Below are 113,072 nucleotides of genomic sequence, written 5' to 3' on the forward strand. Positions count from 1 at the left end.
ATCCAATGAAAACAAACACTAAGATTCTGACCATAGATCTAAGATTACCAAGAGTAGGAATAGCCTAAAAGAATTGAGAGGAATCCTGTGAACTGGATACTAGTATTTTGGTGGTAGACACAGTGTGGTAACATTTTATCTATAAAATATTTTACTCTTGAAAACCAATATTAGTGCAATAAAAATGTTTTAAAACAGAAAGGCTATTACTTAAAAGTTAAAATTACGAAAAACAGTAACATGAAGGATAATTGTCATAGTTTACAGGTCAGAGAGCTACTAGTTCTCTGAAGTCCTTTTCTCCCTAGAGGGATCTCCAAGAAGAGGTCTTTGTACACTAACTATAATAACTACTTATGAGCTGAGTCATACAAAGAGTCTTATTTTGGTTTTCTGAATTCCAAGTCTGGGTAGGCCTATGCTTTCACTACCTGGGAGAGGTTAAGCGGTTAACTTTATTCACATGTTAGCTACGTAAGTCATCTTACAAGATAGCATGGCTCAGTTAAATCCTCAAAATTGCTGGAAGCAGCATAAATGGAGGCCCAACCTACCCCCCACTTTATGTAGTAGGAAGTAGGGATTTGGTACTCTGTTTCTTTGAATTTCCTATATTCTGGTATGTGATGTTGATGAAGAGAACAGTAATAAAGGGGGCAAAAAATAACAGAAATTATTTTCAATATTAGTGCTTATGGGCTGGAGCGATAGCACAGTGGGTAGGGCATTTGCCAAGCATGTGGCCGGCATGACCGACCTGAGTTCAATTCCTTTGCCCCTCTTGGAGAGCCCGGCAAACTACAGAGAGTATCTCGCCTGCATGGCAAAGCCTGGCAAGCTACCTGTGACATATTCGATATGCCAAACACAGTAACAAGTCTCACAATGTTACTGGGCCCGCTCAAGCAAATCGATGAACAACGGGAGGACAGTGAGAGTGACAGTGATTAGTGCTCATAAAATAAGTCATTCCCCAATATTTATTGGTTTTGGTAAATATCTGTATAGAACATGGTTTCTTTACACATATTTCTTGACACAAAATACTTAAATTTTGTAGACTATGAGCCAGTGCTTGGACTGTACATTTGCTAATATATAGTGTTTTGCTGCATTTCTTTGGGCAAAATTCACTGTATCTGCAGTGTAAAAGTATAGGTAAGAAGAATGGTTTAGTACAATGTAGACTGGATGTATTTTCTTTCTTCTGTTTCCCTGAGAAATCCTAGGTGCAGTTCAGCAATGGAAAAGTAATTGCTATAACACAGCAATGATTAGTGTCTGGGAGCTCATGTTGAGTGGTTGTTATAGAATTGAAAGGGCAAGCATATTTCATGTACTACTCTTCAACTATTTCCATCAAGATGTCACTATAGAGACAGAAGACTTTCTTACAATCACTTTGCAAGGGAAATGTCTATTTCTGGCTGAGATTTGGCCTCTCTGGAGTTTAAAGAGTTTTTTACTGTCTGCTATGCAGTGAGGAATTTAGGACAAAATATGGAGCAAACTCATGTGGTAAGATGTTCAGCAATTTTGAAAAAGAATAAACCTACTTAGGTTACCATAGAGCTAGATCATATGGATTAGTTATGACTTGGATTTAATTTAGGTACTCTAGAAGTTACTTATCTTCGTGTCCTGTGACCTGCCCTTGGGGTGTGGTTGAATAGTTTCTACCCTAATTATTCTCAAAACCTACAGAGCAATCACCACCCTAAGATCAGATCTCCCATGAACAGTTAAGTCATAAACTCAATATCAGTTACCAATAGATAATCTGGTTTAAGTAATTTTTTGTTGTTACTTCCTTTGGTTTTTATAGATAAATAAGACCAAAAACTTCTTTATAGATTTTCATTTGCATTTCTACTGTAATACCAATCAAATGGTTTCTTTGGAAAATCTAATTTTGTTTTCTAGAAAGATTAGAAATTTAATCTTTCAAATAGCCTATGTTAGCTCTAATTCTAAAGCCAAGTAGGATCCATGGTAAAGAAGAATTTCAGTCTATTTTACCTCTTAGAACATTAATTCCATAAGGAAAGCACTTTATTAAATTCTGCTGACATTTAAAGCTTATAAAATGCATTTGCTTGGTTCTTTTAAACCACATTAAACTTTCTTCTTTGGTTGCTTCCAGAATTGCACTTGAATCTATCAAATTTTAAAGCACATACCCTCAGATACCACAATTTCACTTCAAGGAATTAATTCCAGAAAAATACTCCCATTAAATGAAAGTGCATTCTGAACTTGAGTCTAATTACTGCACTTGGTTCCAAGAATACAAACAAGATATTGGCAGAATCTCTTTAAAATTTTAATAGCACAGGGAAAAATGGGGAGCTCAGGGATAGCTCACTGGTACAGCACCTGCCTTGCAGATATGAGGCTATGAGTTTTATGCCCATTATCTACTGAGTGTAAGCCCAGGGGTACTGCCATTTGGGGTCCCTGGGGCAGCAACAAAGTATGTACATCAGTTCTTGTTGCTGTACAAGAATAACAACATAGAAAGAGTAGAGGGAACTAAAATAAGGGAAAATAAGAAAAATAGAACCTTTGGGGACCATACAATGAAACATACTTCCTGACCTCAAACAGCTGTTCACCAGGGAATAAACCCCACTCAGTGAATTTAACTGCCAAACACCTAATGTGCGAAAATTCTTTGACACTTGAAGAATGTCTTCATCATGGAAGGCAGACACCAAAACAAGGGAAACAGACAATTCTTGTTATAAATTATATTCACAAAGGATGAATACAAGAACAATAGAATGCTATAATAAAAAGGAATGATCAAAGGATAAAAGGAGCTCTTGTAAATGAAAAGTATTGCTGACATGAGAAATTCATAAAACAGTTGGAAGACACAGACTATAAAATTTTAAAGTCTAAAGGTAAATTCAAGAGATGAAATTAAAAGAGAAAATAGAAGATAAGGGGGACTGGAGAGATAGTGCAGCGGGTAGGGTGTTTGCTTTGCCGGTGGCGGACCTGGGTTGATCCCTGGCACCCCATGTAGTTCCCAAACCAGCCAGGAGTGACCCCAAAGGGTAGAGCCAGGAGAAAGTCCTAAGCATGGTGTGATGTGACCCCCAAACAAACAATAAAGTTACAAGGTGAGAACAAGAAGGGTGTCAATATTTCTGATACCCACATCCCACAACCACTGCCATATAAGATTAGCTGTTGGCTCAGATTTACAGACTCACAGTTAAATCTCATAGGAGATCAATAAGCTACAAAAATTCATAGGAAAACTGGTCTCCGGGCTGAAAACTCAGGCGCATCCCTTGGAGTAGAGCAGGCTGAGTCTCCGCCATGTGAGAGCCTGGGTGGCCACACTCACACCCCGACAGCTGCCACCACGCCAACAGCACAAATGCATTGTCTCAAAAACAATCTCCTTAGAGACACCAAACTGCTGAAAACTTCAGGTACACTGGTCTTCAGACTGAGAACTCTGGGTGTTCTCAGAGTGGGGGTGGGCAGCTTCCCCATGCCTTACACCCCCAAACCTCCAACTTCTGGAACCCTGGCAGCCCCACTCGTATCCCACAATTGCTATCAAGTAAACTCATGGCCCAATGAAATATTTTAGAATTTCTGGAGTGACACCTCCAAAGTCACAATACTGAATGCTCAGTAGGAGCACACCAAATTAGATGGGAAAGTAACACAGAAGCCAATTAAGCTCAACAGACAAAAACAGTAACGCAGAAGGCTCAACTAGCAACAAACAGCTTAGTAAACCCTCCAAGACTTAATGATTCCATGGTGAGACAGGACAATTTTCACAAATTTTCTTTTACTAAAGTGGTTTTTCTATGATTACATTAGCCATTTAGTTGTAACAATCAATATAAAATAAATTATTTTGTGCTTGCAAAGGGGGCAGGCTTGCAGGGTTGGGAAAATGGGGACAATGCTAGCATTGTAGAGGGAAGGTTACACAGGTGGTAGGATTGGTGTTGGAATATTGGATGCCTGTAACAAATGTATCGTGAACAACTTTGTAAACCACAGTGTTTAAATAAAGGGGAGAGGGAAGAGACTCAATCTTTCTTAGAAAAAATAGAGTGAGTTAACTCTTAGCAAACCCTCTGGTTAAGATGAAAGAATTTTTATGAAGGGATATAAATATGCGGAGCTGTGATCAGGAAGGATTAAAGGAATAAATAAAAATTGCACGTGTCACAGATTAGCAGTGATAAGAAACTGTTACACTCGGAGGGCTGAAGGGGCAGGTTTGGAGGGGGTAGTATAAATGGAGACGAGAGAACTGGAGCTGAGAAGGAAGGGGTTCCCAGTGGGAGGTATAGTTATTGCCCGAGAGATTCCTGGATACAGCAAGGAGGAAATACTTTAACTTGGGACTGGAGAAATAGTACAGGAAGCAAGGCACTTGCCTTGCGTGAGGTTGCAATGGCAGAGATCCCTTTTCAATTTCTTGGCACCAGAGATGGTCCCTTGAGAACTGCCACAGGTCACTCGAGCACAGAGTCAGGAAGGGACCCTGAGAACCTGGGTGTGGCCCCATCCTCAGCCTACCCTCAAAGGAAATATTTTGCCTTCTCTCTCTTCCTGTCATCTGTTCTCACATTAACTAAACCTAACCAGAAACCAGCAGACAAGAAAGATTGGCGCTTTTAGTATACTCTCGAGAGGGTTATTCTCTCAAGGCATGGAAAGGGAGGGGAGAATAGAAAAGGCATGTGAGAGATAGCACAATGGCAAAGGTGCTTGCCTTGCTTGTGGCTGATCCTGGTTCAATTACCAGCAACGCACATTTCCTCAAGTACTGCCAAGAGTGACCTCTGAGCACAGAGCCAGAAGTAAACCCTGAACACTACCAGCTGTGGCCCAAACATCTCTCCTGCCTCCAGCACCCCCTTCCCCATCAAAAAAGAGGATTGTAGAGGAAATAAGTTATTGGTAAATAATGCAATAATATTTTCCTATTTGAAAAACATTCTAGACTTTTGTTTTAGGGAATTAGAAAGCAAACCAAAAATTTCACAACATAATAAAATTTCAAAACATTATTATTAACAGAGAGAAGATCTTAAAAGCTTGGGGGAAGGAATCATAGATAAAGGATCAGAAATTACAATAGTTTTCAACTGATTAGCAGCAAAAAATAAAGAATGCTGTCTGACAACGGAACAATGTCTTCAAATTTCTTAGTAAATAATCTCTCCAATCCAAATCATTAGTCATGTGCAAAAATGGAGAAAAAAAATTTGCAAATATCTCAGAAAAACATGTGCAATATCTAAAGCACTTTCTACATATCCTTTCTATGAACGATATTATAAAATAGAGAAAGAAAGAAAGAAAGAAAGAAAGAAAGAAAGGAAGGAAGGAAGGAAGGAAGGAGAAAAAAGAAAGGAAAGAGAGAAAGAAAGAAAGAAAGAAAGAAAGAGAGAAAGAAAGAAAGAAAGAAAGAAAGAAAGAAAGAAAGAAAGAAAGAAAGAAAGAAAAAGAAAGAAAGATCCTCGCTTGTAAGAGTATGTCTTATGTAAAGCCAGGAAGTGGAAAAAATTTCCAGACTGCTATGCGGAGGAAGTTCTAGAACATATGTTTGAGGGAAAAAAAAAAGAGTTAAACACTAATAATTTTCAGAGCAATTTAATGAGTCTTCAGAAGGTTTAGGAAGGGCAAGAAGGAAAAAACAACTGGCTACTTAAGAAAATCAGCCTTCTAAGTAGGTGAGGATTAGCTCAGTAGCAAAAGCTTCTGCATTGCATGCCTGAGCCCAGGGAAGCCAAGAGTTCAGGCTCCACCTCACATGCCACAACACAATCCCAGCAGCTCTGCTCTTTGAGATTCCTGAACCCACAATAAAGTGTGTGATCTTTGAGTGAATTTTAGGACCATAACGAAAGTGTGCAACTCTGATGAGCATCCCCACTAAGTATGTGTGACCTCTCTCTGGTCATTACAACAACAAAGGGAAAGAACTGGGGAAAACTATTCTGTAATACTACTTAACTTCTTAAACTATATATTAATATGGCTTTATACAACATTAAATTTAAAACAATTCTCACAAGAACAAAAGGAAATGCCCTGCCACAGAGGCAGGGTAGGATGGGGGGGATGGGGGGGGGTGGGAGGGATACTAGGATCCATGGTGGTGGGAAATGGGCACTGGTGGAGGGATGGGTATTTGATCATTGTATAATTGAAATCCAAGCACAAAAATTTGTAAGTCTACAAATGTACCTCATGATGTCTCACTAATAAAAATTTAAAAAATAAGTAAATAAAATAACTCTCACAAGAATATTGTTAAGTACAGTGATATTATACCATTGTAAATATGACCAAAAGTTGGAAATTACCTAGGAAATTGGTTAAGTCATGGTGTCAAATTTGAGAAAAATACTCATTTTCTCATTTGAGGGGGGTGATTCAGTGACTAAATAGCATCAACTGTGCCAACTGTGGGACCATGAGATTGATCCCCAGTACCATATACATATACCAAGCTCAGATTCCTAGCACTGCAACAGAACATGTGAACCTGGTGCACGGGTATGTGTGAACACCACAAAGCTCTGCGAGCACCCGATTATGAGTGCAACCCTCAGTGAATGCCATAACCAGTTGTGCACACACCACAAGCAAGCATGTGCAACCTCAACCATCACAATAGCAACAAAATGAAAGGCAGAGAAAAAGCATAGATGGAAATGAGGAAGATCTAGATGCTTTTGAGAGAAAAGATATCCTAGTTATATGTTTAAGAGAAAAAGTTCAAATATCCATAATATGGGAGTCCGCACCAGGCTGTGGGGCAGGTGAGAGTCCTCCCCGCCCCAAAGGACCCAGCCCCGGCAGCCAACCTCCACTGTCCAACCACCGCCACGGCCACGCTCTGGGCTGCTTTCTGGATGCTCAGGCGGAGCCTCACGTATGAATGAAGTCCCACAAAACCCAGATAATGCAGAACTTTGTGACCTTGGACTCTGGACTCAACTGGACCTGAAACAGAGATCCTCTGCCTGCTTCCCCCAGTCTCTGGTGACTCAGGGTTCACACCAATAAGCCACACCCTGCCGGCACCAGATAATCTCCTCATCAGCCACCCTCCAGAATTCACGCCTGCTCCTCCCAAACGGAAGTATAAAAGGAGGCTCCCAGAACCATGCCAACGGACTCCATGCCAGGCTGTGGGGTGGGTGAGAACCCTCCCCACCCCAAGGGACCCAGACTTGGCAGCCGACCTACACTGCCCAACCACCGCCAAGCTCCGACACGTTATAAGACACTTCCTACAGATTAATGCCTCTCCATGAGCCTGGCAAGCTACAGAGAGCATCCTGCCTGCACGGGCAGAGCCTGGCAAGCTCCCAGTGGCGTATTCGATATGCCAAAACCAGTAATGACTACAGGTCTCATTCCCCTGACCCTGAAAGAGCCTCCAATCATTGGGAAAAGAGGAGTAAGAAGAGGCTGCTAAAATCTCAGGGCTGGGAGGAATAGAGAAGTTACTGGTGCCCGCTCGAGTAAATCGAAGATCAATGGAATGACAGTGACAGTGGTACAGTGATCCATAATATGAAACCATTTTTCAAAGGGAAAAATTCTTATAATTATATGCACTGTAGCACTGTCCTCCTGTTGTTCATCAATTTGCTCGAGCGGGCACCAGTAACGTCTCCATTGTGAGACTTCTTATTACTGTTTTTGGCATATCGAATATGTCACGGGGAGCTTGCCAGGCTCTGCTGTGTGGGTAGGATACTCTCAGTAGCTTGCCGGGCTCTCCGAGAGGGACAGAGGAATCGAACCTGGGTCGGCCGCAAGCAAGGCAAACACCCTACCTGCTATATTACTTTATATGTAAAAACATGAAAGATGGAAGACTATAGATTTACATTTTCTAATTAAAAATTTCTCCATTGAATTGTTCACAATGAAGATGGACTCTGTATACTCATAAAAATAAACACAGATGAATTTTTAATAAAATTATTCTGAGGCTTAGAAATCAATGTTCTCATATGTTCTTTTCACAGTCCTCATTCATTAAATGGTTGTGCTTGGCATTGAGAGAAAGAGATAAATAAAATATAACTCCTGACTTTGAGTTTATCACAGTGTAGTGGAATTTTTAAAACTGCTCTATGCTCAGGGGTAGAATAAATGTTTGATAGTAATTTTATCTTTAAAATATATTTTAAATATTTTAAAAACTAATAAAAATAATCAATTTAGCATGATAAATTTTAGTATGTTGAAATTACCATTACTTAATTTTATTATCAGGTAAAGTCTTTGTGTATATGGGTACATGTAGCATTAATTTTTTCCTGACATTTCTAAGCACATATTTAAACATATTGAAAACATATATCACAACTTATGAAATTGATATCTTTAAATTGGTCGTTTAAAAAAATCCAGCTTCGCATATATTTGCCTATAGAAAAATCTACAGGTATGATCACAGTAATACCTGTTTGATATTCATTATTTTTGTTTTAATATTGATTCTTAATTTTTGACCATACCCAGCCATGCTCAGGGCGTACTCCTGATTGCACTCAGGTGGGGCTCTGGGGACCACATGTGGTGCTGAGGATAGAATCCAGGTTGAGCACATGCAAGACAAATACCCTTCACGTACTATCTCTCAGCCCTGTTTTTTTTTTTGTTGTTGTTTTTAAATGTGGTTTACTTTTGTTGTTTCTGTTTGCTTGTATGTGTAGGTGGGGGGGGAAGGGACTGTGTTTGGATCATATCCAGCAGAACTCCAGGATTACTCCTCGTTCTGTGCTCACTCCTGGTAAAAGGACAATGTGGTGCAGATATGGAACCCAGATTGGCTGCATGCACAGCAAGCACTCTGACTGTTGTGCTATCTTTCTGGCCCTTGACATTCTTTTTTTGGGGGGGTCACACACATTGATGCTCAGGAGTTACTCCTGGCTCCACACTCAGGAATTAGGAATTACTCCTGGCATTGCTTGGGGAACCATATGGGATGCTGGGGATTGAATCAGGGTTGGGCTATGTGGAAGGCAAACACCTTACCTACTGTACTATTATTCCAGCCCCAATTCTTTTTTTTTTTTTTTTAGTGAAACACCATGAGGTACAGTTGTAGACTTACAAATTTTGTGCTTGGATTTCAATTATACAATGATCAAATACTCATCCCTCTACCAGTGTCCATTTTCCACCACCATGGGTCCCAGTATCGCTCCCACTCCCCATCCCCCCATTCCCCCCTTCCTCTGTGGGAGAGCATTTCTTTTGTTCTCTCTCTCCTTTTGGGTGTTGTGGTTTGCAAAAGAGGCATCCAGCCCCAATTCTTAAGTGCAGTACAAATTCTTAGATAAATTAGGTAGGATGGATAGTGTTTCATATATCCTTAAATTTATGGCCCTTTAACTTTTTATATGAATTATGTGATCTACTGTTGGCCATTTTTGTGAAACAATTTGAAAAATATTTTATTACTGCTACTTGGAAACAGTTTCAAAGTAAACAACAGAATAATGAACAACTTTATACTCATCACCCAGATTCAACAATTATCACCATTCTACCATTTTTGAGTCATCCAAATCTCCTTCTGTTTGGGGGCACATCCAGAGATGCTTGGAGAGCCACAAAGTGGCAGGAATCAAACTCGGGGACTGTGGTTGTCAGTATGAAAGCAATTGTCTTAACCCACTATACTATCTCTCTAACCTCCTCAATATTATTCACATAAAATTCAGATATATTTCAAATACTAAAATTTATATATAGTAATGACTAATTGTAAATAATCATTTCAAACATCAGTGTTCACCAAAATATAACCTAAATTGTTTCAGATTAATTTCTGCATTGACTTTTTTTTTGGTGAAAGCTAATATATGAATATATTTAAAAACATAAAAAAAGTACAAAGATTACCTATATAAAAACAAATGTCTTTGATCTGCCTCTACTCATTACAGTTTCTCTTTTCAGAGGCTGCTTTCATGGGAACATTTCTAGAAATGACTCTATGCATGTTTGCATGCATGTACATACAAGTTTATAACATAACTATAATCCTTAAAGAGAAGAGAAAAGCCCTATTGGCAGAGTATTCTCTTCTATACACAGCTTTGTTCAATTAATGTATCTTTTAATAGCAGGTTGAACAGTCTCTGCAAAGATACTAAAACTGCTGGTATAATGGGAACTATCTCTGACAGCACAATGTCAATTAACAAAGGGAGGAGGGAGCCAATTTCCTGCTTTTGGGAACTGGAAAAGGCCATATGTTATTTGAGCTAAATCTTGATGGAAAGCTTACGTGGAGGAAAAGTAGAAGCTTGTATTAAGTGGCAATACTCACAAATTCCAGACTTAATCTATCTGGTTTTCTTTCTTCACATGTAATTGGTAGGTACACAATATCTAGAATAGTTGCTAGTCTATCAAAAAGCAAAAAACATTCCTAGTATGGAGAAAGCATGGCAGAATGGGAGTCAAAAGATATCTAGTTTTAGGCAAACTATATAGCCTCTGGTTTGTTTTTTTTTTTTTTTCATTTACTAATTGAAAGTCCCTGTATTTGCCTTTCTTACCATGTTTTTTCCCCCTCTTGTTTTGAGAGTTATCTGCCAAACTAGAGTTACATTCTATCTGAAAGTCTTTGGACTTTCATGAATTCAAAAACACTGTTTCGCTATTAAGAACTGCTAAATCATTCATTCCATTCACTGGAAATTATTGAGTACCTACCATATGCCAGACACTCTCCCAAAGCTTGAGGAAACAAGGGTGAATAAGACAGGAAGGAGCTTAAATTACAATGCTTTTGAGCATTTAGAGTGGGCAGGACACCATACTAAGACAAAGCAATGATAAGTCTGGCTGCATTTGCTCACACAGCTTGTAAATAACACTTCTATATGGAAACTCACAGATTTCCATATAGATCCTCCTGGAATTCTCTGAACATGAGTCTAGTATTGTATTCAACTATCTTTTGGATAGCTATGTTTAAGTAATTCCTAAGAAACTCAAACATAATACTTCAAAATTAGACTAATTTCCATCCCAAAGTTCTTTTCACTCTGTAAACAAACCATTGGCCAAGGTGTTCAAGTCAGAGACCCAGAAGACAGCCCCAAATCTCTCCCTTACCCCTTACTACCTGTCACCTGTAAGTCAAATTAGTTCTAGCTAGAAGTTATATATTGAATTCATACTGTTTTCCTTTCTGCAGTCCCTTAGCTCAGATTCCTTTGTGATGATTCCCTTACTATGTTCCTTGCTTCTTCTTGCTCTTCTAAGGCACACAGTGGTTGGAATGGATGCCTAGCATAAATAGTCATGGCCACATGGTCATGGCCCTCCCGTTGTTCATTGATTTGCTCCAGCGGGCCCAGTAACGTCTCCATCGTGAGACTTGTTGTTACTGTGTTTGGCATATCGAATACGTCACGGGGAGCTTGCCAGGCTTTGCCATGCGGGTGAGATACTCTCAGTAGCTTGCCAGGCTCTCTGAGAGGGGCAGAGAAATCGAACTCGGGCTGGCCATGTTGGCTGCGGGCAAGGCAAATGCCCTACTCACTGTGCTATCACTCCAGCCCAGCATAAATAGTAGCAAAAGAAATAATAAACACAAATAAAACAAACAAAACTTAAAATGCAAGTGTTCTTAGAGTCCCATACATTTTTTTTGTTTTGCTTTTTTTTTGAGGGGCGGTCACACCCAGCGATGCACAGGAGTTACTCCTGGTTCATGCACTCAGGAATTACTCCTGGTGTGCTCGCGGGACCATATGGGATGCTGGGAATCGAACCCGCGTCGGGCCACGTGCAAGGCAAATGCACTACCCGCTGTGCTATCACTCCAGCCCCACATTTTTTAGAAGATTTTATTCTCGGGGATTTGAGAGTTTATTTTATATTTGTCAGAATGAATTGTTTAGAAAGAAGAGATAGTATAGCAGGGAGGGTGCTTGCCTTCCTCATGGCTGACCTGGGTTTGATCCCTGGGACCATATATGGTGCCCCAAGCACTGCCAAAAGTGATTCTTGAGCACAGATCTAAGAGTAAGCCCTGAGCACTGCTTGGTATGACTTTCAAACAAAAAGGAAATGAGTGACAGGGAAGGAAGAAGGGAGGGAAGGAGGAAGGAAGAAAGAAAGAAAGGGACCCAAGTTTAGGTCTGAACTGGTTTGTTGGGAATAATATTTAGAAAGAAGGGAAATTAGAGACTCTTGCTGGAGTGTGAATGAGTAAAACTTAGATCAAAATTTCTGAAAAGCATGTTTTCTAAGACTCATGCACAGGGAATATCCCTTTGTATTTATTTTATAGTCTTCAGTAAATATTTGATTGTTTTTCATTTCTGTTTTTCTGTCTTTTGAATAAGGCACTGTGTAGATGCAGCCAAAGAGTGGACTCAACTTTATTCAAGATATACCATTACACTTAACATGTAATCTTTACCGAGCTGGTCTCAATCTTTATTTTCTTAGTTTCCATATAGCTATATCCTGTTTGGGATGTTATTTGAATAGAAGGGTTACTATTTTTTAGGTATCATTTAAAGTATTTTTTTCAAAAAGTCTGTTCCCTTTAGATGGCTGAAGCTACACTATTCTCTTTCATGGTACCACATAATTTTCTTTAAAATTTTGCAATTAGTAGTGTGGTTATGTGTGAGCATGCCTAAACACATATTTTTCTCATGGTCTGTCTCTGGCAGATGTCAGTGGAGAAGACAAGATGTTTAAGGGATTTTTTATTATTCTAAAATCAATGCCTTACACATGCTCTGCACATAGTAGGCTATCAATTTACATTTACTGAGTGAACAAACAAGCTTTTTGTGGAGTTTTACACTGGGAAGAAATACAGAGCATGATAATATGATTGTGTTATGACTATAAGGCACTATGGTATTAATGTATACCTGAGGAATCAAGTCAGTCTAAGCCTCCCTGATCTAAAAAAAAACTGATTAGGAATTGATCAAGGCATGGAGTGAAAATCATTCCAGGAAGAAGAAATAACAAATGTAAAGGCCTCAGGATCAGAGACTATATGAGATAATTGGGAGAAATCAAGAAGACCACTAAGACTAGAATTTACAGAGGAAGAGGACACTAAGAGGACATGGAATGGACAATAAGCCTCAAGATAGGGAATTTTTTCTAAAGGAAATATAAAGACTTAGGTAGTATATCAGGATAGATTAAATTTGTTTTTTTTTTCAAAGACCCCTGTAAATATGGGAGGGACAAGATTACAGGAGGGAAATGAAGAGCTGGAGAAATGGGTTTTTGGAAAAAGTAGGCTGGGCAATAAAAAAGTAGGGTGGGATCAAGATAGCCTAGAGAGTCTAGATAAGTAAGTGTAAGAACGCAAGTTAGAGAAGATAGTGAGTGGCTAGAGGGTATGGCTGGAAGAGATGGCAAATCTGCAGAACAGTGGTGAGTACACAAGAGAAGAGATTTCGAAGTCATATGACAAGTCACTGGACTTGCCATTAGGGAGCAGAGAGCCAAGATTATTTTCATGAGCGGATGGAGGATAATTTAGACCAGTGCTTTTCTCAATCTTTTTCTGTGGCCTCCTAATCTTGTGTTGTGACCCCCATTTTAAATTATTTTCACCTGTGGCCTCCTTAAAATATTCTAAAGGCTCAGAGAAGGCCATCTAGACTCTGTTGAAAAATACCAATTTAGATCACTGAGTAGATAGTGGTACCATTTATTAAGAGATAGGAAAACTTGAAAAGAAGCCAGATTGATGGTTATGAGTGAATAATTGAAAGAAGATGAACTCAGCCGTAAACAAGTTTTCCAGCACCCAAGAAATAAAGGAAGGGAGATGTCAACTGGACAACAAACAGAAAGCAGTGCAATAGTCTGTGGAATTTTGGGGCATGAATAAAATATTATGTTCAGAGCATAAATGAAATGTTATGTTCAGAGAATGAGTGGAGTGAAAGGTTTGAGAGGAAGTTCTGTTGGAGTCTCGCCTTTTCATAGTGAGACTAAGTGGCTAGAGCAATATCTGTGTGCAAGTAGGGTGTGAGGTAGGGTATCTGCCCTGCACACAGCTGTCCTGGGTTTGATTCCTGGCATCCTATATGGTCTCCCAAGCCTGCCAGTAGTGATTCCTGACCATAGAATCAGGAGTAAGCCCTGAACACTGCCAGGTGTGGCCCAAAGAGAGAGAGAAAAAAAATTCGAGTTACAAAAGAATATTGTGCTTTTATTAAAACAATAGAAGCGTAAAAAGCATAGAAAGACAAGCTTTTTCTCAAAAGCTATCTTTCTTTACAACAATTACATCATTTGAAAAGGAGTTTTAAAAGCAGAAGGCAAAACAATATCGATACTTTTGTCTTCTTTAGTTTAGATACAGATAAAGCAAGTCCCAATTTGTTGCTTCTTCAACTTCATACAGGACATTTCAATATTAGAGAAAAAAAATTTTAAAAATTAATTCTATTAAATTAACAGGATTAAACTAGAGGGAGATATGTGGGTTTTGTTGTTGTTGTTGTTATTCCTTTAAATACAAGAGTTTTCTTCATAGTTAAACTAGCAAATTGAAGACCAATACTTTACCTGGAGACACAGTTTGCTTTGAATCTTCAACAATGAAGTCAAGGACAAGAGTAAATGATAATGATACTTTTATGTACTGCTATTCAATCTTCAAAACAGATAGAAGAGTTCTAAAGTATCCAAGTAGGGTTGGGTTTTATTTGCTTGCTTGCTTTTAAGCATTCTTTGATGATTTTATATCTTCAAAATTTATTTTCAAGTCATGACAAAAGGGGTTTAAGTCAAGCCTTAAACTCATGAGTGACAGAAACAAATCTCGGAACCCAGTGGCTTTTGGCAGAAATGTGTCTGGACCTGCAGTAGGTTACTGTCGCTGGGCCGCCCCAGGGGGGAAAGGGTGCTGTCCCTCTGCCTGCTCCCCCTAGGAAGCTTGGTGCCTGCCATCCTCCAGAGGCCATTGGGCAGTCAGGTTTGGGCCCTCAGAGACGAAACACGTGGAGCCTCATGGCATGGGGATGGAGCCGGCCTTTTCCTCCCTATCCCAAAGAGACCCCAAGTCACCGCCCATGAACAGACTTTCTGGCTCCTGATCAAGAGCTTAACGGCCATGATCCCAGAGACTCAGGAACAAATCTCAGGACCCAGCAGGTTTTGGCAGAAATGCCTCCAGATATAACTGTTAAAATTCCAGAATTTCAAAATTGCACGGCCACTACTGCAGCCATGTGACATCATATGTTATTCATAACCAGCAATAGAAAACAAAATGTCTACTGTTGCCTTTTCAGCAGATCTGAGTGTTGAGGTAAAATCCCAAATAATAATGGTGGGTCTTGTGTCAAAGTATTGAATCTAATTAAAGTAGAGAGAGAGTAATGTGGAAATCATCTGCCCCACAGGTAGGGGGAGGGTCTGGGATGGGCGTATACTGGGATTTTTGGTGGTGGAGAATGGGCACTGGTGAAGGTACGGGTGTTTCATTGTATGACCAAGACTTAAATCCAAAAGCTTTGTAACTGTTCTCTTGGTGATTCAATAAATAAAATTATAAAAAATAAAAAAAAACCCTCATGAGCAATATGAGACGGGGAGGACCCCGCAGGAACTAAGAGCTCTCGCCCTCGAGGCCCTGGGTCGGCCCACCGGAGGAAATGAGTGGTGGATTTGCCCCAAGTAAGAGCACCGTGTATGTATCCAACTTGCCTTTTTCCCTGACCAACAATGACTTATACCGGATATTCTCCAAGTATGGCAAAGTTGTAAAGGTTACTAAATTGAAAGATAAAGATACCAGGAAGAGTAAAGAGGTAGCATTTATTTTGTTTTTGGATAAAGACTCTGCACAGAATTGTACCAGGTCAATAAATAACAAACAGTTATTTGGTAGAGTAATAAAAGCAAGTATTGCTATTGATAATGGAAGAGCAGCTGAATTTATCTAAAGATGAAACTACTTTGATAAATCTAAGTGTTATGAATGTGGGGAAAGTGGACACTTGAGTTATGCCTGTCCCAAAAATATGCTTGGAGAACATGAACCTCCAAAGAAAAAAGAAAAAGAGAAGAAGAAGAAAATTCCTGAACCAGAAGAAGAAATTGAAGAAGTAGAAGACAGTGAGGATGATGGTGAAGATCCTTCTCTTGACAGTCTTAGTCAGGCCATTGCTTTCTAGCAAGCCAAAATTGAAGAACAAAATAAATGGAAGCCCAATTCAGGAGGTCCCTCAACATCAGATGATTCAAGACTCCCAAGAATAAAGAAAAGCACGTATTTCAGTGATGAGGAAGAACTTAGTGATTACAATTTATTTATTATGTAAATATTATTAATTTTTAAAATATTGATGGTACCAGTTTATTTGGGCTAACAATGATTATTTTCAGTATTCAAGCATAAGAAAATTTAGTATCAAATATTTTATATTCTATAAATCATTGAAATTGTAAAATAATTATAAAGTCATTTTCCTGTCTTACCAGAATAAAATTTTAAAATCAAGATATTATAATAACCATTTACCTTGAAATTAGTTCATTTGAATAAAAAAATACTGTCATAGTAATTTTACTGTCATCCCAAATAAAAGGATAGATACTAAAAAAAAAAACCTCATGAGTGAGTAAGTTGTCAAATAAGATAAAAAAAAGACATTTTCTAGAGCGATGGGGTTTGAGTTTCTATAGGAAACAGAACCAGAAAGAAACGACCAAGTAGACATTAAGACATTGATTTAATAAACTGCTAAAATTCATTCTTTAGCTCAGAAAAGCTCAAAGTCTCCTGCCACCAACAAATAGGCCTCTAATATGGTGACATTCTAAGTATCTGAGTCAGAGAGATAGTAGGGTGCGTGCCTTGCACACTCTGACCAAGACCACATATAGAATCCCCCAGCCCCATATAAGTGATCCCTGATCACAGCACTAAGAGTAAGCCCTGAACTGGATCTGGCCCCAAAACAAAACAAAAAACACTAATCACTGTCTTGATTTAATTCATTAAATATGTATTGAGCTCCAATTTTAGTGCAGGACAAACTGCCAGATACAATCCATGACATCCTTATTTGAAAGCTTCTTTCTTTTCTATTGTTTTAAGACAAGATTAGGTTTCTGCACAGATCTTGGCAGTTTGCTGTTTCCAGTCTAGTGAAAAGCTGGTATTAATTAATTAATTAATTAATTAATGTCTCTAGGGTACATCCAGTGATGCTCAGGGGTTACTCCTGGCTCTGTACTCAGGAGTCAGGTAAGCATTCTATCTGCTATACTATCACTTCAATCCCCCAAAGCTGATTTTTAAACTTTGTGTGTGTGTGTGTGTGTGTTTGTGTGTGTGTGTTGTTGTTGTTATAATTTTGGGTCAACATAATGGAACATGGAGACTACTCCTAGCATGGTACTCAGGGTGGCTCCTGATGGTACTGGAGTGGAGAGGCAGGTAAGATCATACAATACCTGGAATTGAATTAGGGGCTCTTACATGCAAAGCATGGTTTCAGACCTTCAAGCTATATTCCTGGTCCCTGAGAATGATTCTTAATGTCCTCACTTTAGGTTGTGGTGATTGTGGTATCGGTCTCAGTTCTATCCAGAGCATCAACCAACTTAAGATAGAATCCTTGGCTAAATATATGGGATTCTTTTTGTACCAGAGGAGAGAAGAGAAAAAATTGTGATAAGCCAAGAAGGACTTCTGAGACTTTTGAAGTGTTGCGCACCTTCTACAGATCATATTCCCATTTAACCTTCAGTTAATAATCACAGTAACTATATGGAGATGATATTGTTTAATTGCATTTTATAGATAAGGAAATTGGCTGGAGACATACTCAACGTTGCAGATTAAGTGAGGTATCTGAAGGGATGTGGCTCAAGTGTAGAGTACTTGGCTCCCACAGTGAGAGACCCTATCTTCCTATTTTTAGGTCTCAAAAGTTTTAAACCACTGAGCACAGGAACTTAATTGGATTTCAGGTCCAGGAGTAACCATACTGTGCTCTTCATCCTTACTAGAGGGACTCTGCATAGAATGTCTAATATAGTAATAAAGGAAAGAAGGGTAAAGCATAGGCAATTTTCAGTGTGAGAAGTGAATATGTGAAGACTGTAGGTCCACTATGCTTTTTGTCTTGCACAGAAAACCTTAACATTTTTTGCCTTTTTTTTTTTGTTTTTTGGTTTGTTTCATTTATTTGTTAAATAGGGTCATACCTTCTGCATAGCTCTGCCTGGTGTGAGAGCTATGGCTATCAAGGCCAGACCTAGAAGTGCTGGGGGTCTCCAACAGTTAAAATAAATAAAGGTATAACTAAGAGTTAAATTATCTCCCTGGTTCCTTTTTTTTTTTTTTTTTTTGGGTCAGACCTGGTGATGCATAGGGGTTACTCTTGGCTCTGCACTCAGGAGTTACTCCTGGCGGTGCTCAGGGAACCATATGGGATGCTGGGAATTGAACCTGGCTCGGCCGCGTGCAAGGCAAACGCCCTAGCCGCTGTGCTATCTCTCCAGCCCCTCCCTGGCTCCTTTTCTGAGCTTTTTACACAGATGGTTGAAAGCTATTTTCTCTACTAGACAAAAATATGAATGACTAGCCCAGTTCTCTCTCAAATGATTGTGAGGATCAAATAAGGCCTTTTGAAAACTACCGCACTTTGCAAACTGTAAGGTGGCAAGGCATCTTTCCAAGGTATTGGAGAACTGTGAAGTAGATGACTAAAATAAAATTTTGATTTGGAATACAGGAGGGAAGCAGCAGCGTTTGATAACTGGACTCCACAGACAAAATCTAAACTCACATTCTAACTAGCAATTCTTTTTATATCTGAGATAAATTTTGCACTTTGAGGATTTTTCTTAAAGATGTACAATAACAGTAACATCAATTCCATTTCGTCTTCTTTTAAGACCTGCCCAAACGTGGTTAGAATTAGGACAGAACAAAAAGATCAAGAAAAAAAAAAAAGCCAGAAAGATGCTTGTACACGTCCTCAGTCAGTGAATACTGAGGGTAAAGAAACGAGTTGGGGGAAGGCATCAGACATCCCCGAGGACCACTCCGGTTCTGCACGTCCTCTCAGGCAATATTTCGGAGTCTTAAATCCTCGGGGGCTCCCCCGCCCAGTGGGAAGGGAGGGACACGCGTGGCGTGGCGCGCGCGTACACGCAGCCTCACGTGTACACGCGCGCACATACACCACACACACACACACACACACACACGGCCTTTTTCCTCCCCGCCCCTACACACACACACACACACGGTCTCTTTCCTCCCCGCCCCTACACACACACACACACACACACACGGCCTTTGCGCGCGCGCACACACACACACACCACACACACACGCACACACACCACACACACACACACACACACTGCCTCTTTCCTCCGCGCCCCCTCCCCCCGGGGGGCGGGTCTCTTTCTCTTTAAAGAGCAGACGGTCTCCGCGCAAACCCAAGCGCTCTAAGGCCCCGGGGGGTCCGGGACCCGAGCAGCTCGCAGCCAATGGGCGCGGTGGAGCGGCTCGAGCGCGGCTGACGCTGCACCAATGGGCGTCCGCAGGGGGCGGGGGCAGCGGAGGAGACACTATTGTTGATGAGGAGGAGCAGCGGCGGCGACGGCTGCACCACCTCGTTGCTGCCGGCCACGGCCCGGCCGCCCCTCGCACCCCCGGATTCCGGCTTCGTCACCCCGTCGCGGGGCCTTCCCTCCGGCCTCGAGAATCTTCCCCCTGCAACCCAACAACAACAAAGCTCCCCCATCCCCCCGTCTCGCCCAGTCACCAGGGAGGGGGGACCATGTCCCAGCGGGTGCGGCGCAATGGGTCCCCCACGCCGGCCGGCTCCCTCGGGGGCGGTGCGGTCGCCCCGGCCGGGGGAGCTGGGAGTCGCCTGCAGCCCATGAGGGCGACGGTTCCGTTCCAGCTGAAGCAGCAGCAGCAGCAACATGGCAGCCCCACGCGGAGCAACGGCGGCGGCGGCGGCAACAACGGCGGCGGCTGCTGCGGTGGCGGCTCAGGCCCCTCGGGCGGCAGCGGCGGCGGCGGCGGCGGCACGGGCGGTGCAGGCGGCGCAGGCGGCGGCGGCGGCGGCTCAGGCCCCCGCACCGCTTCACGCAGCACAAGCCCCACGCGCGGCGGCGGGAGTGCGACCGCGCGGACCAGCCCCACGGTGGCCACGCAGACGGGCGCGTCCGCGACGTCCACGCGAGGCACCAGCCCCACGCGCGGCGCCGCGCCCGGGGCTCGCGGGAGCCCCCCACGGCCGCCGCCTCCGCCGCCGCTGCTGGGTACCGTGTCGTCGCCCAGCTCGTCGCCCACCCACCTGTGGACCGGCGAGGTGAGCGCGGCCCCACCCCCAGCCCGCGTCCGGCACCGGAGGAGGTCCCCGGAGCAGAGCCGGAGCTCCCCGGAGAAGAGGAGTCCGAGCGCCCCGGTCTGCAAAGCAGGTACGTGTCGCGGGTGCGCAGCTCGAGCCTGGCTGGAAGGGGGTCCCGGGGTCCCCGGCGCTGGTCGCCTGGAACCCGGGCTGCAGCTCGGCCGCGGAGCCGGAGGGCCGGGGGCGGGGCCGGGGGCGGGTCCCGGGCGGCCGCCACCTGCCCCCGCCGCCCCCGGTGCCCGCGTCCCCCGCTGCCGCTGGGGCAGATCGCGTACCTCCCTTCGCCGGTTGCGCTCCGGGGTTGTGGAGCTACAACCTCTAATCTTATGCCCGCGCTGATGGGTGTTAATGATAAACCCGAATTCTCGCCGTCCGCTGCTGACTGCTTGCCCTCCCTTGCGGGCGAGGCAAGGAGTGGCTTCTCTGTTCTAGCGACACGGTTTTCTGTTGGTACAGCCCAGGTCTGCCGCTCAGTCGTTTTCTTTCACACAACTGTTTCATTCTGGGCGGATTGAGCGTTATTAGCATAACAGACCGAGCCCTGAAGAGGCGCGAGGCTTGGCAGCCTGCTGGTCTCAGACTTGATAGATGATGAGTGGGTAACGGAAGTGAGAAATGAGCAAGGTTCCTTGGGAGGGCTTGAGGGGCTTTGAAGGGTAGGGGTGTATGCCGATTTTGTGTTTAGGCTGTAAAACCACACACACACACATACATACATATGTGTGTGTATATATATTATGTATATGTATATATATGTACACATATATCTGGTTTTGGAGCCACACCCGGAGATGCTCAGGGATTACTGCTGGCTCTGCACTCAGGAGGATGCGTGCAAGACAAGCGCCCTACTTGCTCTACTATCTCTCCTCCCTCACATTTTTATAAACAAAATTTTTGTGTTTAGGGCCAGAACGATAATACAATGGGTAAAGTGTTTGCCTTGCACGCGGCCAACGGGGCTTCAATCCCTGGGACACCCCAGATTCCCATATCGTCCCCTTGAGTCCTCCAGGACTGATTCCAGAGAGCAGCCAGGAGTAAGCCCTTGCTATGCTGGATAGGCCCCAAAACAAAAGCAACCAAAATTTTTGTCTAATTATTTTTGAAACGTAAATGTTTTTCAGTATGCCTTGGAATTTAATTGGGAAAAATAACTGAATGGAACCATTGGGTCATTCATAAGAAGTTCATCAACAGAGAAATTCAGATTATCAGAGTAGAAAGAGATAAGACTTATCATTCAGTTGACTTCCTGTTGATCTAGTGAACAAAGAAATCGGCAGCTTTTTATTCTGTATTAATACTGTTGACATTTACCTTTTCCTGTTCCTGTCCCTGTAGTTTCTGTTAAATCTTCTTGGCAAAATGGCTGGGATTTTCTAACTTGGAACAGTATTCCCTAATCAAATAAGTCAGAAATAGAGGGAATGGGCTAACTTTTAGTATTTAATTCAAAACCTTAGACAATGGAGTGATAGGACAGTGGGTAGGGTGTTAGCCTGGCATGCTGCTGACCTGGGTTCGACCCCTGGCATCCCATAAGCTTCCCCCGCCCACCCTCCTTCCGACCCTCACCCCCTAGCACCACCTGGAGTAATTAATTCCTGAGTGCAGAGCCAGGAGTAACCCCTGAGCATCTCACGGTTTGACCCAAAAAGAAAAAAAAATGTTTAGACGATGATTTTTTTGGGGAGATAATTGCCCTGGAAAAAAGCGACCAATAGCATTTTATTATTTAGAGGCTTTAATATGCTTTTAGAAAATGCAGACCTCTCTTTTTTTAAAAGATTTGTTAAGCTTATCAGAGCCCCTCCTCTTCAAAAACTAGCACTTACTGAGCTATGTATGTGATTTACCTAAAGATCTTTTTGTGTCTCTCATAATAGATTTTTAGAAAGGTTAAGTAACAAGTGATAGGGTTGAAATTTGAACTCTTCTGGATGGTAAAACCATGTCTTTTATATTATATCAAAGAGGTAATCTCATGGCGTACAACAACATTTCTCAGCAAGATGCATGTGGCTCCTTGTGTACCCCAGATATTCCAAGAAGGCCACAAATGGAAATTGTAAATTGGGGAGAGGGCACTGCATGAGCCTAGGGGGCCAACTGATGGGAGGCATGGGGATACACTGGAACAAGCTCTGATTGAGAAACATTGATTTGTATTAGAACCTAGGAAATAATATAGGACACCAAAATTACATGTGTTTTGTTTTTGATGGAACTGTTAGAGATAACTGATGAACGTAATTGCTTCGATTTGTCTTAAACCTTCTGCAACCAGCATAGAGTGTGGGGTGGAAGAGAAGGAAGCTCAGTCTGATAACAGAATCTTACTATTCTCTCAACTGTTTGATCCTCAAAGCAGAGCAGCAATTTGAGGAGAGTTAGGTTAAATTAAATACTGTTGACAATGTGTAGGGCAATGTGGAGAGGAAGGCACCCTTCTGATCTTTAGAAGGGCCCAATTTTTGGATTAAGTTTTTCAATTTTCTGTTCTTTCAGTTCTGGGATTCTTTTATACTACAGAATTAATTATTCTCATTAACTCACCCTCCCCAATAAATCCAAACTTGCTTGGATAAAATTCCTTAATCTTTTAGTGCAGCATTCAGCTAGGTGTGAAGAGGAATACTGTCTTTGAATACAGAAGCACTTGTTAATTTTATTCCCAGGAATATATTACTGTTTTTAGAGTATTTCCAGGCAGAGTGGAACAAAATATTTTCAGATTTCAAGTCTTCATAGCACAGAATAGACTGCTGTTTTTTTGCACATACTAAATCTGCAGGGAGAGAAAAGATAGGAAAGAAGGATTTTTTTTAAACCACTACACTAGATTTTCATTTTTGTAAGGAAAAAAAAGTATTTTGATGATTTTTTGTTTGTTTTGCTTTTTTGGTCACATCTGGTGATGCTCAGGGGTTACTCCTAGCTCTGCACTCAGGAATTACTCCTGGGGTTGCTCTGGGGACTATATGGGATGCTGGGAATCAAACCGGGGTCGGCCACATGGAAGGCAAACGCCCTACTCACTATGCTATTGCTCTAGCCCCAGTATTTTGATGATTTTAAGGAATATATAAAGAGATGGTAAAAGTCAATGTACAGAGCAATCCAGTAGAACAATGGCCAAAAGATACAGGTGGAAAAAAAAAAGTCCAGTAGTGTATGATGCTCAACCTTACTAATTTAGTAAAATGCAAATTATTGAAAAAGAACAGATAGAATTTGGGCCAAAATTTAAAAGCCAAGAGCTGGAAGTTTCATAAAAATGAGGCCTCCTATACACTGCTGGCTTAAGTTGGCATATAAACTAATTTGGCATTAACAATAATGTTTTTAAAAGTGTGAAGAATCAAAATGCAGCAGTGATTCTACTACCTTATTTTTCCTTTCCTTTCCTTTCCCTTTTTTTGGGGTGGGGGCCAGGCAGGAGGTGCATACCCAATTGTTCTCAAGGGTTTCTCTTGGCTCTGTGCTCAGGGATCACTCCTGGTGGTGCTTAGGGATCATTTGTGGAACTAGGGATCAAACTGCAAGGCAAGTGCCTTCACTCCTGGGCTATCTCTGGCCTTTTCTTTAGTTGTATCTTGACTCTCTTCACAACATGGAGGTCTTAAGATAGTTTGATGTTTTCCATGATGGCTAGGAGTCCATCAAGAGTTAGGCTTTCTTTTTGATTAAAGGGAGATTGCCAGTTTGCAGTCTTATTAGAATGCAGCTATTACTAGTAGAGTGGAAGGGTTTGCCTTATAAAAGGCAATAAACTGAAGATGACTTAAATTTCTAAGTCCAATGGAGAGTATCATGCTAAGTGAAATTAGAGAGGGACAGACATAGGATGACTGCACTTATTTGTGGAATATAAAGTAACATATTAGGAGGCTAACCTAAGGACAGTAGAGATAAGTGTCAGGAAGATCACACTGTGACTTGGAAACCGGCCTCACATCCTGGGGGAAAAGGCAGCTGGGATAGAGAAGGGAGCACTAAGTAAATGATGGTTGGTGGAATTGCTCAGGATGGAAGATATGTGCTAAAAGTAGACTGTGAACCAAACATGATGGCCTCTTAGTACCTGTATTGCAAACCATAACACTCAAAAGGAGAGAGAGTAAGAGGGACTGTGCCTGTCACAGAGGTGGGAAGGGGTGGGGGTGGCAGGAGGGATACTGGGAACATTGATAGTGAATGGACACTGGTGGAGGGATGGGTACTGAATAGTAGCACTGTCCTCGCGTTGTTAATTGATTTGCTCGAACGGGCTCAGTAATGTCTCCATTGTGAGACTTGTTGTTACTGTGTTTGGCATATAGAATATGTCACGGGTAGCTCGCCAGGCTTTGCTGTGTGGGTGAGATACTCTCGGTAGCTTGCCAGGCTCTCCGAGAGGGGTGGAGGAATCGAACCCGGCTCATCCGGGCTGGCCGTGTGGAAGGCAAACACCCTACTGCTGTGCTGTTGTATCACTGAAATGTAATCATGAAAGTTTGTAAGTCTGTAACTGTATCTCATGGATTTAATTTTTTTAAGTTGGAATTTAAAAAAAAATTCCAATTCCATTTTAATTAGGTTGCTAGCTTCTTTTTTTCTTTTCTTTTCTTTCTTTCTTTTTTTTTAATCACCATGAGATACAGTTGCAAAGCTGTTATGTTTGAGTTTCAGTTACACATTGATGGAACACCAATCCTTCCACCAGTGCACATTTTTCACCATTAGTGTCTCCAGTATATCCCCCCCCCCCCTTCTCTTCATCCCAACCCTGCGCCTGCCTCTATGGCAGACGGTTTCCCCCATACTCTCTGCTTTTGGGCATTATGGTTAGGTTGCCAGCTTTTGGGGGTCTATCAGACGAGCTGGATGCTTCCCCCTTTGTGTGGGATCCATTATGTAAAAGAGCCTTAATGAAGGTCTCTGGATCTGTGAGAAACCTTCATTCCTGGTCTGCTAAATCTCTACTCAGTGCTTTGTTGAACTGGGATTAGAGCTGATAATGGGCTGACACAGAATTTCACACTCAAAGGCAATCTTGACATTCATTGTCACACACATTTTGTTATTATTATTATTTTTTGTTTGTTTTTTTGAGCCATACCCTATGGTGCTCAGGGGCTATTTCTGGCTCTGCTCAGGAATGAGTCCTGGCAGTGCTTGCGGATCATATATGGTGCCGGGGAATAAATCCAGGGTAACAAGGTACAAGGCAAACCACTCTCCTATCTCTCTGGTCCAATGAGTAACATGTTAACCCTTAAACTTTTCACGCAGAATTAAATGAGAGAAAACTGAGAAAGTACTCATCACAATTCTTTTTTGTTTTTGGTCCATACCTGGTGGTATTCAGGCCTTCTACTGGTTCTGTGCTCAGGGATCACTTTGAGTGGGGCTCTGGTACATATGGAATGGTGGAGATTGAACCTAGGTCTGCTGTGTGCAAGGCAAGCACCCAACTTCTGTTATTGCTGTGGCCCTCGTCACAGTTTTTAAGTCGTGTGTTATATTAGTTTGGCTTTTTTTTTAAATATAATGTAAATCATCAGTACATTATCACCTTCATGTTATGTAAAATTTCAAACTGGAAAGAACTTTGCCTGCGAACATCCAAAACTGTTTCTTAGAGTGTGGTCTATGGTTCATCTATATTAGAATCACTTTGGTCCTTGTTAAAAGCGAAGGTTCCTATTTCTTTGTCTGTGAAATTAGTTCAGTCTGGAGTGTCAGAAAGGAATATTAAAAAAAGAAAAAGAAAAGAACATAACTACTCAGACTCTCTGGTCCCTTAGAGCCAACCTCCTTTACCACATCTTCCAGTGATTTTACTGTACTCAATATGAAAAAGTCACTTAGAGTCCCAGAAAAACAGTTTGAAAAACTCCTCATTAGAGGAAAAGGTATTAGTAAAGTATGTAAAAATTACTTCTGATAGTGGAGAGCAAGTTGTGTTCTTGTTAATTTCCCCCTGTGGGTGCAATATGTTTATGAATTTGGTTATTTGTGGGGGAAGGTAGAGAAGTTGGAAGATAGCAGTAAAATTATTTTTTCTTAGGACTAATTAATCAGGAAGCAGGTAGGTTACCTTATCATATTTGTATCATTTTGACATCTGCTTTATAGTACTTTGTGAGATACAATGTAAAGAAGTCAGTTTCTCTGATATTTAGAGGTTTGGTGCTCACTTTACACTTTTGTAATGAAAAGGGAAACCTTTTGTAATGTCTGTTTTACAATTATACATGAGGTTTAGTCGAACCTTACTATTCTACATCTTGGCGAGCAGAATTTACATTTAATTTAGTTTGAAAAGCATCGAGCTACTCTATTAGAAAATGTGCAGTACAAAAATGTAAAAGAGACTCTCAAATCAGACATGTCAATTATGTAAGTTTGGGATGAGTGCTTTTGGGCTTTAAAGAGAAGTGATTTTTTGTTTTTGTTTTGGGCCATACCTGGTGGTGCCCAGGACTTACTCCTGGTTTTGTGCTCAGGGATTACTGTTGGTAGGGTTAGGGGACTGTATGTGGTGCCAGGAATCAAATTCAGGTTAGCTGTGTGTAAGAGAGAGAGTATAGTACTTTATCTACTATACTCTCTCCCTGCAAAAAAGTTTGTGTGTGGGAAATGGGGAGAGAAGGAAATGGGAAGAGAAGGGGAATTTTGGGTCACTCATCACTGAGCTCAGAATGAGAAGTGAATGTTTTGGTATTTTTGTAGGCAGTGAGTGTAGAAGGTCTGTCAGAGGAAATGACTCTGGAAGCCCCCCTGAACTTTGCTAGGCCCTAAGCAGCAAGGCATCACTGGGCCTGCACATTAAACCACCAGACCAGTTTGGCTCGTGTTGCTGGAAGTGGGCCCCAGGTCCCCCCGAGCACTGCTTGGGAGGTCCAAAAATAAAAGTTTATTAGTAGTAGTCTTTATGTAGTGAGAATGTAGAGTTTCTAGCTATTTAGGATGAGTAGAATATGAATCCAAGATGGAAGAGAATGGAGAATAGCGACGGAGGCTTTGGGAGCCTCAAGTTAGGTACAGTGGCAGTGGGAATGGCAAGGATTAAAGAATTTGGGAACTTTGATTTGGTAACCTGTTGGGTGTAGGGGTTAAGAAAGGGGGAGCAGGGGCTGGAGCAATAGCACAGAGGGTAGGGCGTTTGCCTTACACACGGTCAACCCAGGTTCGATTCCCAGCATCCCATATGGTCCCCTGAGCACAGCCAGGGGTAATTCCTGAGTGCAGAGCCAGGAGTAACCCCTGTGCATCGCTGAGTGTGACCCAAAAAGCAAAAAAAAAAAAAAGGGGGGGAGTTGAGAATACCAGGTGGGGGCGTGGGTGGGAGGAAAAGAAGAGGTTGACTGGAAGTAACAGAAGGACAGTGGGGGAGAGTTTTTGGCACTATGGTATTGGTAAAGTGAGGTAATTACATTAATACCATAAATGTTGACACCGGTATTTGACTTGTGGCACCACAGGGGTCTCTGAGCCCTACACCTGAAAATGAATATAAAGAAATTTGTGAAAAGAAAGATTGGATTTGGGGGCTGGAGCGATAGCACAGGGTATATAGATAACACAGGGTAGGGTGTTTGCCTTGTACATGGCCGACCCAAGTTCAATTCCCAGCATCCCATATGGTCCCCCGAGCACCGCCAGGAGTAATTCCTAAGTGCAGAGCCAGGAGTAACCCCTGTGCAACACCAGGTATGACCCAAAAAGGCGACCCGAGTTCGATTCCTCCACCCCTCTCGGAGAGCCCGGCAAGCTACCGAGAGTATTCGATATGCCAGACACAGTAACAACAAAGTCTCCAATGGAGACGTTACTGGGCCCGCTCGAGCAAATCGATGATCAACGGGAGGGCCTTTACTTTTTAAAAAGAAAAAAGGAAAGAAAAAAAGAAAGATGGGATTTAAAGGAGGTGATGGCAAAGATTTTCAGATTTTGTGAAGAGGTAGGCAAAACCTGGAGAACAGACTTTTGAATTTGGCATTTTGGTCTGTTAATAATCTCTGAAAGAGCATACTAGAACATACTAGAACACTGTGTCACATACTAGGATTAAAGTGGTGGGGGAGAGCATGCATTTTTGTTTTTTGAATCACACCTGGCAGTGCTCAGCGCTTACTTCTGCTTCTGTGCTCAGGGACTACTCACAGGCTTGGGGGTCTTTATGTGGTGCAGGGGACTGAACCCGGGTCTGCCATGTGCAAGGCAAGAACCCTTCCCTCTGTATTAGCCCTCTGGCCTGCATATATTTCTCTTATGTAGTATAAGTTACACATGTCATTGAAAGGAAGGAAAGTGACAAAATAGGATAAAGATTTAAGCTAAGGTCATTTCTGAATAGGATGGGGAAAACAAGCATATTTTATACATTTGAGGAAAGGATTCAGAAGTTAGAATGATTACCAGTTCAGGAAAATAATGAAAATAGATGGAGAAAAACCATGGGGGATGTGAGAAGGAGTGGAATCTAGCACTGGAATAATCTGGATATCTCAGAAATAGTTGTGGACACACTTCTTTCTCTGAGGATGGAAGGAGATAAGGGTATTTTAATATATGGATAACTCAGACTAGATTTTCCAGATTACTTAAAAAGAAAGTAGCTTGTTTGTCTTGATATTATATATATAGATACAGGCATATATATTTGCAGATCAGCAGTTTTACTGAAGGCGGGGGAGCCAACCCCCTGTATTCCTCTGTCTATAGCTCAAACTTAGGTTCTTTGGAGATCCTGCAGGCAGAAGAGGGGTTTGAGGTGAGGAGTTGGGGGCTGTATATAGGGCCACATTGCAGTATTTTGTCATCTGGGTTTTACCTCCCCTCTGGCTCTGGGCACTGAATCTCACCTTCACTTGTATCACTTGTCATCCCTTTGCACATCGATTTGATTGAGCATGTGCCGGTAACGTCTCCATTCGTCCCTGTCATGTGCTGGTGTAGCCCAATGGTGTCTGCTTCCTCCAGGAACACGAAGTGCCTCAAACCGTTCGTTCAGGGTTTTGACTAAGACATCTGACCATCTCACCTATGGTCCTTAAATCTCACCCATAGTCACAGGTAAAGTCATGATTTTCAGCAAATACCAATGTATCTTTTTATTTAAAATTGTTATAATTATTATTTTATTTTTTATGGGCCACACTTGGAGGTGCATGAGGGCTGCTCCTATTTCTGTGCTCAGGGGTTGTTTCTGGTGGTGCCAGGGAGATTGTACAGTGCTGGGGATCAACCCAAGCCGCCCATATGTGAAGTGTGATTTGCATGCTCCCAACCTTATGAGGTATAACGCTCTAGCCCTTAAATCTACTTTTATAAGAGTACATACATATACCTAAAAATGACATCACTTGTATCACTGCCATCTCGTTGTTCGTTGATTTACTCGAGCTGGTGCCAGTAATGTCTCTATTCCTTCCAGCCCTGAGATTTTAGCAGCCTCTTACTTGTCTTTTCCCAATGATTGGAGGCTCTTTCAGGGTCAGAGGAATAAGACCTGTAGTCGTTACTGGTTTTGGCATATCAAATATGCCACGTATAGCTTGCCAGGCTCTGCCCATGTGGGCGGGATATTCTTGGTAGCTTGCAAGGCTCTCCGAGAGGCATGTATTTATGTATTTTTCTCTATTTTTTGTTGCTACTGTCTGAACCCCATCAAATATGGCGTGGTAATTATGGAAAATGGGTAGGAAGTCTTTTATAATGTGTCGCGTGGCCACGTGGTCCAGGAAGTGGCCTGGAGTGTGTGGTGGTGGTTGGGTAGTGGAGGTCAGCTGCCAGGGCTGGGTCCCTTGGGGCAGAGAGCGCTCTCACTGCCCCGCTCTGGGGCGCCCCAAGTGAAAACAGCATGGCACGCTGCTTAAAGTATTTGCCCCCTTTTCTTCCAGATAACCACTTTCATTTCTTGGTGGTTTCTTCTGGTATTTACCTATGTATTTTAAAATAATTTATTGAACTTCCTCAGGATACACATATATATATTCAATTTTATGATTTATACAGTAATTCTTATTATGTAAAAAATAGCCTAGTTTCCTAATTGTTTTCCTTCCCAATTATTTCATTACAGTTACAGTCTTTGTGATTAAGTCATTATTATTGTTTATAGTAACTATGTTAGTACTGTTTACAGCAGAATATTGGCAGATATGATATAATTATATATTCTTTGACTTTTTTAAAAATATCTTGAAATTAAAATAAACTTTTTTGCTGTTTTAGCAGTACCAGGGATTGATTTCAGGCCTTTAAACATAGGAGGCATATACTCTTCCACAGAGCCACATTCCTGACATGATTTGGTTTTGGGTTTTATTTTCTACGTGCCTATTATAAATATCTCCCCACACTTTAGATAACAGATAATATAAAATTTTTTGAATCTCATCAAATATTTTTTAGTTTTACTCTTTTTCTTGGTGATCTCCCTTCTGGAATTTACTCTCTTCTATACTACCTTTGGTGGTGCAGGAATCAAACCGACGGCCTCACATATGTGTGGCAGGGGCTCTTCTACTGAACTAAAACTCCTGCCCTCTCTTCTAAATTGTCTGACTGATCTAGAATTTGTGGAATAGCTTTAGATTTTGTCTGGGAGCTTTTTCACCTCTCACCTGTTTTGAATACGCTAATGTGTTATCATGTTTTGATGATGTATAACCTCCAAATAGCCTGAGAAAGGTATATACACATGGTGTGTGTGTGTGTGTGTGTGTGTGTGTGTGTGTGTACATACACAGAGAGAATATTTGTTCTTGTATTTATTTGATAGCGTAACTGGATTTAGAATTCTAAGTTGGAATTCTACTTAAGATTACTTATTTAAGCACTACATCATTTTGCTTCTAGAATTGCTCTTAAGAAGTCTGCCATTCGGGTTCTTTCCTTTGCATGTAATGATAGACTGTTTCTGGAAAGTTTTCTTTCATCATTTTTTCATTTTTATTTTTTGTTTTCTTTCTTGGAACCTCTACTATTGAACTAAACTTAGAGTTTTCTTAATTTGTCTCCACTTTTCCACCTCTATATCTTTTTGTCCTTCCTAGCAAATATAACTTATTTATATCCTTCCATTGCTTTTTAAGTGTTTAATATCATATTTTAATTTCTCAAGAACATTTTTCTTACTGATTATTTTTGTCTTCTAAATATTTCCTAAAAACATTTATAAAGGGTATACATTTTTCCTTTAAAGTATTCTTTTGCCTTGTGCACAGCCTTATAGCTTGTTTTGTATATGTGTATGTGCATATTGATCTTTGTCTTACGTTAATTTTTTTTGCAGTTTCCTGTTAAGACACAAAAAGATTAGATATTTTGTTTGAGTTAGAATGTTAGATGGGTAGATCTTAAAAGTTTTTAATGATGATGCAGGGAAACTAGTATAGTTTGTGCTTTACAGATCAGTTTCCCCTGCCAAGAGTTTTAAAATATGCTCGAGGATATATCTGGTAGTGTATAGTCCAGAGCCTACTTTTGTTACTCTAGTACAGTTTTCTGCTATCTTTTTGCACTGGAGGAATTTTACTTTATATTGGAATATTTTTCAGGTAAAATCACCCCCTACATTTTTGATCAGTAAGTTGAGATTCAGAATAATTTAGATAATACTCTGCAGACTGATTTCTTTTCGGATTTATTTGGCCAACTTATTATGAGCTTATTTTGCATAGTTTTGGATAGTTTTCACTATTAACTTTTTTTTTTTTAAGTTTTTGGGCCACACCTGGAAATGCTTAGAGGTCACTCCTGACTCTGCAGTCAGGAAATAGTCCTGTGAGAACTACATGGGATGCTAGGAATTGAACCTGGTTTGGCCACAGGGAAAGCAAGCACCATTGTACTATCTCTCCAGCCCAAGTTTTCACTATTAACTCTTTTTTTTGGGAAAAAACATAGTTAAACTTTTATTTACCTTTCTTAAAATCAACTGTTGTCCTTTTCATGCATTTTTTAATTCTTTTTTTGGGTGGGGGGAGATTGGGTCACACCTGGTGATACTCAGGAGTTAGTCCTGACTCTGCACTCAGGAATTACTCCTGTGGTGCTCAAGCGACCTCAAGGGATGCTGGGGATTGAACCTGGTTTGGCCATGTGCAAGACAAACACCCTACCTGCTGTACTATTGCTCTGGCCCTGACATTTTCTAAGGGGCTTTATATTTGAGGAAATGTAGTGAAAGGGGAATGCTAAGATCACCCTTGACCCCAGAGTATAGATAGAGAAGGAAAGAAAATGAGGGGGAGGGAAGTAGATGAAAAAGGGAAGTAATGGAATAGGAGTCTCCAATAAGGGACAAGTGAAAGATAGAGGATGGAGTCTGAGCCTTCAACTTTTTTTTTAAATGGGAAGCTATATATTAATATACTTTATACAATTATTTTTGTGGAAGTCCTCTTTTGGAAATTAGTACTGAAAGTTGAGTATTTCTAAAAATATTCGATGAGATTATTCTGATCCATCTAAATAGTTTGATATTTTTCTTGATGAATAGTATGCTTCTAACTGACAATTTCACTTAAAGCTAAGTATTTATTGTAAGAGGTAATTGAACAACTTTTCTCTTGGTAAAAACTTTTGCCTATGTAAGAGTCTTATTAAATATTTGAAATGTGATTTAATTTTTTCAAGTCTGAACTCTCAAAAAGGAAATAAGAAAGTAGTCTGAGATAATTAAGACTTCCATATGTAAGTATGACATAAGGTTGTCTGTTACCAAATTTATTAACTTTGGCTTGATCTCCTTTTCAGTGAGTATTTTTCTATTTTTTTCTTTTTTTCCTTTTTGAGTCACTCCCAGCAACACACAGAGATTACTCCTGGCTCATGCACTCAGGAATTACTCGTGGCAGTGCTTGGGGAACCATACAGGATGCCGGGAATCGAGCCAGGTTGGCCGCATGCAAGGCGATGCCCTACTTGCTGTGCTGTTGTTCCAGCACCTTGTTTCTGTTTTTTCTTCTTCATTATAAGTTTCTAGTGAAAATATCTTTTGGAAGGCTGAAGAGATAGTTTGCCTTGTATGCGGCTGACTCAGGTTCAATCCCCAGAACCCTTTGTGGTCCCCTAAGTCCCACCAGGAATGATACCTGAGTATAGAGCCAGGAGTAAGCCCTGGGTACCACTGGGTATGGCCACAGTACTTCCCTCTTCAGCCAGTCTATTTTTGTAAAGACACAAACTTTCAGTTACAAAGTTAGTTCTGGTTGGTTATTAGCTCAATAGAATATCTTATACCTACCTTGTAAGCTTGAAAATCCTTTTCACCATCCCACAGGGCAGGTGTGATCCTGGTGGCACTGCTGTTCACAGTAAAGTGTGCAATCTCTGGTGCACTGAGATCAAATTTATTTGAGTACCAAACTGAATTGTGTTAGCACTGGCAACCAAGGGTGAGAGCACTGAAGCCAAGTGTATGGACTTCAATTACTTCAGTAACAACAAAGGGAAGGTGGGGTGGAAGGGGAAATAATTTCTGGAGATGTACTCTATAGCATGGTGAATATAATTAACTTGATTTTGTTTTATTATTTTCTCTCATGTGAGATGAGTAATGTACTAAGTGTGTAAGGGCGACACATGGTCCCACAAATGTATGATCAACCGACTATTGTGCTTATGAACCAGAAAAGGATCTTTACTTGATTTTTATTTTACTTTATTTTATTTTATTTTTTTTTGGGGGGGGGCAGGTACTCCTAGTCATGCTCAGGAGCTTCTCCCGGCTTAGTGCTTGGGAGTTGCTCCCAGGGTCCTGGGGGATCAAGTCATGCTAGGAATTGAACTGGGGTCTCCTTCATGCAAAGCTTGATTACTCTGGCCCAATCAGCAGTAGAAAAGTTTCTCATCACAAGAAAAAAGTTCTGTGTGATGTGCTGGATGTTATGTTCTTGTGATAATCATTTGCAATATACATATAAATCATTTTTAAAAATCATTGTAAATGTGTTTAGGGGCTAGTATGAGGGTATGTTTACCTGTATCCTCCTTAGAAAAGAAATCTTGAGGATTCACAGTCACAGTCCTCCCGTTGTTCATCGATTTGCACGAGCGGGCCCAGTAACGTCTCCATCATGAGACTTCTTGTTACTCTGTTTGGCATGTCGAATATGTCACGGGGAGCTTGCCAGGCTCTGCCGTGCGGGCGAGATACTCTCGATAGCTTGCCAGGCTCTCTGAGAGGGGCGGAGGAATCGAACTTGGATCGGCCATGTTGGCCGCTTGTAAGGCAAACGCCCTACCGCTGTGCTATCGCTCCAGTCCCTTGAGGATTAGGATTCTTTAGTTAAATTTTAAATGAATTGATGTTTAATAGCTTCAGCTTTGGAAAAGGAAATGATTGAACCAGTTTTCTTCACAGAAAGGAGTCTATCCTGAAGCCTTGTTAGAATTAGACTTACCTTTTTCTTAGTTTTGCAAATTGAATGAGTACAAAAAAGTGTTATATATTTTTGTTTGTTTTTTGAACCACACCTGGTAGTTCTCCAGGCTTACTCCTGGCTCTGTGCTCAGGGATCACTCATGATGTACTCAGGGGACCATATGGGGCACCAGGGATTGAACCCAGATTGGCCATGTGCAAGGCAATCTACACACTGTACTCTTTCTCTGGCTCCAAAATGTTATAATTTTTTATTTGTGTTCTCTTACATATTTCTTGAGGTAGTAGTATGGGCATTTAAGATAATAAATGCAATCACATTATATACTTTTATTCTATTAAATGAAATAATTAGAATAAGAATTTTTATTAATGTGTTAAATATTCTTTTAAAGTGCTGTTTATTGTTTATGTTAACTGCTAACTCTGTATCTGTTGACTGGCCATTTATTTACTGAGATTTTGTTGTTTTTGTTTGTTTTTGGTAAGTTTTAGGGTCACACCTTGCTATACTCAAGGCTTACTCCTGAATTTGTGCTCAGGGATCACTGCCCATGTTGATTAGGGGACAAAATGCAGTGCCAGGGATTGAGCTGGGGTTGACTGCTTGAAAGGCAAGTGTCTTACCCTGGTACTACCTTTTTGGCCTTGAATTTTGTATTGGCTACAGAGTGCTCAGGGTTTACTAATTATCTTAGTACTGGTGAATGGTTCCTAGTAGTGGTCACCCGACCATGAAGTACTAGGGAGTGAACATAAGGTTCAAGCATGCGAAACATGTGCTTCGGCCCTTTGAGCTATCTTTATGACCTTAATTCTTAACAGGTTTATTTATTTATTTATTTATTTTAAGAATTTGCATTATCTGGGCAGGTATGTGAACTATTAGGTTTACTGCGATCACTGCATGTGATGAAATGTTTTTATGAGTTTTGATAAATAAGAAAATTGTATAATCACAACCACAATCAAGATGTGGAATATCACAGGTTAAATTTTATTTTTTTTTTTAAAAATATATTGTAATTTATTAGCTACAACCTTGAACATTGACTGATTATTACCATTATTATTAATTTAGGGCATGCATTACTTTCTACCCTAATCAGTGGCTTTTAATTGGGAATTTATATCTTCTAAAGATCCCCGAAGTGATTTTTTTACAGGGAAAATGAAAAACTGACCTATTTCCTTACAAATGGTTGCCTTCTTCAACACTATTATTCAATCAAGTAACCCTTATGTACTTTTTGTTTTTCTAATTTATTTTTATTTTGGACTATGCCTAGTGATGCTCAGGGATTACTCCTGGCTCTGCATTCAGGAATTACTCCTGGTAGTATTCAGGGACCCATATGGGATGCTAGGGATCAAACCAGGGTTGGCTGTGTGCAAGGCAAACATGCCCTCTGAACTATTGCTCTGCCCCTGTATTTCTTTTGAAAAAAAATTTTTTTAAAATCTTACTATAACACCATGATTTACCAAGTTGTTTGTAATACAGTTGTTTCAGACCTTACATGTTCCACCATTAGTCCCCTTGTCAGTGTGACCATACCTCCACCAATATCCTTAATTTCCCACTCATCACTCCAGCCTGCTCCCTTGCAAGCACAAGATATTGTTTGTAACTACCCAAAGGCAAAGAGAATTATTAAATCTTATAATCAATAGTAGTCAATTTGTGATAATTCTTATATTTCACATTGGTCATTGTTTGAGGATCGGCTGTGCTGGTTAGTGCTAGTAGAGCTTCTGTGTTATTATTTAGGCTCCTTGAGCTTGGTGGTCTCCTATCCAGCCTTCTAATCAGATTTGCTGTGATCCTGCTGGGCTGACTATGAAAATTACTATGAAATTTCCAATGGTCATGCTGTACAAGATTTGTAGATCTGGAACAATTTGGTGGCTTGGCAATTTGATGAAGTGCAGTTGTGGAAGCTGGACCTTTTCTATGTCAGAAGCTGTTGGGTGTACCTGCTGATTGCTGTGCCTTCTGGCAGAAATGCATTCCTGCCCCATTCCAAGAGGGCTCCAGAGTTCTTAGCCCAGACTAGTCTTACCCGGGGAGATTTCAGCCCTATCGTATTCTTTTGGAGATATGGCTCTGGGCTGTTTTCTCTGCCTGTAAGATGGCCTAGTTAAATTTTCAGATGTCTTTATTTTTTTTAATGTTTAAAATTCTATTTTAAAACTCAGATTTATGAAGTTGTTCATAATATAATAGTTTCAGGCATTCAGTGTTCCAACACCAATCTTACCACTAGTGTCACCTTTCCTCCATCAGTTGCCCCAGTTTCCCACTGACCCCCCAAAACCTGCCCCCATAAAGGGCACACAGTAATTTACTTTTTATTGCTTGGTACAACAAAATGGCAAATGGAATTATAAAAAATAATTCAGTAAAAGATTGCTCGAACGGGCCCAGTAACGTCTCCATTGGAGACTTTGTTGTTACTGTGTCTGGCATATCGAATACTCTCGGTAGCTTGCCGGGCTCTCCAAGAGGGGCGGAGGAATCGAACTCGGGTCGGCCATGTTGGCCGCTTGTAAGGCGAACGCCCTACCCGCTGTGCTATCGCTCCAGCCCTCAGTAAAAGATAATTTGTGAAAATTATTATCTAACCATTATCTAACAATGGTGTTCTTAAAGTCATTTACTTAGCTATTTGGTGCTAGGTGGACCTTCTGTATTACGGTTTTCACTCTTTGAGGTTAGTGGATTTCTGTGTACCTTTTCCATGAAATTTGCAGTGTTCCCACTGAACTGTCAGTCCTATATGGTAGCATGCACCAGGAGCTGTGGACTTGGGATGATTCAGCAGCTTGGTTTCTCTTTGAGATTAGTTGTGAGGCTGGGCCATTTGTTTGCTCGAGGATGTTGGGTGGGGGGAGGCTGCTGGGCCTTCTCCCACCTCCGTTCTGAGAAGACTCAATAGTTCTTAGGCTGGAGACCAGTTTACTTGGGATGATTCAGTGTTGGCTCTTTGAGATTTCTGATGTCTTTGAAAGTCATTTTCCTCTCTTTACCTAGGCCATAGCAATCACTTATTTATGTTTTGCTGCTATAATTTTATTTTTTTAGTATAAAAAAGTCATAAAATTGAATTATACAGTACCTAGACTTTTGAATATATCCAAATAGCATAATGTACTTGCGATCTATTCACACAGTGCATGTGTTAATTAATCCTTTTTACTTACAAGTACTATTACATATATTAATAGATTCTAGGTTTTTTACATTCATTTTTGATGAAGTGTATTTGGGGTCTTTTTTTCTGGTACTGGAAATTTCTGTCTTTTTTCCTTTTTCCTTTTGGGGTTTGGGCCAAACCCAGCAGTGTGCAGGGGTAAGTTACACCTGGCTATGCACTCAGGGATCACTCCTGGAGGTGCTCAGGGGGCCAGGTGAGATGCTGGATCAAGCCTGGGTCAGCTATGGGCAAGATAAGCTCCCTACCTTCTGTACTACTCTGCACAGCCCCCTCCTTTTTTTTTTCTTAATTTAGCTATAGGCTTATTATTTTCATAGGTCTTTGTTAGTGAATAGCTTTATATTTTTGCCATTACCTTACTGTTTATTCCTACTTTTATGTCAATTTGTTATATAGTGAAGTATCCTTAGTTTACAACACTGTTTTAGAAGTACAATTTAACATGTGGCATGTTATATTCATTTAAAAAATTAAAAAAAAATTTCTGGGGCTGCAGAGATAGTATAGGACTTAAGGCACTTGCTTTGCATGTGGTTTACTCAGGTTTGATTCTAAGCACTTCACAGTCTCTTGGTGGGAGTGACCATAGAGCTGGAATAGCTCCAAAATGATGCCAGGTGTGACCCCAAACAAGCACAAATTAAAAAATATCAGAACACTTTCAAGATTTTTGAGGCTTCTTCTTTGGCTCATGGATTATTTAGCAGAAATATTTTAGCTTCTGCAATTGTAGAGCTTTGGAGATAACTGTAGTTTGATTTTATGTCAGGAAACGTTTCTGTGATTTTATTTCTAGTAACTTGTCCAGGGTTGGGTATGACCTAGCTTAAATGTTTTGTATGCCCCGTGCACACTGCTGTTTAGGGAGAAAGAGTTCTATAAAATTATCAATTAGGTAAAATTTATTGATGTTAGTTTTCTATATCCTTTTATATTCTTGCTATTTTCTCTGTTTTATCACTTACTGAGAATTTTGAATTTTCCAAATACAATAGATAGAATTTTCTTTAATTTCTGTTATCTTGTTTCAAATATTTAGAAATTTGAAATCATTAACAGTTAAAATCATGCTTTTACAATAGTGTTGACATTTATGTTTAACCACTCACCACTACCAAAGTGCCCAAGGATCCCCCTCACCCCCTGCCATGCCCCCATGTCACCTCCAGTCATCCCTAATCTAACGTTCTCAGTTTGTACTATAGTATACAGGATTTAGTATCAACTGATATTATTTATGCTTTTGTTTTATTTCCCTATACACCATAGATGTGTAAGATCATCCAGTGCTTGTCCTTCTCTCTGGCTTTTTATATTATTATTATTATTATTATTTATTATATCTTTCTGGCAGCATGTTACCCTAAAGTTTCATTCAAGTTGCAACAAACGATCTGATTTCATCTTTCTTACAGCTTGCATAGTATTCCATTGCTTATGTCATCCACAGCTTATGCATTTATTCGTCCGTAATTGGACATTTGGGTTGTGAAAGTTTTTAAAATCTTTATTGAGATATTGTGGTTTACAATACTGTTGATGGTTTTTTGCATTGCATCATTTCAACATGACACCCTCCACCAGAGTGCTCACTTCCCTCCGCCATAGTGCTCACTTCCCTCCACCATGGCCCTGAAGACACCTCCCACTCAACTCCCCCTTCACCCCCTGCAAACTCAGTTCTATGGGTTGTGAAATTTTAATAAGAAGAAACTTAAAATTGCCATGTATTTCGGGCATTGATTTTTTTTTTTGCAGGGTACATGTTTTGTGGCTGGCAGAGATTGTGGGTTGCTCTTGACTTATCATTGGGGAATTGTCTGGGAGACCATGTGATATGTGCTCAGCCTTTTTGAGTTACCTACTGAGTCCCAAGATTGATATAATCTCTATTTTAATCACTGTGTTTAGGCCATTGATATTTAACTTATTGTTTGGATATAGTGTACTGTTTTATTGTTTTCTCTTTTTCTTTCTGTTTTTATTTTTATTCTTTTCTTTTGGATTACTTGAATTTTTTTTTTACTTGTATATTTTTTAGTACTTTTTTTTGGAGGGGAGCACACCTGGAAATGCTCAGGGGTTTACAATACTGTTGATGCTTTCTTGCATTACATTATTTCAACATGACACCCACCACCAGAGTGCTCACTTTCCTTTACCAAGGCCCTGAAGATACCTACCATTCAGCTCTTTGCTCAGGAATCACTCCTGTGGTGATTAGGGACCATATGGGATGCTGGGAATCAAACCTGGGTCAACCATGTAAAAGGAAATATTTAGAAATTTGAAATCATTAACAGTTAAAATCATGCTTTTACAATAGTGTTGACATTTATGTTTAACCACTCACCACTACCAAAGTGCCCAAGTGTTCCACTACCTCTCTAGCCCAGACATATATTTTTAACTTACATGTTGACCTTTTGTTCTGATCTGCACTTTTTTTTTTCTTTTTTGATCACACCCGGCAATGCACAGGGATTACTCCTGGCTCTGCACTCAGGAATTATTCCTAGTGGTGCTCGGGGACCATACGGGACACTGGGAATCGAAATTGAACCCAGGATGGCCACGTGCAAGGCAAATGCCTTACCCACTGTGCTATCTCTCCAGCTCCCATCTGCACACATTTTTGTTGTTCTTGTGAGGATTGAAGTATTATTATATCTAACTTTTCATATACTTTATGTAAATTTAAAAATTAGAGTTACGTATCTTTAGCTACCCCCTTTATGTTATGATGCTTATATAACATATCTATATACATTGAAAGCCCTGAAAGATCATACATCTAATTATGTGTATTGACATTTTGTTGGATATAATGTAATTACGTGCAATAGTAATAATAGTTACAAAGGAATTTTTTTTTTTTTTAGTGGGGGATAGTACGCACAGAGCTCATGGCTTCTGACTCTGCACTCAGGCATTAGGCCTGGTGGTGCTCAGAGAACCATATCAGGTGCAGGGATTTAAACTTAGGTTCTCTTCTGTACTATTTCTCTGGACTGGATAATTTTCCTTTGGGGGAAGGGTGCTACCCAGGTAATTTTTTAGGACCACTGGGTCATTTCCAGCAATTCTTTGGCCAACCAGGTTGCGTAGTTAACCAGGCTACTCTAGGGCCTGATGATGTGGTGCTTCTTGAACCATGTGATTTTGCTGTCTACTAATGCTTAGGCCACCCCAGAGATACTTGGTTTCCATGCAGTGCTGGTGATCAGACTTGGGACCCTGCGTATCCTACATTGTGCCCTGACAGATGAGCTGTTTCCCCAGCCCTACGAAAGAAAACATGGGGGCAGGAAGATTCAGGCAACCAGGTGACCTGAGACCCTTCTTAGACTTGTCTAGCTGAGCCTGTGATTCAGTTTTTGGTACCTAGGATGCGGTGTGTGCCTTTTAGGCCCTAGAGTGCTACAGATTTTTTTTTTAAAACTGAATCACTGTGAACTACAGTTACAAAACTTTCATGTTTGAGTTTCAGTTATATAATGATTAAACACCCATCCCTCCACCAGTGTACATTTTCCACCACCACTGTCCCCAGCATCCTTCCCTCCCTCCCTTACCTCCCCTGCCCTGCCCCACGCCTCCCCCTGCCTCTAAGGAAGACAGTTTACCTCTTACTCTCTCTCTACTTGTGGGTATTAGGGTTTGTAATACAGATAATGAGAGGCCATCATGTTTGGTCCTTTATCTACTTTCAGCACACATCTCCCATCCCAGGTGATCCTTCCAACCATCACTAACTTAGTGATCCCTTCTCTATCCCAGCTGCCTTCTCCTCCAGTTTACAAGGCAGGCTTCCGACCATAGAACAATCTTCTTAACCGTAGTCTCTACTGTCCTTGGGTCTTAGACTCATGATATTTTATATTCCAAAAATGAGTGGAGGCATTCTATTCTATGTCTGTTCCTCTTTTTCTGACTCATATCACTTAGTATGATATGAAGTACTACAGATTACCTTGTGGTGTGGCCACCCCGAAGGTTATTAAGAGGTCTCCAGGGCCACATGCAGCAGTGCTCAGGTGACCATGTGATTCTGGAGATCACACTGAAGTCATCCACAAGCAAACCATGTGCCCTAACATTCTGGACTCTGTACAAATGAAAACCAATAGGAGAGGCTCTAATCAGTAAAGTTTGATATACTGAAAAGCAGATTATTGTAAAATTTGCAATTAAAAATAATTGAAAGAGATTAAAAAAAAAAGGTTTAGCCAAATGCCCAGAGTTAACAGAAGCTAAAAACTTGAGAACTGGTCTTCAAAAGGAAGCTTACCGGGGGCCGGGCGGGGGGGGGGGGGGCGTTGTAAGTGTATAGGACGAATCAGGAAATAGGAATACTATGAACCATGCAGGGCAGTGGCCACTCTGGAGCTGGAAAGTGTCAACAAAATTGTCAGACAGTGTTAGCTGCGAATCATGTTTCCATTGGTAGGGTGAGGGAATATAGGACTAATAACTTACTTCATATGGTATGCATACATTTTAAATGTTATGCATGAAGCCTGTCAGTATCAGCATTGTAAACCTCAGTGCCTAAAAGGAGTGCCTGTCAAAAATAGAGTCTGGGGTAATGGACAGGAGGGTGGGGGGTGGAGAGGGAGAGAGAGAGAGAGAAACTGGCAACATTGGTGGAGGGAATTGGACATTTTTGTATTGCTTTCTCAGAAAATACATAATATCATTCATACAGCTTTAGTTGAGGAAGGGAAGGACAAAAAATGAGTCAGTAAGACAAAATCAGACTACCACATTTGTCTTTTAAGTAATCTTTACCTGAGTTTATACATAAGTATATTTGTATTTGAAAAATTATTAGCTGCTAATCATGTTTCCTTTGATAGGGTAGAGGAATATAAGACTAATAACTTTTATTTTCAACAGTGTTTTGTTCTATTTTTTAAAATGTGTAATTAAAATGAAATGTTTTATTTCTATAATAAGCTAATTAAGAATCTGTTGTGTTATAGCATTTACTTGAAATGGAGTCAAATGTAAATGAGTAAGATTGAAAGTAAAGTAATATGCTGTTACAACTTGTTTTCGCTCCAGTGTTCTTTTTTGGCTATCAGTAAAACTTTTTTTTGCTTTTTATTTTGGGGCGTCCTGCCCAGCTATGCTCAGGGCTTATTTTTGACTCTGTGCTCAGGGTATTTATGTGGTTCTGGGTGTCAGACACAGATTGGCCATGTGCATGGCAAGTACCTTACCTGCTGAACTCTCTCCAGCCCAGTAAAATTTTCTTTTAAGACTATCCAGAATTTGTTTTGTGTGATTTTTTTTCCCCCTTGGTTTATAGAAGGGATATTCTATTCCTAAATCCAGTTGTTATATTCAGAGAACTACTAGGTTGAGATACCTTTGAATATTTCTTAGATTGAATTTTAGACCAATCTCAAGGTGAACCTTATCTCTTAGGCCCCACTAGATAGTATAGGAGTCTAAAATAAACTAAAGAACATAAAGTTGGATTATCTAGTTGAAGAGATATACTGACTCTGTTTATTTCTGCAAGGTTTTAATCTGTTGAGGCCTTTGCATAGTGGATGGTAAGCAAATAATGGATATACAGTGAACACCTGGTATAGAGGATGGTAAGCAAATAGTGGTTATAAACGGACATCTGGTCTGGTTGAGCCTTAGCAGTAATAGAGTAGTAAAAGGGAAGATATTAGTAGGGTAGTAATGTTAGAAGTAAAATCACTATGAAATCAGTTTATATATGCTCAGTTAGAACAAATAGGTCCTAAATTTTGTATTGAGACATGTCTAGCTTATTGCCCTACATGCATAAAATTTAGTTTATGTAGACTCCAAACTAGAAGTTAGAAGTACAATTTAGAAATAGTTGTTTTTTATCTTTTAAGAGATTAATAATGCTCTTTATGATGTAAGAATTTATTCAGAAGATTAACATGCAGTATACAGTACTGGATTTTGAATTTTAATTTTTCACAAAGAGAAAAAGTAGTTATATTTATTCATGCCTCTTACATTGAGTGCATTTTTCCAAATTAGGCTAAATTTTATTTCAGTTTCATAAATGAGACTACTCTGGTCCATAGAATTAAGCAATTTAGGATTTTAGAGCTACTCAGTATGGTATTTCAACTTGGTCTATTTAATTTTGAGATCTATGTTTTCAAAACCTTGTCACAGTATTATGTAATTTTGGTGTGACACATCATCAAATACTTATTGCAATAGGCACAGTAAGTTAAATGCTTGAAAAAACACAAAAGTGGCAAAATATGTACCAGAGATTCCTTTCTTCTTACTTGTAGATTATCCTAGATTATTAAATACAGGATTACCTTTAGTCTTAAGAAAAGCATAGAGCATAAATATGTACATAAATCATTGCATGATCTGGGAAAAGTAACAGAATAGGTTGAAAAATGGGCATTTTTGGTCGAATTATTTTTTTGGGTCACACCCGGTGATGCACAGGGGTTACTCCTGGCTCTGCACTCAGGAGTTACTCCTGATAGTGCTGAGGGGACCACATGGGATGCTGGGAATCGAACCCAGGTCGGCTGCGTGCAAGGCAAACGCCCTACCCGCTGTGCTATCACTCCAGCCCCTCTAAGTGGTAACTTTTTTTTTTCTTTTTGGGTCACACCCAGCAATGCACAGAGGTTACTCCTGGCTCTGCATTCAGGAATCACCCCTGGCAGTGCTCAGGGGACCATACGGGATGCTGGGAATCGAACCCGGGTTGGCTGCGTGTAAGGCAGTTGCTCCAGCCCCATATTTTCATTTTTAAATCCCACATCTGCTTGGTTATTTTAGAAATTTCAAAACAGACATGATTTCAAAACAAAGTAATGTTAATTATAAAAGGAAAAATTTTACTTGTTAAAAATACTTGATCTTCAAATTATCATTTATGTATTATCAGTGCTGATGGCTGTGCTTACTTGACATCAGACTTTTAAATTCCATAGTTGTAGAAATATGCTTTAAGTATATGGAATCTCTTTTATGCCAGAAGTACAATAAAAAATGAGGGCGGATAAAGTTGACTTATTTGGGGACCAGGTAGGTTCGCTTGAAGGTGATTTCACATCAAATTCTTCATACATATATTTATATATAAATATATAATCCAAATTATATTGTTAACTGAGCAAGCTTCCATTGTAAAAAATATCTTTGGAGAGATTTTGGCCAAGAGTGAGTACAATTCCTGTTTTTCACGTTGTTCCAAAAAGAAATTTTAGGGCATTTCATTGTGAAAGTATTCCTTAAATGATTCTTTGTAAAACAAAACAAAAACACCCCTTGAATTTTTTTTTCTCCTTTGAAATAACTATCCTTGAGTTTTATTTCTGGGTCATAATTGAAGCATCAGATTTTTCCCCCTTGTGATACAGACTTTTGATTGCCAACTTCTGATCTCTTAACATAAACTAAGTAAAATTACTATAAAAGTGATGAATTATGTAATCAAGAACTTGGATAGATTTGTCCACGGATAGAACTGCTTTCAGAATATTTTCTCCTAATTCCATAATCTTTTACCTGTACCTGTTTGCATCATTCTGTATCATCATATCTGTATCTTTTTGTCTCAACAAGAATGTATTACATATTTATTGTGTGGTAGATATCATTTTAGTTGCTAGGGAAGCCAGAAATGAAAACAAAATTGGTGTCCTCAAGGAACATAAAACAAAAGGGAGATTTGGTTTTTCAGAAGTTTTGGTGTAATTTGGCCTTTAAGAAAGAAATGCAGCAAAATTTCTTAATTTTCTCTTTAAAGTATTAGCAGCCTTTGATTTTCCTTCTTTCTTTCTTTCTTTCTTTCTTTCTTTCTTTCTTTCTTTCTTTCTTTTTGTTGAATCACCATGAGAACAGTCACAAAGCCTTTCAGTTCAAGTCTCAGTCGTCATACAATGATCAAACACCTGTCCCTTCACCATTGCACATTTTCCACCACCAAGAACCCCAGTATACCCCCCCCACCCATCCCCACCTATGTGGCAGATTTCTACTTTATCTCTCTCTCTCTCTCTCTCTCTCTCTCTCTCTCTCTCGATCACATTCAATATTACGACAAAAGACCCACCATTGTTATTTGGAATTTTCTCTAACATTCAGACCTGCCACAAAGACATGATTAGAAAATTTGTTTTCTAATGTTGATTATGAAGCGCATATGATGTTGTGTGGCCACAATAGCGGCCACACAAATTTGGATTTCTAATATTTTAGTAATAAACCTAGAGGGATTATTGCCAGAAGCCCCTGGGTTCCGAGATTGGTATGTGCCTCTGGGTTCATGGTCTATCAGAAGCCGGAGGAGGCGTTTGAGAGTGGCAACCCGGAGTATTGTCATGGCGGGGAGCAGGGCCAATTCCACCCCACATCCCATGAAGCCCCACGTGCATCGTCAATGCAGTCACATACCTGGCTGTTCATTAGGCTCTAAAAAATGCAGGCCACCATGTCGCTGCCGCGGAGGGGAATAGGCGGAACAGCATTTGATTTTCAAAAGGGTTTTTCTAGTGTGTAATTTAGTCTTTAAAACTGAACTTTCATATAAAATATCTAACAATTTTGTCTGTTTGGTTTTGGACCACACCCAGTGGATACTCAGGGCTTACTTCTGGCTCTGCTCAGGGGTCATTGTTGGTTGTGATTGGGGTACAGCCTTGGCAGGAGGGTTCAAATCAGGGTTGCTACATGCAAGGCAAGCACCTTAACTTCTGTATCTTTTTGACCCTAAAATTTAAATTTTTTAAACACAAATTTCACCTGTTTTCTAATCCAGTCTAAACTTTCTTTCAAGATAAGGTGTGCATTAGTTTAACATATTGTTGCCAGTGCATACCACAGGTACTCACACTTGAATGAAGTTTAATAAGACAAACTGCAGCATCGCTGTCTTAACTGGTGTACTATATCCTGTACTACCATCCCTTCCCCCACCTCTTGCCGCCCCAATCATTTTTTTCTTTTTTTTTTTTTAAATGTATTTTTTGTGCCATACCTGGTGGTACTCAGGGATCACTCTTGGTGGGAATTAGGGAACCATATGTGGTATGGAGATTGAACCCAGGTCAACTATGTGCAAGGCAAGCACCCTACCCACTCTACTATCACTCCAGTCTCCAACTCTTATTTTTAAATGAACATATTTTTTCTCTGCAAAGCCTGGCAAGTTACCCGTGATGTATTCGATATGCCAAACACAGTAACAATAAGTCTCACAATGGAGACGTTACTGGGCCCGCTCGAGCAAATCGATGAACAATGGGAGGACATTGCAGTGCTATATTTTTTTCCAAAATTTTCTAAAACTCTTTAGTTTTCTAATTATGTTAGCAAAATACACACTGTTGAGGTTTTAGACAAGTTTGGATTTCTATTGGAGACTGTTAATAAAAAAATAGATATTTAATTTATATTTTAAACAAGATTACATATTACTAATTTTATAGTAATATTCTAGAAATTCTGATATTTATCACCTCACTAAACTGTCAAACTATTGAGAAAATAGGAAGACTATAAAGAAAGCTCAGAGACCAGAGCAATAGCTTAGCGAGTAGGGCACTTGCTTTGCACATGACCAATCAGGGGTAAATCCCTAACACCTCATATGGTCCCTTGAGCCCATCAGGAGTGATCCGTGAATGGAGAACCAGAAGTAAGCCCTGAGCACTGCAGGGTGTGTCTTTCCCTCTCCTTCCCCCCAAAAAAAATCAAAAAGGATTTAAATTGAGCCTGGAGCAGTAGTAACGTTGGCTGGGGTGGGGTGGGGGGGGGGGGTAGGGTCCTTTGAATATTATGTACTCTCTTCCTTTATAACAAGAAAGCAATCTTTATGGCTAAATGAATGTGGCTATGTTCTAATGAAACTTAATAGAGACTGAAATTTGGATTATATCCAGTCATTTAGAAATATTATGTACTACCTATTCTTAGCTAGTTTACAGTTTGCTTACTCCTATTGTATACTCTAGATTAAATGAAGGAGACACGGAATCTCTTTTTTTTGGGGGGGGAGGGTCACACCCAGCAATGTTCAAGGTTCACTCCAGGCTCTGCACTCAAGAAATATTCCTGGTGGTGCGTGGGAGACCATATGGGATGCCGGGGATTGAACCCGGGTCAGCTGCTTTCAAGGCAAATGCCCTACCTGGGTGTACTATCGCTCCAGCCCCAGGATCCCTTTCTTTAGGAATCTTAACAGGGAGATGAGACAGGGAGATGAATTCACTAGATTATGTGACAAATATTTGAGTATGATTAGTACTTTGGGAATATATAGGAAATAGAAAGTTTGGAAAAGTTTATTATTAATGACACTGGGATTTAATAGTTGTTAAGCCTTTGTCAGGATTTGAAGGGAGTTTAGGCTTGCATTTTGATTGTTTGTGACTTGACCATATTGGCTGTGTTTCGGTTTCTTGAGCAGAAGCATATTGACTGTATTTCAGTTTCTTCCTCAATTCTTTGCATGTCCTTTCCTATTGGTTCAGAAGCTCCTCCTAATTCCCTCTCCACCTCCACCCATCCTATCTTATGGTCATTCTTTGATCTAAGCTTGATGACATTTACTGTTTCTTGAGCTTTCAAAGCTATCTACACTTTGTAAAAAAATTTTTTTTAAATGAATCACCATGAGATACAGTTACAAAGCTTTCTGAGTCATACAGTGTTCCCATATCCCTCCTGGCACCCTCTCCCCCCCCCCACCCCCCCAGCAAGTGTGCCTCTATGGCAGGCTCTTTCTCTCCCTCCCTCCCTCCCTCTCTCTCTCTCTCTCTCTCCCTCTCTCCCCCCTCCTCTGTCCTCTCTCCTCTATCTCTCTTACTCTCTCTCCCTCCCTCCCTCTTTCTCTCTCATTATGGTTTGCAGTACAGATACTGAGAGGCCATCATGTTTAGTCCTTTACCCACTTTCAGCACATATCTCCCATCCAGTGTGATCCCTTAAAACCAATCATCGTCATAATAGTCCCTTTGCAACCACAACTGCATTCTTCCCCAGCCCTTGAGACAGGTTTCCAACTGTGGACAAATCCTCCTGGACATTCTTGAAACTCACTGGGTTTGTTCTTGCTGTCTGGAACCTCCCTATCCCATCATACTACGTAGGCATAGGGTCTGGGCTGTGTAATTTAAAATCTTTTGAGGATGTACATCAGGGATCAATTGCAGGACCTCTTACATACTCTACCACTGAGATATTCCCTGTCCTTTATTTTTCAATATTAAAAAATACATATACATGATTTAAAAGGATTTTAAATGAAAAGTGAAAATTCTTCTCCATGGTTTCTAGTAACAGTTTTTTGATGCATATTTTTTTAAAAAATTATTAGTGAAACACCATGAGGTACAGTTGTAGACTTACAAATTTTTGTGCTTGGGTTTCGATTATACAATGATCAAGTACCCATCCCTCCACCAGTGCCCATTTTCCATCACCATGGATCCCAGTATCCCTCCCACCCCCTATCCCCCCATCCCACCCTGCCTCTGTGGCAGGGCATTCCCTTTTGTTCTCTCTCCTTTTGGGTGGTCTGCAAAAGAGGCATTGAGTGGCAATCATGTTCGGTCTATAGTCTACTTTCAACATGCATCTCCCCTCCTGGGAGGATCCTCCAAACACCCTTTATTTGGTGCTCCCTTCTCTATCTGAGTTGCCTTTTCCCCTAGCATGCCTGGCTCACCTCTAAGCCAGGGAGTAATCTTCCTGGTACTTATCTCGGCTATTCTTGGGTATTAATCTCCTATTTTATTACTTTATGTCCCCCAGATGAATGCAGTCTTTTTATGTCTGTCCCTCTCTTTATGACTCATTTCACTTAGCGTGTAAGTATCACACTTTCTATGTAGTACCACTTGTATGTAAATTTCATGACTTCATCTTTGCTAACAGCTACATAGTGCTCCATTGTGTAGATGTACCAAAGTTTCTTTAACCAGTCGTCTGTTCTTGGGCACTCAGGTATTTTCCAGATTCTGGCTATTGTAAAGAGTGCTGCAATGAACAAACAAGGATGCACAAATTTTATACAGTGTTGTGTATGTGTGCAAATGGTTTTTTAACTTTTGACAAGTTTAGTAGAATGGTTTTATGCTGTATACAAAGTGATATTTTTGATAAAGTTTAAAAAAATTAGAAGGGGTGCTTCCAAGTAGTGCTCAGGAGGCCTGGGAGTCAACTTGGCTGGCAGTTGAGTGTGAAAGTTTGAGTATGCAGTGCTCTTCATTGCCCGATGGTGCTGGGGGATCACCCCGGAGTGCTCAGGGGCCTTTAGGGCTACACATGGCAATACTTGGGACCGTGCTCACGGAAGCCATATGGTACCAGGAATTGAACAAATATTTTATCAAGTATTATCAAATACATACTTGATAAAATACTTGATTTTACTTTATTATAAAATATTTGTAAAATCACAGGAATGTTTTTAAGTGCTTTTGCTTAAAAAATCAGCTTTGTATAAAAGTGTATTTTCTTTATATTAAATGGAAGTATAGTTAACAAAATATTTTTAGGTGCACAACATAAAGATTTGGTATTTGTATACAGTGCAAAGTGATTATAGTTAATCTAGTTAATATCTATATGAATATTTTGGCTCTTTCAAATTTTTTAAAGCATTAATTGTGATATCATAGTTTCCATTAGTATTAAAATTGTTATTTCATAGTTGCAGAATTTTGCATCAAACCTTCCACCAATGTTACAGGATCACTGCCTCATTTTCCCTGGTCCCTTCTCTCTCCCTAAAGCCCTCTCAGTTCTCAGTTCTGTTGCTCGTATCTCAGGATTTGTTACCATTGTGGATTCTCTAATCCCTTTCTTTGTTTCTTTGTACCTCGAATATGAGCAAGATCATGCAATGTTTATCTTTTGCTTTCTGACTCATGACACCCTGTAATATCATCCAAGTTGCAGCAAACTACAAAATTTCATCTTTTCTCACAGCTGAATAATGTTCCATGTGTATTTATGGAACAAACTCCCCGTGGCGTACCCAATATGCCAAATACCAGTAACAATGATGGATCTCATTCTCCTAAAGAGCCTTGAATATAATCTCAGGGCTAGGATGAAGAAGACGTTACTGGGGCCTGCTCAAGGCAATCGATGAATAACAGGATGATTTGTGATCGTTGTGATTGTGTATTTATTCATTTATCTCTTGTTGGGCACTTGGGGTATTTTCAAGTCTTGTCTATTGTAAGCAGTGTTGCAGTGAACATAGATGTACACATATATTTTTGGATTAATGTTTTTGTGTTCTTGGAGTAGATTCCCAGGAGGGGAATAGCAGTGTAGTATGGTAATTCTATTCATATTGTGTTGAGTCTCCAAACACTTTCCCAGAGAGTCTGAACCATGCAATAGTCCCACCAGCAGTGAATGAGAGTTCATTTTTCATCACATTCCTGCCAGCACTTTTTAGTCATTTGGTAGTTTTCATGTAGGCTGTTCACGTTTCCACTCATTTTTATGTAGACTGTTCTTGTTGGTGTGAGGTAATCTCTCATTGTCATTTGGGTTTGATTTTTTCTAATAATTAGTAATAATGAAGATTTTTTTTCACGTGCCTATTTGCCATCTTTATGTGCTCTGTTTAAGGAAGTATATTTAATCTTTACAAAGCTGTAGTATTTAAAACCGTGTGAAACAAAGACTCATTAACTAAGAAATTAATGGAATAGAATTGACAGATATGTGGGGTTTAAGTATTCGTCCAGTTAATAACTGACAAAAGGGGCTAGGTGTACAAACTAGAGCAAAGAGAGCCTCTTCAACAAATGGTATTGAGAAAACTGGTTAGCTACATGCAAAAAAAAGTCTACTCCATCTCAGTCCTTACACAAAGATCACTTAAAAATGGTTTAAAGATCTTGATATCAAAAGAGCCTCTATAAATTTTTTTCCTTAGCCATTTCTGTTTATTAGAATATTTTTTATATTGATTTTTTTATTAGTGAAACACCAGGAGGTACAGCTGTAGATTTACAATTTTTTGTGCTTGGGTTTCGATTATACAATGATCAGATACCCATCCCTCCACCAGTGCCCATTTTCCACCACCATGGATAATATCCTCCCCAACCCCATCTCCCCATCCCCCCTGCCTCTGTGGCAGGGCAATCCCCTGTGTTCTCTCTCTCCTTTTTGGTGTTGTGGTCTGCAAAAGAGGCATTGAGTGGCAAACATGTTCAGTCCATAGTCTACTTTCGACATGCATCTCCCTTCCTGGGAGGATCCTCCAAACACCCTTTATTTGGTGCTTCCTTCTCTATCTGAGCTGCCCTTTCCTCTAGAATGCCCGGCTGGCCACTAAGCTATGGAGTAATCCTCCTGGTGCTGATCGCAGCTATTCTTGGGTATTAATCTCATATTTTGGTACTTTATATCCCCCAGATGAATGCAATCTTTCTGTGTCTATCCCTCTCTTTCTGACTCATTTCGCTTAGCATGATACTTTCCATGTTGTACCACTTGTATGTAAATTTCATGACTTCATCTTTTCTAACAACTACATAGTACTCCATTGTGTAGATGTACCAAAGTTTCTTTAACCAGTCATCTGTTCTTGGGCACTCAGGTTCCTTCCAGTTTCTGGCTATTGTAAAGAGTGCTGCAATGAACAAACAAGTGCAGATGTCACTTCGACTATACATTTTTGCCTCTCTGGGATATATTCCCAGGAGTGGTATTGCTGGGTCAAATGGGAGCTCAATTTCTAATTTTTTGAGAATCGTCCATACTGTTTTCCAGAAGGGCTGAACCAGTCGACATTCCCACCAACAGTGAAGGAGTGTCCCTTTCTCGCCACATCCGTGCCAGCATCGGTTGCTTTTGTTCTTTTGAATGTGGGCCAGTCTCTGAGGTGTGAGATGGTATCTCATTGTGGTTTTGATCTGCATCTCCCTGATGATTAATGATGTAGAGCATTTTCTCATGTGCTTTTTTGCCATTCGGATTTCTTCTTTGAGAAAGTTTCTGTTCATTTCATTGCCCCATTTTTGGATGGGGTTGGATGTTTTCTTCTTGTGGAGTTTAACCAGTATTTTGTATATCCTGGATAGCAACCCCTTGTCAGATGTGTATTCGGCGAATATCCTTTCCCATTCTGTAGACTGTCTTTGTATTTTGGTCACTGTTTCTTTGGAGGTGCAGAAGCTTCTTAGTTTAAGATAGTCCCATTTATCTATCTTTGTTTTCACTTGCTCGGCCAGTGGTGTGGCATCTTTGAAGATACCATTAGCTTCAATGTCATGGAGGGTTTTGCCACCTTTGTCTTCAATGTACCTTATGGTTTCTGGTCTGATGTTGAGATCTTTAATCCATTTTGATCTTACTTTTGTACATGGTGTTAGCCAGAGTTCTGAGCCCATTTTTTGCATGTAGCCATCCAGTTCTGCCAGCACACTTTGTTAAAGAGGCTTTCCTTACTCCATTTCACATTACTTGCACCTTTATCAAAGATTAGATGATCATATGATTGAGGGGAGATGTCAGTGTATTCAACCCTATTCCACTGGTCTGCAGTTCTGCCTTTGTTCCAGTACCATGCTGTTTTGATTATTACTGCTTTGTAGTACAGTTTGAAGTTAGGGAGGTTGATTCCTCCCATTTTCTTTTTCCCAAGAATTGCTTTAGCTATTCGTGGGGGCTTATTGTTCCATATAAATTTCAGGAGTGTTTGCTCCATTTCTTTGAAGAATGTCATGGGTATCCTTATAGGGATTGCATTGAATTTATACAATGCTTTCGGTAGTATTGCCACTTTGACAATGTTAAGTCTCCCGACCCATGAGCAGGGGATATTTTTCCATTTCCTCATGTCCTCTTTTATTTCCTGAAGTAGCGTTTTGTAGTTTTCTTTGTACAGGTCCTTTACTTCCTTAGTTAAGCTGATTCCTAGGTACTTGATTTTCTGGGGCACAATTGGAACGGGATTGTTTTTTTCATGTCGCTTTCTTCTCTCTCACTGTTTGTGTATAGGAAAGCCATGGACTTTTGGGTATTGATTTTATAGCCTGCAACTTTACTATACAAGTCTATTGTTTCTAGAAGTTTTTTGGTGGAGGTTATTGGGTTCTCTAAGTATAGAATCATATCATCTGCGAATAGTGAGAGCTTGATTTCTTCCTTTCCTACCTGAATGCCCTTAATATCTTTTTCTTGCCTAATCGCTATTGCAAGTACTTCCAGTACTATATTGAACAGCAGTGGAGATAGTGGGCATCCTTGTCTCATCCCTGATCTTAGAGGGAAGGCTCTCAGTTTTTCCCCATTGAGGATGATGCTTGCTGTAGGCTTGTGGTAGATGGCTTTAATTATGTTGAGGAAGGTTCCGTCTATACCCATTTTGGCTAGGGTTTTCATCATAAAGGGGTGCTGGATCTTGTCAAATGCTTTCTCTGCATCTATTGATATGACCATATGCTTTTTTATCTTTTCTTTTGTTGATATGATGGATTATGTTGATTGTTTTCCGAACGTTAAACCATCCTTGCATCCCTGGGATGAATCCTACTTGGTCATGGTGTATGATCTTTTTGATGAGTAGTTGGATTCTATTTGCTAGTAGTTTGTTGAGGATCTTTGCATCTGGGTTCATCAGGGATATCAGCCTGTAATTCTCTTTCTTTGTGGTATCTCTGTCTTCTTTTGGTGTCAGTGTGATATTTTGTAGAAACTGTTTGGAAGTGTTTTTGATATTTCAATTTTGTGGAAAAGCTTAAAGAGGATTGGGAATAAGTTCTCTTTAAAGATTTGGAAGAATTCACTAGTGAATCCATCCGGGCCAGGACTTTTGTGCTTGGGGAGACTTTTTATTACCATTTCAATTTCCTTGATGGTGATAGGTCTGTTCAGGTATTCCTTGATGGTGATAGGTCTGTTCAGGTATTCCAGGTCTTCATGGTTCAGCCTTGGGAGTCTGTAGGAGTCTAGGAATTTATCCATTTCCTCCAGGTTTTGATGTTCCGTGGCATAAAGCTTCTCAAAGTATTCCCTGAGGATCCTTTGAATTTCTGTAGTTTCTGTTGTAATGACCCCCTTTTCATTTCTGATTCGGTTTATTAGGGTTTTCTCTCTCCCTTTCTTTGTTAGTTTTGCTAGAGGCTTATCGATCTTGTTAATTTTCTCAAAGAACCAGCTCTTGGTTTCATTGATCTTTTGGATTGTTTTTTGGGTTTCCATCTCGTTAATCTCTGCTCTGAGTTTTATTATTTCCTTTCTCCTGTGAGGTTAGATTACTTATGTGTGCTCGCTCCTCCTTCCTGAGGAATGCTTGTAGAGCTATAAACTTTCCTCTTAACACAGCTTTTGCTGTGTCCCATAAGTTTTGGTAACTCGTGTTCTCATTTTCATTCGTTTCTAGGAATCTTTTGATTTCCTCTTTGATTTCCTGTCTAAGCCATCCACCACCACCACCCCTCCTCTTGGCATTCTTCTAGAGCCAAGAGTTTGCCATCACTTGATAGTTTCCATTCTCTTTTTTTTGTTAACTCCTGACCACAGTAAGTGAGAATATCAGGGATTTGTTCTTCTCTCTCTGACTGACTTTGCTTAGCATGATTAACCTTTTAAAAAACCTCTTGATGTCCCTTTTCCTCCTCTAAAACTACACATTTTAAAGATTAGGAATAACTAGTTCTTATACATGTAATTTCAAGAGTTTACTCAATGCAAACATTTTGCTAAATTTTACTAACTTTTGACTATTTATAATAATTGCCTTGTTTTAATACCTTCTTTGTATGTTTATATTCCTTAGACTGGAACAATTTCCTCAGTTTATCTTTCTTTGTGGGGGGGGATGGGTGTCACTCCTGGTGGTGGTCAGGGGCCACTTCTAGTGGTACAACAGGGCCCTTAAGCAGGGCCGGGGATTGATCCACAGTCAGCCACAAGCAAAACCAAGTGCCTTATCCTTGTACTCTCTGTCCCAAGTTGTGCAACTTCTTAATTAGATTTTTTTGATAGTCTTTTATTTGAATATTAAGGCAAATTTATCATAAATGCTTGGCTCTTACTTTCTGCTTGTTGGACAATGTTCTTAGGGAGGTGGTAGAATAATCCAGTGAGTCAGACATTTAGTTTGAATCTTCAATTTGTTACTTATGACTCATACCATGAAGATCATTAAAGGATCTAAGTGTTGGGTCACAATACAATAACATTCTTGTAATTCCCATTTTAATTTGGGGAAATTGAGAAGCACAGAGGTATGGATAACATGCACAGAATTATATACCTATTGAATGGCAGATCAAGGTTTTAAATTTGGTGATGGAGCTTGTCTTTCAACCATTATATTCCACTGGATTTTTTTTTTAAATTTTATTGAATTGCCGTGAGTTAATTACAAGCTTTTATGTTTGGGTTACAATCACATAATGATCAAACACCCGTCTCTCCACCAGTGCACATTCCCCACCACCAATATACCCGGTATACCACCCCCCCCTTACCCACCCTCTCCCTGCCTCAATGGCAGACATTATTCCCCATACTCTCTCTCTACTTTTGGGCATTATAATTTGCAATACAGACACTGAGAGGTTATCATGTTTGGTCCTTTATCTACTTTCAGCGCAGAAAGCAAATAAATAAATAAATAAATAAATAAAAGTGAAAAAAATTATGATAATAGCATTGGGAATGGGGTATGTTTCAAAGTCTCTATACAAATGAGACCCTAACTAGAAAGTCCTTTCCTACCTAACTTATGTATAAAATAGCAGCTCTATACAACATGCTCTCCAGCTTCTTTTTTCCCCCCTCTAATATTAGCATCTAATTTACTACTTGTTGGTTTTATGCACTTTTTATTTCTATAATAAATTGCTAATAAATACATTTTTTGTTTTGTTTGATTTTAATGAATGAATGAATGATTTTAATGAATGAATTTAATGGACCAGTGCTATCGAAGGTAGTTAGCACAAGCACAAGCACAAGAGGAGGAATATAAAAGGTAACAGAAATGGTAAGTTCAGAATAGCTTGAGTGTACCTCTTTGGATTTATGTATCAGATGGTTCTAAATTATGCCCAATGTAAGGGAGAGTTGATGCTAATGATGCAGTAAACAGATGCGTCAGGATAGGTGCACTGATTGATAATTAAGATAATCAAAGTACCCTTTGAAATCTGAAGTTTAAGTTCTTTTTACTGTTTAAATTTTAATCTTTTTGCTAGTCTTTGGAGGTTGATATTAGAATTCTGATATTAGCAAATGTCTGTAGGTTACAAATTGATCTGCTTATTTTAGTGTTTTAGAAACTAAAATGGGCACCGAGAAAGGAGCTATGGCATACTTAGAAACTAAGGTATCATGAACTTTGGTCACAGCTGGCTGATGTTATATATGCTAGAGGGCTAAGTCCTTGCTTCACCACAAAGCATTTCCTCTTACTGTTTGTCTTGGACTTGAATTTAGTGTAAAAAAGTTGCTAGTTACCCATTTAAACTAATTAATTAAAGGGTGAATAATTCTTACTGTCTTAAAGCTTGCTTTCTTTTCCTTTCTTGTTCATAGTGAACTTTTTCTTCATAATGAATTTTTTTAAATAGGGTTCTGTCTTCTCACTTTCTGTTTGAGTCTCACGATCCATACAGATTTCTGCCCATTTAATTTTATTGAAATGGTTCTTAAAAAAGGAAATATAGTGATTTCTACATTTTGAGAGTTTTATGCATTCTTTTCATTTAATTTGCAGGTCAATCCAGAGGGGGCAGCTTTCCCAAACTTGTCTTCTGAAAGGTTCTTGTTTGCTTATGCTGCGTAATCTGTGCACCAGGGGTTACCTGTTAATACACAGGTTGCTTCTGAATTTCTCCACCCTAGATAAAGGGATGTATAAAATTGCCTAATATCCTCTAGGTATATCAAACTCGGTGGGTTTGAAACTGAACTATATTTTAAGTTTTCTAAGCATGGAATTTGGGGAAGTCATAATGGTGGATGCTATTTTTTTTGTCCAGTCACTGTACATACATTCCCCCAACAATCCTATTTATTTTGCAGATTTATTTTGCTATTTATTTTATAGTAGGAAGATTCAGAACAGTTCAGTAACTTAAGTAACTCAGTTTGACAAATGTAACTGATGGAGTTATAATTGAACAGGAGTAGGGTTGTTTGAAATCCCATGCTCTGCTGTACTTCTGCTCTCCCTTTAGCTTCAACATAGGACTCATAGACTCCCTACCTGCCGACCTCTTGAATTGTATGAAATGTTTCATGTTTTTTGGTTCTAGTTGTCTTGCTCACTTGATTTCAAGTAGGCAAACAGCTACTCAGAACATCTTTTTTTTTTTCTTTCTATTTTTTTGGGCGGGGGTCATACCCGGCAATGCACAGGAGTTACTCTTGGTTCATACAGTCAAGAGGTATTACTCCTGGAGGTGCTCTGGGAACCATATGGGATGCTAGGAATCGAACCTGGGTTGACCGCATGCAAGGCAAATGCCCTACCTGCTGTGCTATCACTCCAGCCCCTACTTAGAACATCTCAATTCACATTCTTTTTCATCTACAAGATGGTTCTAAAATTTGTTCTAAATGCAAATATGTTGTCATTTACCTTATTGCCTTCAGGATAAAATCCAAAATTCTTGTCATAGCATTCAGGTCTTTCTCTGACAAGTCACCATAATGTTGCATGGTCCTTTTTAAAGTACCAATTTTGTCTGTTCAGGGGCCATACCCAGCAATGCTCAGGGTTGATTCTTGGCTCTGTGCTCAGGGATCGCTCCTGATGGGTTCAGAGGACCTTATGGTGTTGGGGATCAAACCCAGGTCAGCCATATGCAAAGAAAGTAACGTTACCCCCTGTATTATCTCTCTGGCTCCTATAGAGATAATAATGGACCCTGGACCTACCTATATTGCACCATTTCTTTTGTTTTCCTCTGGTATACTCTTTTCTTTCCTGTCACTGTCAGGTTCCTGTTTTTCAGAGTTCCACCTCTTTCATAGAACACTTGATCTTCTAACCACTTCTCTCTTTGGTTATATATTGTGATAACATCTTGGCCATACCTCCAGAATGCATGACCTCTTGTATGTAGTCAGCCTCTTCGATGGCTACCAATTGACCTTGCCTCTTGGTGTTCAAGTCTTTGTGTTGTATCTGCCCTGGTGTGTGAGCTGGATCTAGTGACTAAATTTTTATAGGAACACAGCAAAAGCAGTGGGTGTCACTTCGAAATTAGCATACCAAAAGATTGTCACTTGGATCTTGCTCTTCTTTCTCACTTGTTCAGTGCTCATTCTGTCAGGGTAGCACCTTAGTGTATTAAAGTATTTCTTCCAAGTGACAAGGATATCTTTGGCCAGTAGGTTTGCCTAATATGTTTGACTAAAGTTCTGCCCGTAAGCATATGAATGAGTAGGTCCTGCTCCTTGAGCCTTGGTAACTGCAGTCTTGGCTGATGCCGTCATTGTATCCTGATGAGAGATCCTAACAGACAGTTAAATCTCAACTGGCTTTATCACCCAAGGAATCTGTGAGATAATTTTTTTGTACTAAACCACTAAGTTTTGGACAATTTGTTACATAGCATAGTTAAATAATACATATTTGGGGGCTGGAGCAATAGCACAGTGGGTAAGTTTGCCTTGCACTCGGCTGACCGGGGTTCGATTCCCAGCATCCCATATGGTCCCCTGAGCACTGCCAGGGACAATTTCTGAGTGCAGAGCCAGGAATAAACTCTGTGCATCACCAGGTGTGACCCCAAAAACAGCAATAATAATAATAATAATAGTAAAACAATAATACATGTTTTTATGTCTGCAAGTGGGATGGTAACTGTAAAAAAAAAAGTAGAAACGTGTGAGTGACTTTAAAATTAAGCAATGGGTGGAAATTGAAAGAACTTTGCCAATCATGATAGGGATATTTTCTTCAACAGATTATTGATATAAATTTAGACTTTGAGGAAGCTGTGGGTGAAGACTCAAGAGTAAAATGAGAACTGTATTGTTGAAATTGGAGGAAGGGAGATCCTCGTTACATTAAGGCCTAAAATTTAGCAACTCTTGCCTTTAGTAGTGTTGAAAATAGGAAATATGCCTAATGAGTTGGGTAATCTAGCTAAGGAGATTTCTAAGCAAAGATGAAGCTGCGGACAGGTTTCTTCTTGTTGCTTACAGTAAAATTCCAGAGGTGTGCCTTCACTGTTAGTTGTGAGGACCATTCCTGATGATGCTCTGGGATCTATGCAGGGCCTGGTATCAAACCCAGGACCTCACACATGCAAGGGCTGTTTTCTATTACTTGAACCATAATCCTGATCCTCTCTCGGTCCTCTTTTTATTTTGAAAAGTAAATTTTAGCACACACATGGTGGTGCTCAGGGATTCTCATCAGCTCTGTGCTCTGAGGTTACTCCCTGTGGTGGTCTCAGGACTGTGAAGTTCAGGGGATCAAATCTGGGCCTCCTGCATATAGGCATGTGCTCCTTTGAGTCCTTTGAGCTCTCTCTCCAGCTTTTCAGTCCTCCTTTTAGCACTATGAATGCGTCACTTTTCTAGTATTTCTCGTACTGTGTTGTACATACACTTATCAATACTTCTCTTTAGACTCTAGGTTTTATAAGAGACCTTCTAATGTGCTAGATTATGACTTAGATTTAGTATTTTGTTTTGGGCTACACCCAGTGGTGCTCAGGGTTTATTTCTTGCTCTGCATTTGGGAATCACTCATTGCTGGCCAACTCAGGGGACCATTTGGGATGCTGGGGATCGAACCTGTGTCAACCATGTCCAGGACAAGTGCTCTTACCTGCTACAGCCCTCTGGTTTTAGTTTTAGAGAGAATGATTCTCAAGTCTTGGCCTTTTATTGTGTAACAGTGGTAGACTATTTTTTATAAAGCTCAGTTTTATTATCTGAAGGTTAATGGTTATAATTACTAGAACCTAGAAGAATGTAGGTGCATAGTGTTTGATAAAGATTTAGTGAATTAATGAATTAAGCTCTGCCTGAAACTATTATTGTATAGTTTATTGTATAGTTTATGGGAAGTAATACATTGAAAGTAGCACAGTGCCTGATATGTGGAATTGTTCAGTCAGCACTAGTTGTATTTAGCTTTTCCTTTCTTTCTTTCTTTCTTTCTTTCTTTCTTTCTTTCTTTCTTTCTTTCTTTCCTTCCTTTCTTCCTTCCTTCCTTCTTTCTTTCTCATTTCTTTTTTTTCTTTCTTTGTTTTTTTCTATGGTTCATATAGTTCTTGATATAGTGAGAACCGTTTCATGGGTGAAGCAACTACTGAGCAAAAGATCTGTTAATAGTTCTGGATGAGCTATCAGTTATCACTTGAGTTTAAACTAGAATTACTTGGACATGAAGAGACTTCCACTTCAGTTTTTTTTCTTTTTTCCTCCTCCTTTTCTGGTTTTGATGGAGAAACACTGTACCCATCCTATGACAAAACATAGGAAGGCTTTTGACTTAGGAATTGATGTGTTTCTTGGATTTGGGTAGCTGTTAAAAGGAGATTTTCTTTCTTTCTTTTTGTTTTTGTGGTTCCCAAATTGAACCCAGGGCCTCACACAGGTGCCCTACCACTGACCCTCATCCCAGTGGAAGACTTTCAAGAGGAAGTCATGAAAACTGATTTTGAATTTCAGTTCAGACATCTGAACTGAAGTTTGAGATGTTAAACACGAATTAACCAAACCAAAGAAAGGAATGTGAGTGTAATCTTGGAGCAAACAAAGGCTTGGAGCATGCAAAAGCATAGCATATGCTAGGAATTGCCAGTCACTCAGCACTTATCAGACAGGCAGGAAAATGAGGCTGGAGAGAACAGATCGTGAAGGGTCTTGTCAACTGGTCTCTTCCTCTGGATTTCCTTGTAAATAAAGCCTTTGTTTCCATGGATTGGGAATCTTTGAGTCATCTTTGACTCTTGAGTTGCCTTCACCATCTCTAAGCTCCCTCTTAGGTAGGCCCCAAATTCTTTCACTTGGAACAATAGCAAGATCAAGGTGTAGACTGTATTCTTTACTGCAGACATGACTTATTCTTAATTTTAGCACTGGTTCACAGACTCTTAGTAAATGTTTAAATGAATGGTTATGCGAAGAAAGTTCAAAAGAAGAAAATGTTTATTGTTATTATATATGCCTGTGTAACTTCTGTATTCTCCATTTTATTATTGAAAATCTAATAGTGTTAGATCTGGTTGAAAAGTTATCTCCATGAAAATTAAGAATACTTAAAATGCAAGCTGGCTATTAGTAAAGTCTGTGTGGTTAGTGCACTGATGGGTGACAAAATCAGCATATGCAGGGAAGAAAAGTGCCAGACAGTTTCTAGACATTTGATTATAATGAATGCATGCCAGTTTACATAATTGTGCTCCCTCTACCCACAAACTGGGAATTATCTTGTGACTCTGAAAAGAAATTAATTTCTTAGGAAAATTTATTAACATATTTATTACTCATCACCCATCAGTTTATAATGTGGGTACATGCTTCTTCAGCTTATGGATGTGAACTACATTTATTTTCTGCTTACTGTAAGAAGAAAACTATGCAGAAATGGTTAGTCTTTGTAACAATTAGGCATTGTTTTAGTGAAATAATTGTGCCTTTCCGAAAACAAATTATGTATCAGAGGCATATCTGTGGAGCAGCTTTTAGTATCATCAGCAACACAGCTGCTTGTAACTATTACTCTTTTTGTTATGTGGGTCACATAGACAGCAACTCTGTTTATACTTACAACCCTGCAGACACTTATTAAGACATTTGGAACACAAATAAATAGAATAGAGTTGTCTAAAATGCTTTTATATGAGTTCTTGAGGACAAAAATTTTTATAGAATGACAATAAAATTATATGTATGCATGTTAATATTTTAATTTTGATTTTAATTTTGATCTTTATAAATTTAGTCTACTTGTTCTGTATCTTAACAGGAGTTATTAGGGAATGTTTGCATTGCATTACCTCCATATCATGTCCTGTTACCTCTGCTTTTTTTTAAAGATTTTTTTTTGCTTTCATTTAAATGCGAACACACCAGTTTGAAATCAGACATATTTTTACATATTATAACTTATCTAGCCAAGTTATCATGCTTCTTTCTGGGCCACACCATCGATGCTCAGGGCTTTTACTTCTGGTTCTTTGCTCATGGATTAATCCTGGTGGTGCTCAGGGAACATGTGGTGCTGGGCATCCAATTGTCTGACTGTGTGCAAGACAAATGACCTTAAATATCTTTTTTTTTTTATTGAATCACCGTGAGAACAGTCACAAAGCCTTTCAGTTCAAGTCTCAGTAGGTCATAAAATGATTAAACACCCGTCCCTTCACCAGTGCACATTTTCCACCACCAAGAACCCCAGTATACCCCACCCCCCACCCCCCCATCATTGTGGCAGATTTCCACTTTACTGTCTCTCTCTCTCTCTCTCTCTCTCTACATTGATCACATTCAATATTATTACAAAAGACCCAACATTGTTATTTGGAATTTTCCCCAACATTCAGACCTGCCACAGAGACATCATTAGAAAATTTGTTTTCTATTGCTGATTACGAAGAGCATATGTATGTCGTGTATCCACAATAGTGAAATATATATTTTTTTTAATTTTTGTTTTTGTTCGGTTATGGTCCACACCTGGCTTACTCCTTACTTAGTAATCACTCCTGGCTGTACTGAAGGGACCATATGTGGTGCCAGGGATTGAACCCAGGTCAGCCATATGTAATGCAGGCACCTTACCCACAGTACTATCTCTCCAGATAATGTGGTTTTTAATAATGTATTTGGTATAACAAAGTAGACTTTGACTAAATTAAAATGACATTTTGTCTTTATGGAGCGATAGCACAGCAGGTAGCAGGTAGGGCTTTTGCCTTGCATGCAGCTGACATGGCCAACCCGAGTTCGATTCCACTGCCCCTCTCGAAGAGCCCGGCAAGCTATTGAGAGTATCCTGCCCACACGGCAAAGCCTGGCAGGCTCCCTGTGGCATATTCGATATGCCATAAACAGTAACAACAAGTCTCACAGTGGAGACGTTACCGGTGCCGGCTCAAGCAAATCAGTGAACAACGGGAGGACAGTGCTACAGTGCTACACACTTATCCTATGTTTAAATGTTTTTGTAGAGACAGTTGGAGTTGTAAGAGATACTACTCTTTTGTACGCTTTGCCCAGTTTCTTCCAATAATATTTTCAGTATAGTGTTTCACTGGAATATTGACATTCATCGTTCTTATTTTTCTGATTTCTTCAATTTTACTTCAATGTGTATTTGTCTAAGTTGAATCCTATATTGTTAATTTGTGAATGTTCATATGCCTACTGTTACAGTCTGAATAGCTCCATATCATAGCAGTTCCTTATGTTGCCACTTTATAATAATCTGTTTCTCTCCCATCTCTTCACTTTCCCTTTCCTTTTCCTGATTCCTGGCAACCTCCTATCTTTCTGCCCTTTCTAAACATTTGTAATTTCAAAAATGTTATTTGTAACCAATCAAACAGTGATGAAACCAATTAAAGTTGACCATTTTCACTAAGCATAATTCCCTGACTATTCATTGACGTTTATGTGAATAATATCCTATTCATTTTTAAATTTTTGTTTGTGAGACCACACCCATTGTTTCTCAGGGCTTACTCCTGGCTCTGTGCTCAGGCCCTGTGACCTTGGAAGTTCTTATATGTGGTGCATAGGATCCATTGCCTATTACCTGTTTAAAAATTATTATGTAAAAATCTTCTGTATAGTTTAGAACTTTTTACTTTCTTCCTAAATCTATTTTTAAAATACATGTATTTATTTTTAATCTAGGTGACAAAACACGACCGCCTTCTTCAAGTCCTTCTAGTATTATTCGTCGCACTTCCTCCTTGGATACACTTGCTGCTCCATACCTTGCAGGGCACTGGCCTCGTGATAGTCATGGACAGGCTACACCTTGCATGCGGGACAAAGCTACTCAGGTAGGTTTTAAGCTCTTCTGAAATGTTTTACTCTGATACCATTTTCTACATTATTTGTTCTACTCTGTGCTCAAAGTCTCTTTTCTCCCCCCGCACCCTGCGGTGCTAAGGATTGAACCAGGGCCCTTAGACATGCAAGGCAAGAATTGAATCACTTGTGTTGTATCTCTTGCCCTTTGGTGGTCAGAGTTCTTTTTTGGGGCCAAGAGGGCCATACTCAGTGGTTCTCAGGGACTACTCCTGGCAGTGCTTGGGGGACCATAAGATGTACCTGGGATTCGAACCAGTTTTAAAGCTGCAGCTATTTGCAAGTGTAATTAACTTCTGTACTATCTCTGACCTTTGTGCTCAAATTCTTACAGCATTAGTTTGTATTACAATTACCCAAGAAACCTGTTCAAATATGCAGGAGTGCAGGCTTGATGCCAGATATTCTACAGTAGGTTTTGGCTGTGGCTAGGGAGTGTTTATTTTTAAGTTTCCAAAGAAATTATGATGATATGGATAATTATTTATAGAGATACTTTTCTCCCACTTTTAAAAAACTTAGACAATCACAGTATGTTTATTACATTAATGTAAATGCATACCACTGGTGTCTCACACTTAAATGTGCTTTAATTAGCACAAATTGGTTCTTTTGTTTTGTTTGGCTACACCAAGGCCCAAGGTGGTGTTCAGGGCTTATTCCTGGCTCTGTGCTCAGGGATCACTCCTGCAGGGCTTAGGGGATCATATATGGTGCTGTGGATTGAACCCAGGTCAGCTGTGTGCAAGGCAAGCACCGTACCTGCTGTACTATCTGTAATTAAATATTTTTAATAGCAGGAATTGCTTTACTTCCCCACCAGCCTTGTGTTTTTGTGCTTAAAATTGCTATCTGTTGAGCGTCAGGGGTTATATTGTGTTGTTGATGGTTCCTATACATGTAAATATCCTGACAAAGGAACTCTGGAAGTAGAGTTTAATACTATCAGATTAAATTTTTTTATTTAAAAAGATTTTAAGAGATTTCTTTGTATCTACCTAATAGTTTTACAAATAAGGAAGCTGAGGTCCAAGTTGATTTCACTGGATCTTAGTTTGGTGAAATTTTTTTTATCTTATAATTGTGCGGCAATTATAATACCTATTTGTATATCATTTGTTTACATTTATTTAATGTTCCTTATACTTACTAGACTGAAACTGTGAACACAGGAACTATATCTGGCTTTTCTATTTTTTTTTTTAAATCTTTAGACAGGTGTACTTGACATTTAAACATCTAAGGAATGTTTGGAAAGGAACGTAATAGAGAACAGTTGAAGCTGTATAGCTAGTGAGGAATGAAACTCATCTAGAAAGATTTAAAAGTTACTTTTATATTGATAGTTGAAAATCACCTAAGGTACATCTCAATTTAGAGGGTATTTCTCCCCTCCCCTTTATTTCCTTTTTGATGCGTGCTGTCAGGTAGTGCTCAGGGGATCTGGCAGTTCCACCAGCAGTTGCTGGCCAAAGAGGCTGTTGGTTCAAAAGAAGGGCCTGCCAGAGAATGTGATGTTCCTTGACCCTTGAGTGCCAGGGATACTTGGGCTATCCTGGTAGTGCTGTGGACCTCCAAGACTGAACTCATTATGCTTAAAGGACCAGGTGGTGCTAGGACTAGAACTTGAATGTGCCTTAACACTGTATTAACTCCTGGCCTCTCAATTTTGAGGGTTTTTTTGTTGTTGTTGTTGTTGTTACTCATGGCTTCCTGATTTAGCATTTTGTGAGAAACTGTTCTTATATAGAACTTAGTAAAGACACTTTGCAGTGATTTTTGGATTTGCATATTGGTTTCCACAATTCCACGTGTTATTGGAGATTTTTTTGGTCTTTTGTTCTTTGAATCTGTTGTTAAGTAAGATGCTTGGGATTTAAAAGTATCTTTTTTTAAATATTTTTTTATTAAAAAATTTTGATAGTGAGACATCATGAGGTACAGTTGCAGACTTACACATTTTTGTGCTTGGGTATACAATGATCAAATACCATCCCTCCACCAGTGCCCACTTGAGGTTTATATTCCAGGGGTAACTACACAAACAAAAACTCATTCATAGAAAGAAATAAACTTTTTTAGAAATTTTCACTTTTGAACTGAAGAGTTCTGCATTTATGCAAAATCTGTAAGTTTGCTGAACTTACTATGACATATAATATGGGAAATGAGTATAGTTTACCTGCTTTGTAATTTAAAGGTTTTTCACCTTTTCCATCCTTTTATGTTTTTGTTATCATTGCAGTGACTAAGTGTCACCCACACGTGACTACAGTGCTCATACATTTGGTTGTGATGTTCATTGGGGGTTACATCCATTTGGTTGTGATGTTCCCAGGGGGTTGCACATGGGGCTGCAGTGCTCACACACACTTGGTTGTGGTGCATTAAAAATCTTGCACTTTGTTGTGGTCCCAGGAATTCCAGACAGCCATTTACTAGGTTACACTAGGGCATGGAGGATGGTACTGGGAATCAAACATGCCATTAAGCTGTCGCTCAGGTCCCCTCTGTCTCCTTTCTGCCGAATCCACATGTCATGTTTAAATCAGTGTGGGTGTATTTCCTTGAATGTTTCTGCATCCTTCTTTATTTCCTATGCAGTTTCAGGTTGAGTGGTTTCAAATATTTTGTCTTTATCAGTGGAAATATGCATTCTTACAAACCACTGGGAATCTTTGATCTGTGAAAGTAGTTCAGTAAGTCTTTCCAGAAGTAGTAACTTTACTCTGACAATATTGAATTAAAATGTAATCTCCGAGCTTTGTTCATTTTCTTCAGTGTGTGCCCCAAATGGGACTATAAGAGAACAGTGCTCCAGCCTTGTGTTTCTCAAGTGGGTCGCAGGTGGAAATTGTGTAAATAGGGGGGCCATGGCCGAGTCCAGGTAGGACAGTCTAGGTAAGCCACAGGAAGGAAAGGGGTTGGAAAAAGGTTGAGAAACACTGCTCTCTCTTACCACTGCCAGTAGAGGGGGTATGATGTACAAAATTAATTGCCTAGAAGGCAAGATTTCCCATTTATGTTTGGGAGTTTGGTGTAGCGCTCAATACCACATTGTCTCCTACCCTGTCTCCTGTTTTCCCTCCAGCCATGCTCTTTAAAAGGGTAGACAGATTTGTGTATTGATGTTATTCATGTTGCAGTTCCACTAATTTAATTTGATACCTAATTTTCAGGGTGTGCCTATTGTATTTTTCTGAGCATATCAATTTAGGGGGAGAAAAAAAGAGCATGTGTGTGGTTGAATTATTAGCATTCTTTTGACTCAAAACATAGTCTCTTTCCAATATTTGCAAATAGGCTACTTTATTATAGAGTAGTCCAATTGTATGAATATGTTATGAATATATGACTCATGATTGATGATTGTTTTTTTTTCATATTTCTGCATAAAATTTAATTTTACTTTGGAATGTCCTTAGTTATTTTCTTTTGGGCCTTCTTTTTTTATACACTATTTTATTTTTTCCTTTCAGATTTTGAGTTTGATACATACCCCCCTTCCCCCCTGCCCCCTTGCCAATATTCATTGGCTTGAAATTGTGATCCAAGTCAGAGACTTTGTGAGGTAGTCTGTGTTTAAAGCCTAATGCAATTAACGCTTGGTAAATCAGAGGCTAAATTAATGTTGAATTATTGATGATAATTCATCAATAATGAATTGTTTCATTTTTGTCAGTTTTTGGGTCATATCCAACTATGCTCAGGGTTCTGCACTCAAGAATTACTCAAGAAACCATATGTGAAACTGGGGATCGAACCCAAGCTGGGAGTGTGCAAGGCAGGCGTCTTACTCACTGTACTATCTATTCAGCTTCAACATGAACTGAACCATTGGCATTCCCACCAGTAGTGTAGGCGGGTCCCTTTCTCCCCACATCCACGCCAACACCAGTTGCTTTTGTTCTTTTGGATGTGTGGTGTGAGGTGATATCTCATAGTTGTTTTGATCTGCATCTCCCTGATGATTAGTGATGAAGAGCATTTTTTCATGTGCCTTTTTGCCATTTGTATTTCTTTCTTGAGAAAGTTTCTGTTCATCTCATCACCCCATTTTCTGATGGGGTTGAATGTTTTCTTCTTGCAGAGCTCAATCAGTGCCTTATATTTCCTAAATATCAACCCCTTGTCCAATGGGTATTGGGTGAATATCCTTTCCCATTCTTTAGATTGTCTTTGTATTTTGGTCACTGTATCTTTTGCGGTGCAGAAGCTTCTTAGTTTAAGATAGTCCCATTTGTTTATGTCTGTTTCCACTTGGTTGGTCAATGGAGTGTCATCTTTGAAGATACCGGTAGCCTCAATATCTTGGAGGGTTTTGCTGACCTTGTCTTCAGTGTACCTTATGAATTCTGACCTGATGTTGAGATCTTTAATCCATTTTGATCTGACTTTTGTGCATGGTGTTAGGTTGAGGACTAAGCCCATTTTTTTGCATGTGATTGTCCATTTATGCCAGCACTATTTGTTAAGGTTGCTTTCCTTGCTCCACTTCACATTTCTTGCTCCCTTATCAAAGATTAGATGTTCATACATTTGGGGTTGTGTGTAAGGATATTCCACCGTGTTCCATTGGTCTGCGGCTCTGCCTGTGTTCCTGTACCATGCTGTTTTAATTATTACAGCTTTGTAGTGGAGTTTGAAGTTGGGGAGAGTAATGCCTCCCAATGTCTTTTTTCCCAAGAATTGCTTTAGCTATTCATGGTTGTTTGTTGTTCCATATGAATTTCAGGAGTGCTTGATCTATTTCTTGGAAGAATTTCATGGGTATCCTTATAGGGATCTCATTGAATCTGTATAATGCTTTGGGGAATATTGCCATTATGACAATGTTAATTCTTCATATCCATGAGCAGGGGATATGTTTCCACTTCCTCTTTTATTTCGTGGAGTAGCGTGTTGTAGTTTTCATTGTAGAGGTCCTTTAAAAGGAATTAGGGCTGATTCCAAGGTACTCGATTTTCTGGGGCATGATTGTGAATGGAATTGTTTTGTATGTGTGTGTGTGTGTGTGTGTGTGTGTGTGTGTCACTTTCCTCTGTCTCATTATTTGTGTATAGGAAGACCATGCATTTTTGGGTATTAATTTTATAGCCTGAGACTTTACTGTACAAGTCTATTATTTCTAGGAGTTTCTTGGTAGAGGATTTAGGATTCTCTAGATATAGTATCATATCATCAGTGAATAGTGAGAGCTTGGTTTCTTCCTTTCCTATCTGGATGCCCTTAATATCTTTTTCTTGCCTAACTGCTATTGCAAGCACATCCAGTACTGTATTGAACAGAAGTGGTGAGAGTGGGCATCCTTGTCTTGTCCCTTAGAGGTAAGGCCCTTAGTTTTTCCCCATTTAGGATAATGCCTGCCATAGATTTGTTGTAAATGGCTTTGACTATCTTGAGGAAGGATTTTTCTAAACCCATTTTGGTGAGAGTTTTCATCATAACCGGGTGTTGGATCTTGTCAAATGCTTTCTCTGCATCTATTGATATGATCATATGGTTTTTATCTTAACCTTTGTTGATATGATGGATTATGTTGATTGATTTCCATATGTTAAACCATCCTTGCATTCCCGGGATGAATCCCACTTCGTCGTGTTGTATGATCTTTTTGATGAGTTGTTGGATTCTATTTGCCAATATTTTGTTAAGGATCTTTGCATCCATGTTCATTGGGGATATTGGCCTATAGTTTTCTTTGTTGGTGGTGTCTTTGTTTGCTTTTGGTATAGGGAGATATGTACCTCATACAAACTGTTTGGGAGAGTTCCTGTTTTTTCAGTTTCCTGGAAAAGCTTGAGGAGAACTGGCAACAGGTCCTCTTTAAATGTTTGGAAGAATTCGCTAGTGAATCCATCTGGGCCTGGGCTTTTGTTTTTTGGGAAGACTTTTGATTACAGTTTCAATTTCCTTGATATGAATGGGTCTATTCAGATATTCCAAGTCTTCTTGGTTCAATCTTGGGAAATTATAGGAATCCAGGAATTTATCCATTTCTTCTAGGTTGTCTTGTTTCATAGTGTATAGATTATCAAAGTAGTCTCTGATCTTTTAAATTTCATTGGTTTCTGTTGTCATGTCCCTTTTTTTCATTTCTGATTTGGTTTATTAGGGTTCTTTCTCTCTTTCTTTGTGAGTCTTGCTAGTGGTTTATCAATCTTGTTTATTTTCTCAAAGAACCAGCTCTTGATGCGCTTGGTTTCATTGACCTTTCAGATTGTTTTTGGGGGTTTCAGTGTCATTAATTTATGCTCTAAGTTTTATTATTTCTTTCCTTTGGCCTGATTTGGGTTCCTTTTGTTGGTCTTTTTCTAAGATCTTGAGCTGTGAGGTCAGGTTGTCTATGTAGGCCCTTTCTTCCTTCCCTAGGAATGCTTGCAAAGCTATAAATTTTCCTCTTAACATGGCTTTAGCTTCATCCCATAGGTTCTGGTAGCTCTTGTCTTCATTCTCATTTGTTTCCAGGTATCTTTTGATTTCGTCCTTGACTTGACCCACACGTTTGACATTGAGTTGTTTAATTTACAGGTGTTTGATTTGTTTCTCAATGTCTGTGTGTGATTAGCTTCTATCTTCAGCGCATCATGGTCTGAAAAGATTGTTCATACTACTTCTATATTCCTGATTCTATTGAGGTATGTTTTGTGCCCTGGAAAAATGTTCTGTGTGCACTGGAAAATAATTCTTTCTTTTGGGGGTATAAAGCCCTGTATAGGTCTATTAACCCTCTCTCTTCTATTTCTTCCTTCAAAGCCTATGTTTCCTTGCTGAGTTTTGTTCTTGTTGATCTATCCAGAGGTGATAAGGTGGTGTTAAAGTCTCCAACTACTATTGTATTGCTAGCAGTGTACTCCTTAAAATCTGTTAGCAGTTGTTTTAAGTATTTAGCTGGTCCTCATTAGGTGAGTATATATTTAAGAGTGTGATTTCTTCCTGTTGTATATATCTCTTGATAAATAGGAAATGGCCTTTGCTATCCCTTTTAATCTTTTTCAACCTGAAATCTATGTTGTCGAATACTAGTATGGCAACCACAGCTTTTTTGAGGGAGCTGTTTGCTTGCAGGATTGTTTTCCATCCTTTAACTTTGAGTCTGTTTTCTCTGACTGTTCAGATGTGTTTCTTGTAGGCAGGAGAGTGTTGGTTTCAGTTTCTGGATCCATTTTGCCACTCTGTGTCTCCTGATTGGTGCATTTAGACTATTAACATTGAGAGAGAATATTGTCATGGGGTTTTGTGCCATCTTTCTGTAGGGGGTGGTTGTGCTTATAGGTGTTTTCTTTCTTGTCTTACAGGAGCCTCTTTAGTCCTTCTTTTAGGTTTGGTTTTGAGTCTATGAAGTTCCTAAGCTGTTGTTTATCTATAAAATGGTGTATTGTTCCATCGAGTTTGAGTGAGAGTTTAGCTGGATAAAGTATTCTTGGTGAGATGTTCATTTTATTGAGTTTTTTTTTACTATATCCCACCATTGTCTTCGGGCTTGGAGAGTTTCCTCTGATAGGTCTGCTGTAAATCTAAGGGGTGTTCCTTTGTATGTGATTTCCTTCTTTGACTATGCTGATTGCAGTATTGTGTCTCTATCCATGGCATGGATATATGGATATTCTGACTATGATATGTCTTCAAGTGTTTTTATTAGGGTCTCTTTTAGCTGGCACCCTTCTGGCTCCTTGGATCTGGATGTTTGCATTATTTAACTCTGGGAACTTTCAGCAATGATTTATTTCACTGTGGCTTTTTCATTGGGGTTGCCTCCCTGTTCTTCTGGTATGCCAATGATTCTAATGTTGTTCCTCTTGGTGTCATCTCCTAGTTCTCTGATTCCCTTTAGAGCTATTTTGAGGTCTTTTCCCATTGTTTGTTGTTGTCTATGCGATTTCTGCTGCTCATCTTCAAGCTCACTGATCCTGTCTTCGGCTATAGTCATTCTACTGTTGAGGGTACCCGCTGTGTTTTTAATTTCATCTACCGAATCTTTTATTTGTGACACTTCTTTTTGTAGCTTTTTTATTTCTGCTCTCATTTCTTCCTGCATTTTCACAACTATCTGATCCACTGTTTCTTTCATTTCTTCCTTTAATTTTCTGGATGTCTGCTCCATTGATTCTTTGAGTTCCTTGAGCATCCTCAGTATTTCATCTCGGAATTCTTTATCGGAGAGATCATATTTGTGGGTAACCCCTGTTGAGGATTCAGGACTCTTCGTCCCCTCCTCGTAGTGGAGATTTGCGCTTGTTTCTTCATGTTGTTGTGGTTGTATAGAGGTAGAACCTTCAAGTTCCCTAGTACTGTTCTCTCTTATTGCAGGAAAGGGTTCTGAATGAGCTCAGACGATGGTGGTCACCCTTCTCCCACTTGTAGAATACGTCCTTCCTCTCAAACATTATTCTGTGACTTCTGATAGGCATCTAGTGAAGCATTGGAGGATGTGCTCTTTTATATAGGGCTTGTACAGTTAATTGCCTACACTGGTCTTTTAATGGAATTGGTGTAGGCCAGTGGATTGTTGTCACATTGTCTTTGAGGCGGTCGGGACATTTTGCACAGAATTAGGTGATAGAGTTTGGTATATGAGTTGAGGGTGCTGGTAATGGGGAAAATAACTGCAGCCACACAGAAGGCCACGCCCACTTCTGCGGAGGCCACGCCCCCTACAGTTGAGGCCACACCCCCCGGCCAGGCCCAGATGCTTGTCCCTGGTCCTGTCCGGCCTCCCCCCGGTGGGGGCGTGGTCCAGGCAGCAAGGGAAGGGGCGCGCAGGGAAGTGGGGCAGGGACACACTGACGAGGAACCTGCAGAGAAGGGTAAAGGGCGGAGATGAGGTGGCCGGGCGCTCTGGCGGAACTCGGGCAGGTGTTCCCCAAAGTCTCCCCAGTTGTCCAGCGGTGGGGGCACGTGGGGCAGGGTCTTGCTGACCAACGAACCTGCAAAGCTTTAATAATATTTTGTGCTGTAAGCTTGACCACATCTTGTCACATAGCCACTTGCATCTTTTGTATTTCACAAGTCTGTGGAATTCCTTTTTGCTTCACTATAATTGTTCCTTGTGATTTTTTTTTTAAACCTAATGGTTTTAGTATCCACTGATGAATCTTACCTAAACCAGTTACTTCTCTGGTTGTTGCAAATAAGTAAATAGGGTTTATAGCATATTTGTTGTATACTTCAGCAATCTTTTCACTTAAGGACATCACTTAATCCTTATAAACTAGGTCTCTCTTAGGTGATATTTTTCATCCGTTAATATATGCAGATTTTTTAAAATAGGCCATAATTAATTCTTATAGTTTAAAACTCAAAAGAAATATAGAGTTTATATAGTGAAGTACCTTCCACCCATGAAGAATTTGATAATTACTGAGGCCAGAGTGCTAGTACAGTGGGTAGGGCGCTTATCTTGCACAAGGCTGACCTGGCTGGATTCAGTCCCCAGTATCTCATGTGTTGCCCTGAGCACCGGCAGGAGTATTTTCTTAGTACAAAACCAGGAGTAACCCTCAAAGAAGAAATCCGAATGGCAAAAAAGCACATGAGAAAATGCTCTACATCATTAATCATCAGGGAGATGCAGATCAAAACCACAATGAGATACCATCTCACACCTCAGAGACTGGCCCACATTCAAAAGAACAAAAGCAGCCGATGCTGGCGCGGATGTGGCGAGAAAGGGACACTCCTTCACTGTTGGTGGGAATGTCGACTGGTTCAGCCCTTCTGGAAAACAGTATGGACGATTCTCAAAAAATTAGAAATTGAGCTCCCATTTGACCCAGCAATACCACTCCTGGGAATATATCCCAGAGAGGCAAAAATGTATAGTCGAAGTGGCATCTGCACTTGTTTGTTCATTGCAGCACTCTTTACAATAGCCAGAAACTGGAAGGAACCTGAGTGCCCAAGAACAGATGACTGGTTAAAGAAACTTTGGTACATCTACACAATGGAGTACTATGTAGCTCTTAGAAAAGATGAAGTCATGAAATTTACATACAAGTGGTACAATATGGAAAGTATCATGCTAAGCGAAATGAGTCAGAAAGAGAGGGATAGACATAGAAAGATTGCATTCATCTGGGGGATATAAAGTAACAAAATATGAGATTAATACCCAAAAATAGCTGAGATCAACACCAGGAGGATTACTCCATAGCTTAGAGGCCAGCCGGGTATTCTAGGGGAAAGGGCAGCTCAGATAGAGAAGGGAGCACCAAATAAAGGGTGTTTGGAGGATCCTCCCAGGAGGGGAGATGCATGTCGAAAGTAGACCATGGACTGAACATGTTTGCCACTCAATGCCCCTTTTGCAGACCACAACACCCAAAAGGAGAGAGAGAACAAAAGGGAACGCCCTGCCACAGAGGCAGGGTGGGATAGGGGGGATGGGAGGGAGGGATGTTATCCATGTTGGTGGAAAATGGTCACTGGTGGAGGGATGGGTATTTGATCATTGTATAACCGAAACCCAAGCACAAAAATTTGTAAATCTACAACTGTACCTCATGGTGTTTCACTAATTAAAAAACAAACAAACAAAAAAAACCCAGGAGTAACCCAAGAGTATCACACAGTGTGGCTACAAAAGAAAACAAACAAAAGAAATTAAATGTTTCATTTGTTGTCATGAATATTTTCCCCAATTTTACATAGATATGTTCTTTCTAACAGTTCAAAATGAAAGTAATTGATGTATATATTTTTTCACAATATCTTTGGAGGGACTGGAGAGATAGTAAGTTGGTAGGGCACTTGCCTTGCACACAGCCAGTCCAGGTTCAATCCCCCACATCCCACTCCCTAAATCCTCCAGGAGTAATTCCTGAGTACAGGGCCAAGAGTTGCCCCTGAGCATCACCAGGTGTGGCCCCAAAACAAATAAAAAACAGCAAAAAAAAAAAAAAGCTTTCATTTGACCCAGAAATTCGACTCCTGGGAATATACTCCAAGGGCCTAAAGCACAAATCAGAAGACATCTATACTCCTGTGTTCACTGCAGCACTATATACAAAAGCAAAAGTATGGAAACAACTCAGATACCCACCAGAAGCTATGTTACATATGCACAGTGGAGGAAGATTAAGAAAATTAACTTAAAGCTACTATAGAGCCTTAAGAAAAGATAAAATCATGCAATTTTCCTGCAACATAGATGGATCTGGAATAAATTTCCTGTCGAGTTAAATCAGCCAGAATGAGGAACAGACTCAGAATGATCTCTCTTATACGTGGGTTACAAAGAAACCTCATAGGAGAATATCAGACACCTAAGTGGCAATAGAAATGACGAGCAGGAGAACTGATCTTCTGTAGGAAGTTTGGCACTTGGGCAGAATGAGGGGGATAAATTAGGGAAGGGAATACTAGGACAAAGGATGAGGGGAGATAAATTAGAGAAGGACAATGGGGAGTGTGCCTTGAGACAAAGGCACTCTGGGGGGGTTGGAGGGAAGGAAACTGGGGACATTGGTGGAAGGTAGATTTTTTTTTAATTGAACCACTGTGAGATAGACCCTTACAAAGCAGCACTTGATTAGGTTTCAGTTGTGCGGTGTTCCAACGCCTTCCAGCAGTTTACGTTCTCCAGTTTCCCTCCCATAACCTCAGCCTGCCTCTGTGATGAGTACTTTTCTCTCCCCTTCACCTCTCTCTACCTCTCCTGCTCTCTTCTTCCATCCCTCCCTCTCTCCCTCTCCCTTCCTCCTTCTCCCCTCCTCTTTGTGATTTGCAATACAGATACTGAAAGGTTCTCTAGTAAGGTAAGGTAAAGGTAAAGGCCCTCCCGTTGATTATCGATTTGCTCGAGCGGGCCCAGTAACGTCTCCATTGGAGACTTTGTTGTTACTGTGTTTGACATATCGAATACGTCACGGGGAGCTTGCCAGGCTCTGCCTGGGCGAGATATGCTCGGTAGCTTGCCGGGCTCTCCGAGAGGGGCGGAGGAATCGAACTCGGGTCGGCCATGTTGGCTGCATGCAAGGCAAACGCCCTACTGCTGTGCTATTGCTAGTAGATATTTTTTTTTCCTTTTTGGGTCACACCTGACGATGATGCACAGGGGTTACTCCTGGTTCATGCACTCAGGAATTACTCCTGGCAGTGCGTAGGGGACCATATGGGATGCTGGGAATTGAACTCAGGTCTACCGTGTGCAAGGCAAATGCCCTATCAGCTGTGCTCTCGATCCAACCCTTCTGGTATATCCTTTTACCTACTCTTAACATTCAGTTCTTGTCCGGCATGATCATTTCCAGCTATTATTGTCATACTGGTCCCTTCTCTATCTTACCTACCTTCTGCCTCACACATACTTTTGGTTGATTCCACGATTGACCAGTCCTCCTAGCCCCTGTTTTCCCTGGCCATGGATATTATATATAAGGTATATATATTGTATTCACATACACATTTATATTTATATACCATAAGTGAACACAGTCATTCTGTATCTGTTCCTCTCTTTCTGACTCATTTCACTCAGGATGATCTCCCAGTCCATCCATTTATAGGCTGATTTCATGACTTCCTATTTCCTATCAGCTGCATAATATTCCATTGTGTAGATGCGTCATTGAATTGTTTTTTTGATAATTCCATTTTCCATCGTTCCAATTTTAGTATATGTGCTGCCGAAGCGAGCACGATAGCACAGCGGTAGGGCGTTCGCCTTACAAGTGGCCAACATGGCCGACCCGGGTTCGATTCCTCCGCCCCTCTCGGAGAGACCGGCAAGCTACCGAGAGTATTCGATATGCCAAACACAGTAACAACAAAGTCTCCAATGGAGACGTTACTGGACCCGCTGGAGCAAATCCATTTTCCATTTTGTTGTAACAAGCAATATAAAGTAAGTTACTTTGTGTCTGATAAGGGGGAGACCATAGGGGTGAATGAGATGAGAAACTGGGGACATTTATAAAGGAAAGTTCACACTGTTGGTGGGATTGGTGTCAGATTATTGAATGCCTAAAACAACTGTATTATGAACCACTTTGTAAACCATGGTACTTAAATGCATTTTCTTTTTATAAAAAGAAAAAGCACAGATTTCTTAAGTTCATAAAACTGTCTTATCAGGGCAAGAGAGAAAGAGTTAAGACTCTTGCTTTGCAGATAGCCAACTTCAGTTTGATCCCCAGCACTACATGCATTCTTCCAAGCACCTTCAGGAGCGATCCCTGAGTCTAGAGCCAGGAGTAAGCCCTGAGTGGAGCTGGGTGAGGCCCCAAACTCACCTGCCCCCCACACAAAAAGAAATCCCTTCAGTGAATGCAAAACTGAAGCTAAACATTTGATAAAATTCAATCCCTCATACTACATTTATTTTTATATCTTGCAAATGAGTGTGATCATTCTGTGTCTGACCCTTTCCCTCTGATTTCATTTCACTCACCATAATACACACTTCATCTCCATCCATGTATAAGCAAATTTTATGACTTCATTTTTCCTGATGGCTCCATAGTAGTATTCCATTGTGTACAAGTACCATAATATGCGAATAATAGCCAAAGACAGTAGAAATGAGGGTCAGAAAGACTGGTCCATGGTAGGTATTATTGTTAAATAACTATTTTATTAAAATACCCCTTCCCTCTTTTTCTATTACAGACAGAGGCTGCATGGGCTGAAGAATATTATGAAAAGAAGAAAGGATCTCATAAGCGTTCAGCTTCATGGGGCAGTACAGATCAACTTAAGGAGGTAAGGAAATGATTGTAAGGGTATGGATATGGAAATTTGATCACTTCATTGACTAGTTCCTTGAACACAGAGGCAGTGTGAATTTTTCAGTTTCCCTTCCCCCCCCTTGTAGGGAATTGATATTTTGCTTACTTGAGAAAAGTAATAGAAAAACATTTATTATGTTGATTGGATATAGAAGTATGAAAAATTAGTATAGATATTGATTAGGTAGAATTTTTTTTAATTTAACATTTTTTAATTGAATCAGTGTGATACAGTTACGAAGTTGTTCATGATTCGGTTTCAGTCATATAATGTTCCAACACGTGTCCCTTGAACAGTATGCATTTCCCACCACCAGTGTCCCTAGATTCCTTCCCCCACCTCCCACCTACCTCTATGGCAAGCACTTTCCCTCTTTATCTCTCTCTCAGTTGAATTGTGTTTTAAATCCAACGTGATAATATAAACATCAGTTGTATAAAATTGTAGTGACACAACAAGTTCTTGTTTAATGTTTCTTTGGTAACATTTTTTTAATTCACTTGCCTAATATAATCAATTTGACTATGTTCCTATGCCATAATTACCACTTTCTATGTGTATAAAAAATAACTTTTGCTTTTTTACCACATCATGTAGAAATAAAAAATATATTAAAGTAATACAGAATTTTATTGCAATAAAAGTTTGTATCTGAATGCATTTCATTGAATTGATTTTTAAATACTATTAAAATTTTGGAGCTATTAAAAAAGTTAGGTTTTTGTGTAACAATAGCTGGAGTGACAGTATAGCAGGGACGACGTTTGCCTTGCACATGACCAACCCAGGTTCAGTCTCCACCTTCCCATATGGTCCCCTGATCACCACCCACCAGGAGTGATTCCTGAGTGCAGAGCCAGAAATAGTCGTGGGCATTGCCGGGTGTGAATCATTCCTGGCAGTTTGTAGAGGACCATATAGGATGCCAGGGATCATACCCGGGTCAGCTATGTGTAAAGCAAGTCCTGTACTATTACTCTAGCCCCTAAAATTTTTAAAAATCTAAATAAAATACGACTCTTGGTAGGGAAATGAGGAAATAGCTACTATTTTTTAGTTCTTTGTGAAAACTGTAATGTAACATACTGTTGATGCTGAAAGCTTCTTTTGTTTAGTATTCCAGAAATACTAAACAGATTTAGAATAGTGCTGGAATATAATTCAGATAATTTAAAAAGAAGCAAACATATGCATTCCTGCATATATGTAAATAAAATTTGTATAGTTAAATTTTGTGATGTGGATTACAAACTCAAAGTAGTTTTTTACTAGTTATTATTAAGTAAGGGTATGTTTTATATGTACCTTGGGAAACATCTGATGTTCTTGTTAATTTTTCCCCCTTTTAGATTGCAAAATTACGCCAACAGTTGCAGAGAAGTAAACACAGCAGTCGGCATCATCGAGATAAAGAACGACAGTCTCCATTCCATGGCAACCATGCAGCTATTAACCAGTCTCAGGTAGGATCACAAGACACCACAAAATCTAGACAAAGGATTTGTGTTTTCCTGTTTGGTTATTTGATGAGAATTTTCTTAGGAGAAATGTTAAAATCATATTTGAAACTCTGAATTATGAATTACGTCCCTTATTATAAATTGTTGGCAGTGTATATATTTAATGATTTGGCGATAACTTCTGAGAGGTAGAACTAATTGCACATTATGATGTACCCTTAAAAATTCTTTATTAGTTCAGTATAATAGTTATAAAAGAATATAGAAAGGGAGACATTGGCTTTGGGCCCAGAAAAGTAACTTAGCCTTTTTTTTTTTTCTTTTTCGGTAACCCTTGATGCACAGGGGTTACTCCTGGCTCATGCACTCAGGAATTACTCCTGGCAGTGCTCAGGGGACCATACGAGATGCTGGGAATCGAACCCGGGTCGGCTGCATGCAAGGCTACTGCCCTACCCACTGTGCTATTGCTCCAGCCCTACTTAGCCTTTTTGAGTCACAGTTTCTTTAATTGAAGATTCAAGATAATAACACCTTTTTTTAGCAGGGAAAATCCTTTAACTTTTATTTCTCTGAGAGTACTGTAGACTACTCTGGGTGAGCCACTCAGGAAGCACTTCTGTTAACTGAATGTAAATTAACAGTGTAGGTTTCTTTTTCTCCTAGCAAGAAAGACTTTTATTAATCTCTTTTATAGATGATGGACTGATGATTGCCAAGTATAATGTATGGTTTTTGAAAGAGTAGATTGCTTATTTCAAACTAAGGTCCTAAAATATTGACACAAGTGAAAGTAAATTTCACTGATTTATAGTTCATAGTTTCCAGTAATTTTTCCCACACATAAGGTTTTTTAATAAAGAAGCAAAAATATATACTAATATTTATAAGAACTTAAACTGGTTTATACCTAGAGAAATAGAAAATGTAAAATTAACAAAATAAGTCATAAACATAATAGATTACTATCACAATTTTTATGTTAGTTAAAAATCTTACTCTCAAAAAAGCTACAGAGCTAGTTTGATAGGTAAGTTTGCCAACCTTCCAGTCCCTTTTATCCATCCATAAATTTTATGTATTTCAAAGATACATACATATGGTTGCTTCCTCCCCCCCATACCTATTTTTACTCCAAGTAGAACTGGGTAAAGATTGAATTTTATTGAATTTAATGACAGATTTAAGGCGTTTATAAGTTACTATTTTTGTGGGAAGGGGTAAGGGTTGGAGGCCACATTCAGCTTGCTCAGGGCTTTCTTCAGGCTCTACACCCAGGGATCGCTCCTGGAGGTCTCGGGACCATATAAAGTGCCAGGGCTAGAAAACAGGTCAGCTGTGTGCAAGGCAAATGCCCTCCCCACTGTACTGTGTATGTTCTGGCCTCAAGTTACTTTTCTTGTTACAATTAAAGTTACTTTAATTAAAGTGAAGTTAACTAAAAATGTCTTATTATTTTCTTGCAGGTTAAATTTACTTAAACTATTGGAGCTTGTAATGAATTTCATGTTTGTTTAATTGTAAAACATCTTTTTATAGATAGGAGCTAGAAAATAGAGTAATTTGATAAATTAATGTATCTTGAGTTTTGTGCACTTGACATATCAGACATCTTAACTGACTTGTTTCATTTGCACATGTGTATCATGAAAACCAAGACAGTGGTGTTCATGTTTAATTGGAACTCTTGGCTATGAATATGAAAATATTATCTATTGAGTCATGGTCATGACTTTGTTTTAGTAGCTTCTGCTGTAGTGAAAAAAAAAGTATCACTTTGAAATATGTGTATATCGATCCATGTAGCATTTACTAAACATAGACCATGTGATAATTATTGGGATTTTTCTTTAGAGGATACAATAATAAATGAAATATTAGGGCTTACCCCACTGTCTCAAGTAAATATAAATCAGTAATTAATAATAGCAGTTTTATAATGAGTGTGTTAAGAGGGAGAGTTTAGAATAAGAATGATATTTATGCTTGGAGGTGATCTAACCATTTAGAAAGACTTCTCTGCTTTCTAAGAAATGGAAGAAATCATGATTCCGGTTAGGAGTAGTAGTAAGAAGTTTGTTTGCAGAGGTTAATGGTAGAAATCCTTGTTTCAGTTGTTGGGTTTTCAGAAAGTTTGGGCTTTCTCCTAGAGGGATCAGCAATTTTTTTTTAACATCAGGGTATTGGTAGGTGAATGGATAAGCATTTTATGATGGTCATTGTGAATTCAGAATAAGGAATGAATTTGGAAGAAAACAATTTGAGGTGGCAACCATTTTAATTATAGGATTTATAATTCAAGTAAGACACAGTGTAGTGACCTAAAGTAAGAGCTGAATAAAGGTATACAGCTGAAGAGAATGAACATAATAGAAATAATTTCTCAGTATCACTAGAAATATCATCACTTTCTAAATATTGCTTGAGTGATTTAGTGATTATTGAATTCAGTTAAATGCTTACTATCAAACTCTGTATTTAATTGCCAGGTGAATAAAACTGAACTTTTGATATTCCGTAAAATTTTAAAGCAATGATAAGTCGACCCTGGCACTGCTGAGCCTGACCATTGCTATTTCCTGTTGCCCTGTGCCCCATGATCAGTACTTAAGAACCCCTCAGTATCCAAACTAACTGATCAAAAATTTGAGCTCTACCCAAGACAGATTTACAGTGTGAGTACAGCTGAGTTAAAAATCTTAAAATAGGGGCTGGAGCAATAGCACAGAGGGTAGGGCGTTTGCCTTGCATGCGGCCAACCCAGGTTCGATTCCCAGCACCCCATATGGTCCCCCGGGCACTGCAAGGAGTGATTCCTGAGTGCAGAGCCAGGAGTAACCCCTGATCATCAGCTGGGTGTGACCCAAAAAGAAAAAAAATCTTAAAATAAACAAAAAGAAACATTTTCAGAAAGTAAAATAGAATTCCGAGACTCAGATTAGAATATATAAGATATCTGGATACAGTCCAAAATTACTGAACAAAACAGAACAATGAGATCCATTCTCAAAAGAAAAAGGTTAACATAGACCATCCCTGGTTTGAGCAAATGTTGAATTGAACAAAATAATATCAAGTATCTTATTATTACAAAGATCAACTGGGGATTGTGCTAATAAGAAATGAATATATATAAAATGCAAATAGAGAAATGAGATCTATTTAAAAAGAAACTAATACAAATTTTAGAACTGAAATATGCAGTATCTGAAATATGGAATTTAAAATGCCCTGTACTTAATAGGATTAAGATAATAACTAGTAAACTGGAAATATGTAGTATTGTTTTATAATATTTATTTGTTTGCTAGGGCCGGAGCAATAGCATAGCGGATAGGGCATTTGCCTTGCTCACGGCCAACCTGTGTTTGATTCCTCCGCAAGAGGATCCTGGCAAGCTACTGAAAGTATTCTGCCTGCACAGCAAAGCCTGGCAAGCTACATGTGACATATTCGATATGCCCAAAACAGTAACAACAAGTCTCACAATGGAGACGTTACTAGTGCCCGCTCGAGAAAATCGATGAACAATCAGAGGACAGTGCTATACAGTGCTATTTGTTTGCTAATTCCTTTATTAATTTTCTTCCACACACATAGGATGTATGCCCATACATACACTCTAATGGTGTGTTTTTTTCTTTTCTTTTTATAGAACTCTTGGGTATTTCTTTGAGGGCAGGTTTAGTGGTGATGAATTCCTTCAGTTGTTTGTCTGAGAAAGTTTTTTTTTATTTCTTCTTCAAATATGAGTGATAACCTAGTGGGTAGAGTATTCTTTGTTAGAGGATTATCCATTAATCACTTTAAATGTATCTTGCTTAGAGTTTCTCTGGACTGGAGCAATAGCGCAGTGGGTAGGGCGTTTGCCTTGCACGCAGCCAACATGGCCGACCCAAGTTCAATTCCTCTGTCCCTCTCGGAGAGCCCGGCAAGCTACCGAGAGTATCTCGCCCGCACGGCAGAGCCTGGCAAGCTACCCGTGACGTATTCGATATGCCAAACACAGTAACAACAAGTCTCACGATGGAGACGTTACTGGGCCTGCTTGAGAAAATTGATGAACAATGGGAGGACAGTGACTAAGTTTCTCTGGATTAATCTGCAGTTAATCTTTTTTGTTTTGTTTTTTGGGTCACACCAGTGATGCTCAGGGGTTACTCCTGGCTCATACACTCAGTAATTACCCCTGGTGGTGCCCAGAGAACCATATGGGATGCTGGGAATCAAACCCGGGTCAGTTGCATTAAAGGCAAATGCCCTACCTGCTGTGCTATCACCCTAGCCCCATCTCTTTATTTTTTTAAAATTTAATTTTCCATTTTTATTGAGAGACCAGAATTTACAAAATTTTTAATTATACTCCTTATGTATACATCATTTCAACACTATATCCACTACCAGAGAGTCTGCTTCCCTTTTCCCAAGGTCCTTGAAGCCACCCACCCCTACGTAACCTCAGTTTTATAGACTAAATCTCCAGCTCCGATGACAATGGCCATTGTTGTTTCCTTGCTATGTTTCTTTATATCCCACATAGCTAGAGGTAATTTTTTTTATGGCCATTGTCATCGGAACTGGAGATTGTATATCTTTTCCTTAGCTGCTATTTCAGACCTTCTATTGAGTTGTTTTTTCATTTTTATATCACTTATCATACCCAGCATATCTGTCACTTCTGATTTTAATTTTTTCATTTCTGCTCTCATAGTTTGTTTTGTTGACAATCTATGTTACAGTTTTTTGTTGTTGTTTTTGTTTTTAAAGCTCACTAAGCAACCTTAATATGATGCCACTGTAGTCAGTCTCTGGAAGTTTATGGAGCTCAAAAGTACTAGGAGAGCTTTTCCAATTATTATTTTCACTCATTGGGGTTGGTGGGCTTCTGTGTATCTTCCCTGTTGGGTTCCTGTGTTCTTGTGCTGAGGGTGAATCTCTGTCGTTCCCCTCCACCCTGTCTGACCTCCACCAGCAGACTCTGAAGGATTAGGCTGGATGTTGCTCTTTTCGTTCCCTGCCTATCTTCACCCAGTGGCAGGAAGTATAAGTGTGAGCAGTGTAAGGCATGATGAGTAGAGTTCTTCCACAGCCATATTTGCGGCCGCAAGGTTCAGGAGATGTGGAGGTGAGCCTTCTGAAATGGCACACTGTGGAGGGTTATGGGACCATCTGGAAGGGAACGAGATTGCTTCTGGATCAAAAATATCCTCAGGATGTCAGCCAGGCTATTACCCTCACCTGGAAGGCTGGATGAGCAACCAGAGGATCTGAGATCTATCTTTCCTTTTTGTCAGTTTGTTTATATTTATAATATCTAGGGCATTTGCCTTGCACACAACCAACCCGGGTTCAATTCTTCCGTCTCTTTTGGCAAGCTACCAAGAGTACCCCGCCCACCCGGCAGAGCCTGGCAAGCTCCCCAAGGCGTATTCGATATGCCAAACACAGTAACAACATGGCCGACCCGAGTTCAATTTCTCCGCCCCTCTCGGAGAGCCCGGCAAGCTACCCGTAACGTATTTGATATGCCAAACACAGTAACAAGTCTCATAATGGAGACGTTACTGGGCCCGCTCGAGCAAATCGATGAACAACGGGAGGACCGTGACCGTGACAATGGAGATGTTACTGGTGCCCACTCGAGCAAATCAATAAACAACGGGAGGACAGCGCTACAGTGCTATAATATCTTATTTATGCATCTCCTTGAGTTTATGGTTTTTGGAATTCTTTGAGTTTCTTGAATCTGGGTCTCTTCCTTAGTTTGGGAAAGTTCTGAGCTACTCTTCAAATAAGAATTCTTAACCTTTCTCTTTTTCTGGAGTTTTGTTTTTGTTTCTTTAATGGAGGAGGGCATTGATAGCTACATCTGGTGGCATTTGGGGGTTATTCACGGTCTGTGTTCCAGAATTGTTCCCAGTGGGATTGGGAGATCATGCAGTGCCAGGGATTGAACATGAGCCTTATACATGCAAAACATGCACAAGCCTCTAACCCCTTTTTTTCCCTTTGTTGTAATCCCTGGGGGGCGGGGGATTACTACTTTATCCTGAGCTCACTGATTTTCAGCTTCTTCCAGTATGCTGTTGAACCCCTTTGTTGTATTTCTTACCAGTAGTCTTTAACTCTTGGATATCTTTCTAGATTTTCAAGATGAAAATTTCCTTTCGTGCTTTGTCTTTGTTGAAATTCTGTTAAGTTGATCAGTTAAGTTGGTGATCAATGAGCACAAAGTCAAGAGTAAACCACCAACCACCTCTAGATGTGTTTCCAAAACAAAAACAGATGAAAACCAAAAATAAAAATAAATAACCCGAAGATTTTTAGTTGGAATAACCTACTTCCACTTCTTTCATAACTTTATTGTGTAGATGTATGAGAATATTGTGAGAAAATTGCATACATAATGATCACCCTCATATGTGGGGTACAAAGAAGCATAGTAAAGGAATAATAAGTGGCCAGAGACAGCAGAAACTAAGCACTGTTGTCAGAAGTGAGATTACCGTGTCGGGGAGGAGTTTATTCAGAAGCCCTAACATTAACAGTATTGGAAATCACAATGACTGAAATAATTTTATTTTTAGAAAATAGAAGTTAGGGGCCGGAAAGATGGTCCAGTGGGTAGGTCACTTGCCTTGTATGCAGCCAACCTGGGTTCAATCCCCGGCATCCCATATGGTTCCCCAAGCCCTCCAGGAGTGATTCCTGAGTGCAGAGCCAGGATTAACTTCTGAGCCTCACCAGGTGTGGCCCTAAAACAACAACAAAATAAATTAAAGTTAATTCCTTTGGTGCCAGGGAGATATTTCATAAGACTGCTGGAGCACATGCTTTGCATGTGGGAGCCCAGGGTTTGATCCCTAGCACCACATGGTCTTCTGAACACTGCTGAATGTATCCAACCCCCAAAATATTAATCCTCCCCTTAATGATCAGATGACTGGTAATAGTTTTTTGAATTCTTAATCACTTGTGCTCAACCTAATGAGATGTTTTTAATCTTTAAAACTCAGTAAAGGTTGGGAAAAATATATCTAATGTTGAACATTTTGTAAAACCTATATTTTCATATATGAGATAGGATTTTCAGAATGCAGAATTAGATTGACTTATATTAATCCTTTCTTTTTTCCTAATGCATCACTTTTTCTTAAGGCTCCTGTTCCAAAGAGTGCACTTATTCCAGTACTTCCCATCACCAAATCGACAGGCTCTCGGTTCCGGAATAGTGTGGAAGGTTTGAATCAGGAGATTGAGATAATAATTAAAGAGACTGGGGAAAAAGAAGAACAACTTATAGTAAGTAATATTTTCTCTTAAAACCATCCCTTATACAGTAACTCCAATTATTAAATATTTCACAATCTTATTTTCCACATTTACTTAGGTTAAGGTGGAATGAAAATTTATCCCTTTTGAAAAATGTTTGATCTTGAAAAGTAAATTAAAAAGTATGATTTCTTTGTATCGCATAGAAACTACTAATATGACCTAAATAGTTTTGTTCTAAATTTTTATTTAAGTAACGTTTATTATAGCTGAAGTTATTTGGTTACAGTAATTTTTAATGTATGTGATTTTGATGTACAAAATTACTGCTCCTTCACTACCACCAAAGTGTCCAAGACTCTTCACTAGATATTTTAGTTCTATACACACAAAATATTATTTTGCAATAATACCAATATTGTTTTATACTTGCAGTGCTGCTATACCAGGCCCACTTCCAGAGTGACAGATTTCCTCTACATTAAGGTGCCTGCCACCACCATGACTCTTAAAACCATCAAACCACAGTTTTATTAATTGTATCTCAGGATTGTTTCCATTAGGGATTGTGAAATGGCTTAAATTTTAATCAAACAGAAACTTTTTGTCTGTTAAAAAATTCCTAGACAGGTGATACATTTCTCATTTGCTATTTGTTCATTTAATAAAACTTGAGCTTACTAATTTATTGGGGTTGGGGTTTGGGTTATGACATTCATTCCTTATGAGTCTGCCTGTTCCTTACTTTTCTTTTAGTTGCTATTTGGTTGTTTATAACATCACGGAATGCAATTCCAATTTTCCTGTCTACTAACTAACACAGATAATAAATAAGTCGGGCAGAGAGAGTAATGGGTTAAGGCAGTTTCTTTGAACTAGTCTCATCCTAGTTCAATTCCCAGTACTGCACATGGTCTCTTGTGCACCACTAGCCCTTAAAGAAAAAACAAAACCGCCAGATAAGAATGACTCATGTGTAAGACACAGAAGATTCCCTGTTTATATTTAAATCCATAGCATGGAGTATATAGAATTTTATTATATCAGTATAAGAGGAATTAAAGCATTTAAACTAGTATTTCGTTGATGCTTAAGATTTCTCAACAATCAGAGTTGGTTATTTTTCTCAGAGAAAACACAAGTTCCCAATCCCTTTTCTCCATACTATTGGTGGGGGAAACTTTCTCAGATATAATAAAGTTAAATGAGCCAAAGAGCTGTTTTTATAGTTTCATTTTTGTTTTGTACAATAAGCTAGTGTCCACATTAAGTGAGGCATTCCAATTTTCCTCTGAATATTCACCTTGATTCTCTGTCTACCCCCTGTGCCCAGTAATCTGTACTGCTATGATGAAACTAACCTCATTTTGGGAGGTTTCTTTGAAAACTCTTTCAGGGTAAAGTGTGGCAGGGAAGAAGGTAAAAGAACCTGTCATCGAATCACTAGTTCATGCGCTGAATAACTCTTTTCTCTAAAATGGTGTTATTTCTTTTCTTTTTTTCTTTTTTTTTTTTTTTTTTTTTTTGCTTTTTGGGTCACACCCGGTGGTGCACAGGGGTTACTCCTGGCTCATGCCCTCAGGAATTACTCCTGGTGGTGCTCGGGAGACCATATGGGATGCTGGGCATCGAACCCGGGTTGGCTGCATGCAAGGCAAACACCCTACCCGCTGTGCTATCACTCCAGCCCCAAATGGTGTTATTTCTATAGTTTTTACTTTTTACCATACTTCTTCTTTATAATTTTACAATTATTTAGTTAGGTTTTTCTTTACCAGCAGCCACACATGGTGGTGGCTTATGGCCTTATTCCTGGCTCTGTGTTCAAGAGTGACCCCTAGTGGGGCTCAGGGATCGAATCAGGGTCAGCTGCATGCATGGTGAGCACCTTGTTCTTGTACTGTTTCTCCAATCTCTAAAATCATTTAGCACATCAGTAGTTATTCAGTGCAGTTCGTCACTAGTCAAGCATTGACTTCTTGCTCTATTACAGAATCAGGGCAATCCAAGTCTTTACCCATGCTGCTGAGCGAAGGAGTAAAATTACACCAAGTGTCACTTATGCAATGCACAAGACTCTCTCTTTGGGCTTGATAAGGGATTTCCAGTATGTGGGTCTCCTGGGACAATAAGGGGAGATAGATTTGGGTGTATCCCTGGGTGAATTCCAATATCAGTGATAAACATATGTCCATTTCTATAACTTATTGCAGCCGCAAGATATTCCAGATGGCCATCGTGCTCCTCCCCCGCTTGTACAGAGAAGCAGCAGCACACGCAGCATCGACACACAGACACCTGGTGGTGCAGACCGGGGAAGCAACAATAGCAGCCGCTCTCAGTCTGTGTCTCCCACATCATTCCTCACCATCTCCAATGAAGGTAGTGAGGAGAGTCCTTGTTCTGCTGATGACCTGCTTGTTGATCCCAGGGATAAAGGTACAATGTGGGAGGAAATCTATTACCAGATAAGTGAATGTTATCCCTTTTTCCAATTCACTTTTTTTTTTCCACAAATTAATATTTGCTCTTTTAAAAAATTTATTTTTTATTTAAAATACTATTAAAAAAGGTTTGTCATGGACATAATTCCAGTACACATCCCTCACCAGTGTACCTCTCTCCCCTCCTGCAAGGGACCCTATCCCTATGACCTCCTACCCCAGCTCAATCTTTTTTTGTGTTACTCAATCAAAATTGTGTAACACACAATTAAGGCTATTAAAGTATTTACATTGAAATGTAATCAAAACATAGATTTTTTTTTAAAAAAATGGGATTCAAAACTGGTTTTATAGTGATGTTCAATTGATTATATATTTAGATGGGCTAATGAACTTTTGTACCTTTATTCCCTTTTTTTTTCATTTGTTATAAAACAAAGTTTATTTTTTTAGTGTAAGATGAACATTTACTCTATAAAAGGTACTTTGTGGATGGAGCAATAATATAATGAGTAGGGTGCTTGCTTGTCTTGTATGCCACTGACCCTGGTTCTATCCTCAGCATTCCATATGGTCCCCTGAGCACTGCCAGGAATAACACTTGAGCATTTCTGGGTGTGGCCCGAAAACAAAAACAAAAAAGTAATTTGTTCCTCTGTTGACTTTCATTTTACTAGTCTTTTTTTCCTCCATTTGCACTGGGGTCCTTGCTAAACAGTACTTAGGGGACCCAGCGGTCATTCCTGGTGACTCTCAGCCAGCCAATCCTGGTATTTCAATGCAGGGGGTGTGAAGCTGTGTTTAGGGGCCCTGTAGTGCCAGGGTTAGAAATTGGATCCTGGCAGATGCAAAACATGTACCCCTGGCTGCTTTGCTGTCTTTCTGGCCCCTGCTTTACCACTTTTGAGTTGAAAGTTGGTGTTTTTAGGATTTTTTTAAAAATATATTTTTAACAGAATTAAACTGATTTATATCAGCGAAAAAGGAGTGTTTGAGTAAATTTGGAGTAAAAGGCTGGAGAACTGTTTATAATATTCAATAACTGCTGCAACTTAAAAATAAATTGGAGGTGCCAGTGAGAGAACATGAGATTCAGAATCCCTGGCATCCCTTGATCTGTCAAGCAGTCGATGGAAGCCCCCAAAGATGCATTCTTATTCCCTAGGCCTCTGAGTCCCCTGAACACTGCTTCGAAGCCCCCTAAAATGAAAAACTTTGGAGACACAAGCATTTTGATTATTAATTACTAATAATCTTACCTCTTAAAACAGGTACGAACTTTGATCTGGCCTTGTCAACTAACTAACTAACTAACTAACTAACAAATAACAAGTAACTCAGTTTTAGTTACTGGATGTACTTGAAAACAAAAAATAAGTCCTTGTCAGTTCTGTAGCTCCATTTAGTACTCAGAATCTCCTACTTGTGTTGAAATATCCTAATATATTCCATTGTTACAACCAGCCATTATTTCCAGTCACCCTAAGTTCCTGAGACTATAGTATAGGAAATACAGAGTACAGATTTAAGAAATCACAAGATATGACATGACCAGTGTAGGCATGACCAATTCATGGTGTTGGGAAAGCCAAGGATAATTCAATACAGTATGACAATGCATTGATGTAGAAGATTTTCTTGGTAACCCAATGTGTTCTTTATTGCAGAGAATGGAAACAACTCTCCTTTACCCAAATATGCAACTTCACCAAAACCTAACAATAGTTACATGTTCAAAAGGGAACCTCCTGAGGGCTGTGAAAGAGTCAAAGTCTTTGAGGAATGCTCGTAAGTATCCCCTCCCCCCTTCCCAACACACAGACATAAATGTTTATTATAATAAAGAACTGCCAAATAAGCTGAAGAGGAGTATTGATCACCCATATCCCCTGCCTATGTTCTATGATAAGTTTGCTTTGTCTGCTATTGGTACAGCTGTGCAGAACTGGAGCTGGAGCAGTAGTACAGAGGGTAGGGTACACATGTGCTTTGCACAATGCCAAACTAGGTTTGATCCTGAGCACCCCATATAGTTCCCTGCGCTCCCCAAGGGGTGAGTGTAGAATCGGGAGTAAGCTCTGAGCACTGAAACAAAAACAGAGCAGAAAATTTTGCCCTAAATTCTTGTGTGGCCCCAAATCAAAAGTAGAACAAAAATTTTTGCTGAACTGTTTGAATATGTTGCAAACATAACATTTAACCTTAGCTAGTTTAATACTCATTACCCATTTTGTGGCTAATGTGCCCATAAAACCACCTTATTTCTAATTACCACAATATTGTTATAAGACCAAAGATTTACTGTAATGCTTCATATCAATTAATATTCAGTTTTTACTCACATTTCTTCATTGTCCCCAATATGCTGTATGTGGCCATGGTTTTTGAACTTGTATACAATTATCACATATTAAATTTAATAGTTTAACAGTTTTGACCCACACTTAGTTGTGCTTAGGGGTTATTCTGGGTTCTATGTACGGGACCACTTCAGTGGTTCTTGGGGCATCATGCAGTGCATGCCAAAGATGAATTCTGGGCCACCTGCATGCAAAATATGACTCCAGCCTGCTGTACTATCTCTCTGACTTCTAAAGAAATATTTTATCTACCAGTCAGGTAACAGAAAATTCCATTAATTTGACAAATCATGTTCTCTGACGAAGCACAAGTCTAAATTAAGAATGCTTGGTATACTTGACGTGTAGTTCTATGCTCACATGTGCCTTTAGCTGACACTTTATTCAAAACCTCCAATTTTAGACTGAAAACATGTACAGAAAATATTTTAGCCTGTGTTTTCAGTAATTTTGACTTCTTGCTTTGTAAGTGATTGACAGGAATTAAGTGTTTATGAGACTTAACAGAACAGGTGAAAACCATTATAGAGTAATAATGGTAGCACTTAGCCCTCACTGTCCAGTCACAGCATGGATGTAAGTCTAAGAGCCACACTTGACTTTTTTTTACTACAAAAAATTTACAAGTGAAGGTTCTCCAGTCTCCTTTGATTCATGCAGTTTGCCTTTTTATTCAGTTATGAACATCTTCAAATTATTTGGAATGAGACATTTCTCTGTTCCTCTAAATCTTTCTCCTATGGGTGTTTTCCCTTTTTTTAAAAAAAATTTATTTATTGAATCGCTGTGGGAAAAATTACAAAGCTTTCAAGTTTAGGTCTCAGTCATGCAAATATCAATCACAATTCCCTTTACCAATACTTATTTTTCACCACGAAGAACCCCAATAAATCCCCACCCCCCAACCCCCCCCCATGTCTGTGGGGTAGATGAATTCTAGTTAACACTCTGTCTTTGACTAGCTTCATTGTTTTGATAAAAGTTGCACCATTATTATTATTTAGACTTTACCCCCCCTCCCAAACTCAGCCATGCTGAAAAAGCATTGTGAAATGATCTGTTTTCTACAGCTGGGTTTAAGAATTAAATGATGTTGCGTGGCTGCAATAGTGGCCACGCGGTTTTGGATTTATGCTGTTTTATTTATTAACCCTGCAAGTATTTCTACTGAGGGTCAGATAATTAAGAGATTGGTCTCTGTGCTTCTGGGGCCGTGGCCCTGCCAGAGAGCCGCTCGTGGGGGGCAACTGGTGACCTCGGTCGGGCGTGAAGGACGGGCAGGAGCCCCCCCCCCCCCCCCCCCCCCCCCCCCCCCGTCCCATCCCATGAGGTTTCAGTCGCGCCCCACCCCCGGCTCATACCTGCTGTCCACCAGGCTCCCATGCAGCCGCCATCTTTCTTTCCAGAGAGGAGAAGGCGAATGGGGCAACACCCTTTCCCCTCCGAGCAGGCAAGATGGCGCAGATTAATGCATAGTCCATTCGCTTTTCTGCTTCAAGCTGCTGGATTTCTGTATTAAGTCCTTGTGCTTTTGGGGCTGTGGCGCTGCCAGAGAGCCGCTCGTGGGGGGCAACTGGTGACCTTGGTCGGGCGTGAAGGACGGGCCGGAGCGCGCCCCCCCTCCCCCCCCCCCGTCCCATGAGGTACCCATCGCGCCCCCACCCCCGGCTCAGACCTGCTCTCCACCAGGCTCCCATGCGGCCGCCATCTTTCTTTCCAGAGAGCATGGGTGTTTTCCTTTAACCTAAATTCTGAATTATCTTCCCACAAAGAGAGAGAGAGAGAGAGAGAGAGAGAGAGAGAGAGAGTGTTTAATGCCTCAACTTCTCTACTAGGACACCTCAGCTGTCAATCTTATATCTACTTTTGTAACAGTAATTGAAAACTCTGCTTTTTTTTTTTTAAAAACCATGTTCGTCTAATTTCACCTAGTTGGTACCAGATGAAAGTGTAAGCAGCGTGTCTCCAATCTGTTTTATGGTCTTCCTTAGAACTGCAGGTACCAGGTCTCTTCCTAGGGGTTTTGAGTAAATATGGATTGAGACCTGGGTTATGCATCTAATAACTTAAGTCCTTCACATGGTATTTTTGTATACTCAATTTTAAAAACTCTGCCGTAGATCTTTCCATTAGAGAATTTTGTTGTGGTTGTTTTGGTTTTTGGCTATACATGGTAGTGCTCAGGAAATTTGAGCTTAGAAATCACTCCTGGTATTGTTCAGAGCATCATACGTAGTGTCAGGAATCGAGCTGATGTTGGTTGTTTGCAAATGAAATTCCTTAATCCGTATATTGTCTCTCTGGCTCTCATGAGAGCTTTCAAGAAGTGGAGACAATCTAATAAAAGACAAATGGTCCAAATGGAGTTTTCTTGAATTTTCTGAGCACTTTAATTTAGTCATTGGTAGTTAAGATTTGCCTCGCTACAGAGAAATGGTTGTTCCATCGGCAATTTTAAGTTTGTTTTAAAAATGACTTTGATAGAATATTTGTTATATAGTTCAGTGTTTTGTGTTATCTATCTAAAACTGTTGCCTTATGAAAATTTCTTAGAATGAGAAATAATTATACTTGCAGCTTCTAATAGTGTTTATCATATATACACTGGGGTGGTTAATGTTTTCTAAGTAATATAATAGTTGAAGTTAAATGATTACTTTTGGTTGGTTGAGGTAGTTATGGGGAATTAGGACAAAGAGAATATTTTTCACTTCTGTTTACTGTTCATGTTCTCTGGATCTGGGTAGTAAACAGATTAATGCTGAATACATTATTTTTATATGTATTTTATGGACATTTTCATGAAAATAGCAAGAAAATTCAGTTGTTTTTGGACTGTGTCATTAAGTGTCAGAAAGTTTATTTTTATCTTAGAAATGTGAGATTTTTGCCCTAAAGTTCCAGTACAAGCCACATATTTTAAGTCGTTTTTTAACAAGATACTCTCAAACGAAATTGAAAGACAGGTGTCATTTATAGTAAGGAGTAAAAAATGTATTAACTTTTTTTCTTTTTAGAATTTATTTTTTCTCTTTTTTATTTCTTTATTCATCACTGTGAGATACACAGTTATGAAGTTCTTCATAATAAAAATGAAGGTTCTGATGTACTTGAATTTTCTTGTGGAAACAAAATATTTAATAGAAACATAACCTTAACTTCCTTTCTACTTTAAGGAATTAAAAATGCTTTCAGATGGGGGAGGGAGGTAGAAGAGAGACAGAACAGTGGGTAGAGTGCTTGCATTGTGCTAACCCAGTCTAACCCATTCCTGGGTTAGATTCCTGGCACCCCATATAGTCCCCTGAGCCTCACCAGGAGTGATACCTGAGCACAGAGCAAGGAATAAACCCTGAGCATTGCTGGAAATGACTCCAAAACAATAAAAAAAATTATTCAAATGGTAAAACCAGGATGAAGAATTGTTACTGTTATTCTCTTTTTAAAGTGTATTCCAGTGTTCTGTGACTTAGAAGTATTGGGTTGTCTGTTTTATGTCTAGGCCAAAACAGCTTCATGAAATCCCAGCCTTCTACTGTCCTGACAAAAACAAAGTGAATTTCATTCCTAAAAGCGGCTCAGCTTTCTGCCTCGTCAGCATCCTCAAGCCACTCCTTCCCACACCAGATCTTACCCTCAAGGGCTCTGGCCACAGTCTGACAGTCACCACTGGCATGACAACCACTCTGCTACAGCCAATCGCTGTGGCCTCCCTGTCTACAAACACAGAGCAGCAAGACCGGGTCTCTCGAGGAACAAGTACAGTCATGCCATCAGCCTCTCTCCTTCCACCCCCAGAACCAATTGAGGAAGCTGAAGGGTAGGCCCCAGTGCTGTGTGTCCATTGTCCTGGAAAACTGAGAACCTGCTCAGACGACTTGACTGTAACGGCATCATGCACTCCCACTTGGCTGTGATGTGTTCCAGCTTGCCATGGTGTGACTTCTGGAAGAAAGCAACCCCTCTGAAGGCTCACTCAAGAAAGCCAGTCCTTAGTGCTTAGCCTGCTTTTTCTTTAAGCACTGATCAGAACAAGGAAAATCTCTTTACTTTTGGAGCTGAGTATTCCATTGTTGGTTTTTGCTTTGTTTCATTTTGAAATGAGACTTCTTAAGAGAAAAACAAACTGACCCCTGCAAACCTGATTCCTGAAGGGAGACGTGAATGATGCTGCAAGAACCATCTTTTATATGAAAATGACTATTTTATAATACCAATGTTACATTTTCTGAAACGTAGCAAACAGGATGTTCAAAAGATTCTTTGGTGGCCTCTTGTTTCTTGTTTCCCTTTTAGATACGTGCTTTTCCAGCTGTTTTCAGCATTGGGACCAAAGGGATTGTTGACATTTTCCCAGCAATCTTAATCTTATGACTATGTTCTTCTCCCAAACAAGAATTGATAGGTAAATGCATTGAATACGTATATATGTATAAAAAAGAGAGAAAAAAGCAATATTAGTACATTATGTGATTTATGTTTTTTTGATGTCCAAAGTTTGTGCATTGGGTGAAATTGTAAAAACTGCTGTTTCTCCTGTACACATTTCGCCACGTGGTCAGAAAAATTGTAGTCTGAAGACAAGTGCTTTAATGTTCTCACTCGTCATTGGAACTCGGTGAATGAGTCAAAAGGAAACTACCCAGTGTTGATTGCTAACTAAGAGTAAAGAGCCCCTTTGGTTTTCTGTGAAATAATGATCACATGATCTCCCTTCTTTACTACAGGTGTCATTCTATCTTGAATCATCACTGTATCATAGTCCCAAGAGATCCTAAGATGGCTATGCATGGATTTCCTCCTTTGCTTTTGTGATGTTGTTGTCTTGTGGATTTGGTCAGGGTTAGTAGTTTGCCAGGAGTGTAATCCATTGAATAGCAATCCGTAGACACAAAATCTTGCAGCTGACATTTTCTTTATGGTGGTTGGCACTGAGATGTTTTGCCTACAAATACTGCTAATTTTCCTTCCAATATACATGATGGGGAAAGCAGACAAGAAGAGCCTTGGAGCAGAATTAATGGGAACACTTGAAAGATCCATAGAGTTTTGGATTTGGGCTCATCCTAATACAGATTACTGCCAGTATCATATGGCAACAGTATTTCCTATTACAGTTTGTGGTGGTAAAACTAAGGAACAATTCTTTTTAATAATGAGTTTCAGCAAGTGGTGTTGATAAAGAGCATCTTTCTGAGATCTTCATATCCTATATTGTGATGCAATAATTTAATGTTCCTATTCATACTATAGGGAGAAAAAAATTAATGCTTACAAAAGGGATACAGTTTAGAAAGTTATCATGTTATTTTGTCCAGATATATTCCATAAGAGAATATCTACTGGTAGCATAAATCTTCTACAAGGATTTCTTATACTCATGCACCTATAAGACATCTAAATAATTGAAAATATTCCCTGCTAGGTTTAAAATGAAGTAGTCTTTAAAATGAAGTTGTCTTTAAAACATTCCAAATTAAAATGTTTTAATCTATTACATTTCATTTCATTTCATTTGATAGAACTCAAGAGTTTTGGTATCTTTTCTGTTCAAAACTAATATAACTGGACATACTGTACATTGTGGCTTCAGTATCAGAAAAATCTTGGTTACTCAGGGTCTAAATTTTCTGCTTGGTTATATATTTGAGAACTTTTTTTTTTGCCTTCTTTGTTAGGCCACTTCACTAGTGATACTGTTTTATCAGAATTAGAAAAAAAGGTAAAATTGAAATCAGGTACATTGATACAAATGGTAGAGGAGGAAGTTAAAATCAAAGTTCAAAGAAAACCCTGATTGAGGATCCCTGAGTTTTGTTGTATCTCTTCTTTTCCTTGCCTTATACTTACTTTTATCTCCCACAAATCACAAGGGTATTTTCCATCGGAATACCCCTTTGTAAAACTGTTTTTCCTTGTACTACATATGTTGTTCATATTGTCACATCTTTCTGTGGAGTTTCATACAACTTTAATTCAAAATGGAATGGAAGAACAAGTTTAAGGTAATAAGTCTATAAATGGAACTTCAAATTTAATGTTTGGTTGTAGGAAAATGTGAGTTTGCAGGCAGATACAACAACCAAATGTATCCCTTGGTTTGGGGAGAAATGGAGACGTGAGGAAAAAAGTACAAGGTACAAATAATTTTTAACTGCCAGTGCCAAAGGGCTAATTTTTAAGCATATAAGCTTTATTGCAGTCTTGAGAAAATATAAACTATAGATCCATTCAGCTCTTAATCCTTAGTAGTTTACAGGTGTTTTCTTTTTTTTTTTTTAATAAGTCAACTCTCAGTAGAATGCATAGTATTCTTTTCTAAAATTACATTCCATAATTATCTTATTCTCTGGAAAAATGTACAGAAGGTAAATTAAAATAGTTTCAAAGGGAATATAATTTAAAATTTTTAAATAAATGTATTTCCATTGTAATGAAGTGGGGATGGGGATAAACATGTATATTTCAGCCAAAAGAGCTATTCTTTGGTTATTTATTTTGTCGGATTCAAGATAATTTTCTCCCTTACATAGTTTCTTCTTTGTGGTGATAAATCTTGAGTAAATTTACTGTTTCTGCTCATGACTAAGCTCTAAAGCTCCTCATGATTTTCATAAACTGTATGTTTATAAAATACCCTCTTTGCTGCTTTGGTTAATATGGTGAGCATGGATGCCAAAATAATTTTTAAATTATATTCTTTCATTTTGTTTAAAATGTTTCATATATATATATATATATAAAAAGCCAAATCAACCTTTTAGAAGGTGCTATTGCTAACTGTGGAGGAACTGGCAACAAAACAGTTTTTTTCCTTTTTCTTTTTTAATGGTTGGCTTCTACTAGAAGAAAGATATAATAGAATTTATAGCTTTCTTTTTGTCCAAAATTAAGACTGGGTTGTCAATATTTTTGTTAAAGGAAATAAAATTGCCACTACTGAATTTAACTCTTCTAAACTTAAATTCATTCCTTAATGCTTAGAATTTTGAAATCAGACCAATAGGAAGTGCTGAATTTGTATTTTAAAAGATAAGAATACTTAACTTTGCACTTTAAGGTTAAGTTTTACTCTGCCTAAATTAATGATAAGCAGGGCAGCCCTGAACAATATTTTGTTTATACAATCCTGTTAGAGAATATAATTTATGTTTTTTTAAGTCTATCTTTCATCTCTGTTGTCCTGTAAATCTTTTCAATGCAGTTAAAACTTTTTTTTTTGTTTTTCTGAAAAATAATTCCCAAGATGGCATTTCCAGTGGTGATAGATACTGTTACTATGTATTATGTATTCCCTGTATCTGAACACTTGTTGCTGCCTCACAAGAAAATAGAACTTTTATGTTAAAAATAAAGTCTGTTCTTCTTGAGAGTTTTTCCAGTGTGCTTTTATCAGTAGCTTCAAATTGTAATTTCATTTTCAGATAATTCTAGCCTAAAATAACACAAAAGTGTTTCTCACAAGTTAATGGTATAGTATTTTGTCTGACTTAGTAGGAGTATATGTAGTTTTGTCAGCTATCCCTTCTTTGCTACCTCCTTTCTTTCTCTAGATCTCAAAGCGCCTGATTTCTGTGGTAAGTGTTAAGCTTTAAAAACTAAAATACAGAGGCTGGAGAGATAGCACAGCAGGTAGGGCATTTGCCTTGCACGCGGCCGACCCGGGTTCGATTCCCAGCATCCCATATGGTCCCCTGAGCACTGCCAGGAGTAACTCCTGAGTTCAGAGCCAGGAGTAACCCCTGTGCATCGCCAGGGGTGACCCAAAAAGGAAAAAAAAAACTAAAATATAAGTATTTAAAATACAATGTATTTATAAATAATTCAGTATTTCAAAGTTTAAGAGATTTAGTGGGTCAGTCTTTAATTTCATTCCAAAGTATATAAGGGAGAGGAATTCTTTTTGGTTTTATAATTCATGTGAATCTAACCATATTCCTGTTTGTTACAGAGGCTTCTGGAGTTTTGGGGGGGGAGAGGGGAGAAAGGCCTTGGGACACATCTGGCAAAACTCAGGTGTTTCTCCTGGCTCTGCACTCAGGATATACTCCTGGCAGTACTCAGGGGACCGTATGGGATTCTGGGCTTGAACCTGGGTGAGCCTCATGCAAGTTAGACTCTTACCCACTGTACTCCTTACCCGCTCCATCCCCCAGAAGTTTATCTATGAAAGATAGTTTTGGGGGCTACAGGATTTGTTGTATGTGCACACAACAGAACTAATAAGCTGTGTCCCAGTGAAGACTGCCTGAATGGTCATTTCTTCAGAAGCGGGGCAACTTTTATTTGTTGCAATTTTTATATATTTTATTTTCATAAAGTAGTTCACAATAGTTCATTGCAAATAATATTTAAACACCAGTCCTACCACTGAGCACCTTCCCACCACCATAAGAGGAAAGTATGTGGAGTTCATTGTATGTTGTTGTATTTCATTCTGGAGCCATTTAAGCCCATATATAAGAGAATGAAGCAAGTATGTTAAAACCAAACAAATATATGCTACTTTTGGTATGTAAGTGGTCTAGAATATAAGAGGTCACTTTGCCACAAATGTGGCTGTGTGCTCCAGGAAATTCTGCATAGCTCTCTTCTGGGAGCTTTGGTTTATAGTCTCTGGGTCTTGGCTGTTGATGAGATTATGTGGCACTGGGGGTAGTTTGTGGGTGTGACTGCCAAGCTACTGGAAAACTGGGGAGCTGGGGGTAGGAGGCCAGTACCGACCCGAGCAAGCTTGAAGGTCTCAGTCACAGGGCCCGCATACCTGTTCCCACTTGGGTGAGGCACGTCCAAGTGTGTGGAGGGTGGTCTTGAGCATGGCAGAGGTTGGGTTCTGCTTCGGGCAGGGAGAAAACTCAGCCACCCCCCTCCGAAGCAGGGCTCTTTTTAAGTGAAGTCAAATCACTCCAGCTGTCAATCATAAAGTCACCAAATTACTTTGCAAAAAATTCTGTGAGTTATTTCTTGTGGGGGAAGTTAATGTATTTACATTATAATTTAACATTGCATCAAATGCAAGGACTCAAATTGCACAAGCTTTTTTTTTTCAAGCATTCCTCTTCTTTTAACATACATATTCATAATCACATTCATACTCATACACACGCACACAGATTCACAATCACATTCATACACACACATATACTCATACACACCCACGCACAAACTCATTTACACACACACACCCTCACACAGTCACACTCATAATCACTCATACTCACACACTCAGACACATATACTTAGTCTCACATATATATGTATATATATATCACATATATATGTATTATATGTGATATATATACATATATATACACACATTCACACTCATACCCTCACACACTCACACATATGCATGTGAGAGTGACTGGGATCCTGAGCAGATTAGGGGCTCCCTTGTCTCACAAAACTTTCAGTGTTCTGTGTCAGAGCCTGTGACATGCATGTGTGAGCATTGCATGGAGCTCAGGGCTTCTGTCCAGGTCTGGAGACACAATGCCCCACTGTTCTGAGACCTCCTGTCTGTCCTTGTCCCTGAGGAAAGGAGCAGGAACTCGTGTTCCCGATACAGCTCTGTCACATGGGACATTGAGAGGTCCAGCCAATGTGGTGTGACAGAGGGCGAAACCGTCTCCTCCCTCTCCTGCCTGCTAGTGCCCATGGCCCTGGGGCTTTGGCCGCCTCCTGGGCTGGCCTGGACGTGTGGTGATGGTGGCCCCAGCGGCTCTTTTCTCTGCCCCCCACAACCAGGCCGGTGGCCTCTGCAAGCTTCTGAACTGGGCGTGAGCCAGAGAGCAACCTGGTGGCCATTCTGGACCCGAGAGGAGCCCCCACGGCCACCCTGAGCCCCAGAGGGGCCCACATGGCCACTGCTGATACAGGTGGGAGGTGACAAGGTCCCAAGCCCCCACATCCTCGTCGGAGCAGACACCAGCCATTTGAGAAACTGCTCAGGTGAGACAGCCGCCAATGCCATGGGCCTCAAGCACCCTGCATTCTGCTGTTACCGTTTTAGTTTGTTTGCTTTGTTTGGGGCCACACCCAGGGATCTCAGAAGCTGCCCGCAGTGCTTGGGGACCCGGAGGTGCTGGGTTGGTGCCGGGCCTCTGAAGAAGCAGCCTGGCTCAGCCCGGAGTCCTCTGTGGCTTCTGCCATGGCCTTTTCTTCCTCCCCAAAGCCATCAAGCCATTAGGCCCCAGTCAGTCGGCAGCAGTTTAGGAAAGCTGAAGCCGTCCCACCTTGTCCGATCTCTCATGCCACCAAGGGACGGTTTCTCCGACACACGCTTCATGATCCTCTGACACTGAGCTGGTGTGTCTGTGTGTCTGCATTGGGTAGGGATGATGGAGGTGTTAATTTGGGGCCCCGCAGACACCCAGCAGTGAACTGCCTTGTCGCAAAGGGCACTGGTTATTTCCAGTTGCAAATGAAACAGGCTCACGAGCTCGTGGGAGCTTGAACAGTTCTAGTCTGACTCGGCTCTGCCTGTGAGAGAAGTGAGGTCAAGAGAGGCACTGGTGGAGGGATGGGTATTTGATCATTGTATAATTGAAACCCAAGCACAAAAATTTGTAAGTCCACAACTGTACCTCATGGTGTCTCACTAAAAAAAAATAAATAAGCAAAGCAAATAAAAAATTAAAAAATAAAAGATGATAGGAACTTATAATTTCTTTATCATTTATAACTATGCTTCTAATTTGGAACAAATAAAGCCACTTTAAGATACATAAAAAAAAAAAAAGACTAGAAAGTCTGCCTCCCGCGATGACTCAGCTCGCTGGTATAAGGGATTCAGCATAGACTCAGTCTCTTCCTCTGCCCAGGGAGTCTCGGGCCAGGTGATTGCCCGCCTGAGCAGCTCTTCACTGGCCCTCGGGAGGCTGGGGACTCGGGCCTTCTCATCACGTGTAAATTGTCTTCACAGAGACCCAAGCCACGCTCCTAGTCCCTCTCGGGTTCCCATACGTGAGGCTACTAGTTCCTGGAAATCCAGACCGTGGCCAAGCTCAGTGGCAGAGTCTGCCATGGTGGGGACAGAGGCGGGAGAGGGCTGGAGGACAGAAAGAGGTCCAAGTCAGGTGGGGCCTAGGAGACCCTGAGGAGAGGAGGGTCTGGTGGGAATCAGCCCCAAACTGACCGGGGTTGGAAAGGCCTGGACACAGGCTTCCCCACAGAAATGTCCCAGTCAATCGGAAAGCAAGCAGTGTCCAGGGGCTTCAGGAGCTCCAGGAGGAGGGTCAGAAAGGGACGCAGACCCTGCAGGAAACCCAAGGGAGGCACAGAGGGACGCCCAGGGCTGCTCCTGCCTCCAGCCACTCCAGAGCACTGTGAGTCCCCTGTGCCTTTAGTCCAGCCTCCCCCAAGTCGTGGTCCTAGCCATGGACTGCAGGTGCTGCTCATACTGAGTGTTCTGGTCACGTGGGTTCCAGGTGCTGATTGTCTGGGCTGTGGGGTACAGGAGTCTTAAGTAGTGCTCTTCCCCCATGTTATTTTTAAACTTAAAGTAAAGTAAAGTAAGTAAAGTAAAGAAAGGGCTGTAGCGATAGCACAGCGGTAGGGCGTTTGCCTTGCACGCAGCCAACATGGCCGACCCGAGTTCGATTCCTCCGCCCCTCTCGGAGAGCCCGGCAAGCTACCGAGAGTATCTCGCCCGCCCGGCAGAGCCTGGCAAGCTCCCCGTGATGTATTCGATATGCCAGACACAGTAACAACAAAGTCTCCAATGGAGACGTTACTGGGCCCGCTCAAGCAAATCGACGATCAACGGGAGGGCCTTTACTTACTTTACTTATTTTTAAGCTTAATAGTAATTAAATATACCACCTCAAAAAGTGGTTTTATGGAAATTGGATAGATAGTACAGCAGGTAGGTGTTTGCCTTGCACATTGTCTGAACACTGAAGTGTGACCCAAAAACAAGTAGTTTTGGGGCTAGAGCGATAGCACAGCGGGTAGGGCGTTTGCCTTGCACGCAGCCGACCTGGGTTGGTCCCTTGATCACTGCAGGAGTAATTCCTGAGTGCAAAGCAGCCAGGAGTAACCCCTGAGCATTGCTGGGTGTGACCCAAAAAGGAGAAAAAAAAAGTAGTTTTATGAAGACATTCTAAGTGGAAAAAAATATTCATATGGTACATTTGGCAAAGGGATAATAGCCATGCTACGTAAATAATTCACAAACTTAATTAAAAAAAAAAACCCATACAAGTCCCTAAAAAAAGTGGAGAGAAGAACTGAATAGTTCAACCTAGGAAGATACACAGATGACCAATAAGCACATGGGGGAAATGTTAATAGTATTACTCTCAAACACAAATCAAAATGACAGCGGGAGGACTGGAGAGAGTACAGCGGTTAAGGCACTGCTTTGCATCCTACAGACCCATTTCAGCCCTCAGTACTGCTGTACTGCAGATGGTTCCCCAATTACTGCCAGGGTCACTACTGAAGCCCCCCCACCCACCCACCACACACATACACACCTCCTTGATCAGGAGTACCTCCCAGCTGCTGAACAGATTACTGTCTGCTGTTGTACTAAAATGACCAGAGGCTCTAACAAATGAGAGCCACTCCAGCTTGGCAGCCCTGCGGCCCCTGACCTCACTTCTTCCGAGCCTCAACTTCCAAACCAACACCATTTCTAGGGTCATTGACACAGCAGCCAAGTTCACTGTGCTGAGGCTGCCCCTAGAGGGGTGGCTGGCTCTCAAGCTGGAACTGAGACTGTATTTGGAAGCTTCACCATTAGTTATGTCAAAGACACTTCCCTGGAGCAACAGTTTTTCTTGTGCCATCCTGGGCTTTGCCCTCTGAGAGCTACTGGGCTCCTTGGCCTGATGGTGGTTTTTCTCATCCTCTTCACCACATGAAGGAGCCATTTCCACCACCCATAGCTATTTCTCCTGTGTCTCTTCTGCCCCGTATGTTCATCTTACTGAACTTTCCCAGGCTATCTGGGGAAAATGGTTGCCTCAGGGTTTGACAGATGAAAAACAAATCCTGTATTTAATAAGGAAAAAAAAACCTAAATGAAGCAACTCATTGACTAGGGATACAGCTCAGTGGTCATGTACTTGCCTTGTTTGAGGCCCTGGGTCTAATCTCCAACTGAGTGAGAAGAGAAGGAAGGGGAGGAAAGGGGAGAACTTCAAAGACCAGCTCTTAGTTTCATTCATCTTTTATTCCTGTATTATTTCCTCATTATTTCCTGACAGTTTTTCAGTGACATAGTTTTGTGTCCAGATTGTTATATTTTTCTGGAATTTCCATTTGCTTTTTCTTTTGTGAGGCTACTCCCAGCCAGTGCTTAGGAGATCTGGTGCTATACTCTGGCTGTTTCTGGCAGGTCAGTGCTTGGGTCTGGCAGTGTGTTGCCACTTGGGCCAGTGGTGCTGGAAATCATCGTGGCCACATAAGATCGTGCTCCTCTTTACAATAGCCAGAAACTGGAAGAAACCTGAATGCCCAAGAACAGATGACTGGTTAAAGAAACTTTGGTACATCTACACAATGGAGTACTATGTAGCTCTTAGAAAAGATGAAGTCATGAACTTTACATACAAGTGGTACAATATGGAAAGTATCATGCTAAGCGAAATGAGTCAGAAAGAGAGGGATAGACATAGAAAGATTGCATTCATCTGGGGGATATAAAGTAACAAAGTATGAGATTAATACCCAAGAATAGCTGAGATCAGCACCAGGAGGATTACTCCATAACTTAGAGGCTAGCCGGGTATCCTAGAGGAAAGGGCAGTTCAGATAGAGAAGGGAGCACCAAATAAAGGATGTTTGGAGGATCCTCCCAGGAGGGGAGATGCATGTCGAAAGTAGACTATGGACTGAACATGTTTGCCACTCAATGCCTCTTTTGCAGACCACAACACCCAAAAGGAGAGCGAGAACACAGGGGATTGCCCTGCCACAGAGACAGGGGGGATGGGGGGATGGGGGTGGGAGGGATATTATCCATGGTGGTGGAAAATGGGCACTGGTGGAGGGATGGGTATCTGATCATTGTATAATTGAAACCAAAGCACAAAAAATTGTAAATCTACAACTTTAAAAAAAAATAAAATAAAGGAAAAAAAAAAAAAGATCGTGCTCAGGGCTGTAAGGAACCACACTTAGTGTCCAGTGCTACGAATGGAACTCAGAGTCCAGAGTATGCAAGGGGTGCTTTTCTCTTAATTTTTACCCTTATAGCATTCTGTTCTGAAAAGATGCTAGGCATCATTTTAATCTTTGTGACTCTTTATTTGTTCTGTTTCACAGCATGTGGTCTAACCTGGCACGTGCCCCATGTGCACTTGAGAAGAATGTGTATGCATTTTCCGGGGATCGGAGAACCTTAAAGTCCAGCTTATTAAAGTCAAACTTCTAATAACATCCATTGCTTTCCTTATTGATTGGGATTTTGTTTGGGGACCACAGCTGGCAGTACTCAAACTCACTCCTCTCTCTGTGCTCAGTGATCACTCCTGATTGACTCTGAGGACCATATATGGTGCCGGCAATTGAAACCAAGTCAGCCACATGCAAGGCAAGTGTCCTACCTAATGTACTATCACTCCATCCCTGGTTTTGGTTTTTGCACTCACTTGCTTTTGTGTTTTGGGGGGAAATGTTGGAGTAGAGACTGATGGACTATTGGCCTTATGTGATGGGTGACCAGGCTGCCCTAGTGAGAGTTTTATATAAGAGGCTAATTTGTGCGTCTTATAGTGTTTGGTGGGATCCCAGCCTGTGCATATTCCTTGGCACTTGGTTATGCCCACCGGTCTTCTTACCTGTAATTTCCAAGTATTTAGTGCCTTGAAGTTACCATCACTAGTTCAAAACTGCAGCCAGCTTTGGGCCTGCTGTTAAAAATCTGGTTTTTGTTCTATGGTTTTTTTTTAAACCTGTTTGATTTGTCCAGTGATAACAGGGATATTAACGTCTTCTACTACGTTATGTTGCTGTATCTTTCTTCAATTAGTAGTTGCTTTATATATTCTGATGCTCCTTCATTTTTTTAATTGTATGATTACTTTTTTTTCTTTGTATTTTTATTAGTGAGACATCATGAGGTACAGTTGTAGACTTACAAATTTTTGTACTTGGGTTTCAATTATACGGTCACGGTCATGGTCCTCCCGTTATTCATCGATTTGCTCAAGCGGGCCCAGTAACATCTCCATCGTGAGACTTGTTGTTACTGTGTTTGGCATATTGAATACATCACGGGGAGCTTGCTAGGCTCTCCAAGAGGGGCGGAGGAATTGAACTTGGGTCGGCCATGTTGGCCACTCGCAAACGCCTTACCCGCTGTGCTATCGCTCCAATTATACAATGATCAAATACCCATTCCTCCACCAGTGCCTATTTCCCACCACCACGAATCCCAGTATCCCTCCCACCCCCCACCCCCCCTATCTCACCCTGCCTCTGTGGCATGCTCCTTCATTTTAGTGCTCATTTGTTAATGTGTTAAGTCTTCTTTATGTGTTTATCTCTTAAGCGTTACATAATGTTCATACTGTCTTTGTTGTTCAGCCCACCAAGCAGTCTGAACTACTCTGAGGGCTGTACTCACAGCTTTGTGCTTGGGGGTTGGTCTGACAGTGAAGGGGGAACAGGAGTGAATCTGTCCCTCCCAATTACAAAACAGGCTTGGCCTGTTGGGCTATTTCTCTCGCCCCGGAGTTCATTGGCTGTATCAAACCATGTCCTTGTGTCCTGTAGAGTTTCATTTGAAAAATTTGGTGTGAATTGTATGGTGGGAGGTGAGAGGGTTCATGACATGTGACTTTTTGCTTTTCACTTGCTGCTTTTGTATTCAATTTCTAATTCTGGCTTTTACCATTTTAATTACAATGTATCTGGATGTTCATCTGGGTATATTTTTTGAAACTCTGAGTTTCCTTGAGTGCTCCTTTTTCATCTCCTTCCTCAAATTGGGGAGACCCTCTGCCTTAATTTCATCAACCAGTTACTTTTCCCACTTTTTTTTTCTCCTCTGGAGCCCCTGTGATATTAAAGCTATTCCTCTTGATGCTGTCCCATAAATATCTAATTCTTCTTTATTTTTATAAATTGTTTCCTTCTATTTTTTTTATTTCATTTACCTTATCCTGGACCACTTCTTAAATTTTGCTGAGCCCTCTATTGTATCTTAATTCCAACTACATTACTTAGCACAGTGATTTCTGATATTTTTCTCAGATTTTCTATGTCCTTGCTGAGGACATAGAACATCTTTCATTGATGTCAGCAATTCAGTGAGTGTCCTTACCATTGTTGCTTTGAAGTCTTCAGTAGGGAGTTTATAAAGCTCTTGTGTGTCTGGATTCTAGGCTTGGCTTTTGTCTTTATCCATCAGTGAAGGTGAATTCTTCTACTTCTCTGTTATACCTGATGCTCGATGAGGGTTAGAGGTGAGTGTATGACTTTTGTACAGATGTAGGAATCAGTCCATGCTTGTTGATTTGAGACAGAAAATTACTCTGAGTTTGTATTTTCTGGAAAGCTACTGGGAATTTGTGGTCAAAAGTGAACTGCAGCAGCTACTGCACTGAGGTCTTGCAGGGGTAATTCCTGAGTGAAGCGTCAGGAGTAACCCCTGTGCATTGCTGGGTGTGACCACAAAATTGGGCTGCATCCCAGTTTCACAGATACTGGTGCCTCTGAATGTCCAGCAGGCTCGAGTTGCAAATTGGGGTTCATGGTCGCGAGTGCCAAATAGTAACAGAAGCACCAAGCATACTTATGTAGTTATCAGGTATTTGTGTTTGCCAGCACCTGGCAGTAACACATTACCAGGCACAAGCCAACTGGGCAAGCATCTTATGGCCTGACAAGAATGGATTATGGAGCTCACTGAGGCCAGTAGCTACAGCTTTGCATAGGCCTAGGCGGCTACAGTCATATTTTCAGAATCATAGGCATAGTTATTCCTCTTGCTTACTGGCCAGGTGTTTACACACAACTGTAACTGTTGGCAGTTAATCTCCACTCTGGCTCCTTTACCAGTTATGTATTCCTTAGCAGCTTTGAAATCCCTTCCCGAGTGTTGGTCTCAGCCCTACTCTTTCCATCCTGCAAAGAGATTCTGTACCTTTTAATCCCAGATGCCATTCATTCCACATCAGGCTTCCCCTCTTGAAAAAGGAAGACAGGGGCTAGAGCAATAGCAAATCGGGTAGGGTGTTTACCTTGCACGTGGCCGAACTGGGTTCAAATTCCCATTATCCCACGTGGTCCCCCAAGCACCACCAGGGGTAATTCCTGAGTGAAGAGTCAGGAGTAACCCCTGTGCATTGCTGGGTGTGACCACAAAAGGAAAAAAAAAAAGAAAGAAAAAGAAAAAGGAAGACAGTGTCTTTTTTTTTTTCAGGATTCTGTGTTTAATTCAAATTTAGTACTGCACTAATACTAATATCCACTACTTAACACCCTATTTTGCCATCTTATTTTTGAGCTAATTTGATTGAGAAGAGATGCAAAAATAAAAAGAAAAGGAGAAGAAAAAAGAAAAAAAGCCTATTTTCAGGGCAACGATTAGTTCTGGCTTTGCAAATGTGGAATTGGGATTCTTAGAGAAGACAACTCTTTAACTTTGCTTTCTTATGCGATAAAATCAGAGCTGGGAGTTAAAAGGCTAGTGAATATGAAAGTAAGCACTGAACATATAATTGGAAGTGAACACTCATTACATATGTTAGTAAGTTGATGTATTCATTAGGTAAACCAAATGTTTTTGATTATGAAAGACCATTCCATACAGTTTAGTTTATAAAGTACAGTCAAGGGTGTTGTGCTCTATTATGTTGAAATTGGCTGGAGTGATAGCACAGCGGGTAGGGCATTTGCCTTGCATGCGGCCGACTCAAGTTCGATTCCTCCGCTCCTCTCGGAGAGCCCAGCAAGCTACTGAGAGTGTCTCGCCCGCACGGCAAAGCCTGGCAAGCTACCTGTGACGTATTAAATATGCCAAACACAATAACAAGTCTCACTATGCTGCTGGGCCTGCTCGAGCAAATCGATGAACATCGGGAGGGCAGTGGCAGTGGCAGTGGTGTTGAAATTACAATAGGCAGTGCTTACTGACAACTTACCAAGTACGAGGCACTTTAAGTTTTACTGTTTATTTTTATTTTTTATTTTTTTCTTTTTGGGTCACACCCGGCAATGCACAGGTGTTACTCCTGGCTTTGCACTCAGGAATTACCCCTGGCAGTGCTCGGGAACCGTATGGGATGCTGGGAATCGAACCCGGGTCGGCCGTGTGCAAGGCAAAAGCCCTACCCGCTGATCTATCGCTTTAGCCCCAAGTTTTACTGTTTAACTTGATCTTCAAATAAAGTACCACTATTTTGATACCTTATAGAGGAAAAAAATGAAGTAGATTAAGTAGCATCATAGTCATACACCTGGGAAATGTTAAACTGTCTTTGAAATGTCTGTCTGACTCTGGAAGTCAAACTTAACCACCAAAACATACTGCTACTGGGGCTGGAGTGATAGCACAGCGGGTAGGGTGTTTACCTTGCCCAAAGCTGATTGGGGTTTGATTCCCAGCATCCCATATGGTCCACAGAGCACCACCAGGAGTAATTCCTGAGTGAAGAGCCAGGAGTAACCCATGTGCATCGCCGGGTGTGACCCAAAAAGCAAAAGCAACAAAAACAACAACAAAAAAACATACTGCTGCTTCTGTAAGAGTTTCAGTTGGTAAAATATAAGTGTTTCGTAGAATGTGGCATTGTTCTCCTTTATGATCCTCTTCATTGCTTCAACTTCCGGCAGATTGGTTCAGAGAACCAAGATTAAATAAGCTGGTTTACACCAGTTCCTCACAAGGAATTTAGTGACAAGTTCTCCAAGTTTTAATGTTTCTATAGCTACAGAAATTTTTAAAAATGATTTTTCTTGATATTGGTGAGAATGTTGTTTTAGAGAGACAGAAATTGATTTCAGTCACAGTCTTGGTTGCATTTTTTTTAATCTTCTTGAGAGAAAGAATTAGAAGAGTAAGTTTTTTATCTTAATAATACTTGAGATTCCCATTTCAGACATAGAGTACAAAACAAAATTACTTGGATCACAATTTAATTCATGAGCCAAAAGGCACTACAACAATACATAATGTTAACAATGATTGTTATTCCTGGATAGTAATGCTGTGGATGATTTCTTTTTTTAATATTTTACAGATTTGTAAATAAGATAGAATTGATTTAAAATGAGGGGGAAAATGAACTTTTACATGTAAAAACGTACACTTCAAAATACTACCTACTAATATCCTTTATCTATCCTTACTGTATTTACTCTGTCCACTGAATGGCTTATTGACACAAGTCAGTGAACAGCCATGTCTTGACTTAAAAATGCCAAAGACCATTTTTATGAAACTAACATATAAAAATGGAAGCTACTTTGTGCTGGGCTTATGTGTGACCCATCTGAGCAACATTTTCCTTCCCATACTGTTCTACAGATTTTTCTTAGCAGTATATGAACACCTACTGAATTTTAAATTCATTACTTTTGTTTGTTTTTGGCTATTTGGTTCGTACCCAGTAATGTTCAGGAGTTATTCCTGGTTCTGCACTCAGGAATTACTCCTGGCAGTGCTTGGGGACCATATATCAAGATGCTGGGGATTGAACCCGGATCAGCCACATGCAAGGCAAACACCCTACCTGTTTTACTCTCACTCTGGTCCTGCATTACTTTTAATAACACTGAGTTTGTTAATTCTTTTATTTGGGGGACATACCCAGTGATGCTGGGGCTAATCTCATCTCAGTTCTTGGTGACTGCTCCCACTGGTGCTCAGAGAACCATTCAGTGCCAGGGACTGAACCTGGGCCTCCTGCATGCATGTGCTCCGACCCACTCAACCATCTTCCTGACCTCTGAATTAATGTTTTAAAGTTTGTACCTCCTTAGTTTATCTATCCCAAGATTCTGGGGCTAGCTACCTCGTTCAAGATAAGGAAATGTAGAGCTATGTAAAGCTATATCAGATAAAACTGGGTAAATTCTGATATTCCTTTTATTTCTGACCTCAACAAATCAAGCATTTTATATTTCTTTGGCTGTTTTATCTAAGCTTATATATTTTGATATTTGATAATTTGTATTTTTAATTGAAAATACATAACACACATTCTGTTAGTTCCTATATCTTATAAAGTTCCTTTATATGAAGTAAATTAGCATAAACCTCATAAGGATATTAATTTCCCTAGTTTTATTTTCATTCTGTGGTATATAGATCAATTCAATCTATTTTTCCTATTACTATGGTGCCTGAGATAAATCCTAAGTTTTTGAAAAAGGAAATAGTAATTAGATTTGTACTATTTTAGGAAGTAAACTGTGTTTTATGCCATCTAGCAACTTTTATTAAAAGAGGCTCAGAAAAATAGAATGCATTCACACTTAATTGTTTTTATGCTGTAAGAGCTCTATATTTCTAGATATTCAATAGATATATATGTGAAATATCCATAGTTGAAAATATATTTTTTCATTGCACATACTAAAACCTATTTTTTAAATACAGCATTTCCCCGTCATACCAGAGCTATGTTTTATAATTAAAAAGACTTTTTTGAAAAATATGAAATTACACTGATTTAAGTCAATATGCCCTGGTATTCCTGCCTCTCTTTTGTAAAGTGGTTATAGAAAGATTAGGCAAATTTTGGTTCTTCTGGTGCTTTTCTAATGTTAAATGAATTTTTATCTGGTATTAACAAAGTAGAT

The 113,072-nt window shown here is 40.0% G+C and overlaps 1 protein-coding gene and 2 pseudogenes across 1 annotated transcript; 2 read left to right on the forward strand and 1 right to left on the reverse strand.

Annotated features, from left to right (window-relative positions):
- Positions 1 to 15,662: 15,662 nt before the first annotated feature.
- Positions 15,663 to 16,463, forward strand: LOC130021058 (zinc finger CCHC-type and RNA-binding motif-containing protein 1-like; annotated as a pseudogene).
- A 3,378-nt stretch (positions 16,464 to 19,841) lies between these two features.
- FAM117B (family with sequence similarity 117 member B) lies at positions 19,842 to 97,756 on the forward strand. Its single transcript, XM_056111652.1, has 9 exons — positions 19,842 to 20,088; positions 20,140 to 20,490; positions 64,869 to 65,020; positions 78,657 to 78,749; positions 80,126 to 80,239; positions 87,395 to 87,538; positions 89,722 to 89,947; positions 91,620 to 91,740; positions 95,815 to 97,756. The coding sequence occupies exons 1-9, from the start codon at positions 19,842 to 19,844 to the stop codon at positions 96,134 to 96,136; spliced, it is 1,770 nt and encodes a 589-aa protein (XP_055967627.1). The 3' UTR covers positions 96,137 to 97,756.
- Positions 33,966 to 34,060, reverse strand: LOC130021219 (uncharacterized; annotated as a pseudogene).
- Positions 97,757 to 113,072: the final 15,316 nt, after the last annotated feature.

Source organism: Sorex fumeus, unplaced genomic scaffold, assembly GCF_029834395.1.
Source record: "Sorex fumeus unplaced genomic scaffold, SorFum_2.1 ptg000014l, whole genome shotgun sequence".
NCBI lineage: Eukaryota > Metazoa > Chordata > Mammalia > Eulipotyphla > Soricidae > Sorex > Sorex fumeus.

Bases quoted from the DNA above. Each gene is read 5' to 3' on its own strand.
- FAM117B (XM_056111652.1), top strand. From the start codon at position 19,842: ATGTCCCAGCGGGTGCGGCGCAATGGGTCCCCCACGCCGGCCGGCTCC. The intron at 20,491-64,868 runs GTACGTGTCGCG...TTTTTAATCTAG, and splicing joins CGCCCCGGTCTGCAAAGCAG to GTGACAAAACACGACCGCCT. The intron at 65,021-78,656 runs GTAGGTTTTAAG...TTTCTATTACAG, and splicing joins TGCGGGACAAAGCTACTCAG to ACAGAGGCTGCATGGGCTGA.